The sequence below is a fragment of the Chenopodium quinoa genome, unplaced genomic scaffold (genome assembly GCF_001683475.1).
Source record: "Chenopodium quinoa cultivar QQ74 unplaced genomic scaffold, ASM168347v1, whole genome shotgun sequence".
Taxonomy (NCBI): domain Eukaryota; kingdom Viridiplantae; phylum Streptophyta; class Magnoliopsida; order Caryophyllales; family Amaranthaceae; genus Chenopodium; species Chenopodium quinoa.
The window spans coordinates 332,476-476,654 of NW_018743514.1; the positions used below are offsets into that span (position 1 = coordinate 332,476).

Here is a 144,179-nt window from a genome sequence, read left to right on the forward strand (position 1 = left end):
ACGCACACATGCATGTGCCTAGCACTGCGATGGTGTTGTGCGTGGTGCTAGGGTTGCGATGGCGCCTAGGCATCATGCTAGGGTTGCGATGGTGCCTAGGCATCATGCTAGGGCTGCGATGGCTCCTAGGCACTCTTGCCTTGCCTAGCACACCATGGTGCGCCTAGCACACACATGGTGCGCCTAGGCTTGCGATGAGCTAGCCTAGCCTAGCTACGGCTACGCTCATACTTGTCGCTTGTGATTTTGCGACGCTCGGTCTCGACTCCCTAGGCTCGATATCCGACGTCTGTATTCGTAAAACTCCGTCGACTCATTAAATCCTTCTGATTAATTCGTCATGTCCGATCGGTTGTTCGATTGGGTTCGGCCCGAAGGGTTCAGTTAAGATTAAGTTGTAATATTAATTATACCTTAATATTACTGATCGGAAGCGGCCTCCACTTAGGCATTTCGATCACTTGACCTTACTGAAGAATTAGCTCTGTAATAATTATGAACCCTCTATCAGAATAATACACTTGTTGGAAGGACACCATTCCTTTCAATCTCCCACTTGTCCTTCCGGAAAAGTGTGCATATAGTGCATAGCCCATTTCCTATGTCGCTTAATGTCTCTTCGTGAACTATAAGGTAAGATTCATCGTCATCCTTATTACGTTCAGAAGTGTTTCTCGATCTCCGAGTTCGACTGTCAATAAACAGATGATTTCTAAAATCCATTTGAGCACGGCCATGCATTTTCACAGTCTCGCTCATCGAGCGGCCTTGTAAACAACAAAGACATATTCCCTATTTTTGATAGGGGGACATTCCTAGTCTTGTATTGTAAGTTTCTCTTACTAAGAGGACCTAATCTCCCGAGTGTTCCCGTTATGATCCCCAGTTACGGCAGATGTTAGGCAACATCAAAGAGACTAGTTCTCAAACAAGAAAATTTCACAACACTCATGGTCGAGGAAACGAGTTCCGATAGCTATAATGAGAAATGTACTTATGACAATGTCGAATCTCTTAAAGTACTCTCATAGGTCGATCCAGTGCAGTTCCAAACTTTCACTTGTGCAAATGATTTATGACCATCGTGTCCTTACAGCACAAGAAACGGTGCTGTAAATTAAACTACACACTAATCTCTGGTGGTCATCAATCGTCCATCAGTTAGATGACCTCGATTAGGGATGATTTTCGATTTAAATATTCAATGTTCACTTAACACGTGTTTCTTTATCCAAGACATGGTATTGATACCCTGTTTTGAATATTTCCATACATCGAACGGACTCATTATTTAATTCTAAACCACAATTAAATAGCAATGGAGCGAAAAATAATTTTGCACAAAAATTAATTACTCCATTAATGAATGGTTTCGATACAATGTCTTACATTAAAGAAACCAGTTAATTAAAACACATGTATAGGGAATTTCAAAGCTAGTCTCCGATGTGCTTGATTCCCATTGCCTCAATGTTCTTGTTGTGTTTCACTTGAGGCAAAGGTTTAGTCAAAGGATCGGCCACATTATCATCCGTGTCGATCTTGCAAATTCTGATTTCAACTTCGGATTTCCATTCCCTTATCATGTGAAATCGCCTTTGGACATGTTTGACCTTCTGGTGCTCTCTCGGCTCTCTAGCCTGAGCGATAGCTCCATTGTTGTCACAGTAGAGATCTATCGAACCCTTGATGGAGGGTACAACACCAAGTTCACTGATGAACTTGCGAATCCAAACAGCCTCCTTAGCAGCTTCTGAAGCAGCCAAGTATTCGGCTTCAGTTGTAGAGTCTGCAGTTGTGCTCTGCTTGGCACTCTTCCAGGTAAATGCTCCTCCATTCAGACAGAATATGTACCCTGACTGTGACTTAAAGTTGTCTCTGTCAGTCTGGAAGCTAGCGTCGGTGTAACCTTCAACAACCAGGTCTTTATGGCCACCATATACCAGGAATTTATCCTTGTTCCTTTTCAGGTACTTCAGGATATTCTTGGCCGCTGTCCAATGCGCCTCTTTTGGGTTTGATTGGTATCGGCTCGTAGCACTCAAGGCATACAAGACATTTGGCTTGGTACATATCATGGCATACATGATCAACCCAATTAGCGAAGCATATGGAATCTGATCAATTCTCTCTCGCTCAACAGTTGTCTATGGACACTGTTTCTTGCTGAGAGTTACGCCATGAGACATGGGTAGATGCCCTCTCTAGGCATTCTCTATGTTGAATCGTGCCAGTACTTTATCAATGTAAGTACTTTGGCTCAATCCAATCATCCTCTTAGATCTATCCTTGTAGATCTTGAGGCCCAATATGTATTGTGCCTCTCCTAAGTCCTTCATTGAAAAGCACTTTCCCAACCAGCCCTTTACGGACTCCAGTAATTTTGTGTTGTTTCCAATGAGCAGTATGTCATTGACACATAGGACTAGGAATGCGATGTCACTCCCACTGACCTTCTTGTATACACAAGATTCATCTGGATTCTTGATGAAACCAAACTTGCTGATGGCTTCATCAAATCGCAGATTCCAACTCCTGCTGGCTTGCTTTAGTCCATAAATGGACTTCTTAAGCTTGCAAACCTTTCCAGCGTTGCTCGGATATACAAAATCTTCTGGCTGTGTCATGTACACAGTTTCTTCCAAAATCCTATTTAGGAAGGCGGTTTTGACATCCATCTGCCATATTTCATAATCGTAATATGCAACAATCGCTAGAATAATCCGGACAGATTTTAGCATTGCAACCGGTAAAAAGGTTTCATCATAGTCAATCCCGTGGACTTGTCTATAACCTTTTGCCACCAGTCTAGCCTTGTATATCGATACATTTCCATCCTTGTCTGTATTCAATTTGAAGATCCATTTACAACCAATGGGTGTGTAACCCTCGGGCAAATTCACCAAGTCCTAGACTTGATTTTCAGATATGGAGTCCATCTTGGATTTCATGGCCTCTTGTCATAGAGTTGGGGCTCGTCATAGCTTGCTTGTATGTCGCTGGCTCATCTCCATCCATAACTAGGATGTCTTAATCATCGGTTAAGACAATACCAAGGTATCTGTCTGGTTGAGATCTTTGTCGTTGCGACCTATGAAGGGTAATAGGTTGAGCATTTACATTGTCTGTTTGATTCTGACCAATCTTCTCAGCTGCTTCCAAAGCACTTAGATTGTCAGTTTTATCAGGTTGACATTGTTGCTCGTCCTCTCGAACTTCGTCGAGTTCGATTTTCTTCCCACTTGTCATTTTGGAAAGGTGTTCCTTCTCCAAAAAGACACCATCACGAGCAACAAACACTTTGTTCTCGAATTTATTGTAGAAGTAATACCCTTTGGTTTCTTCTGGATATCCCACAAAGAAACACTTATCCGATTTGGGGTGAAGTTTCTACGAAATTAATCGCTTGACATATGCTTCGCATCCCCAAATCTTGAGAAAAAATAACCTAGGAGGTTTCTTAGTCCATAATTCATATGGAGTCTTTTCAACAGCTTTTGACGGATCACGGTTCAGTGTTAGTGCCGCAGTTTGTAGCGCATGTCCCCAGAAAGCGATAGAAAGTTCACTAAGACCCATCATTGATCGAACCATGTCTAACAAGGTTCGATTCCTCCGTTCGGATACTCCGTTCCATTGAGGAGTTCCGGGAGGTGTCAACTCTGAAAGAAAACCATTTTCTTTTAAGTGATCGTCGAATTCATGGCTCAAATATTTGCCACCTCAATCCGATCGAAGTGCTTTAATTTTCTTGCCAAGTTGATTTTCAACTTCTTTCTGAAATTCTTTGAATTTCTCAAAGGATTCAGATTTATTCGACATTAAGTAGATATAGCCATATCTACTAAAATCGTCGGTGAAAGTGATGAAATATCGGTAACCTTGTCTTGCGGGTGTACTCATTGGTCCACATACATCCTTGTGTATTAGACTTAATAAGTCACTTGCCCTTTCTTCCAACTTGGAGAATGGCTGTTTTATCATCTTTCCTAATAGACATCCTTCGTAATTTTCAAACGACTCCAAGTCGAATGAGTCAAAAATACCTTCTTGTAGAAGTTTCTTGATGCGTTTGACGTTAATACGGCCAAGACGACAATGCCACAAGTAGGTTCGATTCGACTCGATGGTCTTAGCCTTTTTGGCGGTATCATCAATGTTATAGACTTGTTTGTCAAGAGAAAGCACATAAAGACCATTTTCTGAATAAGCTTTACCATATAAAACATTATCGAAATAAAATGAACAACTATTGTTCTTAATTCGAAATTCAAAACCTTTGGCGTCCAACGCCGATATTGAAATGATGTTTTGGGTAACTCTAGGAACATGATAACAATCGTCAAGTTCTAAAATAAGCCCAGAGGGCAATGACAAACTGAGAGTTCCAACGGAGACGGCAGACATTCTTGCTCCATTGCCGACCCGAAGCTCGACCTCTCCCTTCTCTAGCCTCTTATTTATCCTTAGTCCCTGAGCATTGGAACAAAGGTGTGAGCCACATCCGGTATCTAATACCCATGATGTTTTGCTAGCGAGTTTAAGTCTATAAAAAAATACCTGATGAAGAAGCAACGGTGTCGTTCTTCTTATCTTCCTTGAATTTGAGGCAGTCCCATTTCCAATGTCCCTTCTTCTTGCAGTAGAAACATTCGGAATCGGACTTGGAAGAGGCTACCTTCTTGTCCTTGCTGCCCTTGGCAGTCTTTGACTTAGGCGGAAAATTTCTCTTTTTCCCTTTAAAGCTCTTCTTCTTGCCCGGACGTTTGAATGGCTTGCCCTTCCTCACCATGAGCATGTCATGCTTGCCCTCATCCTTGAGGGTTTTCTCGGCTTGCTTCAACATACCATGAAGCTCGGTGAGGGTTTTCTTCATGCTATGCATATTATAGTTCATCTTGAATTGATCATAGCCTTTGTGAAGCGAGTGGAGAATGATGTCAATTGCCATCTCGGTTGAATACCCAGCATCAAGCCTTTCCATGTTCTCAAATAATCCAATCATTTTGAGGACTTGCGGGCTGACTGGCTCTCCTTTCTTGAGCTTGCTCTCAAGGATCTACCTGTGGGTTTCGAACCTTTCAGTTCGGGGATGCTCTTGGAACATATTCTGAAGCTCAGAAATGATCTCAAAAGCCGTCTCCTTTTCAAAGAAAGTCTTTTGAAGGTCCGGAGACATAGTGGCCACTGGCCAACATGATGCATTTGACATCCCGATTAGCACCTTGCCATCGGTTAAGGGCAGCCTGAGTGACCTCCTCATTGGGAGCGTCGGGCATTTCCTCATCAAGAACGTATTCCTTTTGCTCTTGCATTAGCACAATGCGCAGATTTCTTCGCCAATCAAGAAAGTTTGGCCCGCTCAACTTCTCCTTGTCGGGAATTGAGCGTAAAGAGAATTGGTTGTTGTTTGAGTTACTTGCAGACATTGTTCTACAATTGAAAGAATTTGAAATGAAAAACCATTCATAAATCAATAAGTTGAAATTTAAAAGCGTTCATGCATATTTTCAATCTTATTGAGCATTTTATCCACGCATTATTAAATTGTCCCTTTTGGGCGAGAATAAAATGATTCCGAGATCCCAAAGATCAAGAAATGGTCAAGCATGCTTTGGCTTGTCTTAATCATTAAATATCTTAAGGTAAGCAATCAAATTGCTAATAGCTCCAAGCTACTCTCGATTTGATAAAATGTCGCATCTAATGCATCCTTGACATTTTATCTCTTTTGCCACGACATCTAAGGACTCCTTACTGATATCATTGAGCTTAACCAAGAACTTGTATACCTTGTATACCTTACGTTCCTAGGGAAGTATTGATACCTCGCTTTGGTGTAGCCCATCACATACGCGCATTAGTTCGGTAAGTGTTGTTCTTGGAACGACTTAGCTCAATATCATTAAGGGACCTAGGGTTTCGATGTTGGTTTGATTTAAGTGAACTTAAGTAATCGTCGCAACATGTAGAAATCCTAGACATGCATCTAACATTCATATATAACAATAATATACAAAACATAAATTGATGCATTTGGCAAATAGCATGACCCCTTGAAATCTTCAATTTCCATGGGTCTTCATCTTGGCTCGTCTTCATCGAAACGCCGTCTTGAGACATCTTGGCCAAAATAAAATAACTAGCTAGTACGACTAAGATTAATCTAAAGTACAAAAATACTTAACGGTTCGTAGACCGTATTTAGATTTACAAAAATACATAACGGAACGCAATCCGTATTTTCTATCCTAGTCGGGCCCCACTAGTTGCCATTTTCAATAACCTGTTTTGAAAACAATCTTCCATTCACCCATTCACTATTTGTGAATGGCCCATGCAAATTACGAAATACATAATTAAACACGCAAAACTAGTAACTAACTTAGGTGGTTAATCCAATTAACGCGCCTAATTAAAACTAGTCAAAGTTGTTTAATTCATTATTTCTAAAAGCAAATTGCTCACGTAATCAAATAAGCTCCCACTAAATTCTGCATCTATACTTAATTATCCGATTAATTAAGTCGGCATAACCCATAATTTGTCAAATCAAAATTTTGCAAAAGCCGGAAAAATCGAGGTCTAACCTCATAAAGAATAATCACATAAATTATTTGAAATGGTAAAATTTCCGCAAAATTATATAGCTCAAAAATTAAGCAAACTAGCCCCACCCAAGCATGGTGCATTGCGCACCATGGCTGCTAGGCAGTAGTGGGCTGGCTGGCTAGGGATTGCTGCCTCGCTGCCCAGAAGCAGCACAAGCTTGCCAACAGCCTACGCCACACAGCACCAGCAGCATCAAGGGTTAGGCTGGCGCTTGGTGCTAGCATGCTGCGCCCAGCACAACACACTGCGTTGTCTAGCACCACGCATGCCTGCTCGCATGCTGGCGCCTACTAGCAAGTGGGGGCTGGCTGCTGCTTGCTACCACGCTGCCCAGCAGTGCCCCAAGCAACCAACAACCAATGCCACTGCCCAAGCCCAGCACCTTGGCACCCCTCGCCACACAGCCACGCAACATTGATGCTCAGCCATGCGCGCACCATAGGCAGCCTACATGTGGGCTGCTAGGCAGCCCGGCTAGCTTTGGTGACACTTGCGGTTTTTCATCATTTTGACGCGTGCTTCGCTCTACTATGAGCTCTTACTTGAACCCCAAAAATACGAGGTCTCCAACGGGATCGTACCCTCGAACCCGACCCGAGCGTCCTAAGTCTCGAAGGTTAGTCGAGACCCGGACAAATAAAACTATGAGTTTTACAAATCAAGGTTTACTCAAATCAAGAGTTGCCTTTTAATTCCACTCAAGGTTGTGTTTTTCCCAATAACGATGCCTTTGGTATTTATAGGGAAATGGACCCTTGATTTCCAATCTCCCACCAATGTGGGAGAGTTGGTAAATTCAACAATTTATTTAATTCCAAATTAAATAAATAATTAAATCAATCACAACGCGACAAGTGGCACAATTACATGCAAATGAGTGATGCCCAAGGTTAGGTGGGGATACATTTGCCTTGGCCCCCAAGGCCCTTGATTGGTCCCCACAATCATGCACAAACCAGCACAAGGAGGGCTATGCTGGCTGCCAGCTAGCGCTGCCAACTAGCACCAGCCAGCAGCCTTGCATCCCCAGCCAGGTAGTGCGTGCTGGTGCTTGGCGATGCTTGGCGCTGGTGCGTGCTAGTGCTAGGCGCTATTGCGTGCACGTTATGCTGGCGCTGGCCGTAGCACTCCCACGCATTGCCTCGCACACACACTCGCATACTACGCGCAGCCATGCCAACCAGCCCCTCACGCACGCAAGGCCTATCATGCGTGCTGCTAGCGAGCCACGCATGTTGGGCTTGGTGCTGGGCGATGGTGCACATGCACACGCACTGAGCGAGGCTAGTGTTGCTTGCTAGCTTGCTGTGCTTGGTGCTTCCATACAAAGGCACGCACACAATCACACAGCTATGTGAAGGCTCGGTGTTGCATTGCGAGGCTGTTGGGCGATGGTACACACGCACACGCACACATGCATGTGCCTAGCACTGCGATGGTGTTGTGCGTGGTGCTAGGGCTACGATGGCGCCTAGGCATCATGCTAGGGCTGCGATGGCGCCTAGGCATCATGCTAGGGCTGCGATGGCACTTAGGCACTCTTGCCTCGCCTAGCACACACATGGTGCGCCTGGGCTTGCGATGAGCTAGCCTAGCCTAGCTATGGTTCGCTCATACTTGTCGCTTGTGATTTTGCAACGCTCGGTCTTGATGCCCTAGGCTCGATATCCGACGTTTGTATTTGTAAAACTCCGTCGACTCATTAAATCCTTCGGATTATTCGTCGTCTCGGATCGGTTGTTCGATTGGGTTCGACCCGAAGGGTTCAGTTAAGATTAAGTTGTAATATTAATTATACCTTAATATTACTGATCGGAAGCAGCCTCCACCTAGGAATTTCGATCACTTGACCTTACGGAAGAATTAGCTCTGTAATAATTCTTAACCCTCTATCAGAATAATACACTTTTTGGAAGGACACCATTGCTTTCATGTTAAGTGAACACTGAATATTTAAATCGAAAATTATCCCTAATCGAGGTCATTTAACAGATGGACAATTAATGACCACCAGAGATTAGTGTGTAATATGATTTACAGCACCGTTTCTTGTGCTGCAAGGACATAGTAGTCATGAATCATTTGCATAGGTGCCAGTTTGGAACTACACAGGATCGACCTATGAGAGTACTTTAAGAGATTCAAAATTGTCATAAGTACATTTCTCATTATAACTATCAGAACCTCTTTCCTCGACCATGAATATTGTGAAGTTCTCTTGTTTGAGTACTAGTCGTTTTGATGTTGTCAAACGTCTGCCGTAACTGGGGATTATAACGGCAACACTCGGGCGACTAAGTCCTCTTAGTAAGGGAAGCTTACGGTATAAGACTGGGAACGTCCCCCTATTAACAGTAGGGAATGTGTCTTTTTTGTTTACAAGGCCGCTTGAAGAGCAAGATTGTGAAAATGCATGGTCGTGCTCAGATGGATTTTAGAAATCATCTGCTTATTGACAGTCGAACTCGGAGATCGAGAAACACTTCTGAACGTAATAAGGATGACGATGAATCTTACCTTATAGTTCACGAAGAGACATTAAGCGACATAGGAAATGGGCTATATGCTGTATGCACACTTGTGCGGAAGGACAAGTGGGAGATTGAAAGGAATGGTGTCCTTCCAACAAGTGTATTTTTCCGATAGAGGGTTCAGAATTATTGAAAAGCTAATTCTTCAGTAAGGTCAAGTGATTGGAATGTCTAGGTGGAGGCCGCTTCCGATCAGTAATATTAATGTACAATTAATATTACATCTTGATCTTGACTAAACCCTTCGGGTCGAACCCAATCAAACAACCGATCCGAGACGACGAATCAATCTGAAGGATTTGATGAGTCGTCGGAGTTTTACGAACAAAGACGTCGGATATCGAGTTTAGAGCGTCAAGATCGAGCGTCGCAAGTCGAGTCGAATTTAGAGTTCGAAGAGACGGGAAATCAATCGAGTTACAAATACGAACCTAGCTGTAGCCTCGCATTGGCCTAGCCATGTGAGTACTAGGCTAGGCGAGATCCATCGCAAGCCTAGCATGCTAGGCGTGCTAGGGCATTGCGTGCTAGCAGGCCATGCGCCCAAGAACCATCGCACCATCGCAGCATTGCATGTGCGTGTGGTTGTGCTAGGCGATGACGCTAGGCAAGGCCTAGCACTGCTCATCGCACCATGGCAGCATGTGCGTATGCGTGTGCGTTGCTGGCACAGCACCATGCACTATCGCAGCATGTGCATGTGCATGTGTGTTGCTAGCACAGCACCATGCACCATCGCTGCATGTGCGTGTGCGTATGCATCGCTAGCACAGCACCAAGCAGCAGCGTGCTTGTGCGTGTGCGTGTGCGTGTGCGTGTGCGTGGCAATGCAGTGCCCAGCATGCGTGGCTCGCTAGCAGCACGCATGCTGGCAGTGGGTGGGATGCTTGCTAGCTGGCTGCGCTCTGTGATAGCAGTGCTGGCTTGCTAGCACAGCCAAGGCTGGCTGGCAGCCAGCTGTCCCAGCCACATGGAGGATCCAGTTTGAGTGTGGGGACCAAGAGTTGTGGGCATTGCCTTGGGCACCAAGGCTATGGTCCCCCCCTCTTGGAATGGTCCTCACCTAATCACTCTTCCTCCATTTGCCACTTGTAAATCATTGATTGCATTGCTTATTAATTTGTTTTTGATTAAAATAAATTAGTAGGAAAATGCAATTGTCCCACATTGATCATGAATGGGATGACAAGTTGATTTTCTTTATAAATACCCAATGGTTGGGCATTTGGGAATTGACTTGAGTAGAACTCAATGAGGCATCTCCCATAAGGTGAGAAAACCTCTAAGTTCGTAAAACTCCAGTTTTTATTTTGTCGGGTCCCGACTAACCTTTGGGACTTGGACCGTTCGGGTCGGGTTCGTGGGTACGAGCCGTTGGAGGCGGTCACAATTGTGACGCTCGAGCTTTTGAAGTAAGAGCTCGATTTGCGAGCGAAGCACGCGTCGAGGGTAAGAATGTCTTTTCTCCTTCTCTCTTTATGTTGTTAATTATGTGATTAAATATTTAGTTGCTTTAATTAGTGAACGGGTCTTGGGTGGGTTTCCCTTCCGCGTAGCATTGGATTCTACGAAACCCAACACGATGAGAGTGGAGTGTTCAAGGGAAATTATATGTTACATTCAATGCATGAACGACATGTGCAATCTAATGCCGAACTCGAACCTGAACACCCACATGTTCATGATGATGAGATGCTTGGGGTAGGAGCTAATAAGTCTGAACTAGATGATGATAATGACTTTAAAGAGGTTTATGTTGATTAGGAGTATGACATTGAGGAAGATAATAAAGAAGAAAAGTTAAAGGGGGATCAACATGAATTTGATAAACAACCTCATTTATTTGAGAATTTGTCTGAAGCAGCTGAGAAACAATTATACCCTGGATGTACTACATATAGCAAGTTATCCGCCGTGCTAACCTTATTCAACTTGAAATCAAAGAATGGTTGGTCTGACATAAGTTTAACATCCTTGTTGGAAGCGATGCAAGATATGCTTCCGAAGGGTCATGAATTGTCTAAGTCGACTTATTATGCTAAGAAGTTGATGTACCCGTTTGGTTTAGAGTATGAGAAAATAGATGCTTGTTGAATGATTATGTATGTATCGAAATGAATTTGCACATTTAAATAAGTGTCCTTGATTCCATAAGTCTCGTTACAAGTTGCCCGACGGAATTCTATCCGGGGAGGGAATCAAAGGCCCTCCTACCAAAGTGCTTTGGTATATGCCTATAATGCCAAGGTTTCGCGATTGTTATCACTAAAGAATGATGCAAAAAATTTAAGGTGGCATGCTGATCGTAGGAAGAAAGATGGACTTCTAAGACACCCGACAAATTCTCCACAATGGGATCTTATTGACAATCAATTTCCAGAATTTGGCAAAGAAGACAGGAATCTTAGGCTTGCCCTTTGTACGGATGGAATGAATCCATTTGGTAGTCTGAGCACACAACACAACACATGACCAGAAAGCGGAAATATATGATGATGTCTTTGTTGATATCAGGTCCCAAGCAGCCCGAAAACGATATTGATGTCTACCTTGCTCCACTCATCGATGATTTGAAAAAAATGTGAGACGAAGGAATCTCGATTTTGATGCTCAATTGTAATGAATCTCTTACCTTGCGAGCTATGTTATTTTGTACAATCAATGACTTTCCAGCTTATGGTAATCTATCAGGGTATAAGATCAAGGGAAAGAAGGCATGTCCAGTATGTGAAGACAATACAGAATCTACCTATTTGCCAAATTCTAGGAAGTATGTGTATAGAGCTACTCGAAAGTTCCTTGATAGGATGCATCCTTATCGAAAGAAAAAAGCTGAATTTAATAGTAAGGTAGAAAAGGGGAGAGCTCGTAGGCCATTATTGGGAACATATGTTTATGATCGAGTTAGCGATATTAAAGCTGTGCTTGGAAAACCGAATAAAGCCACCGATCCTAAGGTCATTTGAAAGAAAGAGTCAGTGTTTTGGAAGCTTGAATATTGGCAACATTTAACTGTTAGATATTGTTTGGATGTCATGCACATAGAAAAGAATGTGTGTGATGCCATTCTCGGTGATTGTTTAATATTCCAAACAAGACAAAAGATGGGGTAAAGATTCGCAAAGATATGATGGAAATGAAGATTCAACCAGAGTTATGGCTTGTGATTAAGGAAAATGCAAGGTAAGGAAAGGGAACCTCATCATATTTGCCTCCTGCTTGCTATACATTGTCTCGAGAAGAGAAAAGGAAATTCATCCAACATTAAAAGACTCGTCTCCAAGACCGATTTGAAATTGGTTGGCATGAAATCCCATGATTGTCATGAAATGATGCTAGTGTTCTTGCCGATTGCAATTCGTGGGATATTGCCTAAGCATGTTAGAGATGCCATCATGCGACTTTGTTCATTTTTCAATATATGAAATAAGGTGCTTGATCCGAAAAAGTTAGATAGTTTGCAATCAGAAGTCATCGTAACATTGTGTCAATTTGAAATGTATTTCCCGCCTTCCTTCTTTAACATAATGTTTCATTTGGTCATTCATCTCGTTCGAGAGATTAAGCTTTGTGGTCTGGTTTTATAAGATGGGCTTACCCATTTGAAAGGCATATGGGATCCATGCAACCTAAGGTGAGGAATCCAGCTCGACCGGAAGCTTATATTGTTTAAGGGACGGTGGCAGAGGAGGTTGGTAACTTCAGTGCTGAGTTTATGTCTAGGGCTCAACCTGTTGGACTCCCAAAATCTCGACATGAAGGGAGGTTGAAGGTAAGGGTACAATTGGTGGTAAAGATATATTTGCCCCTCCAGACAAGTATATGCAAGCTTACCTCTTTATGTTACACCATGTTACGGAGGTTCATCCTTACCTTGACAAGCAAATGAGTCATTTGAGATCAAGAAATCCTTCCAAAGGTGAAAGGGCCCTGATTTTAGAACATAATCGCCTTTTTGTTGATTGGTTTAGTGATGAAGTGATGCATGAGTTGTCTGAAACAGGAAACAATGTCTCTAAAACGATCAAATGGTTAGCGTATGGTCCTCAAGAAACTATACGCTCTTATGAAGGGTATGACATCAATGGATATAGTTTCTACACTGAACGTCAAGATAAAAAATCAAGGACCGTACAAAATAGTGGTGTTACGGTTGTTGCTTCTTCTAGAGAATTTGCAAGTGCCAAGGACAAGTCCCCAATTGATGCGACCTTATCATAATATGGAGTAATTTAGGAAATTTAGGAGCTTGATTACACAGAATTCAAAGTTTCACTATTTCAATGCAAGTGGTCTGATAAAGGGTGACGTGGTATGAAAAAGGATGGATCATTAAATTACACTTCAGTTAATAAGAGTCATTTCCGTGACACTGCAGAGCCATTTATATTAGCATCACAAGCTAAACACGTGTTCTACGTAAGGGACATCGTTGATAAGGAATGGTATGTTGTTGTTCAAAGGAAGAGATACATTCTTGGGATAGGTGATGTCGATGATGAAGAAGAGTATGATAAGTTTGATGACACGCCACCATTCTCTATTCCAGATTGTAATGTGCTAGAAGGATTTGATGTTGACACCAATTATATGCGCGTAGATCACCAAAAGGCATTACTGTCGAAGAACCTTAATGATCAGTTCCTGTTGATCATCCAGTATTATTACTTCAGTTGATATTTTGTGTATTTTAGTGCCAGTGACAGTTCTGATTGTTTCTGTATTGAAGTTATTGTGTACTTCAGATACTATGTATTTCACATTAGTGTAGAAGACCTCTGCACTTGGATTATCTTACTTCTCTACCAGTTTTAGTGCTTTTTTATTTTATTTTATTCTTAACACTAATCCTGATGAGTTAGTTTCAAGCACATCATATGTTTTAGGGTATGAGCTTACTATCCTCTTTATATTGTTGAGATATGTAGGTCTGACAGTAACAAGTCCCTAAAATATCATTTCCTGTTTTCTAGTTTCTTACTTCCTTTTTTTTGGTTACCTATATGTTGACTTTTATAATACTCAGGTGTTGTGAGGTGTTTCTGATTATTTTTGTACACTTGTAAGTAAAGGATCATGGCTTGTAATGCTGAATTTGATGATGATATGGAAGTCGATGACGAAGAGTTAACTGATAAACTTGAGAGTGACCCTGGTATGATGTTGAATTATAGGTTGATAAGGGTGAACCAGAGGACATTTCTAATGATAAATTAGAGCAAATGTTTGATGATTATGAAAGGATGGTTGATACGGCTTCTCTCAATGATGACGTTATGACAAGTGCAACACCTTCTACTGTTGCAAATACTACTCATCAAGATGTGACAAATGCTAAGAAAGGGATGCGCACAGGAAGAGGTCGTGGCACTAGTAAAGGAAGATGTTCGACTAGAGGTATAAGAGTGAATGAATGAACCCATGCAGCTTGAATTTGTTCAGTTATTGTGTCCAACTAGAAAATGGAGGTTTAAGTATGGTCAACAGCTTGGCTTGTGTATATGCAAGGTAAACGTCAATTGGGAATGGTGTACTACTGTTAGTGAAGGCTTAAAGAAAACTTTGTGGCGAGAGACTCGGGTAATTCTAAATCAAAAGCTATCACCATTTATTAACAAGTTATCTGACATTTATTATTTTTACCTCTGAATCATGCAAATGGTGCTGCTATTGTATTGCAAATTTAGCATGATGAGTGCTAATGTGTATAAATTTATGTAAATTATTACATGATGTGTTTCAGTAATTGTATTATTTTTCTTAACAGGCCCAATTCCATATACCTGATGATCTAGAGAGAAAAAAAAGGTGTTTTTTAGTGTAGTAGCTAAGAGATTTGGAGATTTTAAAGCTAAACTAGTGTCTGGATGGATAATTTCATGCGAAAAAAGTCCAAACAAGAGGAAGGTCGTGAGCCATACCAACTGTACAGACACATAAAAGAAGAAGATTGGAAACTATTTTAAAAAAACAAAAACATCTGATGAAGCAAAGGTAATTTCATTCTTTATTTGGCAATTTAATTGATAATATATTGAAATTAACCAAAATAAATGTCATATGATTAGGCAAAGCGAGAAAAGGCCTAGAAGAGTGCGAGTATGAATAATCATCACCATGGTATGGGGCAAAGAAACTATGAGGAAAGCAGAAAAATTTGGATTGAGGAGGGTTTTTACCCGTCTCGTAAAACCACATCGTCAAAATCATGCAAGTTAAAAACCAAAGAAATTACCATTGAAATAAATCGAGGTGATGATTGGTAATTTGCAATGCATAGGAAGGACAAGGCGACTGGAAAAAGATACATCCCGAATTCCAAAACTAAGGAAGTTGTTGAAGCATATGTAAGTATAATTATTATCAAGCTATAAAAAAAAACCAATTAATTATTTGGCTTATAGTAATTGATAAATTAAATAGCTTAACTATAGAGAGAAGCAAGAGAAAGGCGAATTTACTCCACACCAAAACAAGGATGCATTATTCATTGCTTTTGGGCAGAAGCCAGATCATTCAGGTCGTGCAAGAGGTTTTGGAGGAGTTAATGTTGGCATCAAAAAGGCATTTGGCAAGGAAGCAAGAAGGACCAAGTGTAGCCAAACTAGAACTTCAAATGAAGAACGAGAAGCTCTGAAAAATGAACTTCGTCAAGAGTTGAAAGAGGAGTTTAATGCAACCATAAGGGACAAAATGTCTTCATTCTTGCTATACATGGGTTTTAAGTTGCTTAATGATGCTACCTATAAACTAAGGCAAGATACATGTACTAGTGTGCCTTCTACTTCGCCATCAAACCAGAACGACCTTCTGCCACTTGAGCTACAGGTAACTATTAATTACATGTTGATGTAATACTTTTGCAATGAACTTAATACTCAACATTCTTGATTTTAGGTAGAAATTGACTTACTATGTTTAAATAAATTGTAGGGTAAGACTTTATGTAATCTACTTATAAAGGATCCTTAAACGTTATAAATATATGACGTGGGGAATGCTACTACATATCCAACTGTTCAGAATGAGTTGGTTCATCTTATGGCCATCTTACCTGGTCATGTGAAGGTGGAAGTTCATACTATACATGAGGAGTTTTATGGCCTGCCACTTCCCGTTCCCATCCCGACGTTTAAGATCGAAGTGTTACAAAATGGGATTAATACATATGTACATTGGCCTTTAGCATTGATAAAATTCCAGACCGAGGTAAGATTTCATGTCTTACATACTTTTAATTTTTACAATAAAAATCCATTATTTGCATACTGCTATGTGATTGCTGAAAGCTAAATGTTATGGACTAATTATGTCTTTAGACCCTTAATATATATTAACTAATTGAAAGCTGAAATTATTTTACATATCAACATCTTCAAACCCTTATTAAATTAACTAAATTATTTTACATGACACATTTTAGGAATCACTCCAACCAAAGAAACTCAAGCCTTTGTCACCAGAGATCGCAAGCAATGACTTACACTCTAGAGAGGCCACCTAGAGAACCGTACTTGTTCCTCCAAATGTTGATGGATTCCCTTAGCCTAGATTGTGAGTGGCTGTCAACATTCTTGGAGTCCTTGCCAAATGAGGCACCCATTGCTATAACATTAGATCACAATGTATTCCATTTTGAAGAAGATGGGATTGCATGGGTAAGTAAGGGGGATTCCCTTCAGTTCTTAAGAGGAGTGGAGCTAAACATATCAATTATTCAAGTATTCATGAGGTAATAAGCAGAATTGTGGCATAGTGATTACATTTTTTGCGTTTATATGCACCAACTTATTATCATATTATTAAGTTGATTTTATATATCCAAGTTACTTCAACAAGATTTGAAAGCAAATGACAAAGTTTTTGTGGTTGGGTGGTTGTGTCTAGAGCAAACTTGTGAAACCAAAATTCGTAAGAGCTTACATGAAATTCATGAGTATGTCTTCAAAGCAGTAAGCAAATCAGTTGAAAATGGAGCAAAATTCATTATGGCACTAATTTTTCAAGAGTAAGTAGTAACAAAATTCCATATTATGTACCACTTAAGTATACATACATGTGATGAATTTAACATTCTTAACTTTTGGCGTATGGAACATTGGATGCTTTTGGTAATTTGTGTACCTACTTGCACTATTTATCAATTTGACTCAGCTCGCCCAACAATAAGGAGAAACGTAAAATGAAGACTATTGTGAGCTTGTAAGTCTATTTTATTGTTTCTTGTTTCTATATATACATTATATGTAAGACATTTACAACGAGTAATATACTTATAATTCTACCTTTGTAATGAAAATGAATAGTTTTTTTCACGAGGTATAAGCTAAATGGAAACCGTGTGAATAGAAAAGATTCTCTATGGAAACTCGTGAAGGTAAGTAAATAATATGTTTTAGATGATATCGTATGGAATCTATTTTGGTACCCTTAAAACAATTATATACCTTAATCTGTTTTTTTTCTTGAATTTTACTTAGTGTGCTCAACAAAGAGGTGGTACCGAGTGTGGCTTTTACATAATGAGATACATGTATGACATACTCTCCAAATACGGTGAAGCAAATGATATTGATGAGGTACGAGTATGGCCTTTCATTCTTATCATTAATAATGTCTTCAAAATGAATCTTTTATTCATACATAACTTTATTCACACCAATTAAAGGTATAAAATTACACTTGAACCAAAACATGGTCATTTTGCCGCTTGTAAACTTGTTTGACTCAAATATTGTCCAAATGATTCTTTGTCAAATAAGGTTCTTTTTAGTCCTAATATCTTGAAAATGACTCTTTCATTCATATATATCCTTATTTACACCAATTAAAGGTATTAAATTAAAGTTGGAACCAAAACTTGGTCTTTTCACCACTTTAAACCTATTAGAGTCAATTGTTGTCCATTTTGGCCCCTTTTGAACCTATTTAAGCATAACACTACCCAAATGGTTCACAATTTGTCATATAAGGTTCTTTTTAGTCCTAATGTATTAAAAATGACTCTTTCATCTATATACAACCTTATTCACACCAATTGACGGTGTAAAATAAAAGCTAGAAGCAACACATAGTCTTTTGACCACTTTTGAACCTATGTGAGTCAATTGTTGTCTAAATGCCATTATTTTTTATAAGTGAAGTATATAAGTGAAGATTATTATTATTATTATTTTTTAAATTACTTTGATGACTTACTATATATATTATATCATGTTCATAGGTTTGCACGTCTTTAAATGAAGATCCTTACACTGATGGTGATATTGAAGAAGTGCGGAACATATGGGCCTCATATTTCACTAATTATGCGTGTGATCATAGTTGTTTAATAATATTTTGTGTTTTGTTTTGGATTGATATATGTACGTACAAAATTGAATCGTACATTTTATCATATATATTGTGATAATCTAATTTGGGCTAATTAAAGTATTTTGTTCATAAAGTTCAGGAATACAGGTCCTTCATGAGTACATTACACGTAAAAACAGTGGAGGTGATGCCGAAATTTTGTTTCATTCATTATTTATTACCAAATAATAGTATTTACAAAAAAAAAAAAAAAAAATACTATCAATTAACAGCGGGTGTTACACATAAAGCGGAACAAATCATTCATTATTTTATTGGTGGAATATAGTTTCGCAAGTTAAAATAGATCATCGCTGTAAATAAATACATTGATTTGCAGCGGTTGACAACGCAGCAAATCAATCAATTGATTTGTTGCGCTGGCGTTTGCTCCCACCTCAAAAACGCAGCAAATTAATGATTTTTAACCGCTGCAAATAAATGTTTTTCTAGTAGTGTTTGTTATTCATAGAGGAAACCTAGCTTAACGATTAGGAGATAGCTCTTTGATTCTGATTGATAACTCTTATCATTAGTCTTCACAACCATTGATTAACTTGACCTTTCCAAGTTGTTGCAATTGTCATGATTACTTGTTGATCCGATCCCCATTCTCTAGTATTTCATTTGTTTGATTCTTTGTATTGGTAGTTGAATAGTGTTACCTCTTCAACCTTCCATTTCGACCTAGCTTAGGCGTTAATTGAAAGCACTTGAGCATAACCGTTCCACCGTTCCTAGTGATTCGACCCTTGACTTACCTCTATACTTGTATTTAGGTTTGTTAAGTGATTATAAATTTGTTTGGCTTTAGGGAGGATTAGTGAATGACCTAGTTTTCCCTACGTCAAAATGGCGTCATTGTCGGGGAACAGTGTCTATGTTTGAGTGTTTTTGATTTCTTGAGTCTAGGTTATAATATATACTTTTTTTTATTATTTTTGTTTGTTTTGATTAAAAAAAATGGCATGTTTCCCATTTCCTCAATTTGAAAATGAGCCTTTTTGTGAATATTTCAATAGACTTGAGGGATTTTTGGACTATAATTGTTATAGTCTTTTGGAATCTTGTGAGATTTGTTATTTTGGTTTGAATAAGCAAACTAGGGATGAAGTTGAATGCATGCATAATGGTGAATTTAGAGCATTGTCAATTGATGATGCTTGGGATTTTTATGTTTGGTTTGCTTGGGATGTTTATAGTAGAGGTAATCATTTTACTAATATTGATGCAATGTGTTGTTGATTCTTCGAATGTTAACATGAATTCCCATGATTTGTCACATGATCCCATTAGTGAACCTAGAATGAATGATTTCAACTCTATTTCCCCTATTGCTCATGATGACGAGGTACATGCCCAAGTTGATGTTAATGGTGGGTTTCAATATTCTTCATTATTTAGCATGCCTTCTTGTGATGTACTTTGTTCTCTCAATAACGAACCTCATGTGTTTGATTGTGACCCCTCTCCCCAATTTGATGAAAATGCTCATGTTTATAATGTTGATGATCCTACCATTGGTTGTGACTCTTCTTTTACTCTTGATCCTCAACCCTCTTCACCTTCTCATTCTCTAAACTCTTATGACGAGTCTCTAGTCCCATATAGCCAAATTGATGAATCTTTGAGGGAATTGGAGATGAATCCTAATCTTAGGCCATTTGAGAGAAAAATGATGGAAACTTTTAGGAGACAATTGGAGATGATTAGAGAGTGTGAGGAGCTTATTAAGGAAGAATTGAAAAGAAAAGAAAAGTTAGAAAGTCAATTGTCATCTTTGATGCTTGTTTGTGAAAATTTCAAACCTAATGTGTGTTGAGGATGATGATTATGATGATTTTGAGCAACCTAGGGTGTGTGAGGATCCCATTAGTGAGCATTTGAGTGATAGTGAAGGAGTTGAGAATGAAGAGAGTGTTAATTTTGAAAATCTCAACCACCTCTCCCATCTTAATGAGTCTCAAGTGCGTGATTGTGATTCTTCTATCCATGAGTATTTGGACTCATTTGAGGTTATGTCCAATGTGTTCTTTGAGTGTCAAATGAAAAATCATAGCCTTTTGAGTGAGTTCATTGAGGATGCTTCATGGGAGAGAGATGAGTTTGAAATGAATTTACATCCATTCATGCATGGTTTTAAGACTTTGGGCTTTAAGAATATTAAGGGAGTTATTGTTCATTATTGTGATGGAGAGGATGATGTAATTTCTCTTGGAAGTTGGATGTTTTAGGGAGATGGAGATCATGAGTGTCCTTCTTTTGAGGATTCAATGATTAATTTTTATGCTCTTATTAGAGATGAGAGGAATGGTGGAAAAGAAGAGATCATTTGTGAGACCATTGCTCCTATCCCTTCTTCTCATGTCCCTTTTTCAAGGAAATTTAACCATATCCCCTCCTATCCTATGTCCCTCCCTTCTTTTGTTAATGAGCCTATTGGGATCCTTTGGTCTTTGATGTTTTTCATGTTCTCCACTCATAAATTATTGAAGAAAAGGGTGATTTTGCCACCCAAAAACATTTTAAGGAGAGTTTGCCTTCTTCTTCTTCTTCTTCTTCTTCTTCTTCTTCTTCTTCTTCTTCTTATTTTGTTGAATTTTCTTTTGATTTTTCTTCTTTTTCTCAATATCTCTCACCTCCTTTGCATGCACTATCCTTGTTGCACACCCTCTTCCCGTCATGTGCTTACTTAATACCTTACGAGATGTGTAGTAGTGCATTTGACAAGCTCTTGCGTTTGTTGCAATATTATTTACTAGAGGGGTCGAGCTTGGACCTTAAGCAAGCCTTTCTCGGGAAGTAACCCGTGTTTTATTGCTTTCATTTTCTTTTCTTTTTAGTATAGATTTTCTCTCATGGAAATGTTTGTGTGTCTTTTTCTAGGTACATGACTTGATATACTCTTATGCATTGGTATTGGATCAAGAATCAAGGAAATTTGACTCCTCTTTCCTAGCATGTGGCATACAAGGCATAGACTTGGAGGAAATTGGCATTGAAAGGTTGAATTGGGTCATTTGTGGGAATTTGCACCCATCTATATTCAGTAATATCTTTTCTTGCTCCTCCTCTAGTGCTTGGTGGCTTGTGGACATATGTTGGTTTTTTGGATTAATTTCTTTCTTTTCTCCTCCCATGGATTATTTTGGTTTATGTTTAATCATGTTGTCTCATTCAAGCATGTTGTCTCATTCATATATGCCATGCACAATTGTATATGCATTTTCATGTTCTTTATTTTGAAAAATTCCAAAAAGATTTTTGTTTCTATCAAGGCAAATTTGCATTGTGTTTTATATTTGTTCTTGCTTTGGACATAATAATTTTGAACTTGTGCTCTTGAATGTTATTCTTCCTAAATGGTAGAGGTTTACGCACTTTGAGATATCTTGGGTCGAATTTAGGATATGATATGCTAAGGTAGTTGGTAAGAACTTTAGGACCATGCATGAAGCCTTAGTTCATTGTTTGTGGTAAGATGTTGTTGCTTCCTATAGTGAATTTAAAGCCAAAAGTGAGTTTTTGCTACACCATGTGAGGTTTACCTTTTCTTGCCTTCATCATATCTTGTTTGAGTGGCACATGGATCCTTGACTATCGTTTACTTTATCTAGAACTTGACTTTTATCTCCCGAGATCGCGACTGAACCATTTGGGAAGGACAAAGGCATCTTTTCGGAGTAGTTATTTTAGCTTATCTAGGATTCGATTTTATATTTTTGGTTTTGGGTTTACATTTGCCTCCTTGCTAACCATTTGAGCCTTATACCTTCTTTTCTAGCCATATTACTAGACTTCTTACCATTTGTTTCATTTTTTTCATCTTTAGTTTTTGTGAAGCCAGTGGTGATGAGTTTGTTTAGTGATTATAAGTGCAATAGTTTGAATTTATGAGCTCATTTTGTATAGCAAGTACGTATTGTGTATAAGTTTGTGAGTAAAAGCAAATGCAAAGTTGAAAAAGTCGTCCATAGTCAAAAGAGGCGAGGACAAAGCAATAAAGTGAAAAAAAAATAAAAATAATAAAAAATAAAAAGAGAGAGAGAGAAGAAGAAGAAGAAAAATGAAAAGCACAAAAATATTTTGTTGTAGCCTTTATCTCCCTAGTTTAGAGCATTGAGGACAATGCTCCATTTAAGCTTGGGGGAAGCGTGTCTAGTGTTTTTGTTTGGTGATAACTTGATTATGGTGTTGAGGATTGATCACCCTTTGCTTAACAAATTAGTTATACCACCAAATTTCAAATTTTAGCCTACCTTTACCCTTATTGCCCATATGTTACAACCCTTCAAAGACCTTTTGACCCTTATGGTTGAGTCACAAGTCGATGGAGGGAGATAGGAGTCAAGCCTATGGAGCGGGTTTGCATAATCAAGACGTAGAGTAGCCCTAAATCTCTTCTTTTCCGGTTCTTTCGAGGAATCATTAAGATGCTCACTAGAGGTGGATTTGAAACTAGTTAGGAGAACGCGATAAGATTATTTGGGATGAAGGTGAATTGTTTATTATTAGTTCTCTATGCTTAGCATATTTTATGTTTCAATCAACCTTGGACATCCTTGAGCGTGCACTCCTCTATTTGTTTAGAAAGACTTGCATCCATATGTGCTTGTTCATTTGTAAAAGTCCATACATGATCATGTGCTCTTATTTTAATTTCTTTTTCATGCTTTGTCTTGTTTGTTTGGTTTGTGAGAGTTATGGGTTAATCTCTTAGGAAACCTTTACGTGAGCATCACTCGTCCTCTAGGGCGATCTAGGGGTTTAAATGGCTTATATTTAGTTGCTAAAATTGACTGTGATCCTACGAAAGTGAGTTAGTGTATATTCTCATCTCTTCTATCTTTCTATACTTGAATAAATTTATCATTTTCCCTAGGGTTTGATTTTGTTTTACTCGAGGACGAGCAAAAGTTTAGCTTGGGGGAATTTGATGTGTGTCATTTATGGCATTCATAGGGTAGTGTTTTAGGTTGTTTTTCCCTTCTTTTTATAGCTTTATTTCTTAATAATTGCTTAGTTTTATTCATTTGTTCATTTGTTTCTTAATTCTTGCTTATTTTGTATTTTCTTGCGTTTTAAGGTTATTTTCGTCTTTTCTCCTTTACTCGCTTTGCTTTCCTTGATGTAGGTCTCATTGAGGGCTCGAGATTTATTTTAGAGGATTCTCCAAGTCTTTTGGATGCTTAGGACACGACCTCCCACCATTTGGATGCCTAAGAAACAAATTGTGAAGCATACTCCTACTCAAGGTCTTGCGCTCTCGTGCACTCTCTCATCGCATCTATTGGTCATGAACATGAAAAAATGTAGATTTGAAGGTTGCACCCATCATGTGAGAGCGTCAGTGAGGGAAATGCTTGTGCGCGCAAGGATCGAAGCATGCGAGAGGGAGCTGCTGTTGCTACATTGTTGTCGCGCCACGGCAAAAAGCGCCGCGCCACAGCAGGCAGCGTCGCGTCACGGTAGGTGCGCTGCGCCAAAGCAGGTGCGCCGCGCCACAGCAAAAAGCACTGTGACACGACAGTTCTACTTTTGTGCTTAATGCTCGTGTTGTGCGTGTGTGCATATCCCCTTGTGCGCGCGTGCATACCCCCCTTATGCGTGCGCACCATAGGACAAGACTCGAGTTTCTTCTTCTCTTCTATAAATAGCCTTGGATTGAGAACTTTAGAATAGCTTAGAATTTCTCTCTCATATTTTAGCTTAGGTTGAGAGTTTCTCTCTCTAGATTAGGCTAGCTTAGGAGTAGTTTTAGAGAGAGAAAGTGAGAGATTTTAATAGTTATTTGAGAGATTAAAGATTCAAGAGTGACAATTGTATTAAAGATCTTCTCAATTATCAATGACCATTTCTTACTCTCTCTCTTCTTTATTGCTTTCTTTAATTTCATGTTTGTTTGATTTGGTTTTGATGATTGATTCTTGATTAGTGTAGTTGTTCTTCAATATTTGTTGATTCTTGATTTCATTTACTTGCTTTGATTTGATGATGGATTGTAGTGAGTAGTTGCTAGCTAAGGTTTGGGTAAAACTTGTATGATTGATTGATTGATTGTGATTACTTTGGGAATTATGTTGATTGATTGTTGAGATTAAAGTGATTAATGTAAGTTTGTATGTGCTTAGTTTGATTAGGCCTTCAGAACTATGCTAGATTGCATTGTAGATCCTAATGACATGACCACTTGATTAAGGATTTGCAATTGTTGATTGGTTTGAATTGTGATTCTCCTAATTTGTTTTTCATAGAGGAAACCTGGCTTAACGATTAGGAGATAGCTCTTTGATTCTGATTGATAGCTCTTGTCATTAGTCTTCATAACCATTGATTAACTTGATCTTCCCAAGTTGTTGCAATTGTCATGATTACTTGTTGATCCCCATTCCTAGTATTTCATTTGTTTGATTCTTTGTATTGGTAGTTGAATAGTGTTACTTCTTCACCCTTCGATTTCAACCTAGCTTAGGCGTTAATTAAAAGCAATTGAGCATAACCATTTCTACTGGTTCGACCCTTGACTTACCTCTATACTTGTATTTAGGTTTGTTAAGTGACTATAAATTTGTTTGGCTCTAGGGAGGATTAGTCGACGACCTAGTTTTCCCTACGTCACCATGCCGCTTTTTTCTTCATCTTCCAACTCTCCTTTGGGTCGTCTGTAAGAACTCCAGCTTGAGATAGGAGATAATTTTGTCTATCCATGTGGAGCTTTGTTCAATGATTTGAACGTACTCGGCGTCAATGCTCTGTTTTTCTTTAACTTCCCAGAACACAGATCTCGGAGTATCATATGATGCCAAGGAGGCTAGTTTTGACAAGGCGTCCGCCTGATTATTCTCGGACTGAGGGACTTGTTGCAGCGTGAAATGCTCTAGGCCCTTAGCCTTTTCTTTAACCATCTGAAGGTAGTTCATCATTGTCGGCTCCCTAGCCTCGTAATCACCGTTCACCTAGCTGACTATCAGCTGAGAGTCCGAACAAGCATCAATTTTTGTTGCCCCTGCCGCCTTACACATTCTAAGGCCGGCTAGAAGGGCTTTGTACTCAGCCTTGTTGTTAGAAACATGGAATTGGAATCTCAAAGCATACTCAAACTTATCTCCTTCCGGAGATAGACAAATAATACCAGCACCACAGCCAGTCAATATCACACTCCCATCAACAAACACTTTCCATATCACATCCCCTGCCAGCTGCTTGTTCGGCCGCGTCATTTTAGCCAAAAAATTCGCAAAGGCTTCACCCTTGAATGCTTTTCTAGGTTTGAATGAATTATCAAACCCTCTCATTTCTAGATCCCATTTAAGCATTCGGCCACTGGCCTCAAGTCACAATGAACGGCTTCTTCAATTGTTGGTCCTTGAAGACCACAATTGAATAAGCAAGAAAGTATGGCCTTAGCTTTTTTGACGCCATGAATAGTGCCAAGCCGAACTTCTCAATGGTTGGATACCTAAGTTTGGCATTGTGCAACACATGACTAATAAAGTACACGGGGATCTGGTGGCCGTCCCTTTCAGCAAGCAAGACGACACTTAAGGAATTATCAGAAATCGCAAGATACATATATAAATTTTCATCATTGAGTGGGCTGACAAGCTGAGGGAAGGTATGCAAGTGATTCTTCAACTGAATAAAGGCCTCCTCAGCCTCTTCAGTCCACTCGAACATAGCATTTTTCTTAATGGTTTGGGAAAAATAGCGACACTTATCCCCTGATCGTGACAAAACCGTCCGAGTGCAGCTAAACAGCCAGTCAGCCTCTGTACTTCTTTTATGGTTCTTGGAAATTTCATATCTAAGACCGCCTGGATCTTTTCAGGGTTAGCTTCGATGTCGCGTTGATCAATCAAAAATCAGAGAAATTTACCGGACTCGACACCAAAGACACACTTCTTTGGATTTAACATCATCTTATGTCGCTTGAGTTTGGTAAATGTTTATCAGAGATCACTTAAATGGTCGGCCGGCTTCTTTGATTTAACAATCATACCATCAATGTAAGCCTCCATATTCCGGCCGATCTGGTCCCTGAAGACCATATTCACAAGTCTCTGAAATGTGGTTGGGGCATTTTTTAAGCCGAACGACATGACATTGTAGCAATACAACCCCTACTCGGTCATAAAAGTTGTTTTCTCATGATCTTCCTCACACAAAGGGATTTGGTGAAATCCAGAATAGACGTCCATGAAGCTCATCAAGGCATGCCTGGCTGTTGAATCGACTAGGCGGTCAATTTTAAGCAAAGGAAAGCTATCTTTTGGACATGCCTTGTTGAGATCAGTGTAATCAACACACATTCGCCAGGTTCTGTTTGGCTTCTTAACCAGAACTACATTGGCCACCCAATCTAGGTAATAGCATTGCCGAATGAAACCAGCATCCATCAACTTTTTCACCTCGGTCGCGGCCGCCTGGTTCCTCCCTTCACCATGGTTTCTCTTTTTCTGTCGGATATGCTTAACGACTGGGTTGACTGCCAACTTGTGTACGACTAGGTCTGGGCTTATACCCGACATCACATGAACTTCAAAGACAAACACATCCTTGAACTCTCTTAGCAAATTTACTAAGTCATCTCCAAGCAAGTCTATGGCCATAGTGCCAACCTTGACCGTCCGATCGAGCTGGTTCGGGCCCAGCACCATGTCCGTATGATCGCCGGCTGGCTGCAGCCTTAACTCTTCTGGCCGACCGACGAACATTAGCTGCCGTGCCAGCCCCTGATTGATTGGTTTGCGCTTTTTGCCGATCTGTTGTGCTTAGAGTGACCCTCCTTCTGAGTTTTGCTCGGACACCCTACCATGTCCGAGATGTAAGCTTCACGACCAGTTGGTTACACTCTTTTTCCATTACCCGGTCTCCTTGAATGGAGCCTATTTTTCAGTTCGACTGCTCGAACTTCATCAGCATTAAGTGAGGGACGATTAGGTCCTTTGCTAAATTCAAGGTCGAGCGGTCGATGATAACATTATAGCTGGTGAGCTCTTTGATAAATACGAAGCAGACGAACATGTCCCTTCCTTATTTTCTAGGATCAAATGAGGCTGGAAAATCTATTCGGCCCAATGGATGGATAATACTCCCTCCAAAACAACCAACGGATGGGAGATATCATTGAAAGAATTTTTTGGAAACTTAAAGTTTTTCAAGCAAGCTAGGCTGATTATGTCGGACGACCTGCCTGTGTCTATCAACACTCGTTCGACCTTCAAGTTGGCGACTTTCAGGATGAACACCATGGGATCATCGTGGAAGGCTTTAATTTTGCCTCTGTCCGCATCGCAAACGGTTACTTCTGGGAATGGCTCTACCTTGACATCCTCAACGTGCATCACTTTCCAAGCTTGCCTAGCATCCTCCTTAATTCCCTTCATGGTTGGGCGGCCTGCGGCGAAGCCATCTGAAATGACGGCCACAAACCCTGAATCTATATTGTTTCCATCCTCATCGTCTTTTTTCTTCTCCTTCTTCTTCTCGGATTTGTTGTTCGTCCGAGAGTAAGTGAACTTAGACTTTAGCACATACGTACGAGTTGAGCATGCCCTTCTCAGCCAGCTTGTCCAACAATCGTTTCAGGTTATTGTATTCGTTTGTGTTATGCCCCACGCCCTTGTGGTAATGACAGTACTTGTTTTTATTTCTAACTAGGTAGGCCCCCTCAAAGACTATGGCTTCTCAAACTCGAACTTGTCCTTAATCTCCATCAAAATTGAGTAGCAATCTTTGTTGTACTCATATTGCAGTTCAATTCGTACGTCTTAGCTTTCTTGTATTTGTTCTGTTGGCAATCAGCCACCCAGACTTCTTTTCTTTTGTTATTTCCTTCCTTCTTTTTCCCGGCCGAGTCTTGCTGAGAAGAGGGTTTCTTCTCGACGCCCTTGGCTAGTTCTTCAGCTTTTGTAAGTGAACAGAAATCAGATGCCTCAATGTATGATTCAGCCTCCCGCAGAACACTTGCGTATGTCCGAATCTTTTTCCTAATCAGATCAAACTTGAAACCGTTGTGCCTTAATCCTCGAAGGAACTTCGAGTAGGCCATTTCATCCGACAAATTTTGAATTTGCACCTTTTCCATGTTAAACCTCTAGACGTACAAACGTAGTGAAATGGATGGTGTCCTTAAAACAAGTGTATTATTTCGATAGAGGGTTCGGAATTAATTAGGAAAGCAAATTATTCAGTGAGGTCAAGTGATCGGAATGCCTAGTTGGAGGCTGCTTCCGTTCAGCAATATTAATGAGTAATTGATATTACAACTTGCTCTTGACTAAACCCTTCGGGTCACACCCAATCGTGTAACTGAACCAAGGGGACGAAGTAATCCGGAGGATTAAATAAGTCGATAGAGATTTTACGATAAGACGTCGGATTTCGAGCTTAGAACGTCGAAGCCGAGAGTCGAACGTTGAGTCGACTCAACGAATCGAGAAGACGAGAAAATAAGTCAAATGACAAGTCAACGCGCAAAAACCTAGCCTCGTATTGGCCTAGCCAAGCGAGGGTTAAGCGTGCAAGGCTAGCAAGGCTGCTAGCCATGCGCTATCCTCGACCGCAAGCCCAGCAGTCACGCTTGTGTGCTGGCTGGGCGAGCTGGTCGGGCAGGGTAGCTAGCAGCGCCAGCCCGCAAGCTTATAGCAAGTGTGCTAGGCCAACACGTCATTGCGTGTAACAAGGCTGTTAGCCCAACACGCTTGCGTGCGCTACTAGCCAGCGAGGCCAGCTTGCCATAGCGCAAGCGCGAGCAGCTAGCTGACTTGCGAGGTAGGCCCAACCGAGAGCCAAGGATGCCAGCACAGCATGCCTTGAGGCCCAAGGCTTGGGGTGTGCCATGCACATGGGGTTCGTGGGTTTATGCTTGCTCTCCAAGGATGGGTTTGTGGTCTTTACCTACTCCCTCACTCATGTTGACACTTGTCATTTGACTATTACATAGCTTTTTTAATTTAATTTGGAATTAAATTAATTGTTTGCTTTCTCATTTTACCAACTCTCCCACATGGAAAGTTGATGGAAATTATTGGGAGTATTTTCCTATAAATACCCACCTTAGGTATTGGGAATACTCACTTGAGTTGGTGAACTCTAAGGGATCTCCAAAAGCAACAAAACCTTAGTTCGTAACTCTAAGTTAATTTTGGTCTAACCCCATCTAAGCTACGGGGTAGGGGCCGGTTCCGGTTCGGTGAGCGAGGGTGTGAGCCGTCAGAGGTTTCGCACTTGCGGAGCTTGAAACTTTCAAGTCCGAGCTTATTGAGTGAGCAAAGCACGCGTCTAGGGTGAGTTTCTTTCTCTCTATTCTCTTTATGTGTTCCTGTTTTATTTATTTGCATGCTTTTGTTTATGTTGTAATTATTATGCATGCGATCCGGTTTTCAAGGTTTTGTTTCTGCGCTGTGTCGGACACCGCAAAACCGAACAGCGGTATAAGAGCCTCTTGCATTTAATTTTTACAACTAAAAATTAATTATGGTGATTTAAATGGATTTAAATTTCTTGTTTAGCATCCTAATTAGATTAGGACCCCGTTTTTAATTAGATTAAAATCGTATTTATGCTAATTTTAGCCTATGAACCTCGATTTCGACTCAAAAATTATGAATTTTGGGTGGAATTGACGTTCTAAATCATTCTGTACTCACAAAGTGTTAAAAATGACCTTCTAGAAGCCAAAATCCACCCAGAAAGTGGTTTTTTGAGGGGGCTTTCGTTTGGAACGAAAAATTTTAAATCTTTAAACCTTGATTAATTATGGCATGCAATTGTTGGATTATGTGTTTGATTATACCATTAATCTTCTGCAATTTTACTCCTTATTAAGCATAATTATGAAGTCATATTGGTGCTTAATTTGGTTAGCTCTTAATTTCACATAAACTTGAAATTTCACATTCTTGCAAATATATTGCTTTTAGTGTGAAAGTTTATGGTGAATATGATTTTTGAAGCACTTAAAATGTTAAAGATTCAATCTTAAATGGTTTAGATGGTTGAATCTTAACTTGCTAAAATCCATAATGAACTAGTTTTTGGTTTTAATCATTTTGGAAGTTGATTAAAATCTTAAATGTTCATACTTGTGCTTGAAATATTATTGTTCTTCATATTAGAACGTTATAATATTCAAATGTGCATAAGTGTTGGATAAATTATTTCATTAGATTATTGGTTATTTATTCAACTATTTTGTCAAATCTCATTATTAATTTATGTTGGTCAAATTAATTGTGAGAATAGCCCTCAATTTTTGTAGCATTAAGTTGAGCCAAAAATAATTTAAAGAACGGTTCTTGAATTAATTTTGATTTATGCACTAAAATTGAATTTAATTAAGTTAGACTTGTTTTAATCTCAAAATTGCACAATTATTAGTTCTAAAATCAATTTAGAATTAATTTTACGTCACACAAAAATCGGAATTAAAGTTTGAAGCACACAAGGCAAAAAATCAAAGCACAAGGCTTCGAGCTAGCAGGACTGCTCAAGCAACCCACATGTTGCTGCCGAGCCAGGTGCGCGCGCATGTATGCGTATGGTGTGGTGGCTTGGTGCAAGGGTGAGCGAGGGAGGCTAGCATCATGGCACAACAGCAGCAGCATGCGCGCGGGCCATGAGTGTGGTAGCTGCCAGGCAGCGCTCAGCAGCAGCTCGGCACACAAGGCCGGTAGGCAACGCCCAGCACTTGCGTGCATACTAGTTGTTGGGGCTGCTACGACAGCACAACCCGTGGCCTTAGCTTGATGCTAAAGGTCCCGTTTTGTTTTAGCCATTATTTTTCCTCGTTTTGTTTTTGCTTTTTTGTTTAAAACGAGGCTAAATTATTTTGACAGAATTTTGGGTTAACCAGCTTAATTAATTTTAATTGGATTAATTTTAATTAAGTTGGATGTGGAACTTAGTGGGAGCTTCATTAATCGTTTGAGCTTAAATTGGCCTTGTTTGTGCTATTATTATTGCGTTAATTCACATAATCGGATAATTACTTTGACTAGTTTTAATTAGGCACATTAATTGGATTAACCACCTAAGTTAGTTACTAGTTTGCGCTTGTTTTGCATTGTTGCTTGATTTATTTTGTGAAATTCATGGGCCATTCACTTTAGTGAATTCACTTTAGTGAATATATGAATGGAATAGATATTCTAATGTAGGTTTTACAAAAAGGCAACTAGTGGGCCCCGACTAGGATAGTAAATACGGACTGCGTTCTATTTTGTATTTTTGTAAATCTAACACTGACTACTTGCCGTTAAGTATTTTTGTACTTAAATTATTTAGATTAGTCCTAGCTTTTCTAGTAGTTGCATAATTGGTGGTGATGTCTCGAAGACGGCGTTTCTAAGAAGACGAATCCAAGAAGATGTAATGAAGGCCCTTGAAGATTTGAAGTTTCAAGTTTCAAGGGGTCATGCTAGTTGCCAAATGCATCTTTATTTATGTCTTATATATTTTTCTTATATATAATTGCGACATTAGATGCATGTTTAGGATTTCGAATGTTGAATGATTAATTTAGTTTACTTAAATCAACCAACATAGAAACCTAAGTCCCAAAGAATATTGAGTTAAAATTGTCATTCCAAGATGACACTTACGGAACTAATGAGAATAGAAATGGGCTATGCCAAAGCAAGGCATTACTACTTTCCTAGGGAAGTAAGGTATGTTGATGGGTTTGCTAAAGCAAGGCATCATATACACGTTAGTTTTGGTTAAACTTAACGATATTAGTAAGGAGTCCTTAGATGTCATGGCAAAGGAGATAATCGTCAAGGAAGCATTGGATGCGACGATATATCGAACCAAGAATAGCTTGGAGCTATTAGCAATTAGATTGCTTACCTTAAAATATTAAGTGTTAAGACAAGTCAAAGCATGCTTAATCACTTATTGATTTTTGGGATCTTGGAATCGTTTTATTCAATCATATGGGACAAATTTTAAATTGAATAAAGCGCTAATAAGTTGATTGAAATTACTAGTTTTGCATGTATTTCAAAGCTTATTATTATGTTATTATCTTGATAAATGGTTATACTTTGCACTTATATTTGTAGAATTCTAAATCAAATTATAATGTTTCCAACAATTGGTAAAAGGAAATCTTTTGAGAATGGTTCTCAGGGAAAGAAGAGGCATTTCTAAAATACAATTTCTCATAAATGACTTTTATGACTTAAGTCCGAAAGAACGGTTGGACATCATGTATTCAAAATAATAGGTAGTTTTGATAAACATGAAGTATTAAGTTGAAAACTCAAATTTTCAATAGTTGACAACTAACATATCTTTTCGCTTTATACACTAATGAGTAGGACTCATTGATGAACTAATTCAAGTACGAATTGAAGGAAAAGATGGATTTTTGTTTTATGGGACATTAGATATTTGATTATGCATAACAAAGTATAAAAGTCAAAATACTTACAGAAAAGGTTCTTAAAGTTATGAGATGATGTATGATAAGAAATATAGGAAACAAGGAACAAAGAAAAGGAATTTGAGATTCCAATTCTACCTAAGAGTTCATGTTATCGTAGTTAAACTTAGCAACTTATCTTCACAAGTATTAGATATTGCTTGAGAGTTCCACTTTCAAAGTGACCTCAAAACAAATGAAGTTAAGCTAAGTTATTGACTTACGAGCTTGGAATGAAGTAAGTAGGTGCTACATCAGCTGTAAGGTCATCTGCTTTGTTTAAAGACCTTTTAAAGCTAAGGCTGGAACAAATAATAGTTATTGTATTCTATAATCAGCAAATGCTCTATTTACACACGAAAAGACTCACATTCAAAGTAAAAGAACAATAGTTGTTGGTTTTATTTGAATGTCATAGTTGTTTAGGCCATGAGTCAAGGATGGTTCATTATAAACAAATATTTCCCTAACGTAAACTTACAAGGTTCAAGTCATAGACATGATTTGTGTTTCGACTATCTTTAGCAATGTCACATCAATAAGAATATACTCAAGGCTCTATTTAATAGACTCTTGAAAGTTAATCGATTTGGAATCGTTCTAAGGCAAGCAAGTCTTACTTTTTGAAATTGACAAAGAAATGAGCTATTGTGCTTAGTATATACAATTGACTCTGAAAGCTAAAGAGGATTCCATTACTTCAACGTTTTCACAAGAATTTGAAAGAATATGGCTATATTCATCAAATGTGAACAAACTGGATCTTGAGTAGCTCAAAAGTTCAGTGAAGTATAGAATTGACTTAGCAAGATATCAAAAAGTCTAGATTAGATCGAGCGATGTTTACTTGAGCCAAGAGTGATCATATCAAGGTTATGAAATTGGAATTTCATAATTAGCTCCACAAAGAATATAGTATGTCTTGACGGAGACCACGACACCATTTGGGAATGACTCGACTGATGATGAATCACATCCCTTCCTATAACGTTCTTAAAGATATACACAAATGACTAATGTTACACTAAACAAAATTGCCGAAGCTAAGAAAGGACACCATATTCAGTTATGGATAGAAATAGTTTCTAGCGTCTTTTCAAGTATATGTCTAGGGCTCTTAGCCTCAGTGGGAGCTCATTGGCTCAGTGGGAGCTAAGTGGTTCAATAAGGACTAAGATAACTCAAGTGGGAGCTAACTTTTTATTTCACAACAAACTTTTACCCAAAGGCATTATACATATCTCTTTGTAAGAATTCAAGTGAGACTACAGACATTACTTCCACAACCTAATTGAGAGCATAGTATTTGTTGCTCTAAGTGGTGTCTTTCTGGAAAGTAACACATTTCCAAAACGAAAAGTGGGAATAAAATGAACTCGATGACCATCGAGATTAGCAACAAACTAGAACTGAGAATCTCGGAAGGCTTAAGAAGGGCTTCATGAGAACAATTGGTCAAGAACACTCAAAGGACTTTTACAAAGTGCCTTAAGAGAATTCATTACTTCCAAAACTTTAAAAATGTTGGAGTAAGATCAATATAATCGAAGGGCTTTAGAAGCGCCTGGAGACTTAGTGTTTGATGCAATTACCCCGTATAGGTATAGAATTCACCAAAAGGTTTGGATTGAATCCTATAAAGTTTCTATTAAGTTAGAAATAAACCTAAGACTTACAAGCATACTGTTTACTATTGGATGGTAAAGGAATAATGTCTTGTAAATTAGCTACGACAAATCCAAATTCCGAATAATGGTTAGAGGCCATAAAAATCTGAAACAGACTCCATGTTTGAAAATCATGTTTGAAACTTGATTAATTTGCATGGAGGGTAAAGACTTATCGATTGCAAATAAGTTTTCAAGGAGAAAACTATGAAATATGGAAATGTATATGCATACATTGCTAGATAGGTTGAAAAGGTTACAATTAAATTCACAGCGTTGATTTAATAAAACCTATTTACTAGTCGGAATGCTTAAGTCTTTTCGTGATTATTCTAGCAAAATTGCGCATATGAAATATGGCAAAATATAGATATCGAAACCGCCTTCTTAAAAATGGGATTTTGGAAGAGACTGTGGATATAGTCTAAGGGTTTTGTAAATCTAAATAATGCTAGATTTGAAAGCAAGCTCAAGGAATTTCATTGGTGGATTGAGGGAAGCATGTAGGAATTGGAATGGGTTTTCTCATAAAGTTAATATAAGGTTTGGCTTGTTGAGAAACATGGAAATTCTTTAAATAAAGAAGTTTAGTGGGAGCTAAAGTCAATTTTGTAAGGTCCAATAAGAAGTTTACGAACTCTATTGTAAAATAATTATCAAATGCTAAATGTTTAGATTTAAAAGTATTTTTCAATATTGGACTAAGCTAAAAGCGATACTTAGTACATAGTAGGAATTAAGATCTATTGAATAGACTTAATGAAATGTTTGAACGGATAAAGGAATTTACCGTGTTAAACATGAGGGACCTGAAAAGGCTTTCGACCCATATGTATAAAACCAAGCAACTGTTTGAACTAAGTACAAGCTAGGCAAATACTAAGTCAAACAAGAAAGACTCTAATAGAGACTTTCACCGTATCATATAGCAAACAGTTTAGCAAGGCTCAGTAGAACTGGATGAGCTAAAAGTTACGTGAATGGGATGAAATTGGGAATATTTCTACAATTGAATCCATCATGTATGCTACGATACGGAATCGTCACATGACCTGCATGCTTAAAGCATGAAAAGTATAAAATACCAATCACCTTGAATCTAAGCAATGGATCTTTAGATTATGATCAAGAACATCCAAAGTACTTAGTTAAGTAAAAGGATGAGTTCTTGATGTGTGGAAACAAATATAATTTGAGTATTGATGTTGCAAGCACAACCTCGGCAAGGATTAGATCCTTAATGAGGAAGCCATTTATAAGCACGAGGTTAAAACGTGTCGTGGCTTGAGAATGGCAACATGAACTTATGTCCATGTATATTGTGCGGAAATTTAAGGTAAATTTCCATAATAACAAATGATTAGGGTATCCAAATCATTGTGATCTAGTTGGGGTAAAATCCAATCAAAGCATCATTAGGAAATCTACTAAAATATATGTTGAGAACATTGTTGCCGTAGAGGCAATAATAAGGAAGTTGTTAAATGGATAGTTCTTTGTTGAACTTTGATGATTATAGGTTGTCAAGTTGAAGATCTCAAATCATGAAAATGAGTGGGAGCCATCACTTGGACAAAAAATCCTAAATCACATATAATCCATAGCACTCTCGAATCTTATCATCTTAAAAGTTTTTGATAATGAAGATCCTCAGATTTGCAAAGTAATCATAACTAAACCTATGTAATAAGTGAACCACAACATTTACAATTGCATAAAAGAAAACAAGCACATTTGATATGGGTGTGATTTCTATAAATGTTTGGTAAAGAGTATTACTCTTACAACATTTGGGGAAACCATTTAACATAAGATGAAATGTTGAAAAGTAAATAATGAGTCCATTCGATTTGACGACATTCAAAATAGGGTATCAAGACAAGTCTTGGATAAAGATATACCCATTAAGTGAACATTGAATGTCATATCGAAATTTATCCCTAATCGAGGTCATTTGAAAGTTGGACGACTAATGACTGAGTGAGATTAGTGTGTAGTATGATTTATAGCACTGTTTCATGTGCTACAAGGACAAGAATGTCATAAATCATTTGCACAGGTATTGGTTTAAAACTACTGGATCAACCTATGAGAATACTTTAAGAGATTTAACAATCGTCAAAAGTATATTACTCATTATGGCTATCGGAACCTCTTTCCTCAACCATGAATATTGTAAGTTCTCTTGTTTGAGTACTAGTTTGTTTTGATGTTGTCAAACGTCTGCCGTACAAGGGGATTATAACGAGATAGCGATAGCTGTAATAAAGCATAGGCTAATACGAGTCAACCAGAGCGGTCCCAAGGGACGGAAGAAAGGAAGAAAACTAAGATTCCTAAGAGCTTTGACTCTTCCAATAGTTGGCCCTCTATCATCTTCTATCTGGTAGACTTGAAGTGCTTGTGGATCTAGTGATTCACCGAAGCGACGAGGCATTTTTAGAGTTTTCGAAACGAAGACCTTCAAAAAAAATATTGAACCGGGAAGAAAAGGGGGAAAAAGTAAGATTCTAAATTCGGATATTGATAAAACAACTCTTAGTGAAGAAAGCTTATTAGTGGGCAGTGATGATGCCGTGCGAAAGACTAGCATGGGAAACAAAACGGAATGTACCGGATTTTTAGCACATACAACCATGCTAGCAAAGAAGTGAGATAGAAAGCTCGCATTTTCGAGGCTTCGGGCGAAACCAATTCCCAGGGTGTGACGATGTTTACAGGGCCCGGGTACGAAGAAGGGAAGACCTTACTTTCACACGCATGAAAGATAGCTCTCATCTTACCCAAATTTTCGACTGTCACTTTTTTATGATCAAAAGAACCGGAAGTGGGCAATACGTTTTTGTATTTCTATGAGAAGATCAAGGTTGAACGAAGTCGAATGAAATTCCGAGCTTTCATAAGCTTGCGCTAGACATAGTAGGAAAGGAAGTCACGAGAGTCGCCCACGAAAGTAGAGCTTGGCTTAGTTGCAGGAAACTATGACCAATAGAGTCAGAAACTTAACTACATCCGCACGCAAGCTTTACTTAGATAGTTTTTTAAATTTCTTTTTTCTTAGTGATTGGAAGACCTTTCAGTGCCCTTTCGTTCGGTCCTCAGGGCCTTGTCCTTCCTTATCCCTATCTATCCTACGCTCTTCGCTAGCTGTCATTGCTTTTTCACAGGGCGCAAGGGTAAAAATCTTTGATCCATCTAAGCTCATTGACAAGCAGGAAGAGGAGAAATTGGGGGGAGAACGTTGAATTGGCAACCGAAGAGGCCACCAAGCCGTCTCAATAATCTCTTTATCAGAACCTGAAATCAGAAGGTATGTAGTCGCCGACCTTGGTGTCAACGGGAGTGGGGCAGGGCTTGCAGGCAGCTCTTCCAATACCACGGACATGTTGCTACCTGCCGGAATCCCTGTCCTTATCTCTATCCGGATAGATATGCCCCTATGAGCGACTACGCCGATCTTTATATGTTTTGGCCACGCCCCTTTCCACTCCGAAGCAAAAAAAAAATGGCTCCACCGAGTAAGACTGTGGAGAAAAGGCAAAACATAATGGTTCCGCCGACTCAAAACTGCTACAAAAGAAAAGAGCTCGCCAGAGGGCAGCAAAGCCGTTTCATGAGCGGGGGGGCTAAGCGCAGTTCTTTGAATCAAACGTTGAAACCCTAGAAAACACGCAGCTGGGATTCGGGGACAAGTCAGTGGGCTGGAAAAAGCGAAGAACGAGGAAGACGCCCGGCTCTGCTTGCGGCATCGTCCCACACAGAAAGAAATGCCCAGAGGGGCTTTTAGTTGATTCGTGAATTAGTTCTGAAAGGGCCGGTAAATCACCGGCTACACTACTAAATAGATCCTTTGTAAACTTCTACCCCGTGGGGTTGGGGGGTCGCGTTTGACTCTTACTTTGATTATGCAATAGATTTTGCTTATTCTCTTCTCACAACGTTCCAGCACCAAACTTTTCCTGCTCCGGTTTCATGGTAAAGAGCGAGAAGAGAAGGCTTCAGGCCTAGAAGTCAAAGTCGGCGAATCCGCTTTTAAAGTAAATAGAGCACGCAAGAAGCAAGAAGCCGTACAATTATGAAATAGCTCGACCGGCCCTTTCTCCGTGAATTTACTATAGTACAGCAGCGTCACTGGTCCCTATGAGCACTCAAAAAGGATTTTTCATTACTAAAAGTAGACTTAACCCATCTATTCAAAATAGAATCAGGGTCATTACTGGCTCGAAGACAGAAGCACTCGAACGTGATGAACTTATTGATCTATCACCTGCCGGAAAAATACAAGATAGAAATTCCCTTCTATAATTAGATAACTATATAAAGAAGACGGTGATAAACGTTGTTTTCTCTCGGTCTTCTTCGGCCATCTTGATCTGCTTATATCAAGAGAAAGCACCCATAAAGGACAGCATCCCAAAAAGATCTGCTCTCGGCCATTCCACATGCTGCCTAGCAAAGGCGCAGCTAGCGAAGAGCATAGGATAGATAGGGATAAGGAAGGACAAGACCCTGGGGACCGAACGAAACGGCACTAAAAGGTCTTCAATTAAGGCTTTGCAACTATCCATGGAATCGTGCGCCGTGCGAAACGTAGATCATTGTCGTTCTTAACCGAGACTCAGGTTAAGCTCCGTCTCGGAACCATGTGGGGTTAGGAGTAAAGCATCCCGAGGTTGGCGGAAAAAAGCCTTGAGCACGCCTGATCTGCTAGGGATTGGGGTAATTCTCTTACGGAAAAAAACTCGGGCGGCTAGGGCCTCTTAGTAAAGGAAGCTAACAATACAAGACTTGGAATGTCCCCCTATTATCAGTAGGAAACATGTCTTTGTTGTTTACAAGGCCTCTCGAAGATGGAATTTAGAAATCATCTGATTATTGGTAGTCGAACTCACAATCGAGAAACACTTCAGGACGTAATAAGGATGACGATGAATCTTATCTTATAGTTCATGAAGAGACATAAAGTGACATACGAGATAGGCTATACACAAACGGCACACTTGTCCGAAAGGACAAGTAGGAGGTTGAAAGGGATGGTGTCCTTCAAACAAGTGAATTATTCCGATAGAGGGTTTGAAATTAATTAGAAAAGCTAATTATTCAGTGAGGTAAAGTAATCGGAATGCCTAGCTGGAGGCCGCTTCCGATCAGTAATATTAATGAGTAATTAATATTACAGCTTTCTCTTGACTAAACCCTTCGGGTCACACCCAATCGTGTAACCGAACCAAGGCGACGAATAAATCCTGAGGATTAAATAAGTCGATAGAGATTTTATGAACTAAGACGTCGGATTCCAAGCTTAGATCGTCAAAGCCGAGAGGCGAACGTCGAGTCGATCTAACGAATCGAGAAGACGAGAAAATAAGTCAAATGACAAGTCAACGCGCAAAGACCTAGCCTCCCATTGGCCTAGCCAAATGAGGGCTAGGCGTGCAAGGCTAGCAAGGCTGCTAGCCATGCGCTAGCCTTGACCGCAAGCCCAGCAGCCACGCTTGTGTGCTGGCTGGGCGAGCTTGTCGGGCAAGCTAGCTAGCAGCGCTAGCCCGCAAGCACATAGCAAGTGTGCTAGCCATCACGCCATTACGTACAGCAAGGCTGCTAGCCCAACACGCTTGCGTGCGTTACCAGCCAGCGAGGCCAGCTCGCCATAGCACAAGCGCTAGTAGCTAGCTGGGCTTGCGAGGTAGGCCCGGCCGAGGGCCAAGGATGCAAGCGCAGCATGCCTTGAGGCACCAGGCTTGGGGTGTGCCATGCACATGGGGTTTGTGGGTTTATGCTTGCTCTCCAAGGATGGGTTTGTGGTCCTTACCTACTCCCTCCCTCATGTTGACACTTGTCATTTGACTATTGCATAGCTTATTTAATTTAATTTGGAATTAAATTAATTAGTTTCTTTCTCATTTCACCAACTCTCCTACATGGATAGTTGATGGAAACTCTTGGGAGTATTTTCCTATAAATACCCACCTTGGGAATTGGGAATACTCACTTGAGTTGGTGAACTCTAAGGGATCTCCAAAAGCGAGAAAATCTTAGTTCGTAAACTCTAAGTTAATTTTGGTCTAGCCCCGTCTAAGTTACGGGGTAGGGGCAGGTTTCGGTTCGGTGAGCGAGGGTGTGAGCCGTTGGAGGTTTCACACTTGCGGAGCTTAAAGCTTTCAAGTCCGAGCTCATTGAGTGAGCGAAGCACGCGTCTAGGGTGAGTTTCTTTCTCTCTCTTCTCTTTATATGTTCGTGTTTTATTTATTTGCATGCTTTTGTTTATGTTGTAATTATTGTGCATGCAATCCGGTTTTTAGGGTTTTGTTTTCGTGCGGTGTCGGACACAGCAAAACCCGACACGCAGCCCCTCATTCTTTAATTGGACAATAGTTGCCAAGTTAAGACTAGTTTTCTGGGGTAGTATATTGTAGGAGAAGTTCCTAACAAACAGCAAACTTAGAGTTGTAAATTAATTCATGCACCCGCCCGGCAGACTGTTGAACCAGTCATGAGCCACACCCTTGAGAGTGGCCGGGAAGCATTTGCACTGTAGCATCATCCATATTTTGCAAGTACATCAAATTTCGGTACGAGGAGATATGCTCTTCAGGGTTTCCTGTACCATCATAGGCACCCACAAGTACACTTTTGACCTTGGCTTAATAGGGAGAGTTGAGAATTTCTTGAGAAACTGGAGGCAGCTTGTCACCTAGGATCAACAAGCGCATTTGCAAATCAATAGGCTGCGGTTGAGCAGCCGGTCCAGCTAGGAAAGCCACCTGGTCGTATGGCTGGCCATATTGTTGGGTTTCGTAGTGTCCGACAGTACGCGGAATGAAACCCTCCCAAAATCCGCACACAAGTTAAAGTAACTAAACATGCATATTAATTAATTAACAATCACATAATTAATTAACAAGGAGAGAGAAAGAAGAAAAGACGATCTTACCCTTGACGTGTGCTTCGCTCTTTCTAAGAGCTCGTACCTGAAAGCGTTAGTTCCGCAAATGCGTAAGCCTCCAACGGCTCACACCCTCGAGACCCGACCTGAACGGTCCCTACTCCGAAGATTAGACGGGGGTAGACCAAGAAAACTTAGAGTATTAGAATTAAGGTATTCTCTTCTTGGAGATCCCTTAAAATTCACAACTCAAATGTCCCTTCCCAATCCCAAATGATGGGTATTTATAGGGAAGGGAGCCTTGAATTCCAATCTCCCATTAATGTAGGAGAGTTGGTAAAAATACACTTTATTCAATTTATTTTAATTCAAAAATCAAATTGTAATGCAAGCGAATCAACAAACGCCAAGTGTCAAGAGGTGAGTAAGGGGGTTAGGTGAGGACCACAAGGGGGGACCAAACTCCCCTTGCTCCCCAAGAAATCCACCAAAAATCGGGTGCCCACTATGCACGAGGTGACCACGCATGAGCTGGCTGGCAGCCTGCCTTGGCTGCTAAGGCTGCCACGCTGGCACCTAGCACCAAGGCTGGGCTTGCCAGCCAGCCCGCATATGCATGCGCACAGCAAGCAGGCCACACACGCTATGCGGGATGTCGCTGCTACTACGTTGCGTATGCTGGGCACTGCCTAGCAACTGCTACGTGTGGCCAAGTGCAAAGCCCAGCATGCTAGCACGCTAGCACGCATGGTGCGCCAGCTGCTAACTTGCGTGCGGCTAGGTGCACCAGCCCCACAAGCTTGCTCGGCTAGCAAGCCTAGCACGCACATGCATGCTTGGCTTGCGGCATGGACATGCGATGCGATTGCTGACCTATGCTAGCCTAACACTCGCATGGTTAGGCCAATGCGAGGCTGTGGCTTAGCTTGAACTTATCATATGCTTGATTTCTCGTCTCGTCGAATTTTAAATTCGACTCGACTTATGACGCTCGGTTTTAACGCACTAAGCTCGATATCCGACGTCTTTATTCGTAATACTCTAATGACTCATCTAATCCTTTAGATTCATTCTCGCCTCGGATCAGTTACTCAATTGGGGTGTGACCCAAAGGGTTCAGTCAAGATTAAGCTGTAATATTAATTATACATTAATATTACTGATCGGAAGCAGCCTCCTGCTAGACATTCCGATCACTTGACCTCGATGAATAATTAGCTTTCTAATAATTCTGAATCCTCTATCAGAATAATACACTTGTTGGAAGGACACCATTCCTTTCACATATTGCCCGTACTGGTTGTACATTACGGGAGTAGGCAGTAGAGTTCCACCATAATTATGGGGAACTTGAAACTGAGGCGGTTGAGGTGAGGGAATTGGAGTTTAAGTGTAATGAGCTTGACTTCTGCTGATCCTGGCCGAGCTGGTATGCTTGGAAAGGGTGTGGTATGAGAATTCATCCAGCATGGTGGGAGTGGAAGCAGTGTCAAAGTAGTAGGACTGGGCTCACTTCTACTGTTTATGCCGGAGATAGTCTTTAGCATCCTCAAAGCGCTGGGACAGCTCATTTGGCTACCTGAGAGGCTGCCTGTTCTGCCCCCCAGCCGACATTGATATCTCAATGAGCTTCGACCAATTCTGGAGGCACCCTTGGGGGACCTCGGCTGCCTCCTGAACGAGGTAGCTCTCGCATCCTCAGTGTTGGCCGCCTTTCCATGGGGTTTCTTCTTGGTGCTCTCTCCTTCTTTTCGGAACTTGGCCAAAGTAGCCTGTAAGGAGTCGGCCATTATAGGAGCATCCTCAGCCTCATGGAATGAGGCAGTCAGAGAATCATTACTGTTGATATTGACTTCAATATTCTCCACATATTTGTCATGACCAAGACCGGGTGTCTGACCATCTTTAGCCATTTGAGACGTGTATCCCCACGGACAGCACCAAATGTTTCGGGGTTTTTTGGAATCCCTCGGGATACAGGTCGTGAATATGTCCAGACGGCCATAGACACCTGCAAAACAACGAATATTCCGATTGACGGAATATTCATCTCCAACGGTCAAGTTAGTAACCGGGAAACGAAAGTATTTAGAGAGAGAAAGTAGAGATAAGTGTCTTTTATGCCTTTTCTTATGATATGTCTCAATCCACCCCTCCCATCATTAATGATGAGGTATTTATAGGGGTGGGAATGTGTGCCCTTTAGGGTTTGATGACCGAGAATGGTGGGCGCTGATTGGTGGCACAATCAGGTTAGGACACGTGTCCTAAAAGGGCGTCGTTTTAGCGCTTATCTCATGAATTTGGCCTCCTGATGTAAGGAGACCTTCTCTTTTTAAGGTGCTCTTATGTTTTTCCATGTGTCATCTTCTATTGGGACACGTGTTGCCCTTTCATTGGGTCATGTGTCACTATAGAATTAGACCACGTGATGGGGTATTTTTACCCTAAACAAGTAGTGATCACCACAAGTTAAACCATAATTTAATTCCTTAAAATCATGCCTTTGTCATAAAATCGAACACCCTTCTTCACTCAATAATTGTGAAGGCGTAGGCCAAACATCTAATATTATTAATGAAGTATAACTAATCCTTTTCTCAAATCTCTAACCCTTTTAAAAGTCAACAACTCTGTATTTTACTTTTTATATTTGGGAAATTCTTTTTGGTACTCTTGTGGTTTTTAAAATTCTTTTTGGTGAAATGCAAAAAATTTAATTATCTTTGGTAATCATGAATTATTAAAATAAATCCATTATAACATTGATGATATAATTTACTTAAAATCGTTAACTAGGATTAGGTTTTTTTTTTACTTTTTTTAATAATAAAATGTTTTTAAAAACAATTTTTTTTTTTACAACAACCACCACCCCTTCCCCCACCAGCCCACCAAACCGGTCACCACCAGCTTCCTCCCTCTGTTATGTCCCTTTCCCCACAAACCACCCAACCCCGCTTCCCCTGAATGTCAAATTGATGCGGATAAGTATTATTATTATTGTTAATTGAACCCAAAATCATAGTATTTGAAGGATTTATCACCCCATTTTTAGTATCTAAATACCCAGATGAAGAATCAGGATAAATTAAACCAATTTTATCATTACCATTAGCGGATGATACAAACCCCACAAGAAAGGCGACACCTTCAAAAGCAGCCACCGCGAGGATAGGATGAGGATGTTGTTACATCATGTGGCGCCTGGGCAGCGACGGAGTGTCGAATCCAGGACTGGGCGTTAGAGGGCAGTGGGTGCTGGGCTGATGCCTGGTAGGGAGGGATGGTGGTTTTTTTTTAAATTGGTATTTTTAAAATAATTTAATTATTAAAAAGTAAAAAAAAAAAAAAAAAAACCCAAGTTAAAGGTTTTAATTAAAGGATATCATTAATGTTATAGTTCATATATTTTAATAATTAATGATTACCAAAGATAATTAAGTTTTTTGCATTTTACCAAAGAGAAATTTAAAAACAACAAGAGTACCAAGGAGAATTTCCCTTTATTTTTTTGGAAAAACTGTCCGGAAGAATCCCACCTTTTATGGCGTCCGCCCAATATAATCCCACCTTTGGGTTATTTTTTAAATAATCTAACCTTTATACCCGATCCGCTCAAAATAGCCCCAACCGGTCATGTAACCTAATTTGGGTAAAAATACCTGGGCCACGTGGCCTAATCCTAAGGGGACACGTGTCACCCTAGGAGAGGTCCAAAAAGGACCAATCACCAGTTGACACGTGGCATTCCCAATCATCAGGGAAAAAGGCGGCCTTCAAAGGCCCAAATCTCGAGAACGCAATAAAAACGGCGCAGCACATTTACCTAGGTTGATGACCTAGAAAAGGGAGCACTAATTCCCATGACCCTATAATTAGGGAGATTTACCCCAATTTGGGGGACATTCATTTTTATTACTTCACACTCAATTCCCTCACATCATATCAAAGAAAACACCAGATTTCGAGATCCGAGAAGATACTTTTACTTTCCGCACATTTACTTCACTTCGACCGTTTCTAACTTGATCGTCGGAGGCGAAACTCCGAAACCCCGGAGCTTCGGTTTGTTTGCAGGTACAGCCGGCGAGGACCCAAACTTAGTGACATAACTTTCCCGCAGGACATCCAAGGCTTTGGGAAAGCCTTGGGGAGCAAGGCAATGGTCCCCCCCCCATCTCTCCATGGTCCTCACCTAACCTTCTATTTCCCTTTGACACTTGTTGCATTGTGATTGAATTTAATTATTGATTTATTTTAGAAATAAATTAATTAGCAAATTATTCATTCTCCCACATTGGTTGGGGAATGAAGTTCAAGGGTTCATTTCCCTATAAATACCAAGCTTGGGTATTGGGAAATGAACAACCTTGAGTGTAATTAAAAAGGCAACTCTAAGTATGAGTAAACCTTTGATTCGTAAAACTCATAGTTATTTTGTCTGGGTCTTGACTAACCTTCAAGACTTAGGACGCTCGGGTCGGGTCGAGGGTATGATCCGTCGGAGATCTCGTGTTTTCGGGATTTTGAAGTAAGAGCTCTTTGGGAGCGAAGCACGCGACAAAGGTATCATTCTTGTTCTTAATTTTGTTTGATTAAGCTTAATATGCTTGTTAATTGTTTTAATTAAGGGGCGGGTCTTGGTGGGTTTCCTTCTGGTAGTGTCGGGTCACTACGAAACCCTACAGCGGTATCGGAGCCACGCTCCTTTTAATTTTTACAATTATTTTTTAATTAAGGTGTTTTAAAAGAATTTATTTTTCTGGTTCATGTTCTTCTAATTAGATTAGATACTCGTTTTAATTAATTTTAAAACTCGATTTTATTTTCGATTTGGCTGTCGAACCCAGATTTTGGTTCAAAACAGTGATTTTTGGGTGGAATCGACATTCTGGAACAGATTCAACCGTTTTAGGACTGTCCAGAAGCCAAATTCAAACCAGAAACCCAATTTTTCTGGGGTTTTTCGTTTTTCAACGAAAAATTTTATTCTTTTAAGCCTTGATTAATGCAAGCATTACAAGGTTTGATTAAATGCACATTTGCATCACTAATCTACTGGTTTTAAAATATCCTTAAGCATAATAATGGAGTTTTTATTAGTGCTTAAGTTGATATACCATTTTTCACATAAACTTATTTTTCACAAATTTTGCAAATAAATTGCAATAAAGTGGGAAAACTTATTGTAATCTTGTAATTTTAAGTTCCTATAATGTTAAACTTCTAATCTTTAAAGGTTTAAATGATTGGAACCCTAACCCTAAATTCCATGTTGAACAAAGTTTGGATTTTTCATGTTTGGTTGATTAAAATCCATCAAGTTCAATTACTTGTGAGTAAAATTTGATTAATCTTCATATTGGAAGAGGTAATCTTGACAATTTTACACAAGTATGCAAGTTGGAAAATTTTATCATTGGATGGTTAATTTATTTTTCCAACTCCCAATTGTCAAACCCATTATTAATTTTCATATTGGCAAGATTAATTATGGACATAGATCATTTTATTTTAAGCATAAAGTTAGAACTAATTTTGTTCAAAATTGAAATTTTGGATAATTTAGGCTTGTGCACCAATAAAATAAATTTTATTTAAGTAGGACTTAATTTTATTTTATTTTATTTTCCCTCAAATTAATTCTAAAATATAATTTAGAATTAATTATTGTCACACACAAATCGGAGTTAAAAAAAATTCCGAGTAAAATGCACGCAAATCGATGCAAAACCGCAAGCGTCACCAAGGCTAGCCGGGCTGCCTAGCAGCCCACATGTAGGCTGCCTATGGTGCGCGCATGGCTAAGCATCAATGTTGCGTGGCTGTGTGGCGAGGGGTGCTATGGCTGGGCTTGGGCAGTGGCCTTGGCTGTTGGGTGCTTGAAGGCGCTACTGGGCAGCGTGGTAGCAAGCACCAGCCAGCCCCACTTGCTGCCAGACGCCAGCATGCGTGCAGGCATGCGTGGTGCTGGCCAGCGTAGTGTGCTGTGCTGGGCGCAGCATGCTAGCACCAAGCGCCAGTCCAGCCCCTTCAATGCTGCTAGTGCGTGTGAAGCGTGAGCTACTGGCGAGCTTGTGCTGCTGCTGGGCAGCGAGGCAGCAAGCCCCAGCCAGCCAGCACACTACTGCCTAGCGGCCATGGTGCGCCATGCATCATAGTATGGGGCCTTGTTGCTTAAGTTTGAGCTATGATTTTGCGAAAATTTTGCCGTTTTAAATTTATTTATGTAATTATTTAACGAGGTTAAAAACCTCGATTTTCGATTTTGCAAAATTTTGACAATTTTGGGTTATGCCGACTTAATTAATCGGATTAATTAAGTACGGATGCGGAATTTAGTGGGAGCTTAATTAAGTGCGTTAGCATTTTGCGTTTAGAAATAATGGATTAAACAACTTTGACTAGTTTTAATTAGGCGCGTTAATGGGATTAACCACCTAAGTTAGTTACTAATTTTGCGTGTTTAATTATGTATTTCGTAAAATTGCATGGGCCATTCACAAATAGTGAATGGGTGAATGGAAGATTGTTTTCAAAATAGGTCTTTGAAAATGGCAACTAGTGGGGCCCGACTAGGATAGAAAATACGGACTGCGTTCCGTTATGTATTTTTGTAAATCTAAATACGGTCTGCGAACCGTTAAGTATTTTTGTACTATTAGATTAATCTTAGTCGTTCTAGCTAGCTTCTTTTATTTCATTTTGGTCAAGATGTCTCAAGACGGCGTTTCGACGAAGACGAGCCAAGATGAAGACCCATGGAAATTGAAGATTTCAAGGGGTCATGCTAGTTGCCAAATGCATCTATTTTATGCCTTATATATTGTTATTATATATGATTGCTAGATGCATGTCTAGGATTTCTATTATGTTGCGACGATTAGTTAAGTTCACTTAAATCAACCAACATAGAAACCCTAGGTCCCTTAATAATATTGAGCTAAAATTTGTCGTTCCAAGAACAACACTTACCGAACTAATGCGCGTAAGTGATGGATTACGCCAAAGCGAGGCATCACTACTTCCCTAGGAACGTAAGGTATACTAGGTATACAAGTTGTCTTGGTTAAGCTCAACGATATCAGTAAGGAGTCCTTAGATGTCGTGGCAAAAGAGATAAAATGTCAAAGAATGCATTAGATGCGACATTTTATCAAACCGAGAGTAGTTTGGAGCTATTAGCAATTAGATTGCTTACCTTAAGATATTTAATGATTAAGACAAGCCAAAGCATGCTTAACCATTTCTTGATCTTTGGGATCTCGGAATCATTTTATTCTCGCCCATAAGGGACATTTTAAATGCGTGAATAAAATGCTCAATAAGATTGAATATGAACATTTTAAATTTCAACTTATTGATTTATGACTGGTTTTTCACTTCAAATTCTTTCAATTGTAGAACCATGTTTGCAAGTAACTCAAACAACAACCATATGTGCCCGAAACTCCCCGAAAAGTTAGCTATCAAGCTTAACTTAACAAACCTTGAAGAATGGGAAGAAGAACTCAGGAGAACTCTCCGGAGTTCTTCCAAAGAGTATGTTCTGGATACTTCCCTCCCAACCCTCTGTTCCAAGAAACTCTTGAGTGACGAAACTTATTGTGCATGGTCAAGAGATTGCAAATTAGTGTCACAACTCATGGCTAAATCCATCCCGGAAGAATGGAAAGAAAAACTTCCATTCTCCTTCCCGGACTTGTTCCTTGGAGGACTAAGGGATGTTGTCGGTTTGAGATTCTCTAAGAGTTTCAACGACAACAACGACGGACTCTTGTTTGAAGTGACTAGGTCACTTACAGACATGAATGTAAAGCCATCGGATCAAGGTTGTCTTGTGAAAGAGAGGTACCATCTTTGGTCTACAGTCTGCAACACCAAGTTGAGACCGGGTATGCCCCTCCGACCCCATGTGGCAAGAATGACTAAGCTCTTCAAGCACATGGAACTCCTCGGAATTCCACTAGAAGATGGAATGGCTAGTCATATTATGCTCACTTCACTCCACTCGGGATACGATGCGCTAAAGGCATATATTTCTAAATCAAAGGAGACACATTCCTTAAAGAATGTGGTGGAGCTACTTCACCGAGCCAACTCATTTGGGGCAACCAAAAGACCGTCAAGAAAGAGGGATTTCAAGGTTAAGGCTAAGATGCGTTGCTTCTATTGTGGCGGGCAAGGCCACTTCAAGAGAGAATGCATGCTCTTCAAGGAAGAGGGGAACACTCCGACTACCTCAGGTATCTTCCTAAACACTTGTGAATTAAGCTTATCATAAGGTATTGGATACCAAGTATGACTCACTCTATGTTGCCTTTTCAGGAACCAAGTGAGAAGCTTAACAAGTGTTGGTGCAAGAGCAAGAAGACGACGAAGATGGTTTTTCGGTCGTGCTTGCATGCACCATTTTGTCTTTGAGATGTAATTAAAACTAATTCTAGTTTTATCATGCTTTTGAACAATACTTTGATCAATGGTGTTGGACACCAAGATGATTGAAATGAAAGAATTATAACGTAGTTGTTTCAAAGATTATCTTTTAAACATATGTTCAAATTAAATTGCATGCTTTACACAAAGAAAATAGGAATGATACCAAATGAACTAAGACCATCGAGTCGAATCAAACCTACTTGTGGCATTGTCGTCTTGGCCATATTAACATCAAGCGCATCAAGAAACTTCTTCAAGAAGATGTTCTTGACTCGTTCAACTTAGAGTCGTTTGAAAATTGCGAAGGATGCTTATTAGGAAATATGATAAAACAGCCATTCTCCAAGTTGGGAGAAAGGGCAAGTGACTTATTAGGTCTAATACACACGGATGTTTGTGGACCAATGAGCACACCCGCAAGACAAGGTTACCGATATTTCATCACTTTCACCGACGATTATAGTAGATATGGCTATATCTACTTAATGTCGAATAAATCTGAATCCTTTGAGAAATTCAAAGAATTTCAGAAAGAAGTTGAAAATCAACTTCGCAAGAAAATTAAAGCACTTCGATCGGATCGAGGTGGCAAATATTTGAGCCATGAATTCGACGATCACTTGAAAGAAAATGGCATTCTTTCGGAGTTGACACCTCCCGGAACTCCTCAATGGAACGGAGTGTCCGAACGGAGGAATCGAACCTTGTTAGACATGGTTCGATCAATGATGGGTCTTAGTGAACTCCCTATCTCCTTCTGGGGACATGCGCTACAAACTGCAGCACTAACACTGAATAGAGCTCCGTCAAAAGCTGTTGAAAAGACTCCATATGAATTAAGGACTAAGAAACCTCCTAGGTTGTCTTTTCTCAAGATTTGGGGAAGCGAAGCATATGTCAAGCGATTAATTTCGGACAAACTTCACCCCAATCGGATAAGTGTTTCTTTGTGGGATATCCAAAATAAACCAAAGGGTATTACTTCTACAATAAATCCGAGAACAAAGTATTTGTTGCTCGTGATGGTGTCTTTTTGGAGAAGGATCACCTTTCCAAAATGACAAGTGGGAGGAAAATCGAACTCGACGAAGTTCGAGAGGACGAGCAACAATGTCTACCTGACAAAATTGACAATCTAGAAGCTTTGGAAGCATCTAAAAAGATTGGTCAGAATCAAACTGACAATGAAAATGCTCAACCGATTACCCTTCGTAGGTCGCAACGGCAAAGATCTCAACCAGACAGATACCTCGGTATCGTCTTAACCGATGATCAGGACATCCTAGTCATGGATGGTGATGAGCCGGCGACATACAAGCAAGCTATGACGAGCCCCGACTCTGCAAAATGGCAAGAGGCCATGAAATCCGAGATGGACTCCATGTCTTAAAATCAAGTCTGGGACTTGGTGAATTTGCCCGAGGGTTATACACCTATTGGTTGCAAATGGATCTTCAAAGTGAAAACAGACGAGGATGGAAATGTATCAATATACAAAGCTAGACTTGTGGCAAAAGGTTATAGACAAGTCCACGGGATTGACTATGATGAAAATTTTTCACCAGTTGCAATGCTAAAATCCGTCTGGATCGTCCTAGCGATTGCTGCATATTACGATTATGAAATATGGCAAATGGATGTCAAAACTGCCTTCCTTAATGGAATTTTGGAAGAAACTGTGTATATGACACAGCCAGAAGGTTTTGTCGATCCAGGAAACGCTGGAAAGGTTTGCAAGCTGAAGAAGTCCATTTATGGACTAAAGCAAGCCAGCAAAAGTTGGAATCTGCGATTTGATGAAGCCATTAGCAAGTTTGGTTTTATCAAGAATCCAGATGAATCTTGTGTATACAAGAAGGTCAGTGGGAGTGATATTGCATTCCTAGTCCTGTATGTCGATGACATACTTCTCATTGGAAACAGCACAAAATTGTTGGAGTCCGTAAAGGGCTGGTTGGGAAAGTACTTTTCAATGAAGGACTTAGGAGAGGCATATTACATATTGGGCATCAAGATCTACAGGGATAGATCTAAGAGGATGATTGGATTAAGCCAGAGTACTTACATTGATAAGGTACTGGCTCGATTCCACATGGAGAATGCCAAAAGAGGGCATTTACCCATGTCCCATGGCATAACTCTCAGCAAGAAACAGTGTCCACAGACACCTGTTGAGCAAGAAAGAATGAATCAGATCCCATATGCTTCGCTAATCGGATCGATCATGTATGCCATGATATGTACAAGGCCAGATGTATCGTATGCCCTAAGTGCAACGTGTCGATACCAATCGAACCCAGGAGAGGCGCATTGGACTGCGGCCAAGAACATCCTTAAGTACCTGAAAAGGAACAAGGATAAATTCCTTGTGTATGGAGGCCAAAAAGAACTGGTTGTTGAAGGTTACACCGACGCTAGCTTCCAGACTGACAGAGACGACTTCAAGTCACAGTCAGGGTACATATTCTGTCTGAATGGAGGAGCGTTTAGCTGGAAGAAGGCCAAGCAGAGCACCACTGCAGACTCTACAACTGAAGCCGAGTACTTGGCCGCTTCAGAAGTTACCGAGGAAGCTGTTTGGATTCGCAAGTTCATTAGCGAACTTGGTGTTGTACCCTCAATCAAGGGGCCGATAGATCTGGCATACGATACATCTGGCCTTGTACATATCATGGCATACATGATTGATAACAATGGAGCTATCGCTCAGGCCAGGGAACCGAGAGAGTACCAGAAGGTCAAACACGTGCAAAGGCGATTTCACATGATAAGGGAATGGAAATCCGAAGGTGAAATCAGAATTTGTAAGATTGGCATAGATGATAATGTAGCCGATCCTTTGACTAAACCGCTGCCTCAAGTGAAACACAACAAGCACAATGAGGCGATGGGAATCAAGCATGTTGGAGACTGGCTTTGAAATTCCCTGTACATGTGTTTTAATTAAATAGGATATTTAATGTAAGACACTGTATTCAAACCATTCATTAATGGAGTAATTAATTTTTTTGCAAAATTATCATTCACTCCATTACTATTTAATTGTGGTTTAGAATTAAATAATGAGTCCATTCGATTTACGGAAATATTCAAAACAGGGTATCAAGACCATGTCTTGGATAAAGAAACACCTGTTAAGTGAATATTGAATATTTAAATCGAAAATTGTCCCTAATCGAGGTCATCTAACAGATGGACGATTGATGACCGCCATAGATTAGTGTGTAGTATAATTTACAGCACCGTTTCTTGTGATGCGAGGACGTGACGGTCATAAATCATTTGCACAGGCACAGTTTGGAACTGTACTGGATAAGACCTATGAGAGTATTTTTAGAAATTTTAAAATTGTCATAAATACATTTCTCATTATGACTATCGGAATTTGTTTCCTCCGACCATGAGTATTGTGAAGTTTTCTTGTTTGAGTACTAGACTCTTTGATGTTTCCTAACATCTGCCGTAACTGGGGATCATAACGAGAACACTCAGGAGACTATGTCCTCTTAGTAAGAGGAACTTATAATACAAGACTGGGATTGTCCCCCTAATAACAATAGGGAAAATGTTTTGTTGTTTACAAGGCCGCTCGAAGAGCGAGACTGTGAAAATGCATGGCCGTGCTCAGATGGATTTTAGAAATCATCTGCTTATTGACAGTCGAACTCGGAGATCGAGAAACACTTCTGAACGTAATAAGGATGGCAAAGAATCTTACCTTATAGTTCACTAAGAAACATTAAGTGACATAGGAAATGGGTTATACACTGTATGCACACTTGTCCGGAAGGACAAGTGGGAGATTGAAAGGAATGGTGTCCTTCCAACAAGTGTATTCTTCCGATAAAGGGTTCAGAATTATTACAGAGCTAATTCTTCAGTAAGGTCAAGTGATTGGAATGCCTAGGTGGAGGCCACTTCCGATCAGTAATATTGATGTACAATTGATGTTACAGCTTAATCTTAACTGAACCCTTCGGGTCGAACCTAATCGAATCACCGATCCGAGACGAAGAATTAATCCGAAAGGATTTAATGAGTCAGCAGAGTTTTACGAATACAGACGTCGAATATCGATCCTAGGGCGTTGAGACCGAGCGTCGCGAAATCACAAAGCAACAAGTACGAACATAGCCCTAGCACCACACTGGCCTAGCCATGTGGATGCTAGGCTAGTTCAGGCTAGCATGCACCTAGCATGGCTAGGCGCAAGCCTAAGCACACTAGGTGTGCTAGGCGCACCATCGCAGCCTAGGCGCGCCATGGCAACCTATCGCAGCTCTAGCATCATGCCTAGGCGCTATCGCAGCCCTAGCATCATACCTAGGCACCATCGCTGCCTATCGCAAGCACCACAAGCGCTAGGAGCACCATCGCAGCTAGCAGCGTGCTAACATGATGCCTAGGCACCATCGCTGCCATCGCAGGCACCAGGCGCACCAAGCAACCCATCGCAGCATGCGTGCTGGCTTGTGTGCTAGCCTTCGCATGGCAGCACCAAGCAGCGCACCATGCATGTGCGAGGGCCTGGGCGCCAGCATATTGCTAGGCCACGCACAGCAGCCCAGCATCACCACGCACCAAGGCTGCTGTGTGATGCGTGGGTGTGCGTGTGGTGCGAGGCCAATGCACGCTGTGCATGACTAGTGTGCATGGTGCGTAGCTAGTGCATGTGCGAGGGATGCTGCGAGGATGGTGCGTGTGGCTGGCGAGGCAAAAGGGCCAGCATGCGTGGCTCGCTAGCAGCACGCATGCTGGGTGTGCGAGCATGTGCGAAGGGGTGCAGCGATGATGCGTGTGGTGCGTGGGATGCGAAGGCCAGCACCAGCGCCAGCACGCACCAGCGCCTAGCACTGGCACGCACCAGCACCAAGCATGCGAGGCTGCTGGGCAGTCTGGTGCTAGCTGGCTGCGCTGGCTGGCACTGCTAGCTGGCAGCAGCCCTGCAGCCCTTTTGGCTGAGGCGGTTTTGTGAGGGTGGGGACCAAGGCTTTGGGAAAGCCTTGGGGAGAAAGGCAATGGTCCCCCCACCTCTCCATGGTCCTCACCTAATCTTCTCTCTCCCTTTGACACTTGTTGCATTGTGATTGAATTTAATTATTGATTTATTTTAGAAATAAACTAATTAGAAAATTATTCATTCTCCCACATTGGTTGGGGAATGAAGTTCAAGGGTTCATTTCCCTATAAATACCAAGCTTGGGTATTGGGAAATGAACAACCTTGAGTGGAATTAAAAAGGCAACTCTAAGTAAGAGTAAACCTTTGATTCGTAAAACTCATAGTTATTTTGTCCGGGTCTTGACTAACCTTCAAGACTTAGGACGCTCGGGTCGGGTCGAGGGTACGATCCGTCGGAGATCTCGTGTTTTCAAGATTTTGAAGTAAGAGCTCTTTGGGAGCGAAGCACACGACAAAGGTATAATTCTTGTTCTTAATCTTGTTTGATTAAGTTTAATATGCTTGTTAATTGTTTTAATTAAGGGGCGGGTCTTGGTGGGTTTCCTTCCGCGTATTGTCGGGTCACTACGAAACCCTACAATTTGATCTCTTTGTTTCTCAGCAAGCTTGTCGAGAGCAGCTTGAACAACATCTCTTCCACCAATCAACAACCGAGTTATTACTTCAGGATCTTTCTCAAATCGAGCCTCTTCAAATTCTTTACGAGCATTTTCTCTAAGAATATCTCGCCACAACACCCCTCTAGAGTCAGGCCACAAGAAGAGTCGTGTGGCACGGAGTATATCTCTGTATAGACCCAATGCCTCACGTCGAGTGCTGGTGAGTCGTTGTCGATTTAAGAGCTCATTTTCATCATCGTCATATGATGGTTTCTCTTTCACCAAATGTCGGTCAATCAGCTCCTCTATAGTGTCTGGACCATTATGTAATCTCCGCCAAAAGGTTGCTCTTCGGGCAAGTTATGTAGTGACAATATGGTGCTTTTGCAAGTGAATGATCATACCTATACATCTAATAGTTAGTGAAAAGATTCTATTGTATGCAATAAGGGGGTGTTTGGTATAGTAATTTTAGATGTAGGAAACAGATTCAATTAATTGTTTCCAATTCTAGATGTTTGGTATGGGTTAAATGTAAAAAATACCATTTTCAGAAGGTAACAAAAACCTCTAATTTGTTACCCTTGACAAACTAGTGGAAACAAAATACGTTTCCTTACTCAATCACAATCTACTCAAATTGTTTCCATTCCACTAGAATACCAAACATGTAGTAAAGGTAAAGTTTATCATTACCCTTTCCCCTACTTATTTGAATCATTTCCGTTTCATTTAAGATGTTTATACCAAACACCCCCTAAGAATGATTTTATGTATAAATAAAAAATTTACATGTTATGAACCCTGGCGAATAATGAAGGGATGCAAAGCAGATTCTCCAACTGCTATCAACCGACCCAGGATCACGGAATTCAGATACATTAATAGTCATGCTCAAGTATTTTAGCAATTACGGAAGTTGTATACTCCAGCATATGCAATGCAAAGCTGCCTAAACTAGGTCTGATCACCTTATTTAGTCGCCAAAGCCCATAACACAGAGAAATAAAGCACTACCACTACTTAGTAGTACTACAACACTAATTACCATATCAAATGGAGGAAATATAGAAAAACCTTAGAAAAATAATTTTTACCCAGCTGAATACACCAGAAACAAACAGATACCCCGACATTCAAAAATTGATATTCAATTTCTTAGTTCAATCCTAACATTAGTAGTTATCAAATTTGATTCAATTATCAAATCACGCTCGAAAATTCACATAATTTTAGGGAGAAAAGGCACATTTGATTCAATTTTTATTAAATAACAATCAAAAGGGTCGTCCCTGAGCTTAGTTTCGATTTCATAGTTCAATCCTAACATTAAAGGGTTCGTTCTGCAAGACATTAGCAACCAAAAATGATTCAATTATAAGATCATTAATTTTAGGGAGAAAATGCATATTTGATTCAATTATCAGATTAGGCTAATAATTTTCTTCTCTAGTTAGTAATTAGAACCAAGTTTAAATGTTCAAACCTTAAATTTACTATACTGACGATTAAATCAAATTAGATCAAAGATATAAACCCTAGGTTGTGAAATTGATATGATGATTACATAAAGAAACAACAAATTACCTCAGAAGCTGCTTCAACGGGGGATACAAGTATTAGAAGACGCTTCAATGGAGAGCGTCAAGTGCGCTTCAATGGAGAACTGAGAGAGAGGTACGTTCATCCGGTTTTTTTTTTGTTCTTATTGACAACAATTAGAATAATGGTTGGAGCCTCATTAAAAGCCTTGACTCGCCCAGTTAAAATGGGTCAGATCTGTCCATTGAATAAATGAGGCGGGTTTTAACACGGTCGCCTAATTATGTGTCTTTAACATGACGAGCTGAGCCCTATGAAGTAAATTGTACTAGATGTAGATCATGTAGTTATAACATTACAAATTTACAATAGTACTTCAATAAGTATGTACTTCTTCTGTTCTTTTTTACTTGACCTGTTTCTTTTATCACGTTTGTCAATACAAAATTTTAACGATAAATAACTTTAAAATTCCATAAGTAAAAATTCTAAAAGTTATATATTATGATAGTACTTAATGAGACGAATTCAAATTTATCCCACATGAATATATTTTTCCTTACATATTATTCACAAAAGACGGTCAAGAGAGGGCTGATGAATAGTGTAAAAGTCAAAGCGGTTCAGGTAAAAAAGAACTAATATAAGGAAGTATAATACAGGTTTAATGGATAATAAGTTAAATGAGACGATATATTTGGGTTTTCCTCATGTTGAAATGATTTCTAGTTATTAATGATTTTGGTAAAAGGTTAAACGGTTCATGGGTTGTAAACGATTCGGGTATTATAGGTTATGGTTAGTTTAATATTAGGTATTAGGTCATATATGGTTCAACAAAATTCGGGTTGGTTCAGTTTCAAGTTGAATATAATTGGATCGATCGATTTTCGATTCCTAATTAACGTACGGATTCTAACTTATTCAATTCTCGCTGAGTCAAGTTAGTAGAATATTGACAATTGACAACATCAGTATAATACATAAAGATGAGAATGGGTTGGCCCAACCCAAGGCATGACGCAACTTAGCATGAAAAAGTATAGTACGACATGGCACAACACATAAATGTGCGTGTTGGGCCATGAGTCGCCTTTATTTGGGAGAAGCATAATAACACAATATGGATTAGCACAACAAAGCACACTAAAATTAGTGAAATTTTCTTTGACATGCAAGCCCGACACAGTGACACATGAGCTTGTGCAGTGTAGGCCGACCTTTTGAAAATTCACCATCAAAAGTGCCCTTACAATTATCCGTAAGGAGATAACTGAACAAGAGGATGGTTCGTGGGATCTTGTTTGGAAGCTGAGAGTTCAACAAAGAATCAAAGTATTTCTATGGTTAGTAATGCACAAACGAATAATGTGCAATACTAACCGACACAAACTTTCTCTATGCGATAATCCTTGCTGCAAACTTTGCGTAGAAATAGAAGTAAATGTGCTACATGTACTCGGGGATTGTAAGGCAGCAAAAGAAGTGTGGAGGCAAGTTGGTGGCCCATCAAATGCTAAAGATTTTCATACAGGTTCTCTCCAACAATAGATTGATGTGAGGAATATCAAGGTTCAGCACCGCAATGACATGTCCCCTAAGATATGGCTAACATACTTTGCAATTGTAATTTGGTGGTTGTGGAGATGGAGAAATGTTGTGGTGTTTGATAAAACAAATGAATCCCAGTAGACGTTAAACAATTTCTCTTAGACAGGTTTGAGAAAGTTTGGAGAGTCCTTGGGGATGATGTTGTTAGCACGTCTCAATTGCCTAAAGCTGGAAAGGAGGCCTTTATCAAGTGGATGGCACCCCTATAATACCCTGAAAATTCCCTTCTCTTAAAAATACTCATTTTACTCTAAATAAAACCCTTTTTAGGAAATAACCAAAATATTACCGCCACCGTGATAACGGCTAAGAAAAATTTTCAAAGTCACACAGCGGAAGTCTAAAAACAAAAACCAACTTTTAAAAATAAAACTTGAGTTCACAACCTCAAAACAAAAGTAGAATGCAACATTCACAAGTTGGAACCAATTCAAACATGGCCCTTCTTAAAACCAATTAAAAATAAACACAATATTGTTAGTCCATAACAATAACCAATAATTCAAAATATTAAAACTAAGAAACATAACAAGTAATCCTCTGCACTCTATCCCATCATGCTCTTCATGCTTCAAGTACCTATTACTTCCTCTTTATTCAACCCTCTATTCACCATATAAATAGGTCGTAGTAGGGTCAATCCAAAGGAAAGTCAAACACAACCAACAAAGTACGAATCAGCAAAGCTGAGTACGTACATATGCACCACACTAACATGAATATCCTAGCTTCAAAATAAAAATAATAATTAAAACATGCTCGCCATACAATCACAAGTCTACTTACCTTTGACTCATAACTAGCAATATTAATTATTAATAATAATTTTGGATTACGCATCGAACGGGTTTCCTTCCTTGAAAATAGCCCATTTAAATATTGAGCTTCCAATCAGGGAGCTACCCCAATTGACACCTACTATGTCACACTTGTGATGGAATTCCAGCGCATTAATAATAAAAGAAAGTACAGCGTCATGTACCCTTGTAGAAGTTATGGTTAAATATAAAACCCCATGCATAACTCCCCCCATATGTTCATACTCAAGGTATATACGTTTCAAGAGTTTTGGTGCGTATCCTCTTACACTTTACGTGATTTACCAATCTAACATGTGATGAATCCAACCAATCAATCAAGAATAAACATAACAATCAATACAAACTTCCAATTCATTCTTGAATTAAATAGTGAGCACATACTATTTATTTTAATTAAGGTTCATTGCCTAATTTTGTGCACAAAATTGACGATTACTACCTTGGTGCATAAGATGCACTACTAAGCTTCCTTGACTCAAACTCAACTTACATGAGTGAGTAAATAAATAAACTAACTTCTTACTCAACACCAATAATAAATGGGTGAGAAATAAATTCATGAATCATACTCAATAATTCTAACTTTAGCTCTTTAATTCACATATAAGCCTTGCTTATTAAATACATGCTTTCTTGATACTTGAAAATAAAACGTACTTCCATGATTCATACATACTCAACTCGTATCATGCCTCAAATAACATATTCACATGCTTGCATAACAATTCATGCTCAAATAACATCAATTCCAAGATATAATCAACCAAACATGCTACTAACTAATCACTTAAATCATACTTTACAAATCCTACCTTGATACTACACATACACAAATATTCTTGTGCACATACGTACCTTGAAAAACACCTAAACTAGGCCACACTCGCTAGAAATCACCTAGCTCGAAACTTCCTACAAATAAAAATACATAACTATAATTAATTTACTATACTCACAAATTTCCAGCATCTATAATACACTTTAAACCTTACTAATTAACCCAATTTTATGCCATAAAACCTTTTCTTTAAGTGGGTACTTCAAATCCTTTCAAAAAAACTTAATTTTTATGACTTAAATAAAATTCTAGCATACTTATTTAATATAAAACATCACTAATAGACTAGAAAATCATATTTAAATCATTAAAACTTTTTTCCTTTTATGGGTAATCAAACCCTAACTCAATAATTAAAAAGTAGTGTGCATAAATAAATTCAAGCATTAATTTGAGGGCTTTAGACTTATTAAAAACATGTTTAAACCATTAATTAAACAACAACAACAACCTAGGATCAAACCCTAACCATAAACAATATATTCCCAAATTCTAGGGTTTGTAAATTGGGGTTTTTGATTGAATAAAAATCTGAAAATTATATAAATAAAATAACAACATCAAATACCCAAAATCAATACCAAAACATAATCAAATCATGTTTTTTTTTTATTTATAATAATAACACCGAACCAAAAACAAAAGGAGAGAGAGAGGTGGCTGGCGGTGGTCGCCGGCTGCTGCTGCTGGCCGCCAGTGACTGGTGGTGGCGCCGCCGTCAGTGGGTGCCGACGTGCGTTGGGGGGAAGAGGAGAGAGAGGCGTGGAAGAAGAAAGAAAAAGGGAGGGAAAATAAGGAGAAAAAGGAGAGAGAATATAAAGAGAAAACTTTTGGAATTTTTGTGAAATCTGACAATAATGATTTTAGAATGAAAAGTCTTGAGGTTTTGAAGTATTTATACTCTCCTTTTAAAACAAAACTCATACTTATAAAACTGCCATTATTAAATCCTACCCCCCCCCCCCTTGACTTCTTCCTTTGGGGCCAACTTGTTGGGCTCTTAAGTGCCCTTAATTTCCCAGCATGTTGATCCAATCATTTAAATAAAAATAACCCAATTTTAAACACTTTTATTGCCTCAATTAATGACTCGTATTATTTTATGCACACTTACATAATATTTAAATAATTAATTTCTTTTAAAATAAAATGAATCATTTTAATTTATAAAAATAAATAAAATAAATAATTTATATATAAAAATACGGAGTATTACAACCCCCAACTGGATGCTATGCCCTTAACTCTAACGGTGCAGCCAAAGGTGCCCCTGGGGATGTAGGAGGTGGAGGCTTATAAGAGAATGTACAAGAAAGTTAAGGCATGCATATTCACTTTAAATTGGGTGTGTGCTCCTCCTTTAAAGCGGTGAACCTAGCTGTTAAGTATGGGTTAGAGCTGGCAAGGCGTATGGGAGTTAACTTGCTCCAAGTTCAAGTGGATAACTAGGCTTTGGCTTGCATCCTTAGTCAATCTGAAGCTTATGGAGGAGAATGTGTACATAAAATTTTCAGATGCAAGGAACTAATAGTAGATCAAGCATGACAAGTTGAAGTTAAATATGTCTATAGAGAAGCGAATAATGCAACGGATTGGTTGACCAATCAAGGGGTCTTTCATAACAACAGAATTGATTTGATTTAAATCCCCCCTTTAGCTCTTGGTCATATTTTGCATAATGATATAGTAGGAGTGGTCTTGCCACGTTTTATCCCTCCGTAGTTTTTTTTTAGTTTGTTTTTCCGAGGCTTTGTCTCCCGTTTGCATCAAAATAAAAAGAAAGAAAATAAAAATTCCGACACGACAAGTGACTTTAGCTTGAAGGTTTTGGTAACCCCAAAGCATATGGCTCAACATAACCCATACTCATCATTAGTACGAGTACAGGATACCATATCATGTGAGGTCGTGTTGTACCTCGAACCCGCTAGACCTAGTGCCATCTTCTTAATTACCAGATGTCAACAAATGGACATACAAGACAAACTGCGCGGAGTTTAAAGTACGGATACGCATCCACTGCAAGGTTCAGTTCAAGGCTTGTGTTGATTTGATTCTCCCAATTTCAAAAAATACAAAAGTCGAAACAGAGCTAAACAATGGCGTTTTCATGGTGGTTCTCTCGTCTACGCTCGTCTTCCAGAACAATCTTTACACATCTTCGATCATCCCAGTCCACACCTTCAACTGCCGTTTCTGAAGTCATCTCTTCCAAAGAAAAAAACCCATTTTTATGGTGGTCTTCTTACTTAGTCCCCATTTCAGCTGCTTCACTTTTGCTCCAATTTCAATCCAATCCTCCCTCTTTTTCTGACTCTTTCCATTCTGATTCTCGGTGATTTTCTCATCTTTCCCTTTTATTTAATTTTTTCAATTTTTAATCTATTGCATGGTAACTATGTTTGATTTTTTGGGTTTTTCTGGGGTATCAAGGGTATGTTACTCGAACTTTTCATTTAACTTCATTTATCCGTGTCGGATACTCGACACTTGCACATAGCCATAGCTATATAGGTGTGACAATTAAGACCGACCAGTTTCGACCAAATTCATGCAAAATTTATATAAGATGGTCATGTTGACTTTTGTTTAATCACTTCTAGCCTAGTCCGAATAACATAGTTAACAAAATAAATAATTTTTTAACTGTGATTGTTGTTGAATGATAGTACTCTTCCTATGTTGCTATATGCAGTTGCTTTTTTGTATTTGGTGAGTGATTTTATGAACTCAATACCCGAGTAACATAAATTTGTCATTGACTGTCGCTGTTAATGTCGATTGTTGATGTTGTTTTTCGTGTTCTGAATTATGTTCAGAGGTGTTGGCATAGGTGGTAATGGAAGCACTGAGTTTGTGGTGAAGGGTTCTCACAGAAGTGTTCCACAAGAACTCATCGATGATTTGAAGGCTATATGTGGGGTATTATTTTACCAAATCCGTTTAACTTTGATGATTGAATGTACTTGCTGTCTTGCTAACTTGGTTTACTGTATCTTGAATGTATAGAATGATTTTTTAAGGGATTCTTCTATTTGAATTCTTGAAAATTAAGCAAGTATCAAGTCTCTTAGAAGCTACTTTATGTTCCAGCCCTGTCATTGGACTTGTACGAAGTTCATTGGCCCTAGGACAATTAATATGGTAGGATTAGTGAAATTTATTGGAATTTGGGAATTATTAATGTTGCATTCTCCTTAAGGTTATTGAAAGTTGCTAAGATATTACAAGTATAAAGGCTTACACCTTGGTGCTACAAAGTCAATGATGACATTTAGCGTTGGAGGCTCCTTGAGAACTTTGACTTATGTGCAGAGAATTAAATAATTAATAGTATGCTATGAATAGATGGTTTTAATTATCCATGGTATCTTGAGTCAGACATACTAATGGTGCAAGTTCCTCTCAGTTATTGAAATATTGATGTAAAATTTTATAAGGATTGAGGCATTCACCTTGGTGCTTTTAGTCAATGAGGACATCTAGAGTAAGATGATCAATGAGAGCATTGGCAAACATGCATAGAGTACCGCACTATTATAGCTTTATATCATAATACCTTAGAAAATTTTCAAAATTATACCTTGTGTTGTATTTTTTGAAGCCAACATTTTATAGTGTCTTCTATTCTGCTTTTCTCATTTGTAATACAGTGTGGGAAAGCTGTTGCTTTACTTGCCTATTGTAAATCTTAAAATTCCCTTGTGGTTGGACGCTAGACTTGTGATGTTTACAAATTCCTTTTTGTAAGGGATTACAATTATGCTAGCTTGTATGTGATTAACGAAAATTTACAATAACGAAGAGTGAAAAGCAAGTAAACAACAAGATAAGGAAGCATTTACCTTGGGAAACCCGAGCCGGGAGATTAACCCACTAATCCACTATAGAGTAATCTTTGATGAAGAACAATGTAGTTTAAACTTTATAGGCTTGCAAAGCACCATAAAAGCTACACCCCAAATACACCCCTCCCCACACTCAAATCTTAAGTGTTAGGACTTTTACATTTGAGACTCTCTTTCTCTCTCTCTCTCTCTCTCTCTCTCTCTCTCTCTCTTCATCATCATACCTTATTACAATGACTAACACGAGTCTGTATAGTGCAAGGCGTAATAAACAATCTCGTGGTCATAAATAAGCCACACCACTTAAATCGCAAAGCCATAGAAAACAGGGGCAAGTGGGTTCGGGCAAACCTGACTTTGTTCGGCTGAACCTTTTTCATGTGACTTCGAGTCACTTTCCCTTCGAATTCGAGCGCACCTTCCACAGGTTTGGGTGAACCTTCCATAGCTTATGACTCTTTGGAAAACTCTTGAGACAAGCTTTCACCTCCAACTTGAATCATCTTAAAATCATTTCTAGATTTTGAGATATGATCAAGCTTATACTCCAAAGCTATGCATCCTTATGCCTTGAACAGTTCTCCACACCTTCCAAACCTAACACTTTTGACCTGGAGAAATAGGTTCTTAGAAAGTTAAGTTGCTCATGATGGTAAAAAAAAATTTCGTCAAGGGGTGTCTGAAGAGTATAAGCTCCACCGACAAATTGAAGGAAATAATGCAACAAATGTTGCATTAAAGTAATTTTCATTTCTTGATTAATGGTTATCTAAATTGTGTTTTGGCATTGACCTGTTCTCCACTAATATGGTCTATTTATTTTCATGCTACATACTGGTTTATTCCTTTATTTTGTTTTTTATGATCATAATAGAATCTTCCCTTCTGTAATTGGAATATTTATGCTCCTAACTTAAATAACATGGAAGATATAAAATTTCATGACTTTAGCCTTTTTTTTTCTTTGCCTCAAGAGGTTGATTCTTCGTTTTGAGTCAGAGTTGTATAGTTGAGTTGTGCTTAGATTATACAAAATTACCAGAAGATTGATCATGATATTTGTTCTAGTCCATTTGTATATGTAGGTTATAATCCAAAGGGGGCTTTTAAGCCACCTGATGAAGGCAAGAGATATATTTTAATTTTAGTTTCCAATCTGGTGCATTATAAATTCGTTTTTGGTATTATTTCCCACTTAATTTTATTTTTCTTAGCTTTCTTCCTCTCCGAAAGACGGTGGGTTAGGTCTTGTATCTATTTTCAAGAACTATTATGTTTTTCATTTGATTAGAAAAGTTGAAATCATGGCTATGCCTAGCTATAGCAGAGCTAGAATACAACTTTTATGGACTTTAAAATCATAGTATAGCCTAGGGCACGCTATGTTAGGTTTGGAAGGTGTGTAGAACGGTTCAAGGCATAAGGGTGCATAGCTTTGGAGTTAAGGTATGGATTGATTGCTTGGTGCAAAGCAACAATGGATGGCAAAAGGGCTAACTTCAAACGAGCATATCTCACGATCTAGAAAGATATTGAGATGATTCAAGTTGGAGGTGATAGCTTGTCTCAAGAGCTTTCCAACTATAAGTCATAAGCTAGACAAGAAACGAGAAAGTTATGGCCATTTTATGAAGAGTTGCCTGGCTGCCGAAAAGTTCGCCCGAACATATGGGAGTTTCGCCCGAACTTAATGGGAAAAGTGACCCGAAGTCACTGGGAAATGGTTAGCCCGAACTTGCTTGGGGTTCACCCGAACCTGGTTTGTGATTTCGTCTTTGCAATTAAAGGCCGTGGATGCTTTACTACCGTAGGATTGTTTATTATGCCTTGCACTATATATACTCATGTTATATCATTAATTAGGGTATGAAGTGATAATTAGAGAGAAAGAAAAATCCTCTAGTATTAGCTCATCTTCATAGGGTTTAAGAGAGAATTAAGAGAGAATTGAGCTTTCATAGTGGTTTGAGAGCTTGTAATCATCATCATCAAATTACTTCAAAGTGGATTGGTGGGTTTTCTCCCGGCACTCGGGTTCCCAAGGTAAACTCTTTCTTGTCTTCGTTGGTTACTTGTTTTCGCTCTTCATTATTGTTGATTGTCATTAATCACATACAAGCTAGCACATTCGTTAATCCTTTCACACTATTGTAGAAATTCAGCTAAAAAGATATGCTGCCCTTTTTCATTTTTTATTTTAATATTTGGTTTCAAGACTCCAAAAATTAGTACAGAATTTTGGAAGTAGTTTAAAGTTTTGTATGATAGCCTTGGTAATTTTGTAAATTGATAAACAAATTGGAGACTTTCTATTTTGGTTTCCATAAATTGGATCCTAATTTTATATATGACTGAAATGTAAAAACAGGCAAAACCATAAAAATACCATATATGCTAATATAGTGCTTGTACTGGTACTGAGTTTTGTAAGGACCTTATATGTTGTAATAATTGAACTGCAAAGTGTCTTTTTTCTTAAACGTAATATGGTTTCTACATTTTGTATATGTGATCTCTTACTGATGTGAATTTTGTCTAAGAGCAGAAGGGGTAATGCATACTAATTGAAGTTGTTTTTAATTCAGCCACTGAAAAACATCATCTTTTAAGGTGGATCATTTCAATTTTTGGGTTTTGACAGGAAAACATGTCAATGGATTATGAGGAGAGATCTGTGCATGGGAAACCACAAAACAGCTTTCACAAAGCTGTAAATATTCCTGACATTGTCATCTTTCCAAGGTTTGGGAGCTTTCTTTCACTATTTTAATCACTGCTTGAAAATTAATTTTATGTCAATTAATTTTGTTCGGTTTTCAGTGAGATTCTTATAATTTAGCACGAAATAGTTGAATGTTGATGATGCTCGGGTCATATTATTTAGCACCCATTGGTGAAAGTTTGTACTCCTTCCATTCCTTAATGTTTGCTCCATTTGACATATTTACAATTTTCAATGCACATCTTTGAGTGAGATAATATCTAAAATAAATGTATAACTATGAAAAGTTGATATTTTGAAACTATACATTGAAACCAATCTAACAACATAACACATGAGCATGTTTTTTCTTATATATACTGATGAATATTCGGGGTCAAAGCTTCACGCTCTTCAAATGGAATATTTCAATTGGGAGAGACATAAAGAGACAAAGGGAGTATTATTTAAGCCAGTTTTTCTAATTCTAAATTAATAACGAATTGCTCGATTGCTGAATGCAAGATCTGGTAATATGCTGCTGTCTTATCTTATTGTATCTTTACCCCCTTGATTCTGCCCCGGTTTTTTGGTTATATTTTTACCCTCTAGTTATGGAAGTATAAAAACTTTTGATTTTATTATTTGTAGGTCCGAACAAGAAGTTTCGTTGATTGTTAAGTCTTGTAACAACCATAAGGTATAGTTTCTTTGACATGCTTGTTAGAAGCTTAAACCATGTGCTAGTATCTTACCTTGTAATAATTTTAGCTAGTTATCTTACTAAATTTCTCATATTTACTGTGACCTATTCTTGTGAGAAATATGGTCCATACTGAAAAACTCTTTTTGAAGTCCCCTTTGCAAGTTTGATAAAAGTTTCTTCTTCTTTCACGAGCAGGTTCCTATCGTACCATATGGTGGAGCTACATCTATAGAGGGTCATACTTTATCTCCTCATGGAGGGGTCTGCATTGACTTGTCACTAATGAAAGTATGTAGTCTTGTCTTTAGATGATGCTGGTTCTTGATATCTACTTGTATTAATGTATTAGAGAGATCATATTTCTCCAACTTATAAAATTAAAAAGATGATCCTCGAGGCTATATCTCGTGGATGTTTTTTTTTTTTTTTTTTTTTTTTTTTTATTACAACTCACTTGCTGATGTTTAATAAGATGTGACAATAATCTAGATTCACGAATAATACAGTGTGGCAGAAAAATGGCACCAAAAGTGATTTACTAAAGTTTTAAACACATAGAGAGAGGAATAAGGTAAGTAGTGTAAGGTTAGAAAAAGAGGGGTATAGTTCAGAAAGTTAAGCAGTTAAGCACCATGCACACAAACAAGGAAACCTGTCAAAGACAATGGCCTTTGACTTAGTTAATATATGTACTTGAATTAGACATGTAAGAGCTCTTATGTATGATAATTATTAAAAACTCAAAATTCTTTCTAATTTGACTGCAGAATGTTAAAGCATTACATGTCAGGGATATGGATGTGGTTGTTGAGCCTGGGATTGGATGGATGGAGTTAAATGAATACTTGGAACCTTATGGCTTATTCTTTCCTCTTGATCCTGGTAACAGTTAACTAATTCTTCTTCACAATATTGCACTGCAGCTGATATGATTCTTATATATTCTTAAATACTTTATCTTTATGTACTAATTAGTACACCCATTTCCTGTACATTTTCCAAACTGAATGCTGTCAGTTGATAGACAGCAGATCTAGAAGCAATGGGGTGGCAGCACTTAGCTGTCTTATTTTGAGGGATCACGAATTCAGATATAGTAAACATCTTTTAGGAGGGGTCGATATAGTGAAAAATTAGTGTCTCATATACCAAGAGCTCAAATTCTTTCTCCAATATGATATGGTTGGGGTCCCTGGTTTTATCCATAAAACATAAGAAGTTGATAGACCAGCAGATGTAAGAAGAAGCAATGGGGTGGCATTTAGTTATCTTATTTTGCGAGATCAAGAATTTAGATATATTAAACATCTTTTGGGAGGGGCTGATATAGTGGGAAATTGGTGTCTCAAGAGCTCAAATTCTTTCTCCAATATGTTATGGTTGGAGTACCCTGTTATTATCCATAAAATAGGTGTATTGGTAAGATGGAGATTGATTATCTCCATGATATCCAGGCTTCTTCTTAAGCAGCCAAGTACTCAAGTATCTGGGTCAAACAAAAAATGCTGGCTGAAATTTTACTAGGGTCTTAATTATGTGTCGCTATTGTTAGAGTTTAGGTACATGACAACTGCGATATTATTCGCTTTTAAGATGGTAAATGTACAGCTGAAAATGTTCTCATTAATGAAAAATGTGTTTGTATCATTGATTTTGGAGATATTTTGTTACAATAGGTTACATTTTCATAATTTCTTGCCTCAAATAGAGCAAGAAATGAAGAGAAAGAAATTACATGGCTGACATAGCATATGGTTGGAAAGATGATTTAGGGATCTTTCAAGTGTATTGGAAATCAATCTTTGTTTTGATTAAAGGTGTGTGAATAGTTTTAGAGCACACTAAGGCCATAGGGGTCCTAGAGCCTAGGTGCAAAGCACAGGTGTGAGCCACAATACTTTCTACGTAGTATTAAAGAATCCAAGGGTGACTCATTACTCTTTTATGTTTAAATTTCCATGAAAAAGAATTTTAAGATGAAGAACATGTTATGAAGCCATAATCATCGTACTTACATATTTGTTTACTTCAAGCTTTATCATAACTATCCTTCAACTGTTGCACCCACTTGCACCTTTGTATTTCAATTTTGATATCTTGATGGGTTTCTTTATAAGGTTTCATCTTATGATGATTACTACTAACACGAAGGTTGTGTTGTATGTTGATCAAGAGTTATTGGATCTTATCTCAATGGGCAGGTCCTGGTGCTACCATTGGCGGTATGTGTGCAACGCGCTGCTCTGGTTCATTAGCTGTGAGGTTGGTACCCCATTCATTTATGCTTTGAGTAGTTGACTTATCAGCTGTGAAGCTCCAATAATTGAGAGTAAAAAATTTAGGTAAATAAAACTCTCTGATGAAGAACAGGATATTAATGGCTCATATAATTCTCCCTGCCCAACAGGCAAGCAGTGTACATATGTTGCCTGACTTACAGAGTGAATTACTTTTCTAGGCAGGCTGCTCTATGACACGAAGCTGAAGGACTATCTTAGACTTGTTCTTTCCAACTTAAAATATAATATTAGGAAAATTAAATTTAATACTAAGAGCTAAGTATCCTTGTATGTTTTTGTCTTGGTGACCTTGTTAAATATTTTTGTGGTCACTACTAGTAGATTGATTTACGACAAGACTATTTGTAGTTTGCATCCTGTAACTGGAGCTAACACCCAGTGTAAAATGATATGATGCTGAGTATGTTTCAGGGTTCTACTCCCTAGGCTTACTGTGTTACTTCAATCTGACCCCTTCAACCAATATGGTGATTGACAGCATCAATTCAGGCATTTATGTACAGTATATTTTCTTTTTAGTCTTTTAGGGTTAGCTAACTTAGCTTTACTACTTAAAATTTGAATCTGATATAGCATATAGGTGTTTATTTGCTATTGTCTTTGGGTAGTACTGGTACTCTTCTTGCGAGTATGTTCATTTCGTACAATGTTCTTTTCATTGCCTATATCTGCAGCATGAAATGTTTAAGTAGGTGATTCAATGTTTTTTATGCAGTTAGAGCATAAATGTTGATGGCATTTTTTCTTAGCATGTAGGTATGGAACAATGCGTGAAAATGTCATCAATCTGAAGGTTTGTTGTCCGTCTTTCTTATCTTGTGCTCTATATGTTTTTGAAGATAACAAAATCTTAAGAAATATATATATTTTTCATGCTGTGTAGGTTGTCTTAGCAAATGGTGATGTTGTCAAGACTGGAAATCGTGCCCGAAAGAGTGCAGCAGGGTTTGTTTTTCAATTTGATTTAAGTTGTTAAGTTTGAAATCTATTTCCCATTTGTAAGGGTACTTTATTGCAAACAAATGAGAAGATTGTTCCTTACAGGTAAACAAAAAGATTGAGTTATCAGTTCATATTGCCTTTATTTTTTCCACTAAATGCTCAAGGGAAAGCATCCCTGGTCCCTGGAAGACTGATAGAAGATATTCGTAGAGGATACCTTATTTTATACAAACTCTCTAGATGAACAAGGTTCTTAAAGATATGACATCACTCACCTAACTCAGTACCACTCCTGCCGTATATGGCTGATGTCTCTCTTTCCTTGCGAAGTTGCTATCTGACAACTCAAGTTTCCTTTCTGACTCATGAGTCTCACAAAACACTTATCAAAAAAGTCTATAGACTACATAGAACTCAGTGACTCATAAAGTTCACCACATTCATGAGACAACTAGAATAGCAAAAGACCGGACAAAATTGGAAGAGATGCTCAGCATTTAAGGAATATTGTGACCCGTTGAACAAATTTTAGGAGAAAGAACTTTACAAGTCTTCTTTTCTCTGTGACTTATTGGTGTTTGTTGAAATATTGAGTCAAGATTGAAGCCTTCATCTTAGACAGGACTCCTGCCTTCCTATGAATTTATTAGGGTGAAATAGATGGTTGTAGTAGTTTTCCAACATGAAAGGAAGGCTTAAGAAAAGAGCAAAGCAAATTTTCAATAATAATACTGTCAAAATATGCAAGGATTAATAATTATAGGAATGGCAACTACGTGGTTTTACTTCCAAAATCTGGTCGGAAAGAGTGAAATGCTAATGGACAGCAACACTATCAAAGGATTAGAACTGAATAACAGGCAGATCAAGAAGTCTATTGTAGCTATATACTGGACAGAAAACGTCAGACACTATTCTTAGATCCAACTAATGAATGAAGTTGTGGATGTACCTGAGATAGAAATTTTTGCCTGAGTTGGGATGGGCATCAAGTTGATTGGTTATATCGAATACTGAGGATGAGCTTAGTTCTTTCAGAATTATACTTTGAAGACACTACTCTGAAGGAAGAGTGTAATCAAAGCAGCTCCATGGTGATAGCAAAGTAGCAAGTAGCATTAAGAGTTTTTTTTTTTTTTTTTTTTTTTTTTTTTTTTTTTTTTTTTTTTTTTTTTTTTTTGGAAGACCCAAAATCCTTACCTTTTCATTTCTTAAGCAGATTTGAGAAGATTAAAAAGAAGAATTGTTATATGATTGTATGGAAAAAAGTTCCATAGTTAATGTGTCACAAATGAATTATGTAAGAATGAGATTTAAGTAAGGACATAGAATCTTTCATGAAGGAGAATTACAGTGATCCTCCAGTATTTGTGGCTTACATTTTGGTTGGATCAAAAGGATGTTGTAGAGCAGTAGAGATGGGTAGAACTACATTTTGAGTTGTTGAACGGGCTGGGCGTGTTTTTATTGGTGGTTAGGAGGTGAATTAGTGCACTTAAGCTCTTTACCTCACAGACAAAACAACTGAATAGTGGATACAGAAATACGGATCTTGAGAACAGAATGGGTAATATAAAGAAGTTGATGCACATAATTACTCATTCTTACATCTTTAAAAGTTCCTAGTAAAGCAGTTTTACCAGGATTTATGTTTTGATCATGGATCTAGAAGAGACTTTGGATATGTTTTATTTGTAATTGTTTCTGCAGTAATGCAATTTAAGCATGTCATTTTATGGAAAAACCCCAATTAAGATTATCGAGCCACCAGTTAGGTTAAGTTGCTAATGTAAAATCTACTTATTTAATAAAAAATGGGCGAAATTCCGTGTTTTGACTTTTTAGATATTTATAATTGATTCAGGGGTCATCTTATTCATGATTTTATCCATCTCAAAGTTCATCATTTGTTTCTCTTTCTCTTATGCATTTTGCTCGACTTGTAACAGTTGTAACCTTGTAAATGTTTAAATGATGACATTAAGTTTCCTCAATGCTTACTTGTCAGGTATGATTTGACCCGGCTAGTCATTGGAAGTGAAGGAACCTTGGGTGTGATTACAGAAGTTACTCTACGCCTTCAGAAAATCCCTCAGTACTCAGTAGTATGTACTTGCTAGCTTTAACAAGTTTTTTTTTTTCCTTCGGTTTTTGTTGAATTGTTGACTGTGCTATATTTCCTCCATATGAGAAAGGAAATTCACTGTTCTATTCTGGGATCCAGATTGGATGTACTAGCTAAAATGTGAACAATTTTTCTCACTTTAAATCACATTGAATTTGAAGTCAAATGAATTTTCTTGTACTGTGGGAAATGTCAATGTGGACATTCTATGTGGGATAAAGGGATTTAAAATATATTTTGTGTTCCTGATCTTGTCCTCTAATTACTTCATTTGAATTTGTAAGTTGCAACATTTTCTTGTAAACTACTTTAAGCCGCAAAAGTCTTTTAACTTATGTACAGGCTGCGAGGTATGTACAGGTTGAACACAACTTGTTAGTGTAGACTGACTGTGATGTGATATGTACAGGTTGCGAGATGTAACTTTCCTTCAATTAAGGATGCTGCTGATGTTGCTATTGCCACTATGATGTCTGGAATACAGGTAATGAGGAGGTTTGTGTTGCACTATATATTTGTTTCATCATTTCTTAACTGATTGAGTGTTTGTAAAATTTTAATTCATGTACGGAGATTGCTTTTAAGTTACTATCAGATTTCCAGCCATGTCCTTGTAACTGAAACGCCATTAAAAAGCTTTGTTTGAAAGCCCCTTTAATTTTAAAACACTGGCTCAACTCTTAATGATCCAAGGCTTATTTCCTTTTATAATCTTTCGAATTAACATGTGCCATTTTCTTTTTGGATAATTTGTGGCTATGAATATTCTAATATTTTAATTTTATTATGATAAATTGACACGACCACATTAAGTAATTCTTGGTTGTCAAAATTCATATGCATTCTTGGTTTTCAAAGTCTACTCACAATATTATCTCATTAACCAGGTATCCAGGGTAGAACTTATGGATGAGGTTCAAGTAAAGGCAATAAATATTGCTAATGGATCAAATTTGCCTGAAACACCTACTTTATTATTTGAATTTGTCGGAACAGGTTAATTGCACTCTCTCTTCATGATCTGGGTTCTGATATTTGCTTTGAGTTTTCATGTAATAATTGTAGAATCTAGTAGTGTTCATTATTAGCTCAAAATGTGACACTCATATTTATACTTCATTTGTTTTTTGTTTGCAATTTTGCAATGTGGGGGGAGGGGGATATACTTTTAACCAAACAAAGTAATATTGCAATTATTTAGCAACTTCCCAATAAAGAATCTGTTGTGATTAAAAGAGGACAGAGGAAGTGTACCGCAGTAGAGCTGCAATTTGTATGATACTATGGTTTTACTCCTCTAAGATAAATTCCATCCCTTTCTTTATGTGGGTTGAGATTATGTATTTCCTAGAAATGCCTTGTAGAAATATTAAAATTTACTATAAAGTGTTTTTTTTTTGTTTTGTTTTGTTTTATTTTTTTTAAACTTAAAAGGAAAACCAAAGTGTCGGGTAACTATATAGGCATGCGTTTGAGCAGATTTAATGACCTGGAGGAAATGAATACTTAAAGCTTTCTGATCCTGATTCTATGTATGTCTGTGTTTGAGCAGATTTAATGACCTGAATGAAATGAAAACTTAAAGCTTTAATTGTGAATATGTTTGACTATGCTATTTCTGATATGGATTTTGTATAAAGTAACCATGGAGCTTGCCTGATAGAAGTCACTTGCAACTCATTGCTCACAAAGTCCGAGATTGGGGGCAGGTTGTTCTGAAGGATATAAATGTGTGTCTGTGTTGGTGTCCATGCTTGGGCTTCTGGTTGTAAATCAGGAGGGGTATATGTTGTTTTGTTTTCCTGAAAGTCATATATAATTGTTTGCTGGTGATTTTTGTTGGCGGGGGAGAGGTAGGATGGGGGTAGGACCTAAGAAAGCATCAAGGTCTAATGCTTACTCGTATTATGTCAACGAATCTATTTTATATTGTAGATTGCATTTATCAGTTGCTGAATGATAATATTTTCTCTTCCTCTTTTTGCAGAAGCATATTCACGTGAACAGACAAGACTGGTCCAGAAGATCGCTTCTGAGCATAATGGTTCGGATTTTGTTTTTGCAGAAGAGCCTGAAGCTAAAAAGGAGCTCTGGAAGGTAATTTGGCTATTTAGACTTCTCGTATCTATCTATCTATGTTGAAGAGAACAGGGCCTTAGTAAGCTTTGGAATTGGTTTCTATTTCCATGAATGTTATTCTTCTTTCCCCTCCTCAAAGAGGAAAAAAGGAAGATGAGTGAAGACATGAAGAGAAAACTATTGAGAAGGGGAAAAAAAAAAAAAAAAAAAAAGGTGACAATATAAACCTTTTTTGCTCTGCATTATTATTTGCAGATGAGGAAGGAAGCTCTCTGGGCGTGTTTTGCAATGGAACCTGAATATGAAGCAATGATTTCGGTCAGTTGATTATTTCTTTCCAGTTCCACCTGGTTCAGATTTTATTTTATTTTTTTAATTTTTTTTTTTCGTGTGTGTTGGGTGGCATTTTTTGGAGGACTTTGTCATTTTGCAGCTCAAGCACTGTTTATGTTCCCTAATCCCATTGATCCTGATTATAGCAAATTTAGAAATGAGAACATCTTTTCCACCTTTATTGTCTATGTATCCTCTTGTTGTGTTATGTGTTATGAGGTTAACCAATGTTGATATTAGTAGACTATCAAATGATTTTTGAACTTTTATTTATAATTTTATCATTTATCTATTCTTGTTGCACACTTTATATATTGAAGCAGCATGTTCTTGTAGCTAATTCAATGTGCTGGATTGTTTAATTAAAGCTTTCATCTTAGTCATGAACTTTGTCCCACCAGGATGTTTGTGTGCCTTTGTCTCAACTTGCTGAGTTAATATCAAAGTCCAAAGAGGTCCTGGATGCATCTCCATTGATCTGGTAAATTTTTTTCCCCATTAGCTTTCTGCATGCTTAGAATGCTGTAACTTAGAAGTGAACTGCCAAATTTCTGTTAGTATTTTTTTTCTTTGTTCTTTTAAATATTATTATTGGCAATGAAAACAGTGCAGTGGTTGCCCATGCCGGTGATGGGAACTTTCATACCTTGATCTTATTTGATCCTAACAACGAAGAGCACAGAAAAGAAGCTGAAAGGCTAAATCATTTCATGGTCCAGGCAGCCTTGTCAATGGAAGGTATCCTTCTGAGTCTTGATGACACTTTACAAGTTAAACCCTTATGGCCAACATTATGAGAATCCCAACACACCCCCCCCCCCTCTTATTTTTTCCCAGCTTCCTCTTTGATCATAAAATTTCTTTTGGAGGTTCTATGACTAGCGCCAAATCCTATGGACTCTAGTAATTTCTAGTGTAATATGTTAATTATGCTGGTTCTTCCAATTGGGCAGGAACATGTACCGGAGAACATGGAGTTGGTACTGGAAAAATGAAGGTATTGCACTGAATTCTTTTGATTTAGTTTAGTCTAGCATAATTTGTAAAAATATGATTTCTACACGCTTGCTAATAATTTTGTCCAAGCTAGAATGTAGATTTTGGATCCCCATGTATTTATTGACCAGATTCCCTGAATAGTATTGTCTTTTGACTTCTCATTCATTCATTCATTCTTGCAAGACAAACTTTTCAAAACCTTCTAGATTTACTAGCTAGATTGTTATACGAATGCAGTGTTTGATGTCCATTCTTATATCTGTTTTTTCCTTTCTTTGTTTCAGTACCTGGAACAAGAACTGGGGATAGAAAATTTGAAGACAATGAAAAGCATAAAAGCAGCTATGGATCCCAACAATATTATGAATCCTGGAAAGCTGATCCCTCCCCATGTCTGTTTCTAAAATCGCGTTTTGGCCCAACCTCGGCCCCTACCAATTGGCGTAGGTGTATCATCTTTATAGTTTGTCTGCAGCCAATGTTTGCTGTACTATTGTAAACTTTGGAGTTCATGCTACCATTCAGTGCTGATATCTTCTTCAAATCGTTGGTGTTAAAGACTTTCGAATTTCAATAACCACTGAAAAATAAAAAGAGCTGTATCTGAAAGTTTTGTAAACCAAAGTTACTAGTTTCCCAAAGATTAAAAGGAATACTACCCAATAAATAGGTATAGAGCAGCTCATAACTTGGCTCTTCATATCAGTGATATCACCAATTGAAATCCATAGGTATACTCTCTTGTGCAAAAAATTATAGGCCTTGTTTGGCAAATGGCTGTTGGCAGTTGGCTGGTTCACTTGGCTTGCTTGACCAGCTGGAATGATTGGCTGTTTATAATGGCTTTTGAAATTGGCTGTTTTGGCTGTTTAAGCTGACTGTTTATAGAAGTGTTTGGTAAATTTAGTTGTTGGCTATCGGATGTTTATTAGATAATTTGTTGACCAACAAGCCAAAAGCCAACAAAAAAAAAGCTACTCGTAGCAGCTTTTTCATTTTGACTTAAAAGCCAGCTTTTTTGCTAAGTGAAAAGTCAATTATCAAACACTTTTTTTGACTGTTTGACCACAAAAAAGTTAAAAGCTAACCAAAAAGCCATTTACCAAACATGGCCACAATCGTGCTATTACAATCAAAGAATGCCACAATTTTTTATTTGTATATGTTCATTCTTCATCAACTATCTTCAAAAGTTCGCCCAAAAGGATGACAATCATTGTTCTAGTATGTAATTTGGTGTTTGACATATTTATCTACGCAAGTACGAAACATAACAAAGAAAAAAGGGGTGGGGGGAGGGGCGCGAAAGAAAGAAACTTAATCACTTTGAAGATATTGCAAATGTATACGGGGCGAAAATTATTTAGCAAAGTATGATTATTTCCCTGCAAAGATGAATCGCTTGATGAGTTGAGAAAGTTGGTTAGAGACAGGGGAGCAAGGATTATGTGTGAGAAAACCATGGTGTTGGCTAATCCTGGGCACCGTGCCGGGCCGTGCCGCCGCGGGCCGTGCCTGGCGGGCCACGAGCTGGTTCGTGCCGTGCCGGCGGGCCCAGGATTTCGTGCCGTGCCGTGCCGGCCATTTTCACAGGCCAGCCCACGGCACGACACGGCCCTCGTGCCTGGCGGGCTCGTGCCGTGCCGGCCACGTGCCGGCCTGCGGGCTGGTGCAGTTTTCAAATAATTTTTTTTTTTTTAATATATGACAACATTATAAATTAATAAGTTTATAATTTATATAAGTTATAAAATTATAATTATAAGTTTTATAAGGTTATAACTTATAAGTTTATAACTTATAAGTTATTAAGTTATGAATTTTATAATTATAAGTTGAATATTTATGTTTTATAATTTGTATATTCAATATTTATATTTATATATTTACTTTATACTATTACTTTAAAATTTAATGTTTATGATTTATTAGTAATTGGTATAATTTTATTTTTTTTTAATATGAATTTACAAATTGTAACAAAACGGGGAAAAAAGGCAAATTGGACTTCGGATGTGAATAATGCGTACTTTATATTATTATTAATTGAGTTGAGAAAATTGTACAATGATAACAATGATAAAAATCATACAATGATGGTATTAAACAAAAATTGGAAAATGATAAAATTGATATTTTTAAAATCGTACAATATACAATAATTGTCTATTCTTCTTCTCCTTCTTCTTGCTCGTCTTCGTCTTCGTCTTCGTCTTCGCCTTCGCCTTCAAGGTCATCGGCTAGTTGCATAGATTGGGAACTAGCCGAACCCGAACCGGAAGCGGAGGTTCCTTATTCGTTGTCGTTGTGGTCGTAAGAACGGTCTTGTGAGCGATTTTCCGCATCCAACCAATCTTTGAAACACACGCACATTTCTAGTGTTTCGGGTTTTAGACTTGTTCTTCTATCGTCTAAAACCCTTCCGGATGCGCTGAAAGCTCGTTCGGAGGCGACGGAGGAAACTTGGATAGCAAGAATGTCTCGTGCCATTGCCGCCAAAGTTGGATGCTTCGAGCTTTGTTGTTTCCACCATGCAAGGAGGTCGAGGCTGTTTATCTCATCGTCGTCCATGCCTTTGGTGAAGTCGTAACTCAGGTACATCTGCAACTCCGAGACGTCGCTTTGCGTTCTCCTGATTGATGAATCACCTGAAAACCTTGAAATCAAGTTAGTAGCTTGTGAAAATAAATGTTTGGCCTTCTTACTTACGTTTTTGGATGGTTGGGAAGGCCCTGAGCGAGGAACGGTGCCATATTTGGCTTCATAGACTCTATATAAAGCAAAAAACTGATCCTTCACATTAGTCTTATAGTTTTCTACATCATCGTCAAGAAACATGCATTGAAAGTAAATGTCAACTAACATAAATGTGTTTTCATACTTTTGCCTAGGATCTAATATGGAAGCAAAAATATAAATCAAAGGAATCTCACTATAATATTTACGCCACTTTTTTTCCATTGCTGGAAGATACTGATCATAATCACTTTGATGGCAATGATCAGCGAAAAGTTGGGCGAGTAAGCATGCATTAGAAAGAAAGTTTTGAGCACAAGGATTGTAAACAGTAGAAAAACAATACGTCATCTTATATAATAACTGTAAAAATTGCATATATCTTTCACAGTTATTCCAATCATCATCATACAAAGCATTTTGTGGAAATTTTTGGTTGTAAAATAATGTTAACGGGCCCTTGTACTCAATTGCCTTTGTTAACATGTCATAGGTGGAATTCCACCTAGTTGGGCAATCGGTTCTAATTTTTATTACCCTTATCTTTTGTTGTTTTAGAAAACTCTTCCATTCTTGGTATCTCATGTTAGAGCTATTAATAGACATAATAGCATCTCTGATTTTGCTGTAGTATGGGCCAATTGCCCGAACTCCATCATGTACACATAAGTTAAGTACATGGCAAACACATCTAGTATGAAGAGTTTCACCGTCTAATAGTATATCGGTTAAGTTTTGTTTGATAAGATTAGCTGTGTATGTCATAGAAGTTGCATTATCAAAAGTCATAGACATCATTTTATCTCAAAGGTTGTATTCGTCTATTGCTTGCATTAAATGGTGAGCAATGTTAATGCCGGTGTGTGGGTATTCCAGCATTTTGAAATGTATTATTCTTTTTTGTAACATCCATTGATCATCTACCCAATGGCAAGTCACACATAAATAGTGATATTTATAACCACTATCCAAAGAATCGGCTGTTAAAGATACTCTACAGTTAAGGTTACTCAATTCGGCTTGTAACCGGACTTTGTACTCTAGGAAATTTTTCATTGCGGCAGAACGAACGGTTTTCCTAGAGATTCTTTTATGTTGGGGTTGTAGTGCTTTGTTAATGTAGGTGTTGAATGCGTCACTTTCCGAGAAAAGAAAAGGTTGTTCGGCGTGTACTATCATTTTTCCTAGTTCATCCCTATCCCTCTCATAGTTGTATGTAAAGCCGTATGGATGGAATTGGGAAATTTTGGGCTGGGTTGGATCACTAGCTGGTTTTGCACAAGCTTTCATGTGTCTAGATAAGTGTCCCGTCCCGTTTTTGGTAACTGCCGTGAATACACTATTACATGTTTTACATTTTGCCCATTGTTCACCATCTTTACTTAGGACAAAATAACGCCATACCTCACTCCTTCGGTTTTTCAAAAGTAGCATCTCAGTTTCGGTTAACCATTCATGATGTGTGTATTGGTTAGTAGGGGGACTAGTGGGAGTGGCAGTAGAAGGGGTAGTAGAACCGGAGGGAATTCGGGTACTTTCTTGGCTACCTTGGCTAGAACAATAGTTTTGTTGATTACCGATATAATTAGGTGGAAATTGGTATGGTGGTAGTGGAAATTGGTTTAGTGGTGGTGCTGGAAATCCCGACGTATTATATGGCTCATAGCCCGGGGGGAAGTAAATGGGGTCATTGGTTTGACTCGTAATTTGGGGGCTCGTTGTATTTGGTGGTTCCCTAGAACTACTACTACGGATAAGTCGGCCTTTCCCCCTAGACCTAGATGATGGGTTGTTCGATGCCATAATTAACAATTAATTTTTTAATAAAAAGTGGTTAACTATAATAATAATAATTAATAACAACAATTTTAACAATAAAAATATCAATAATAATAATTAATAACAACAACTATAACAATAACAATAACAACAAAAATAAATAATAACAACAATTGTAACAATAATAATAATTAATAACAACAATTATAACAACAACAATAACAATTAACAACAATAATAATTAAACAAGATTATTCTAATAATAACAATAAAACAATAATAAATTTAAGATTAGTTTAGATCTTACAACCGTGCTTCAACGCTCCACTAATTACGATTACGAACTTTTTAATTTTTTCCGATATTAGGAAAATAATTAGAGAATTTAAGAGAATAATTAGAGAATTTAAGAAAATAAGGATTATTAGAGATTTAGAGAATATAAGAGATAAGAAGAAGAGATTGTGATTTGGGAATGAAATGGAGGTGAGTATTTATAGAATTTTTGGGGAGCAAATTGGCAAAAAACTAGCCGTTTTTTTGGCTTATTAAGGAGCTAGAATAAACGGTAACATTATCGTTGGCCCGCGGGCCGTTCCGGGCCGTGCCTACGGGCCTGCACGACGGGCCAGCACGGCGGGCCATGGTCGTGCTCGTGCCGGGCCGTGCCTGGGAATTCTCAACCCTGTCCGTGGCACGGGAGTTGAACTTCGTGTCGTGCCGTGCTTGAATTCGGGCCGTGCCGGGCTGCGCCGAACGGCGGGCCGTGTCGGGCGGCACGCGGGCCAACCCGGCCCGTGCCCAGGTTTAGTGTTGGCCTTCAAATTCAACATAAGTAATGTCTTTGCCAAGCTCCTTTAACCTCTTTGCATAGTCCTCCACCCTATCTTTCATAATTTCTTTGCCACCCACTATAATAAGCATTGGATCAAGGGATACCAATTCTAGATTTGGACTAGATGGTCCAAATGGATTTGCTATTGGATGATCTCTATCTTCTCCTTTAGGTAGAGATAGTCTCCAAAACCTAAAAAGAGAATGAAGAAAAAAAAGTTTAGTTCTTTTGGCCTTTTGGGTAAAAACGCATAACTTAGTTAAAATACAAATACATTTAGGATAATGTATAAGATGATCATTACTCCATATTCTACGGGAAACAAGTACAAGAGTTATGGTTATTTGGACAAGTAACTAGATGATTTTATTCATTCAAAACTCAAAAGGTATTAGATTAGCTAGGTCTTCTAAGGGTGGATTTTAAGATATACATAGTAAAAAATAAAAAAATAAAAATGGTGTTCATTACCTTCTGAAAGTAGAGAAAACTTTGCTATCATGAACATCCTATCAAAATTTTAGATAACAAATTACTCTTTTTTTAGAAAGGAAAAATTGGTAAAAATAATCTCAACTTTCACATATTCGCTTTAAATAATCTCAACTTTGGATTATTTTTAAATAATCTCAACTTTGGGGTCATCCGCTCAAAACAGTCCTAAGTGACCGGTGACCGGTTAAAGAGGTAAAGTTTTTTTTTGTGACACGTGTCACCGTGTGATTAGCTAAAAAAAATTAAAACAAAAAACATCATCCCCAACCCACGACAACCCCCACCACCAGCCTTCTCCCACGGCCAGCCCAAGTTCCCCCACCCCAAACCGTCGCGCCCAACCCCCTCCCCCGCGCCGAAACTCCCCTTCTCCAAAATTCACCAAACTCGCCCACCCTAAAACCCACGAAAAATCTAAAAATGACCTCCCCGCCACAAAAGAAAAAAAACCCCAAACGGTGGGCGAGTTTGGTGGTTTTTGGGGAAAGGGAGCTGACAGAGGGGATAGGAGGAGCTGCCGGTGAGGGGGAGGCGGTTTTGGCCGTCTTAGGGGTGGAGGAGGGGGTCCCAGCCACCGTAGTGGTGGTGGCGAAGGTGGTTCGTGGGTGGAGCATGGAGGCTGGCAGCTTTTCTTTCTTTTTTTTTAAGTTTTTTTTTAAAAAAAAAATTATGTAAGTTTTTATTTTTTATTTTTTTATGTTTCAACCAATCACATGGTGACACGTGTCACCTTCACCTATTATAACAGGTTAGTAACCGATTAGGGACTGTTTTGAGCGAATACACCCCAAAGTTGAGATTATTTAATAAAAATCCAAAATTGGGATTATTTGAAACAAATACGTGAAAGTTGGGATTATTTTTAGCAATTTTTTCTTTTAGAAATTAATTGTCATATTGTCTCAATTCCTCGATACTAAAAATGATATTTTGATATTCTCACTAACCAATCTTTTTGGTAACCAAATAAATGGTAAAATTCAACAAATGTCAATATAATCTTAGGCCACCGCCCACCGAGCCCGAGCCCGCATCCATCATTGAAAGAGACAAATTACTAACATACAAAATCATTACAAAATGAGAGTGAGGGATAGCTCAAGTGGTTAGGTTTTCCTTCCAGTCTCATGAGATCTTGAGATTTATTCTCATCACCTGCCCATGTGGCTCTCTAAACACCAAAATCATTACAAAATGATTTTTTTTAGCTTATAATATGATACTTCCTCCGTATTTTATTACCTGCTCGGCGGCTGCTCCACTTTTCTTTTGCGGCCGTATTTTATTATTTGCTCCATTTTTTTTTGGATACATTTTATAATATTTTACTAATTTCTTCTCTCCTAGTGGACCCCAACTATCATATTTTAATATTTTCAAATTCTCTTTCCTCTCAACTGTCATACTTTATTCTTTCACCAATCTCACTTCCTTCGTGTTTTATTACTTTCTACTATTTCTCCTAAGACAAACATTTAAAAAAATCGGATGTACAAATAAAATATTGTACATCCGCTATAAAGTTACCTTAAAATGATCAAAAGTTACCCTGTAATGAATGAAAGTTAGTCTGTAATGAAAGAAAGTTACCCAAATATAAATAAAAGCTATTTATGCTATATTGATAAAAGTTACCTAAAAAGTCTAAAAGTTATCCTAAATTCAATAAAAGTTACCTCGATGTATACAAAAGTTTTTGTTCTCCTAAAACTCCGCGCATGAAAAAATGAAGCAAGTAATAAAATACGGAGGGTGTAATGGGATAAACCTTATAAAATAATTTATATTGCCTTTATTCTCCAATGAAGATCATACACGTTATGGACATTTTTTTTTTCTTTTTATAAAGATATTGGACATTACGTATTAAGAGTTCCTAATTTGCCAAATGATCTACTGCATTTATTTGTCATCACATGCCAAAAGCCTAAGCATTAGCCAATGAATCAATTTACATATTAAACCAATTATTTCTGCCTTTTGTGATATTATGAATCAGCAAATCATGAGATTATTAATTTGTTATCAACCTAAGACGATGTTTGCAACTGATTCGTTGAAACAAGTACTATTTCTTGTACTGTTGAGCGATTTCATCGGGTCATAAAAGATACAAGTCCATTATCTAATTTTGGCAACTCATACTATTACCTCCATTGCAATATTGTCTATAATCTATAAAAAAAAATAAAAAATAAAAAAATATTGATATTTGGAACCTTTCAAATTTTTTTTGGTATTCTTATCGTAATTACTACTACTCCGTATTAAAATATATATATATATATATATATATATATTAAAAGCTAAGGCGTTCGATAAAAAGCTTGATGGGATAAAAATTAGCTTATTTCATCAATATTAGTTGATGATAATTAAATAAACTAATTGGAGTGTTTGGAGGTGAGCTTATTCCACCAAATAAGCTCATTTTGAATAAGCTCCTTGGAGGAGCTTCTTCATTAGCTTATTCAAGTATTTTAAAGTAGTGAAGTTAAAATCATACTTCCATCCCATCCAAAATCCTACCTCAACTACCTAATCTCATTCAATGTCCTTATTGGTCATTTTGCATACTCCAACATCTTAAACAATCAGCTATCTATTTACTAAGCATTTTATAAAATCGACAAGTCCATTTACTACAATCAGATAATAAAAAATCAGTTAATATGATCAATTTCAACTTTTTACCAAACACGGTATCTTAAAATTTGCAAATTGTGAATAAATTTGTTTGATTATTGATATATACAGTATTAATATGACCCCTTTTTTAATAAAAAAAAAAAAAAAAAAAAAAAAAAAAAAAAAAAAAAACCGTTCTCATTTGAAAAAAAAATTAAAAAGATCTCCACATCTCTCATTGACGTGAGCCAGTGACAAAAAATATTTGGATGAGGTGGAAGATTTCGAATTTGTATTTAATTCTAAACAAATGTGAAATACGTTTTATTTTATGTTATTTTAGGAAATGTTAAATACGTTTTAAGGCTACAATACTTCATAATACTGTGTTGTATTGTTGATGACGTTAACAACTAACAAGTGATAATGATAACTAAATTTTTTTAAGAATGGAGTCATCGTTATTTTAGATGGAAAAAAGTTTTGAAAATGACTACAGATATATATTTCTAATTGTGGTAGGCCTCAAACTTAGCTATTTTGCATATATTATGCGATATAAAAAGTTTTTTTCCAAAAAATAATTCAATTCTATATATTACGTCTCAATAATTGTTCGTACTCTAAATTGTTCTAAAATTAGTAAGTTAAACTTAAAAATAATAAAAAAAAATAAATAAATAAAAAAAAATTATATGAAAAATTGTGAATGTCGTGTGATCAAGGTTTAGAGAGATTAGGTGTAGATAGTGAATATTTAGAAAATAAAGGAAGTATTTACTTTAATTTTAAAATTAGATACTGTAATTAACTTAAATACTCTTACAAAAATAAAAAATTAATAATAAAAAAACCTTGAATACAACAATATGTAGTTGGAAGTTTGATTTTTTTTTCAATATCAATCGAAGATTTGTGAGGATTAATTATATTGATAGAATCACACCTTAATTACTAAAACAATTATTCTTCATCTTAAAAGTAACAATTATGATTTGGATTCTAAATATTTTAAATTGAATATCATATGCATGATTGTGAAATATTGTACATATTCTTATTTTGTCATATGACATCAAATACAATTGTCCATACTATTAGATCATCTTGATAATTTATAAACTCCTCCATCATACAGAGTTCTTATTAATTAATTAAAATAAGAACAAGTTTTTCTCCTTTCGCTGGTGGATTATATCACTCATCTTTACAATAAGCACATATAAAATATAATCAAGATTACGTGTTTGAAAAAGAAGTTAATCAACCATTGATCAATTAAAAATTTAACATATGACAAGCTAAGTCTAATGACAAATTAACTTGTTATGCAAAAAAAAAAAAAAAAAAATGAAAATAAAAATAATAAATAAAATAAAATTGATGAAAGGAAAATTACCTATCAAGGGAGTCCAAGGTAAGAACGGGTTCAGGAGGACCATTAGCCTCGGATACGGTCCTAAGAGACCCGCCGAAAAATGGAGCTAAAAGCACATAGCCGCAAACCTGGACCGGTGATAATTCGGGAGATCCGGGTCCTAAACGGACTGCCAAATGATGGGCAATATTACCACCCGAAGAGTCTCCGATAATGAACACCTTTTCAAAGTCTACTCCATCTTCTACCAATTTAATGCACGTATTTTGATCGTTTTGATTGTAATCTTTTCTAGGGTTACCCTCTTCTCTTCGTTTAGCCTGTAATTGTAGCCATTTTATTGCATTTAATCCATCTTCTATTGCTGCTGGTAGCTTGTGTTCTGGTGCCAATCTGCTTGCATTTAAAATAATAAATATCGTTTCAAAAAATAATTATCATACTTCCTAATAATAAATTAGGAATAATAATTGATGATCAAGTTTCATATACCCTCCATCCCTGAAAGATATTTATGTTTGATGATTTTACACCGTTGAAAGTAAGATAGTTTGAATATCAATGATTAGTTGTCATATATTATCAAGTATTAAAACGTTAAGTCGACATTGGAAATAGATATATTTACGTTGGGGGTAGATAAATAATATTGTATATAGCAATAGTTGCTTTGGGAGAGGTAAATTTTGTGATAGGTGGGAAAATTAAAATGAAAGTAGGTATGTATGAGGGAAAATGTGTAAAATAAATAAATAAATAAAAATTATTTTAATCTAAGAAATAACTAAAACATGACAAACAAAGAAACATTAAAAAAAATGACATATGTAATCATTTTTCAAGAATGGAGGGAGTAATAAATCACAAATAAAATAATGATCAATTTTCCTGTTTGTCTTTTTTTTTTAACATAAATAATGATCAATTTTCCTAAATTACCCTATTTTCCGTGAATTGTTTGTCAAAAACTTTTTAGCATTCAAAATTTTCTCTTGACTTATTATCATACTTTTCCCAATCTTAAGGTTGACCAATAATATTTTTTTAAGTATTATCCCAAAGAATGGACAATAACTTAATATGAGTGATTAAAGAGAAGACTAAGACAACATTCAAATGGACCCCAATTTTTTCCTTTTTCGCTCGCTCATGCTAAATGGAGCATATCCCTTTCGAACCAAACTAAAAGCTTTTAGACAACGCACGTTTAACCTTGGCATAGTGTTTTCAAATATCGGAAATGAAATCAATTAGCCAGTTTCATTACCAATTGTTTGGTACGAGAAGTGGGGTGACACAATCAACTTCATGCATGGTGCTTAATTTATGTTTATTTTGTATCTATTTATTAGTAAAAATAATTAACCACTCATATATGTGTGGACGAAGGGAGGATATATAATATATTACCAAACAAAGAAAGTCCGCAACTTTACGATATAAAAGTCAAACACTTCATCATATGTTCGTGGATCGTGCAAAATTTAAGTGAATCGAACTTTTAAAATAGAGATAATATAGATGATAGAGGCCTTAGGATAACCGAAAAAAATAAAGCCGAGATGGCTAAAGAACCCAAAATTGATTGGAAAGTATTTGGCTTAAAGAGCATAATTGGCACTTGTTCTAAATGAAAATTGTGTTTATATGATTTGATAAAGTAGGCTAAGAAGCAAAGATTTTTGTTGAAGTTACGTTAGGGTAACTTATTGACATTGTTATGTTGAAGTTGCTAATTTATTATAGACTTTATAGTACATACAAAGGTAATAATATCTTATGTTTTCAAAATAATGCATTTGAGTTTTGACAAGCTCATCAAAATCATCCTATAATTACATATAAAAATCAAGTTTGCAAAAAGGCTATTTTTGTTTTTTAATTTTCTTTGGTATGAAGAACACCCACTGCAAAGTCATAAGGTGAAACCCCCACTAACTGCGTACACCAAGCATGAGTTGAAAAAATGATTTCAAAATCAAATAACACCAAGTATATATACACTTGTTGTATAAAAGACGTATGAATAAGCTAATACGAATGGAAAGAAAGTGGGTAGCTAACCTGTAGTCAGGTGCAATAACAAGAGCTTGAAGTTGAGAGGAAAGTCGAAGGCAGCAGTTATGACAGTTAGGCCAAGTGCGAGAGCCTAGACAGAAACCTCCTCCATGTATGTAATACAAAACTGGCAACTTTTTGCTCATGCTATTCTTATAACTAGGCTTATACACACGCAAATTAAGTTGGTTTTTCTCATCAAACAAACAATCTTCCCATTCAACTATACAATCTTCTCCGACTATTTCTTGGCTACTCTTATTATTGTTAAATTCTCCGAAATCTATATCGGAGACATTTGCCCTATATATCGACCCATCACTATATAACTGGAGGACTCCAAAGCAGTCTTCCACGACTTCTGCTAGGGATCCCATGACGCTCTCGTGTGTATGATCTATCGTATTATAAGTTTTGCTCACTACTCTCTCGCTCCTCTTTTGTTAGCTAGGGAGTTGAGTTTTATGAGATAATATGATATGACTTTTGTGGAAGGCCAAGCTATTTATAGACATTATATTGTGATGAGGGCATAGAAGTAAAAGTGTGTGATGGATATTAGTCCTCTTACATATTGATCCAATCCAATATTATAGAATATGAGCGTATTAGATGAACATTATTGGTAAGTCTATTTTGTTTTGTATACAATTATGGTCCCATCGACAAGTTGAATGCATGTATTAGAGTTGATAAGTACTATACATACATGAGCTATATATGAAATAAATATCACCCCTTTGTGGAGTGGCCCTTGCACTTAACTCGCCATGTTTAGGATGATGTATGATGTACCATGAGTAGCACTAGCTAGCTCTCTTTTTTGAATAAAATATGAATTGATGTTACGTCGTCGGAATACATTTGAATATTCTGAAGTATAATATTTATGTGTATGACCAGTCAGCAGAATTCGTTAGTTGTTTTAATTTATTGCGATGAGTTAGTAAATAATTTCAATTCAATATGATATAGTAACACTTACGTACGTACTTAAAGAATTACTGTAATGTACAAATACAATTAGCTTAGCTCGTGAAGTTGTTTAAAGTGTTATGTCAACCCCCATAACGAAAACAATATACATGGGTTGTTAAACTCTTAGATCATAATATTCCACATAATTTCAATTGTTGAATGGAATCCTAGATGTCATCTCAGTAATTAAATTAAATCACGTTTATATCATTGATAATTAAAACTCTCTTTGTAGCTACTCCGTATATATAGTACCGACCTCCAAGTGGCGAAAACACGTGATGATCGTACAAAATATACAGTGAAGTGGGCAATGTTAGTGAAAGTGCAATGCGGCGAACTATGCTTCTTTGGAACCTTTGCCTCTAGCCATTATATTTCGGAGGATTCATCTCATTCATACATTCTACATATATGTCCTCATCAAACCCAATTTCTACTTTTTTGACTCTCCCTAATAGTGGGCAGCCATTAAACCAAGGCCAAAAAGAATTGATAACGACTTATGGAAGATTGGAAGAAATTATAATATTTGTGACCCTCGAATAATTTCATCGGTTCAACAACAATGATAAAAATAATAATAATGATAATAATAGGCTAAGCCTTCCAATATCATTATTTCTTAAAAATAATTGAAAGGGACCTATCCTCCCTCCCACGGTTTTAGCCTTTCCTTGTAACCAAACGTTACTCTCTCTGTTATATTTAGTGCAATAAGTTGACCGACGCATTTGTTGATACGCATGCAACTTTGATAATTACTTAATATTTTATTAGTTTTTTTGTGTTTAGAGAGCCACAAGGGCAAATAATGAGAATCGATTCCAAGATCCCCTGAAATCGAGAGGGAAGCTCTAACCACTTGAGCTATCCCTCACTCTCATCATTACTTAATATAAATTACATAATATTAGTACTCCCTCAAGCTAAAGTTGAATTTGCACATCTTCAAGACACAATTTTGACCATCTTTAATGAGAGGTTAGTAAAATTTAAGAAAAGAATTAATTTATAAAAGTAGACATTATGACAAATCCAACAACATATTATATGATCATATTTATTTATTATATATTGGTAAAAAAATTAAGTCAATGATGACATATTAATTGTGGAAAATTTTAACTCTAGCTTAAAAAAAATATGATAGTAATATTCTATGTATATATTACGGAGGGAGTATATGATAGTAATATTCTTTATACATTCTGCAATAAGTCTTTTGTAAGGCGGGTGTATATTAATTTTATTGTAAGACGGTCAACTTGAGAGTAACTTTAACTATTTTTATGGTAACTTTAACCACTTAAAGGGTAACTTTTAATTTGTCGTTGTTTTGAATTTTATTTTAATGTTTAATTTCTTATAAATTCGTGATTAGATATTTTAAAGGCTAATATGATTAAGGAAAAATTGACAAGAATAATCCCAACTTTGCATCATTCGCCCAAAATAATCCCAACTTTCAATTATTTTTAATAATCCGAACTTTAATATCAATTTGCTTTTAATGGTCCCAAGTTACTTGTAACCTGTTGAGCAAGTAAAATTTTTTTTAAAGTCTAATGTACATGTGTCGCTACATGATTGGTCAAAATAAAGGAAAAATTGACAAGAACAATCCCAACTTTGCCTCATTCACCCAAAATAATCCCAACTTTCAATTATTTTTTAAAAATCTGAACTTTAATATCAATTTGCTTTTAATGGTCCCAAGTTAATTGTAACCTGTTGAGCAGGTAATTTTTTTTTTTAAGTCTAATGTACACGTGTCGCTACATGATTGGTCAAAATAAAGGAAAAATTGACAAGAATAATCCCAACTTTGCCTCATTCGCCCAAAATAATCCCAATTTTCAATTATTTTTTAATAATCCGAACTTTAATATCAATTTGCTTTTAATAGTCCCAAGTTACTTGTAACCTGTTGTGCAGGTAATTTTTTTTTATAAGTCTCATGTATACGTGTCGCTACATGATTGGTCAAAATAAGTTCAAATTTTATTTAGTTACTAATTAAATCTTAATATTTTTAACTACCTATTTAAAAAAAAAAAAAAAAGCGCCACAGCACCACCTGCCCTACCACCGCCCAGCCTAGGCAACCGTCACCCACACCACGCCGAGACCCGCTCCCCTGCACCGCCCCTGCCGTTGCCCTTCCCCTTAAACCACCAAAGACCCACCACGAAACCCTTTCCCTCACCCCCAAAATTCTAAAAAAAACCTTTCCCACCGCTTAAACCGCCCATCGCTCCTCCCCCGACCCTCGAAACCCCGCTTCGCTAAGGTTTCGAGGGTGGGCGAGGTGGAATTCAGGGGTATTTGCGACAGGAGATGTTTTTTTTTTGGGATTTCGGGGGTTTTGGGGTTGGGGACAATAACAGGTGGTAAGGGAAGGCGACGCCGTTGCCGGCGCGAGTGGGAGGGGCCCTTGGCAGCGCGGGAGTGTGGTGCTGGAGGGTGGCTGGAGGTGCTGGGGAGGGGTGGTGTATGGGTTTTAGTTGATTAATTGATTTTTTTTAATTTAAAATTTTGTTTTATTTTTTAAATTTTTATTTTTATTTTTTTGACCAATTCCGTCTTGACACGTGTCTGATAACTTGTTATAACAAGTTGGATGACCGGTTGGGACCATTAAAAGCAAATTGATATTAAAGTTCGGATTATTAAAAAATAATTGAAAGTTATGATTATTTTGGGCGAATGAGGCAAAGTTGAGATTTTTCTTGTCAATTTTTCCTATGATTAATCTAATATACTCCGTATTATAAGTTTTTTGTAAGATAAATATATTTTTAGAAAAATAATAACTTTTGTAGTATAAAAGGTAACTTTAAATAATTTTATGATAATTTTAACATATCTTATAATAAATTAACGCACGTCCGCCTTTTTAGAGAATTTGTGTACATTCTATATCATATATTAAATCAAAGTCACTTACTGAACAGTACACCGACTGCAAATATTGCATATAAAAAAAACGAAATGAGGTATTACTACCTACCACCTAAAACGACGGGATAATTTCAAACGTTCAAAACGTTTTAATTTCATGATTCGTTTAAATTTTGATTTGGTTTGTATGTATACACAAACTGTTGCATCAAGTAGTATACCTGAAGCCGTAAGCTAGAGTGCTTTGATTTTACTTCTCCACTCAAATATTGGATGATTGGATATGATGAAGAAACAGTAACGATTACATAATTCTTGCTGCTCCTAAACATGAGTACGTACGTTCTGAAAGTGGATATTACTATATTGGATAAGAATAGATGACGATTTGCTCACTTCTTATCTCAGGCTCCTTTCATTAACGACGTGCTCGAATTTTCGACATCAACATATATATATGGGTATATCTTACTGAAGGTGGCATGAAGTAATTATTGTTACAGCATGGTATTGTTCAAAAGAAATCATGCAGTGATACTCCACAACAGAATGGTGTTGTGGAAAGGAAACATAAGCATCTTCTAGAAACTGGAAGAGCTTTGTTCATTCAATCAAGAGTTCCTACTCGTTTTTGGGGTGGTTGCATTCTAGTTGCTGTTTTTCTGATGAATAAAATGCCCTTGAAAAGCATTAGTTTTAAGACACCTTATGAGAGGCTATACAATTCTTCTCCTGTTCTCACTCATCTAAAAGTTTTTGGATGCTTGTGCTATATCTCTACATCAAAAGTTCACAGATCTAAACCAAATCCTAGAGCCACACCTTGTGTATTTCTAGGATATCCACCAAATTAAAACAGTGGATGAAATTTTATCAACATGGCATCACTCCTTCGAGTTATTACATTTTGACTTTTTTACCTTCTACTGTATCTTCAAAATTGGATATCGATGACAATTTCATTTTTCTTAACTAACTTCAAAATTGGATATCGATGACAATTTTTAATTTTTTTTTTTAATAGCCAAATCTTGGATAAATGCATGATGGTCAGAAATAAAAATGTGAAGTACCAAGTAAAAAGTAAGAACAATGTCCTCTCATTAGGTCTCATCTTCATAAATTACCACATGTTAGTTTAAGCTAATGGTTGAAACTCGGAATTGATTTATATACTCTATCAGTTACTTTGTGGTCGATTGGTTGACAAGGATAAGAGTATAAGACATAGGAAGAAGTTGCACTTCTTTCGTTTCTTTTACAAAAACACAAGAAGTTGAACACTTACATGCCTAATATTTTACATTTCCAAAAAAAAAAGGTTGATTTTGTTAACCTAAAATCTACTTTAAGAAGATTATTAGTACATGATGTAAACACATACAAACATGCTAGAGTTAAAAGATTCGAGATCAAGACAAGAGTTATCATTTTTTGTTTTAGTCTTGCAAAAACAAAAAAATTGTATCAGTACTAATAATATCAAGACAAGATTTTCTGCAACTAGTCAGTTATTAGCTAATGGGACAAAATCTCTAAAACCAGGAGTTCATGTAAATATATGTACACAGCTTAAAATATATAAAATCATGCATATATCAATGAACTAAGTTTGAGTAACTGTGCTAGAGATGCTTATTAAGTGGTAGTTCTTGCAAGAATGATCAATTCACTACAAAAATAACAGAAAATATTGCGACGAAACAGAAAATGGACGCATGAAGAGAGGACAGAAGAGACAAATTAAAATGTTTTGTATCCAATCAGAATAATAAAGCCAATTTAAGACTTGTACACACTGATTTGTATATAAGATAAAAGCAATTTAATTTAGTTGATTTGGATCTGTGGTAGTAACATAAGCTAAATAAATAAATTCCCTAACCATTTGTGCAACCTAAGGAAGATGAGTCTGTTTTTTAGGAAGCTGTGCAAACTGACTTGTGTTTAGTGCAGCAAATTAAAAGAAAAATCGATCAACCGTCTAGTGTGAAGTGTGTTAGATAACTAATCTCTCCAATTAGCAAACTACGATAACTTTCGATCAGACAGAAACTCTTATTTCATCAGTTGGGAACTTCTGACAGAAGGGGCACTAGAACAGCAGAAGCAAAGTGTCAGATTGAAAACCATATGTGAATTTCTTAAGTCAGAACTATTTCACCATCTAAGAATTCTAGCCCGAGTAATTTAGTTTCTCTAGATCTTTAATACCAAAATTGACATCAAGGTCTTCAATTCTTTGATCCGCGCCATTGGTTTAGGATTCGAGTCTGCTGTCTTGATACAGTAAAATTTCTGAATACTGAGTAATAAAGAGTAGTAAGCTTTCATTGTACAAAACCTTAAAAAACCCTCTAAGCTCACAGACCACTGCACTAAAGTTTTCATTGTACAAAACCTTAAAAAACCCTCTAAGCTCACAAACCACTGCACTAAGCTACCTTGCTTAAGCCCGCGATATGATTTCTTACGACTGTGAACATTATTTTATGGGTTGAGGTCAAGAATACAATTTGGTGATTCCATATAAACTTCCACTGTATTATTACTAACCAAATTAAACTGAGGGATACGATAATTATTTAAACTTCATTAACAAAGTCATGTAGATGGACTGTTAATTCAATCTTATTATATCTTATGGATAGCATTATGTACATCAAATAAGTGTACTATGTGAAGATTGGTAGTTGAGGTTTGCCTAACCAGCGCATACACCTTAAAAAGGACATGTACCTTTGATAAAAGTACCAGCGCGTGTGATGCACTCGCTGTGATCTTATGACAGTTACATGACATAAATATAATCCATACTCCTCCGTGTTTTTTATTAAGTGCAACAACTCTACACTATACTAGCGCTATTCATTCAGTGGCTTTTATTTGAAATTTTTTTTACTAATGCATAAAAAGCAAATGTAATATGAATTTATGTAATGTGACATTGGATTAATTACAATGTATATTATCATAATATCTACCTTTTATAATTAATACTAACATGTACTACGTAATTTAGATATTAATGGCCAAAGTTGTATATTGATAAACGTGTCTAGTCAAAGTGTAACATTATTTCAAAAAAGATAGTCGCAGCCTCACGGGATGGTCCATATAGGCCATATCACATAAAGTCACGGCCAATATCCTCATCTAATCATGGGATAATACCTGAAATAAAGCTATCTTCTTTAGATGGAAAAAACAATTCATCAACCAAATGTTATAAGTAGAATTTTTTCTTAACAAAAAAAAAATAAAATAAAATTGTTATAAGTAGAATTGTGACATTACATGAAAAGTTACATACTTATCATTATCATTATTGAGATTATATAAAGTGACAATAGGCATAATTTTAATAGCTTTTAGTACTAAACAATTAAACATACCATCATCATCATTGTCATCATTTACTCATTATATTACCATAAAAGTTGAACTAAGTACTACAGTTGTAACATTCATGGAGTCGATCATACATACATCAAACACCCTGGCAATCAAACTCCTCGGCCACTTTAAAAAAAAAGTTGCTGAACATAAAATAATGAGGAATGGTGGGATCATGGTTGGGCTTAGTTCTTAAGTACTCGGGCCTAAAGGTTTTTAAAGGCTATCCAAAGATAAAGTTGAAAATGCACAAACAATGGCCTACATTATTACTTTGTTAGTCCAATAATTGTATTTATTAGTTCATAAGGCATCCGGAGATTTAAGTCTTGTTTGACAATTAGTTGTTAGAGCAACTACAAGCAACTCCAATGGTTGCTTTTAGGGATTAGATTGCAATTTTAATAATTTTTAAGCTAATAGCCAAACCATTGGGAGATAATTCAATAATTAGCTTGGTCAAGCAAATTAGCTTAGAAATTAATTATCTCTAATAAAATATTAATTATTTTAAAAATAAAGTTGAAAAACCTAATTGATAATTAGCTTAACCATTGTAGTATAAATTAGATAGAAGGAAGAATAGCTTCGCAATCTTAGGTGGCATGCCATTGGAGTTGCTCTTAGTTGTTTTAACTAGCGGTTAGCTATTGCATGTGTTGTCTTAACTATCTAATTGTATTAGTTTTTTTTTTCATGTAAATAGTTAGTATTTGATAAATACTCTAGTGTGTAAAATGACCAATAGAGATATTTGAATAATTAGTTGTTGTTGGGTACATGTTTTTTCTTATTTATTTTTTTTGACAAGAAGAAAAAGGATACTACATACACTTTTTATTAAAAAATAATAATAATAAAAATTACACAATATTACATACTCTTTTGACTGTTTTTTGTGATTTATAGGTTAAAAATAACATAATTGTGTAAATTTTTTTAGAATCATCTTGATATATAATTTTTAATTATTAACATTTTATATTTTTTAATTAAAATATAGTTAAAGATACTAATGGTAAAATTACGAATTTCTTGATATGCAATTAGATTCATATTTGTAATACCTAGTAGTTAATCAATACTCCGTATAACTTAAATGTTGTATGTAAATTAATGATTGATAAGAAGTTAGAAAAAAAAAAACATATGACATCACTTGAATGAATGCAATTATATACGTATAAATCTCGTGTATGTTTCAAAGTACTGAAAATAGAGATTTGGCTGTGATGAAATAAAAAAATAAAAAAAAATGAATAAGAAGAAGATGAAAATAAATTAAAAAGTTGAATCACCTGAGAATGGATATCTAAAGCTAAGTAGAGTAACAGGGAAAGTGGATGAGGTGAATAAAATGAATGAGGCGTCATTTGGGGTAAATGATGGGGGTTGGTTAAGGATAGTATGTAATTTCAATGAACTTTAGAGCATTACTGTCATTTCACACCTACATCTTCAAACCTCAAAATGCAAAAACTCCTTAGAGAAGCTTTTACATCTCAAACCTCGGTCTCTTCTAAAACTCTTCTAACCAAGCAAATGATCAAATCTCTAATTTTAAACCACGATACCACCTCCCCCCCCCCCCCCCCCCCCCACCCCCCACGATCTCTTTTTTCACTCAAAACTATCCTAATCAAACATTGAACTTCACTTGTATCGTCTTGTTTTGTTGAAAAAAAAAAAGTAAAAAAATTTCGGGTTATTTTTCAATGCCAATATAATAAATCTTATGTTATAACGGATGTGTAAAAGAATAAATATTAAATGCAAGATTAAGAAGTAAACACACACAAATTTAACGTGGTTTACCAATACAACAATGTATTGGCTACGTCTACAGACAGGTGATGCTGTGAGGGTAATAATTTTATTGATCTTGAGGGAAAACGAATTACATATACAGAACAAATTAATGAGACCAATCACAGAAAACAGATTTATTGTGTATAGGATCTCTAATGTTACTTCTCTTAGAACTCACGGATGAAAAATACACACATAAGACTCTCATATTTCAAAATTACATTCAATATGACTAGGAATAGCCCTAAAAGGGTAATAATTAAAGTACTCCCCGGAAATAGGAAATATATCCCAAAATTAGGAAATAAATCCCACATGAAATTAAAACGTATGGGTGTGAGTTATGCCCGTGCCCCAAAACAAAAAGTGAGGATGTAACTTTAGCATTGATCTGAGTTTCCCAACCTAGCACGAGCGTGCCACAACGGACTCCGAACGATTCTTAACAAAACCTTCAACGACGACGAGGCATGGCCATGGCTCCATATGGCACTAGCATGACTCCCTGCTATCTCCTAGCAGGCTAGCACCGATTCAAGGCACATTTCTTACATGTTGAGTTGCAAGATTGTGTTTATGTAAATTGACTGTTGAGCATCCATGAGATATATCCTATAATGTATGGCGAGAAAAAATGTAGGTTGAGATTCAATATATATATATATATCCTTTCTTACTAAAAAAGCGAGACCTATAATAAAAAAAATAAAAATAAAACTAATTTGTATGTTTAAACGCTTGAAATCAATATAATCTATGTTATTTAAAAATGATACATGTGTTCTTCACCAAGTGCATTGTGTTTGCCTATCACACACACCTCAAATGATACATGTGTTCTTCACCATAAAAAAATGATACATGTGTTAGAATATAGATTATCCCACACGATTTGTTAATCTAATCAGCGGACTATATATTTTAGCATTAAAATAATACTCCGTATGAAGTTGAGACCCACAAGCATTTTAGAGCTTTGATAGTATATATAGTAACATAGACTACATTCTACATATTCATGAAAAGTTTATCATGTAAAATGACCATAGCATCTTTGTGCTTAGACCCCTAATCCCACCATGCTTGGCTGAGCCTACTTTCGTGTATCATCATATATAAATAAAATTAGAATGTATAGGCTATTAGGCCACACATAACCTTGTTTAATTTATAGAATCATGCCGAAATTAACACCCTTTTCATTTATTTTGACACCAAATTAAACAATGGATTAATATCAGTAAAGTAGTACTCTGTATTAGTTTAATTAGTACAGTAGTTGATTGCAACTTTGCAAGAATATAATGACAATACTTATATGTATACATTATTCAGATTGCTTTAAGTGATTATTAATAAACTATTACAAATAATTACATTATAAACTTATCATCATCACAATTAAATCATTATATACATGTTTTAATTTCTCTTATCAAATTATCATATTAATATTCCAGCCATCATTGTTGTAAGTTAATAGCACACTGCCACTGACCACCTAAGGAAAAATTAATGATGGATCACAGACTAATGGGCGGGCTCAACCCGGCCCATTAAAGTTTTAGAGAAATCAAAAAAAAAAAAAAAAAAAATCAAAATACAAATTTGAAAGTAAAATAAAAGACCAAGTATACAAGGACAGAAAATTAGAAATGAAAAATTGATTACTCCTTGATTGTGGGACAAGCTGGATGACCATATTACAGCAGCACACGTTGGAGATTGTTGCTTATGCTGTAATACTCTTTCTTTACAACAGGAATGACCAAATCACAAGGTTATGTATATAAAATCCAAGAAAATATGAAATTTAAAAAATAGGAGCGTTTTAAATTATTATAAAATTAAACAATGTATCTTATGTTGACATTTTATTTCCATCCATGAAAACAAAAATTGCTCCCAAAATTTTCCTAAACGGCCAAATATTTATATATCTTTCAATTTTTTTTGACGAAAACCAGTTTTTTTTTTTTTTTTTTTTTTTCGGTAGTTAAGGAAAAGTATTTTTTCGGTTTGAATTCTGAAATTTGCTATAGATCAATGAAATTCTCACTTGTAAAGAGCCTTTAGTACCTTTGTCAAAAAAAATAAAAAATAAAGAGCCTTTAGTTGGATTTAATTTCTTAAGCTCTTATACAAATATTAAGTACCATTGACCAAGGCCATGTTCACTTCACCTTAAAAAAATAATATTCAGTAAAATTAATTTTATATTAGTAAAAATCATTTCAGTTCAACAAAAATAATTTCAATTCAGTAAAAATAAGTTCAGTTCAATAAAAATACTTTCAGTTTAGTAAAAATCAGTAACTTTAAAGAAGAAATATAAGGCCATATTCACTTCACCTTAAAAAAATAATATTAAGTAAAAATAATTTCAGTTCAGTAAAATTAATTTCAGTTCAGTAAAAATAAGTTCAGTTCAGTAAAAATAATTTCAGTTCAGTAAAAATCAGTAAACATAAAGAAGAAATATAACCGAAAAAACAGTAAAAATAATTCCAGTTCAGCAAAAATAATTTCAATTCAGTAAAATTAATTTCTGTTTAGTAAAAATAATTTAAGTTCAACATAAATAATTTCAATTTAGTAAAAATAATTTCAGTTTAGCAAAAATAAGGTGAAGTGAACGGGGCTTAATTACTATTAATATTTGATTTACCCTATTTCTCCCTGTTTTAATCTTGTGATATAAATATGCAAGAAATAAAGATGGTGTAATCTTTTATAAAGGATGAAAGGTACTATTACCTTTCTACAAAGATTTCTAAACAAATACGGAGTAATTTACAGTTGTTTCCTAATTGACTCTATAATTAGTACAGAATAAGGATTAAGTTTTTTTTTTTTTTTTTTTTTTAAATGGTAAGTAAAAAATCATTAGGAAGCCCTCCTCACGAAGGGTATTCCTAATGTGTCAGTTGAAAGAATAGAAAGCAAATTAGAATTATTACAGACATCAATATCCATATTAACATAAACTAAATGACCTACATTAACAATCCAATCCGTGTGTGATTTGCCTCTTGATAGATATGTTGAATACTCTAACTTTAAATAAGGATTAAGTTGTTAATGGCTATTTTACATGAACTCCTTGGACAAAAGAGTACTTACAAAAGTTTTGACAATTTAACAATAGGTGCATTGATTAGTAAATAATATATATATATATATATATATATATATATTTTTAAAAGTTTAAAAAAAAATATGGTACCATGTTAGCGGGTTTATTATTGGTAAAGTTTTGAATGTGTTCCTTAATTATGGTAACTTATTAATTAATACCATCCATGTCAATGTTTTTTGTGATTCGTCACAGGCTATCAACAACATATATTACTCTTTTGGACTAATCTTATTTTCACATGAGATTAGGGTTTGTCGAATCTTATATATAAGGCTTAAGGGTTTAATTTGTAGCTTGGCTTCCCACATTTGATATCTACTATGGTAGAATAATTTAAAGACACGATATTCTTCGATAATAAGCTACAGTATCCTGTAACTTGCATAAATTATTTTAATAAATCTACACTTCTTTCTAATTATTAATTGAAATTTTACAAGCATTGTAGCTTGTTTAGCATGATGTTTGTTTAGTTACAAGTAAAATTTCACTCTAACGGTAAGCTACTTGCTAGATTAGACATTCTAAATAACTTGCGAGCAAATGCTTATTTATGTATATCATTGGGGATGCTCAATAAATTCTACTCCCTCTGTCCCTTTATTTTTGTCCTATTTGACTTTGTACGATCTCCAAGACACGTATTAAAACGTTTATATCTCCATTTTCTCACGCGTAAAAATTATATAAATTTGATATTAATTAAATTTACAAAGAGACGGATAAAAAAAAAATCCCACATGGCTATATTTCATTTCGAAGAACAACGAGAATTTACGGTTAAAGTTTTCAAAGTTTGACCCACATTTTGGCAATGGGGCAAAAAATTAGGGACAGAGGGAGTAAATGATTAATGAGTTGGTGTCGTTCAACAGTTGAGGAAATGGTCAGGCCAAAAAGGGCATTGAAACTGCTTTCTCCTAACATATGAATCTCATATCTAGACTTACGTGATTCGCAGAACTCAGCTTAGCACTTACACGGTTACACCTACACTTTCCTTCGTCCATTTTCTTTACTAATCTTAACTTACTACACTTCATTGCAAAATAATCTTCTTATATACTTTTATACCGATCATAAATTAACACTTAACAAAACAACGAAAAAAGTACAAGAATTTCGTATATACGATCGGATTTCTCAATATATATAAAGAAAATGCAAAACAATATTATTGCTCATTCCAATCAAACCTCCATTCCCAACAAATCATTTCCCCCCAAAACCCCATCCCCCTCCTCCCCCCATCATCAGTCTCATCACGTCAACCAACCAAACAAAATAACACCCAAAAAATATCATAATTTAACACCAAAAAACATTTTCAAATTACCAAAAAACATTTAAATCCTAGGGTTCCCAAATTTTTTTTAAAAAAAAAAAAAAAAAAAAACTCTTTCTCTTTCCTCCATTTTCTCTCTCATCTTCTTCGACAGATTTTTCGTTCCTCTTTCTCTCTCCTCTCTTTTTTTTCCATTTTCCCTCGCTTTCTCTCTCCTCTTTGGGAGAAAGAGAAACCTTCATTCTTCTTCTATTTTCTCTCTCTAAATTTTTTTTCGCCATTTTTTCTGCGCTTTCAGATCACTCACCTAACCGTCTTTTTTATTTTTTTCTGGATTTATTGATATAATTTTTATTATATTTTTTGAGGTACGCGAATTTATTCTCAACTCCTAATTTTGCTTGTCACGTTGTTTGAATTTGTCAAATGTATTTTATTTTTGTTCACGAATGCGTGTTGTTGAATGTTTCATTTTGAATTTTACAATTTTGATTAGGTTATTGATATTTTAATTTGATTTTATGAGCTGAATTTTTATTGTTATTTATTGTTTTGCTGGATTATGTATTATTTTAGGTTTAATTAATTGCATATGGAGATATTTAATGGTTATTATTATACTTTGTAGTTTTATTGTTTGGATTTTGAATTTTGTTTAAATGTTGATTTTATAGGAGTTTGGCTCACGTCGACGATCTGAGAGGATTGTTGATTTAGTTTGTTTGAGGGAGAGGTGGGTTGAGAGGGGTACATTTGTGAATTTTCGATATCGAATTTCGATATTGAGGAACGGGGGAGGGAGGTAGGGGGGAATGGAATTAGAGAGGGATTTTTAGGTTTTTGATTGAATTTACTTGTAGGTTTGGTTAATTGGGAGAGAAACTCGGCCGAATAAGTTGGTCGAGTTTGAATGCATTCGGAAGTTTGTGTGGATTTCGATATATGGATAGAGATATTGTGTCATTCCCTTTGAAGAGCCTGGAAGAACAATGTTGTGATTGTGGATGTAGTTGTTCTTTGACAGTTAGCTCTTCGTCCAATGAGCCTTGGTTACGGTCTGTGAAAAGGAAACACAATGAGTTTGAGAAGAGCAGCCGTTTTTACATCCCGGGGCTTGATGTTTTGCCTGTTGCGCGTGTTGGGATTGAAAAAGAATGTGCTATGTTGCGAGAGACGCTTGGCACCCAGCAGGCTACGATTCAGGAGCTGTGTTCGGAATTGGAAGAAGAGAGGAATGCTGCTTCCTCTGCTGCTAATGAGACAATGTCCATGATTTTGAGGCTGCAGAGGGAGAAGGCAGAGGTCCAAATGGAATCTCGGCAGTTTAAGCGTTTTGCTGAGGAGAAAATGTCACATGATGCTCAAGAGATTTCTGCCTTGGAGGAGGTGTTATACAAAAGAGAACAAACTATTCAGTCCCTTACATGTGAAATTCAGGCCTATAAGCACAGAATGATGAGCTACGGCCTGACAGAATCCGAGGCAGAGGGGTTGAAGGGAAATTATAGTCGCAATGCTAGTTTTTGTAGTGATTTGGCAGGTCCTGGTGACTCACACTTTTCTTATCCTCCACTAAGGTGCAATATGTATGGATCTCAAGAACAATTAGAGCTTGAAGATGATGTTGTGAATATTGAAAATTACCCATTTTCTGAGACTCCAGGAACTCAAGATCTGAGGAGTTTGGAATACAGGATCAATCAATTGGAAGGAACTCCTCAGGGTGATCAGATGAATGGAGATTTTGGCTCTAGAAATGTTCTGGAGAAGGTTGTCGTTGGTCAGTCTCCAAGGCGGTCTAGACATTCTAGGAGGATTTCCACTGACAGCTCAGGTTCAGTATTGGGGCCAGATCACACAATGGATTCTCCAAGGTTTGGTACCAGTTTCAAAAAACTTGATTGCGTGGCTGAGGAATTAAAAAAGTCAGACAGTGCATCCGATTATGAAGATGATATGAGTGATAGAGTTTACACCATTGATTCTATTCATCCTGGGGCACCTTATAACCAGTATATGGAACCCAAGGTTGCTGCAAAGTTGGGTGATGAGTATGTATCAACACCAAGATCTCTAGGTCGTGGAGACCTGGGAGATCCTGAGGTTAAGAAGCTATACTTGAGACTTCAGGCTCTCGAGGCTGATAGAGAATCAATGAGGCAGACAATCATGTCAATGCAAACTGATAAAGCACAGGTTATGCTACTTAGAGAAATTGCTCAACAGTTGTGCAGAGATATGACACCTGCAAGGCATATGTCTGTTCAAAAGTCATCTATTGTTGGGAGCTTTTCCATTATGGCAGTTTTTAAGGTAATCCTCAGTGCATACAATTGTTTGGTCTTTATTTATTTATTTATTATTTTTTTAATTTTTTTCGCGTGATTGTATAATTCTGCTGTTTTCATCTGTTTATCTAGACCATGATCCCTAAAATATGCAAGCAAAACTGTAATGTAATGTGGCTGTATAACCGATCCCGTTCACTGACTTTATCATTTCTACCCTCTGTTGTTTCAAAGTATTTGTTAAGAGTACTATCACCATCTTGTATCACCTTGAATGTATGTAACTTGGAGCTGCAGAAGACTATGCTTGTAAAATTAAAACAAAATGGGCTAATAACCACACACAATTGAGGTACCTCATTCTTAAGTTTCAAGTGTAACTTTTGTAGTGATGCTGTTTAGTCTAATTGATTGTCATCTGTGGAGAACACTTAATCTGACTGTAGTTTTCGTTTTAAGGCTGCTCTAGTTTTCCGTTAATAGTGTTTACTTAGGAAGTGACCAAGTGACCGTGACGGCAGGCTTTAGAATGACATTTCAGGATGTTAGAGTGAAGGCCTATTGTTTTTGGCTTTTAGTGATCCATACTCGTAAACGGCCTCTCTCACACAAATTTTTGCATGTATATTTTTACATGCAACGTGTTTAACCCTACCTTTCATCCCCAGTGGTAATATGTAACATTATCTGAACTAATAAACATGTATGAGGTTGTAAATCTAGAGATAGAATGTAATCTCCTTATCTCAAGAACTTCATCCAAGTGTTTTTCATTTGACAATTGACATATTGACAAAGCTTTCTTGATTCTTCTTTTTTTTTTTTTTTTTTTTTTTTTTTATATATATAGGTTCTATTTTAGTATTTCCCATTTACTTTGTGTTCAAATGTGCTTTAGGTTTTCCTTGACATTCCAGTCCTTAATTTTTGTCATGTTAGATATCAACTTTCAGACTGGGGGTAAAATTTATTATCTCTGTTCCAAATATCAATGAATCGATGTTTGATGGGCTAGTAGATAGATTGAATGAAAATTGTAAACAAAATTTGCTTTCCAACACCATTTTTGATGAACAAATTTTCATTTTATTCTGTTTGCTTCTCTCTTATCGCCTTTGGCTAGCTGTCATTCTTTTTCTGTGCTTTTGTGCATGGATTGCATTCATTGCATTTTAAGGGTCATGAACAATTCTTACGACTCTCTGCTTGCCTCTCTCTGATCTAAAGATGTTGAATGAGTTATACAAAACATATTTTTTACCAAAACTGAAAGATCTGTTGAAATTTATGAATCAACTGACTAGTTATTGTTCCGCACCGGGTGATTACATGTAGTATGAGGTTAATTTTTTTTTTAACCAAACAAAATTGTTGATAGCTAAAGTTATGATTATTGGTTGTAAATGTTAATGAAATTAATGATTAGATCTTACATGCTAATCAATGTCTAGATTTATTTGGTTGTAATCTTAAAATAAATCCCTTGCCTTTAAGATACTACAAAATATTATAGGTTTATGTGATCAAATAAGAAATAATATGGTATAGATTTGCTGGTAAGTTATTTACATTTAGATGAAAGGTTGTGGGTCCATAGACACACATATTTAGTGTGATTAGAGTATTGAAATTGCATCACCAAGGATGTGGCATCATGCCATCTTTAGATTTCTGGGTGACACGTGGGTGCGGTATCATATCTTTCCTTTTGATTTTAGGAATCATATAGAATATTATATAATTAGTATTTTAATTTCTATGTGTGCCTTGTCATGTAGAACCAGTCCGTTCTTTCCTGGTTGGAGCCTTTACATTTTTCATGTTTCATTTTCAGTGGATCATGTCCTTCATTTTCTGGAGAAAGAAATCACGTCAAAGCAAGTAAGTTTTTCACATTTCATTTATGAATGGTTGGTTTATCTTTTTTTCTCCAATTATATTTACTACACTCTAGATCTAAATGATTTGTCTTCTCTCCACAATCTCTCTGCTTATTTCATATTACTACAAATACAAAATTTATAAATTCTGGTAACGTCTTTTTCCTCTGAGTAGTTCAATGGTTCATTGAAGGCTATGAACAGAACAATGGAGATTCAACCTTGAGGGCTCTTTTAACTCCTTATTGATGATCAGTCTTTTGTTATTAGATTCTACCTTGAGGTCACTTTGACTTAGTATTCATCTAAGCTTGAACATATATTTCAGACTAATAGAACTAGGGAGATGGACTATTTGGTTAGAGTCTTTTTGTAGCCAATTACAAACAAAAGGCCTATAACGAAGTTTAGCGATGAGTTCTCGCCTGCCACTGATGGCCTATAGCAAACTTTAAAAAAAACAGATGTTATTTATTTACTCTACTACCCTAGCTTGTGTTATTTACTGGTCTTGAATTTTTTATTATCCTTTTTGCTTCATAAATACACATTTCCTTTCTGCGTAAAGGATGTCAATAGTTGATAGATTTTTAAACTTTTAGCTTTGCATTTCTCTGTTGATAATTATGGGATTTTACGATTGGACCTCTTGTATATGGAATAGCTGTGTAGAGCAGAGCCCATAGTTCTGAGATAACACAAAAAGATTGATTTTTTTAGTGTGAACATTATCATCCTGCATGCTGTAACACGTATATGACGAACATCAGACTGTTAATTGTTTAGACAAATCATCCTTACTGCTTTTTTTGCTGTGTGTTATTTCTGTCTCTTTTGCATCTGATGGTATTATTTTCTGTCATATACTAATTTTTTATGGATAATAACAGATACATGTTTGAATTGACGGCGAATAATGTGGGTCTGCTACTGCTTTTGGATAAAAACCCACGCTCCAAACTCTGGAGATGTGTTTCATCCACACAAATTAGATAAGCTGAGCTACCAAACTTGTAGCGAGTTTGTCAATTTAGGAGCTGCATTTCCGGGCTTGCGTTTAGCTAAACATTTGTTTCTGGATTTATGGAATATCGTTATTTGTGCAGCGTTCTATGTGATTCATTTTCCCCCTTTACCCTCCATTGAAAAGTTTGGGGTTGGAATTTGATTAAGCTGGTTCTTCAGCAAAAATCATGTGATATAGGCCAGTGTGCAGTTCGGTTTTTTTTTTGAAATTTTAGCATTTGAGGTAGGTATTTTGACAAATTCTCCTGTATAGTTCAAGATTCATGTATGATTATGTTGAATTGCTGCTCATTTTCAGACTGAAAAAAAATGAAATAATATATTTGTTCTTCTCTCACAGTTTCAACTAATAAGGCCAGTATAACCTTTCCAACTTCGAAAGGTGTATTTCTCTCTTTTAATGGCGTTATTACTTCGTATTATGACTATTATCTTGTATGAACTCTGAAGACTGTTGAAACCCTTAAACCTTGGAGGAGTATGTATCATGTAGGGTTCCATAGGAAGACCTGTGATATCATAACAAAACGTATGAATAGTACACAATAACATTTACGGATTTACCTAATACAGATTTATGTAATTATTGTTGTAAAGATTGAGCGAAATTGCATATAGTGACTCCAACTTTGGGGTGTGTTATAATGAATTAATGAGTGACACAAACTTGACGCATTGACAATATTTACATCAAGTTGGTAACTATATCTAGACGTAAACTAGTATAATGCCCAATCGTCATGTTATACACTTATACGCAATGTATATATACTAGGCTACATAAGGGGTATATAATCCAAAGCATCCTTTTCTTTTTATATTAGTAGAATTACGCTAAAACAAACACACTTGATGATACCCACAAGAAAGAGGACGTTTTAGTCTCTCTTCTCTCTCAAGCCCTAGCATCCATTAGTGAATTTTAGTGGAGTTTTCATCGGTTTTACTGATGTAAAATTCCAATATTTATCATTTTGTGCTTGATTTCTTTAATCAATAACATAATATTAAAACTGACTTCAGGAATGACACGTGTCATTTCTTGGTGTTATTTTTTCCCTCCAAAACCACCTTTTTCTTATTTTTTTTTTCTTTTTTTACTCGTTAAATCTTCATTAAATATATTTACCATATTATTAAAATATAACCTTTCTATTTGATCACTATATTTTTGTCAAACAATAAAAAAGATTCACGCCATTTATCTGTCAATAAATATCTAAAATTATCACCAAAATATTATTGCATATATCGCTAATATAATTTTTCAAATTAAATCTTCATATACAGTCAAGTCAATTATCTACCTATATTTATTGTTATATACTAAAGGTGAATTAAAATGACACATGTCATCACCATCATTAAAAAATTTCCCGCTTAAAATTCCTTTCCTTTTTTGATTATTTTTGTTGGTTTTAATTTGTTTTATATAATAACCTATAATCTTTTCTTTGCATATACAACATAATGTATATAAATAATTTATTTTCTACTAGGTGTCCAAAGTTTGTTCAAAAATTTCAAACCAAATTTGTTCTCAACAAAAAATTTAATAATACAACTAGATTAGCTCCCGTGCGATGCACGGATATAATATAAAGAATTTATAATTGTGTACATTTTCAAGTCATATTATCACTCGATTAAAATATGTTAAATCTTTGTATTAACATAAACCAAACTATAAAATTTAAAATAACATAAACAAAAGAAAATTCATGTCTACAACACAATTTAGTGGACTTTGTAATTAGACGGTGTTCACATATATAAAAGGTTAATATTTGCTTTCCTTAAGATTAGCTATATGTTTCGTCAATAAAAAAAAATTAAAAAAAGATTAGCTATATGTACCTTAAGACAAGTACTATACAATCAATATTTAGCTTTTAAAAAAAATTAGAGGAGAATAAAAAAGTTTGGGCGGGAAAAAATTAAAGAAAAGTTGAGATGTGTACAATTTGGGAAAGTGATGATGTCAGCGGTTGTTATTTTAGTATTACTTATAGATACATAATCCTAACTAATCATATAATAAAAAAAAAATTATATAATTTCCCCATGAATACTACTCTTAAATTTATTTTATTTTTATTTTTTTCAAAAAAAACCCTACTACTCAGTAACAATTTTAAAAAATGTTGATTTCAAATCATCATAAAGTAAATAAAATCAAATAAATTTTCACAAAATGTTGTGCCGGTGAAAGCCTATCAATAATGGAAAGGTATATCTATATATGAGTGCAATGTACTATGAGTACTAATCTAAAATTTTCACTCTTAATCTTAACGTCTTTGGCACCTGTATAAATTAAGATTCAAGGTTTTCTTAAAAAATTTCATTGACAATATAAGTACTATTTTTTGGTAGATTTTAAATTTACATTTATTTTTATTTATTTTCAAGAAAGATTTTGAATTTACATTATGAGTAATTCGTTATAAAATTTTGTAAAACCGTGCATGGCATGGGACTTAATCTAGTTCTTTTTTGTTTTTAGGTTTAAATAATTTTTTTTTGTTTTGTGAGGATTTTTATTATTTCAAACATAAGATTGTTTGTCCTCTCCTTAGAGAACTTTTTTTTAAAATAGTTATTCTAGGATTTCAGATCCTTTTAAATTGTTATTCATGGGGAAGATGTTTTGAATCAAAAGGGTTTAGGGTTGTAATCTATTGTTAAATCCGAATAATTATAAAATGAAGTTGGAATGCGAATACTTCCTTGGAAAGATGCAAAAATATCGAAGAAATTGCTTGTGTCAAGCTCGAAGTGGGGGAGATGGAGCTGTGCTTGAGTATGCCAAAAAATTAATTGCTTTGATTATGGAAGTTGTGTTAATATACTAAATCTGTATTTTATTGATCTTGATAATCATTGTAGATGTCGAATGGCGTATCAATAATAATATTCCTTTTCTCGTTAAAAAGAATGATACTCGCAAAATAACTTGTTTTCCCTTGATGATGAATACAGAAAGATATATATATGCATAGAGAGCCTACCAGGCTACCAGCTGTGTATATAGAGAGAAATAGAAGGAAACAAACTCATTTCCTAAAACACTAGCAAAAACTTAAATTGAAGATAATATTTAAAAGTGAAGGCGGATGAGTGAGCAAACCCTAAATCCTCTCCTCTCGGTGTGCCACATCATCAACCACGTGTACCTTTGCCTAAATATGTCATTTCACATCAATAATCATTACTTATATATACTTTTAATCCATCCAAAAAAGCAATTAAGCATAAACATGAAAACTAAATCCAAATGTATCATCAAGAAGTGAAAATTAAGCAATAATAATTAAATAATCAACCAAATAGATTTCCTAAGTAATTAGATTCGATAGGAAACTCAATCAATCAATGTTTTTTTTTAAGAAAATTACTTATTAAATAAATTTCATTAGCAAATAAAAAGGAAACTTAATTCTTCAAAATATTGAATAAATTAAAAACTACCTAAAAATTAAAATGATAATATTGAGCAAAGTATATAAGAAAATTCAATAAGTTTCGTGTGTAGCCATCCACACGGTGTAGCCACATTAATTTATAAGAGTATTTTTTGTTCATTCAATTCGTATGAGTAACCTCATTTATTGATAACATAACTCCATTTCAAACATAAACGTAACTCAAATTCTTTATAAGAATAATTAATATCAATTGATTAAAAAGAAGTAACCCCTATCCTTTTGTTTTACGTTTTTAAACTAATAGAAGAATAATTTCACTTATTTATGATAGTAATCCACTTCCTATTGGAGTAACCCCACATCCGTCAAGGTAACCCCATTTGCTCATTGCCTCAACTTCTATTGCTTAATTAATTATTTTATATGTGACCACGCCACATGACTAGTCGCATACAATAAATTGTGAAGAAAATAAATTAGTTAATCATCATAATTAAATCTCTGAGCAATCAATGATGAAATAATAATCAAAGAGAATAAAAGTTGCAATCAAATTTACAAATACAATTAAACCTTGAATGTACATTAATTTTTATAAAGAAATGCTAACGAAATATGTCTACAGTATTACTGTACAAAAATTTTAATACCAACATAACTTGTATTTTCTCACTACGATGAATTCAATATTAATTTTCATGTCAATTCAATCATGCAATCATGCTTAAAATCAAGAATGGCCAATCCATTCAATCTAAACAACGTGCGGGCCTCATCTAATCAATTTAAATACTATACAAAAATCTCTCAAATTCCTCAAATTAAGTTCAAATTGATCGATCCAACATGCAATGCATGTTTCAACCAAATCCCTAACAAATTAAAGGATTTACTCACTAAGCATGATTAAGCTAAATTCTAGCACAAAATCATCATCAACATTGATTAAACTATGAGATTGAGCAACTAATCAAACAACTAACCAAAGCAATAGAAATTAATAAGAAGATCATCAATCAATAAAATTAAACTAAAGATTGAATATTAAGCTTTGAGTGCAAATTGAAATTGAACTTAATTGAACTTGATGAACAGTACAAATGTTGAACTCTACACTTTCTCTCTCTAATTTTTCAGAAAATTAAATTCTAATCTAATTAAAATATACTTAATACAAAAAGGAAAATTAGAGATATTTATAGGAATAATAAATTAACTTAGGGAGCAAAGCCAAAAATATCCGAAAATAACCCACTTTGGTGCGCCATCGAATAATGGATGTGAGCACGCGTCCAGCTGGGTACGGACACCAAACCTAGAGTTGCGCGCCCATGCAGGACAAGTGCGATCCCGCACAAGGGCTGCGAAAGGGGCGCGCAAAAACATTTGGTCTCAAACTTAAAAAATTGCACATCCTAGCCTACACGCCCGTGATTGAGCCCACAATACTCTGCTCCGCGTGTCCTTTATGCAAGCTTCGACAAAGGGTCTTCTTTCAACTCTAATGGCTCCTCTTCAAAAGTCTTGCTAAGAATTAGCGCCAACACAAGCGGAAAGATAACAAAAGGAGTACAAAAGGGATAAAAAGAAAAAAAAAAAGGAAAAGTAAGAATAAAAGCATAAACATCTATACTAACGAAATGAAAAGTTAACACAAGAAAATTAAAGCCAGAAAAGAGGGCAAACAAGTGACAATCATGCAGGAAAATCTAAGGGCATGAAACTAAAACCGTGGCATAAATGCCACTCATCAATAATGACGAAAGAGAGAGGAAGAAACAAAGCTTGATAATTATATTACTGGTGACAAAGATGACAAAAGATAGAGGAAGAAGATGAATGTTAATGGCGAAGTACGAAAACAAGTGAAAAGCTATTAATTTTGGAAGGAAATAGGTGGAGAGGAGTTAATTAACATGGTAACATAAATATCAATAATTTTTCTCACAAAAAAAATTATTGACTTAGCCAGTAACCAGTCATCTTGTTCCACGCGTATGAACTAGCCCAAATAGTTGACCCTGTCCAAAATTATTTAGTAGGTTGACCCTTTTAAAGAAGACTGGTAGTAGTTGGGATCTTTCCTCTTAATTTTACTTATTCAAAATCCAAGACATTAATGAAATAAGTAATCATAAATAAGTTTGAAATAGCAAATCATAAATAAGTTTAACACAAAAATCGTGAACTCTCAATCACACCAATCCCTTGACAATGCGTGTGCCAAATCCTCGAACTTCACATGCATCATCAAGAAAGCCCAGGCAATACTGCTCCCAACAATACATGTAGAGTAATTATTGATCATTACAGGGTCATTGAAAGCTTCCTAACAATACATGTAGAGTAATTATTGATCATTATAGGGTTATTGAAGGCGAAGATAATGATAATAGAAAACACACACAAAGTACGCGATCAATAAATCTAATCTTTTGACCTATTGACTCTTGTGTGGTGAAATTTTAGGATTTTATGGGTATTTATAAGGAGTAGATACATGTGGAGGAAATAGCTAAGGTTACTAAAATTAGCCTCACGTATTTTTTACGGTTATTTCACCATATACCCCTAAGTTATTCGTTTATTCACCATATACCCATGAAACTTTCCAAATTCACCATATACCCCCGAGTTTCACAAAAATGTCACCAAATGGCCAAATGACTAACGAACGTCACGTGGCACAATTAACCCTTGATGACTAACGGAGTTGACGTCCGTTAGTCATTTGGGCATTTGGAGACATTTTTGTTAAATTCGGGGGTGTATGGTGAATTTGAAAAATTTCGTGGGTAGATGGTGAATAAACGAATTACTCAGGGGTATATGGTGAAAAAATCGTATTTTTTATAAGCATTATTTGAGCTCAATTATTTTACTCCTCTGTTCCAAATTAGATGATGCATTTATTTTAGCACAAATATTAAGGATACGTGAGGAAGGAAAGTCCACAGCTGGGACTGCACTACCACATATCCCTACCCCTTACTACCCAACATGTTGCATGTTCAGTTGACAATAAATAAGTAACCACGCACTTAAGCCCACTACTGGGACTGCACTACCACCTCCTCTGCCACCGTTTACTCCTCAACACAACCAACCACCTCTTCTTACCTCTAATCTTCTCTCATCTTCCTTCATTAAGGCTCCCAACCACAACCATCTAACAACTAATAATACACCTAAAGCCACCTAACTTCGACGAGGTTTGTTTCGAAAATTCTAGATTATAGAAGTTTTAGTTCGAATATTTTGGATTATAGAAGTTTTAGTTTCTCCGAGTTCGAATGAGGTGGAATCTGTGATCCATTTCGCTTAATGAAGAAGAAAGACATTAGCATTAAAAAATAGGAAAAATTGGTTTTATTAATCTGAATTTTAGGCCATTTACTTTTATTAATCCTAACTATTGATTATTTTTAAATAATTCCAATTTTGGGGGACATTTTCTTTTAATAGGCCAAGTGACCGGTGACTTGATTAACAGGTTACTTTTTTTTTTCCTCAAATGCCACGTGTCGCAATTTCATTAGTAAAAAAAAAAAAAAAACCTACCCTTCCGCTTCCCCCCACCGGAAAACACCCCACCCCTCCCTTTCCCCTGTCGGAACCAGGGGTGATCATGGATCGGATATTCGAATCCGAAAATTCCTATATTCGATATTCGTATCCGATCCGAAATTTTCGGATATCCGAGTCAATATCTGATCACTTTTAATAATATGGTTTTTATTTAAATAGCAAATTTGATTTTTTTAACGACAATTTCATGAAATGCCACTGAGCACTTAAAAAATCCATGAAATGCCATCGTGTCTTCCAGAATTCACCAAATGCCACTGACAAACAGTAAAATGTCATGCCATGCCATTAATAAGGTATTTCCGTTAGTTGACCGTCAGTGCCCGTTAGTTGACCCCACCACTTGCCATGTGTCACTTTCTGATTGGTCCGTTTTTAAAAATAAAAATATTTTAAAAAAAAAAACCCAAAAAAACTTAAAAAATTAAAAAAAAAAAAAACAGGAAAAAAAAAATCACCTCAACAGCACCACCCTTATTACCCCAACCAAAACCATCTCCCCAACCACCATTGCCTCCACCAACCCCGCCAACTGATCTGAAACCACCACCCCCTCTGAGTTCCTTTTTTTTTTTTTAATTTTTTAATTTCTGTTTTTTTTTTTAATTTTTTTTGGTTTTTTTTAAATAATTTTATTTTTGAAAACGAACCAATCAGAAAGTGACACGTGGCAAGTGGTGGGGTCAACTAACGGGCACTGACGGTCAACTAACGGAAATACCTCATTAATGGCATGGCATGATATTTTACTGTTTGTCAGTGGCATTTGGTGAATTCTGAAAAACACGATGGCATTTCATGGATTTTTTAAGTGCTCAGTGGCATTTCATGAAATTGTTGTTTTTTTAAAGGCAAAATATACAATGAATCTTGTTTTATCTTGCAGACCCTTTTTCCCTAAAGATTAATCTATTATAACCTGAACAATGGTATAAAAAAAATAAAAAAAAAAAAGGAACAAGGAGATAGATTAAATACAATAGGAATTTTAAAAGTACAACTAATTTTTACAAATGTCCCACCAATGTGCTACAGTCAATACTAATTGCTACGAGTATTAATTTAAGGAAAAATTCATGGGAATAATCCCACCTTTGCGCCGTTCATTTTTAATAATCTCACCTTTGAATTATTTTTTAATAATCCGACCTTTACCCCCAATTCTTTTTTAATGGTCCCATTTGACCAGAAACCGGTTAAACCGGTCAATTTTTTATTTTTTTGGTTTAAAATACACGTGTCACTATGCAATTTGTCTAAAATTTTAAATTAAAAAACAACCACCACCATTCCACCAACCAGCCATCCACACCACCACCTCCACCAGTCAGCCACCTTTTTCCTCCCCTTTTGCTGCCGGCGCACGGCACCCACCAGCGCCCAGTCTTCCCCATACCGTCGGCGACCACCCTTTCCTCCAAGCCCCCACCCTTTCCTCCACCTTGACTCTTTCTCCAAGCCCCCTCCCTTTCCTCCATCTCGACCACCGCCTGAAACTCGCATCCCCCATCCCCTCGCCTAGCCGCCTGAAACCCGTAACCCATCTCCAACCCCAGCACACTCGTCGCAATTCACCATCTCCTCTCCATCGTTGAAATTCACGCCACAAATGCAATCCAAATTCACCCTAAACTTTGGGAATCAACTGGAGATAATTGAGAATTGAACATTAGGGCTAAAAACCACCGAAAGAAGGGAACGTTGAGTTGCAGCTGCGGTTATCTTGTTGTCAATTATCGTCGGCGTTGAATGGTCACCTATTTCCGGTCGCCGGCGAAAGGCGGTTGAGAGATGGTGGTTTCATTTGGGAGAGGAAGGGGGTGGAGTGGTCGAATTTGGGAGTGGAAGTTTCAGTTGAAGGGGAGTGGGGTTGCGGACTTGCGGTGGTTTCATAGGAAGGGGGGGCTGTGGTGGAAGGTGGGAAGGAGATGGTGGTTTCCGGCTGGGAAGGGTGGTGGGTTGTAATTCTTTTATTTTTATTTTTTCTTAAATAAATTGAACTTTTAAAAAAAAAAAATTGACTAATCATAGGCCGCCACGTGTCATGTAACCTGTTATAACAGGTTACATGACCGTTTGGGACCATTAAAAAAGAATTGGGGGTAAAGGTCGGATTATTAAAAAATAATCCAAATGTGGGATTATTAAAAACAAACGGCGCAAAGGTGGGATTATTCCCATGAATTTTTCCTTAATTTAATTATACAATCAATATAAAGTAATTGCTACAAAGATATTACCCAATACCCACCAAGTTAAGAATCTTTAAAATCACAAGAAGAATGAACGTGGGGGAGATGGTGATGGAGGCACCCAACCAGGCAGCTACCCAAGATCCTCTCAGTAGTTTTATTTGACGTCACGCACTCACGCGGGGGAAGCCTCGAGAACTGAGGGAGTCACCACTGGTGGAGCAGGAGCGAAGGAAGCCACTGTGAGGAGATTAGAGATAAAGAGCGAGGCGACGAGAAGCAGATCTGAGAAGAGATAAGATGGAGAGAGAAGAGAAAGAGGCGGTGAATGAGTAGAAAAGGAGATTTGAGAGAGTAAGAGGAGAGAGAGGCGGTGACTTGAGGGTCTTATGAAATGAAATTAGGGTAGGGTTTTCGAGAGAATGGGTATAAATACTAAAGAAGTAAACAGAGTAATTGAACTGTAAAAAAAAGGTGATTTATTCGGATATCGGATCGGATATCCGATATCCGATTTATTTCGGATATCGAATATCCGAGATTTAATATTTGATATCCGATATCCGAATATTTTGGATCGGATATCCGATCCGAAATCAATTTCGGATCGAGTATCCATAATTGTCGGATCGGATCATTGGATTTGCGAATTTCAGATAGTTTTACTCAGCCCTAGTCGGAACCCAACCCCCACCCTTCCCCCGTTCCTAAAAAACGCCGACCGGCGTTTCTCCACCATTGAAAATTCTCCTTTTCCTTCCCCCACTTTGTAAAACGCCCTCTCCCCTAACCTAGCCCTCGAAACCTCCCTCATCCTTTCCCCCTCGAAAGTGACCCCCTAGGCGATTTCCAAAAAGCAGTGGGAAAATCTTCCCTCCAATAAAAAATTCACTTAAAAAAATATTGTGGGAAAACCCCCTCTTATTTTAATAATGGCCTTGTTTGGAAAATGACTGTTGGCAGTTGGCTAGTTCACTTGACTTATTTGACTAGCTGGAATGTTTGACTGTTTATAATGACTTTTGAAATTGGTTGTTTAAGTTGGCTATTTATAAAAGTATTTGGTAAATTTAGTTGGTGGCTGTTGGCTGTTTATTAGATAATTTGTGGGCCAACAAGCCAAAATCCAACAAAAAAGCTACTCATAACAATTTTTTCATTTTAGTTTAAAAGCCAGCTTTTTCGCTGAATGAAAAGCCAACTACCAATCATTTTTTTTGGCTGTTTGAACACATTAAAAAGCCAAAAGCCAAAAGTTAACCAAAAAGGCACCAAAAAGCCATTTACCAAACATGGCCAATAACTTTTTTAATAATTAGAAAAAAAAAGAACATTTTGAGTCACTTTGGATTTCGGATCACTTTGGGTCGGGTCAATCAATTTGGGTTTAAATCAGGTCGCGTCATTTCGGGTATCGGTTCAACTTCGAGTCGGGTCACTTCAGGTATCGGGTTGTGTTCGGGTCAACTCCACTTAAGGTTGGGTATGAATCGGATCGGGTAGTTCGAATTTCGATTATTGATTTCGGATCAATTTCTGAGTCGCGGGTTGGATTATCAGGTCGGGTCAGGATTACCGGATCTGCGTTAGAGTAAAACACAAAAAGCCCAAACTCACAACAAAAACCCCGAAACCCAAAACTGAGCATGCAGGCGGGAGGGAAATGAAAATGAAGTGGGCATTTCAAATACTGTAAATATAAACACTTCAAGAATCTTCATCTCAATCTTCATCTTCCCCCTTTTTTTTCCATTTCAATTTTTCACCTTTCTTCATCTTCCCTCCTCTTCTTCTCTCTCCTTCCCACTTTTCATTCTTACCCAGATTCGCCCTAAATCCCTCGTTTCGGGCGAATTCTTTCATAATTTTACTCTTCTCTTCTCCATCTTTCTTCCAACCCTAATTTTTCGCCTAATTTAATCATTTTTATCAGGTACTCTATGAATTTTTATGCAATTTGTTGCGCTGTTTTGCTCTTGAATTTATAATTTTTGCTTGTGATTGATACAATTGAAGTTTCTTTTCATTTGTACAATCGTGAATTGCAGTGAAGGAGTAGGTCTGGCTGTGATTTTGGATTCCTAGCATGGCCAAAGTTGCCAAAGTTGCTGCTACCCCGGGTTCTTTACCTTCCGATTCGGCACGGTTTTGTGGGGGCCCCATGAATGCTGGTCCAACTCTTAAGAGAAAGACGCCGTCCGAATTAAGAGTAAGGTTTTTGCTGTTGTTTTGGTTAATTTCAACTCAACTTTATCTTTGTAATCTGTACTATATGTTGATGCTATGTACTTGAACGTATTGAGGGTGGAATGCTTTTAAATGATGTGGGAACGATGTCGATCGTGGGATAAAGGCGAGTTTTATGTCGTAAATTTGTTGAAAGTGTTGTAGTATTTGATTCTTTTTATGAACATAAAAGTTTCTGTGGATCAAGTTTTAGTAGCAAGGTTGGTTTTCAATTATATTATTCAATACCTGAACATTTCGCCGTTAATGATATGATTACTTATAAAATGTGCCGCGGGTTGGAGTTAACACCCAATAGGTAGGAGGAGGACAAAAGCAGAATTTAGTAGCATATTTGGTATCGAACATGTATGAAGTTGACAATGTTTTCCATTAACTTGGGCAAGTGAAAATTGGTGTGGGTTTAGAGGAGTGAGAAAAATTCAGCTTTAAATTTTACAGGATATAGATAACAGATGTGTTATTGAATTAGCCAAACTCTTTACTGGATCATGTTATGTACATTCAAAGAATATTGTCGTGTATAATGTGCTTTTTATTGTTTCCATCTATGAAAAATTCTATTACAGATTAGGTAACTGTCAGGAATTTTAGTACTGTGTCTGTATAACAAAGAATTCTCCTGCAGTTTACTGATGTGTCTTATTCGTATCTTGTAAGCTAAGAGAAACTTGATGGAAAGCTTCTTAATTTGGAAAAGAAATTGTGTAGCATTTATTGCACAAATTTTAGGTTTATTGATTCATGCATTTGTCTCGGCACTGCAGGGTGAGCAATTAAAGAGAAGAATAGCAGTGGAGCTTGTCCGTGAATCTGCTGCACCTTCAGAGTATGTTTCATCCCTGTCTTCTACTTGCTCGTTTAGTTTTCATTTTTTATAGGCTTTCTTCTGCCTTTGAATTTTGACCTATTTTTAGAAATTTTGGTTCTAATGTTTAACACTAAAACCGATACCTTATCCCAGAAATGCAGATGTCGTGGATTCTGGTTCTAACAAGTCACAAGGTCCAAAAAATACAAAATACATAGACAAGCGTCTAGATGAAGTATATCCTGCTAGAAAACCAAACAGCAGGCTCAGCTTGCTTTCTGGAAAATCAAATTTTAAGGTATTTTCAATACTGTTTATATAGTTTGAATGAATTTAAGGACTAATATTATTCTGGATGCCTGATTTCAATGTAACTAATAATGCTCACTTTTGTCTGTATCTCGATCCCTTGCATGCAGGAAAATCAGGTTGTTCAGGAAAAAAATGGGTTTAAGAGTTCATTTTCTTCACGTTTGACACCCAAGAATCAGCAAGAGCTTAATGGGTATGATTTTTCTGAAATCTAGAGGTTTTGTATGTTCGGGGGTGGGGGTTCAGTTCTGTATAGGAAACAAGGTTATATATTGAAAAGATGTGCTAATTTGTTCTATATCCCCCTTGGTGTTACAGCAGCTCAAAAGTATCAGTTGCCAAGGCCGCTGGCTGTGTTTTACGACAGTGTGAAACTGGTGAAAAAGGCACTCAAAATAAGTTTCGTAGTGTAGCTGAGCTTTCACTTGGTAGTGACAGATTTACAGAGCAGGGCACAGTTGATGTGGTATTCCTATGGTTGCTTTGGCTACTACAATATTCTAACGTGATATTTATATATTGTTAATAACTCTAATATTTTTAGGATAAAGCACTGAAAGGACTAGCTGCTCATGAGACTTCTGGTTCTTGTTCTCCATCAAGTTCAGCTGGAAAGTCTGGGGATGTAAAGTCTACATCTTTGGGAAATTATTGTTCGGAAATACAAATTCCTGGAGTAAAAGTTCCTCTTGATTTTACCCTGAAAACCACCATGCGTATAGTATCCTCTTCACCTGTGGACAGGTAAGAAAATCTGATTTCCTTTGCCATTATTTGTGTTTTAATACTGGTGAAGGTGGCTTACTTGTTATGATTTGTGAAAATTTCTTTATTTCGCATGATTGTTAAAAATATGTTATCCATAGTTGATTTGGTGATATGCAGTAAATTATTATTTTTGTATAAGGTCTCTGGTGGTGGTGGTTTGTGCTATCTGTATATAGAGGATGCTGTTGGATGAGGTTCATATCATATCCAATGTTGCACTGGTCTAGAGACTAGTAAGTAGCTTAGGATGTTCTGAATCAAATAATTTTGATTCCGTTGCTATAAGCCCTTAAGATATTCTTATTTTAGGCTTGACATTGATACATTCAATTTAAAGGTGTCATTAGATTCATTCCTTGTTGCCATAGTTTTAAAGGAATTCCACATGTTCACGAGTGATTGTGCATCAGCTGTTTAATCTTTTAATTAGGATGAAGTACTCTAAAGGTTAGGATGACTTCCTTTGAACTTACAGGTGACTTGGATTCAGCTGAAAATTTCAACATGGCTCTGCAGTAAAAGTTGTTTTTTCATGTTTGAAACGATGAATGCGTAGTGGTACTCTTGAGTTTATGAAAGAAAGTGCTGAACTAAGTAAATTTCGGAGTGAGGATGATGTCTAGCTGGCCTAGGTACGGTAGACAAAGTTATAGTTTTTCTGTGAGGGAACAGTGACCAAATATGTCTTAAGGTGTAGGTTAACATGATTTACACACAGTAGGTCACTATAATTGTCGGAGGATATTCTCAACGACGCCTTCTCGATGGTTACATTGTTGGTAAACCAATACGAAGTATAAATCATTCTATGCGAGAGGAACTTTACTCTTTCACCCTTGATACCTGAGTTTGTTGTCTCATGTATTGCAATTTCAGGTTTCACAGGTTATTTATGGGTGGCACTTACAATGGAATATCCTCTTTCTCTTTATCTGGCAACTCTGGCAATGAAAGTATTGGGTCTGCTTTAAACACTCCAGCATCTGGGGATTCTTATAATTTTCAATCATGGATATACCCCCAGTCCTCATTGCCAGCTTCTGTAATATCAGTATTGAGCTCATCTTCAGGAGGAGGTAAATGTGCCCAAATTCGCTGAGCAGTGAAGTCTTTGTGGCTACCAAATATCTTTAATATCCCCTCTCCGTTTTACATGAGGTTGAAAACAATCTTATCTCAGTTTATCTATGATTTTTCTCTGGTATGGATTATGTCACTTCATTTTCAGCTGAGATGGACTTTTTGGAGAAACGCCAATTAGCTTGGGAGGATTCCTTTAGAAGTCTTTACTACATGCTCAGGAAGAGTGGGTGCAATGTGTTTTATGGTTAGAATTCTACTCTTGCATCTCCCTTTCTCATTTCAGTTCTACAATGATACAACTTTGAGCTGTGAAATTTGATTCTGGGACATAAAGAATGATGTTGTAAGATTTCTAAGTTCAATTTTATACCACTAGACTTATATCTCAAGCTGCTACATGTATAGCAAGATAATCTGCTATACAGATCCAAATTGTCTAGAAGTTTACACTTGACTCTGGAGTGTAGACATTGCTGTCTTATTAGATCTCAGGCGGCACTCGGAAGAATTGTTTGTAAAGTTGATTCATGTTTTACCAAAACTCAATCTCACACTTTTTCATAGATTAGGAAAATGAGCTGCATGAGGTGCAGCCAAATAAGGCTTTAGAAGAGAAGTAGTAGAGGATGTTAAGGATTGGTGTCTGGGGTGGGTGGTTTACACACACAAATAAAAATAAAAATAAATAGAAAAAATTATTGAACTCTTATTCACAAATGGAACTTTATCATAAGATAAAACTGCAAATCTTTCTATTTTTCCTGAGTATACTTTGTTAGGGTAAACTATGTCTCAACACATGATTTCCTACGATTCAATTTACATTGTTTTGTTTTTTATTTCCCTGTGATATCTGCATGAAAAAGGGCTGGAAACTTGGGGCTTGGTTGCCGCCCATTGATCAATTTGCATCTCATTTTTGTGTGTTACAAGCTCTAAAGTTGACAAATAGCTTGTGTTGAGGGAATTAATCAAAGTTCAAGTGAAGTAGTCAGTACATGGCTGGGTGAAAGTCTTAATTTTCTCAACTATCCATTAATTAGTTCATAAATTGAGGTAGGTTTTGAATTCTCTGTGCAAAAAATAAAAGTATTTACTTCCTTTGTTTCTTTTTAGTTGCATCACTTTCTTAAAACAGAAGTTTCAAATTAGTTGCATCACTTTCTTTTTTAGTTAATAAACTCTCTATCTCTCCTGTCACATGGGTCCATTTTTTATTCTCTCTCTCTCATCTCCGAAAATTTCCTAGGTGTCCGCAATTTCCAAAATGATGCAACTAAAAAAAAAAAACGGAGGAAGCATATTAGTTCATATCTCTAAAGTCTGATGGCACAATTAAAAGCTAATCTATTGAAACCTGATTCCCGTAGTAGATGTTTTGATCAGCCCCTGGTTGGATATTGGATATGGCTACTTTGATAGACATGACATAGTTTACAATGGTTGCTAAATACCAACAAAATATTTCCTGACATATTGGCAATTTGGCTTTAATAGTTTGGGTGTGTTTTCTCTGTTGAGAATCTTGCGTCTTCCCGAATTCACTGTGTTACTGATATGATTTGGTATGCTCTAATCCTTAGCTTTTTATATCTTTTACCAGTTTGTACATCACAGTTTGTGGTGATCTTCACCTCTGTCGAAGGCACAGGGAAGGTCAAACGCACATGCAATGCATTTATTTCCAAATCAACAAGAGGTTTAAGATCTTTATTGAAAGAGCATGTAAGTTGTATTATGGATATTCTTCCAACTATTGTCTTACTTTTTCCAATCTAAGTACATAAAGATATTTATCATTTGTCTTTGTCTTGTACTCTTGCAGGCTCTCCATGTCCCTTTCAATTTATTACCGCCTCCGTTTTTTTTTTAAGTTAAACATATTTGACCTTTTGCATTATTTACCAAATCCACTTTGACTAATAATAGTGATGTATACATAAGAAAAAATATAGTCTTGCGGGTACTTGTTGGAATCGTCTCAATGAATAGTTTATAAATATTAAAATGTTATAATTTTTACGTATTGATAATTAAAAATATAATTAGACAAAGTTTTGCATTGGCATACATGCCCGGGAGAAACATTTCACTTAAAAAAACGAAGGGGGTATTTTTAGTATTCTATAAGTTGGGTAGCATTGGTATGCTATATTGCTATTGCTTCCTGATGCATATTGGTTCAACATCCCTTTGTATAATTGTTATCTTCAGGGTGAACATCAAAGCCAAAGTGATTAAAGGTAAATTAAAAAATGTGGCAATTTGCTATCCATCAATATTAGGAGGGACACTTGAGCAGATAGCATAATAATTCAGTTATTAGTAGTTTGATGAAGAAGATACATATTTATCCGGAGGTAAAGCATTGTAATACAGAGAGAGATTTATGGAGAGTTTTCTGTAGCTTTTAGATTGAATAGTGGCAGTGGACTGCTTCATATGAAAAAAGGATTAATGATATCTTCAGTTAACATGTAAAAGTTATGAAATATTCATTGCTAAACTGGAACTGCAGTGACACTTTTCTAGTGTTAATTTATGGGTTATTGGAATGAATAGGTTGGTTTCAAGATTAATGAAGTTACAAGTAGCTGGGCTGACGACTTTTCCTTTTCAACATTCCAAATTTCTATTTATTAGAAGTTTCTTAATAATTGATTCAGCTGGATGGATTTTAAATTTTGAATTCAAGTTTAAACCTTATCCTCCCTCTGAACTGAATCTAATTTGATTGTGGGACGCTCATTTAATTAGCTATTAATCCTGTCGTTCCCCATTAAACTCCCCATCTGGGTTGGGCACAAGTATTTGAAAGAGAAATTGTAGTGAGGTCTTGCTGTTTAAATGTCAATAGGAATTTTTAATTTTGTGTGTTTGTCAGTTTGTGTGTGTGTGGAGTTAAGAAAATAGGACCCAAAGTGGGTAGGTAAGAATCTTGAAATTTGAAAACAAAATGTTATTTTATCTGGACCCAACCCAAAATGAGAATGTGAAGTTTATTGGAGAACAAGCATTTTTTGAGAAATTGGAAGTTTGATGGGGATTGAGAGAGAGTATTTGGATTGATTCTCGGACAGTTTAGATCCTGTCTAAACATAGACTGCAAAGAGTGAAGGGAATCGCATTTTAAAGGATGGCATTCTTGACTGCTTTTGATATTTTAGAATGAATTATGCGTCATGAAGAAAGGTGCTTAAATCTGCAGAATCCAAAGTAAACCTCACATAAAAAAACTTGAGCCTTGGGCTAGCTAAGTGAATTGAGCGTCTGCAAATAAAGATCTTATCCTGGCACCACAAAGATGGCTAAAACTGTCTGCTTTTATGGGACAGGTCATATATGTGGATCAAAAATTTGGATTGAAATCTGTCTAGACATTGATGGATTAAATGGGTTCACAAAGTTGATTCTCCTTTTTGCAATCTGATTTTTATGTTAGAGGTGATTTTTTACCTGGGGGGCTTGATTGGTGGAAATCACCACGACACAACTTGTTACATTTTTATTGAAGGCATTCTAAATAGCTTTTGTTACCTATAAAATCATATTATTATTTACATGTAACCCACAAACATGGGCCAGATAGACACTTTTGATATTCATTTGTGCATTCTGTATATTGGTGTCCTAACAATCAATTGTGAATTTATCTTAGGTTATTATTATTTGTGAAGTTCCAACCTTGCTTTTATGCCTCCTTTAGTCTTATGAGTCGTGACTATATGGGCTTCTTGGAATTACCCATGCTAACATTTTCTTCATTATGTTGCCAGGATATCAGTTTCACTATGCCTTTGTGTTGCTCTGAAGTGGAGCAGATAAGTAGAGAAGATTTGGTGGAGCTCTCAGAAATTGAGAAGCATAACTTAGGACAGGTTCCGTTCTTTAATTTGCAAGTCAAGCATCTCTTTTTCATAGGTTATTCTCATATCAACCAGGAATAGCAAGAAAGTTACTTGTTTTAGGGTATAAAAAATAAATACAAAATCAGAAAACAGAAGTAGAACAGTTTTTGCTACTGACTAGTGACTACAGTTCATCTTAATTTCTTGTGAATTTACTAATTTTTTTTCACTTATTTAATTTTTGTTATTGAAATCAACCTGTGCAGGCTAAACGTTTTGGTTCTATGCCTGACGTGGACAACAGCCCTAAATCTTTGTTAGCATTCAACGGAAATGAAAGTGTTCATGGCCTATATGATTTTCTATTAAATTATAGGTACATAAGCCTGGAGTTTTGCTGTTAGATACTTAGAATTGAGATTTCTGTCAGCATTTCATTTGGGCTCTATGTTTCTTCAGGTCTTTGTTGACAACGCTGAGCAATATGGATGTACCTGTGCTGTGTTCTCCTATCCCTTTTCTTAATGCTGCTCTTTCTTCCCCACAGGTGAATTATTTTTGCATTCTTAATCACCTGGCATATGTTTGTCTAATGTAGCAAGATATATACATCAATTAAAAATTGTTGATCGTGCTCTTTTGCTCCTATTCTATTCAAATTATTTGGTAAATAACTTTGATTTACAACTTCCATGGAAAATTCATCAACAAATGCTGAAACTGACAGTTTTCCTAATGCAGTACTTGAACTAAGTTCCCCTTTATAATGAACAATTAGGATTTTTCTGAGGTATTATTTGTCAATTTTGCTTAGTAAGATGATTGAATGCTAAGCACCACATTAAAGTGGAATCAAAGTTGGTTCTAGTTTATATCTTTGATATTAAAGTGGTACTGGTCAATCTAAATGGTCTGTGTCTGTACCTCTAAATCAATTCAACTGCCTGGTTTTCGTGTTTGTTCAGCATGTAAATTTTATTTTGCAGGTCAGGTGCAAGGAGATCAGGAGAATCGATGCTTTGCAGTCAAAAGGATCGTTGGCAAAAGATGGGGAATCATTTGCTTCAAAGACTGGTGTCTGCTACAGCATTGAAGTAAAGGATGCATATCTTCCTCCTTGGATAATTTCTTCCCTATGTGCTGTGATGGGTTCGGAGGGGAGAAGTTTTGAGGCATGGTGTGTGCTCATCTATCTTTTACGTTTCTGGGGGTGGGCCTTGGTAGATGATGTTGCAAACTATATATTGACGTATTGAATGACTCTTTCTCTGGTTTCATGCAGCTTTGTGACAGACCCTAACACCATGGGATTGAATGCTGCTCTTGAAGCTGTCAGCCAAAAATCCAACAGTAACACTGATGAGACAACTGGAGATTCACAAGATACTGCCTATGCATTTGGTATTTCAGCAGCTGTGGTAAATTCTGGCTTACAGTCCACCTGTTTGAAGGCGTTGAAGTATTCAAATGGGTCTTATGTAGCTGCCCTTTCTCCTGTTTGAACTCTAATTGAACTTTTGCTGTCTAATGGGAGGAAGTGACTAGTGTGGCATTCAACCCCTCTTGTTTTGTTTATACTTTCCCTAAGATGTGCTTATCCTCGGTGTATAATGGTGTTGGTACCGTGCATATTCTTACATAGGAAGGGGTCAAAACCGTGTCAGTTTGAAAAATTACAAATGATTATTGTAGTCATTTTGGAAGAACTTATATATATGGCACTATGTCTCTCTCACAAACATTGTAATTGCAAAGTAATGGGCTTATTGACAAAAAACTTTGTTTTTCTAATAAGTTAACCTTCATTCTTTAACATTTAGGGGCCGTTTGGTTCGCACAAGGTAAACGGAATGGAATCAACAAAGGGAAAGGAGGAGAAAGGAAAGCCAATCCCTCATTTTTGTATTGTTTGTTTTACATAAACAAAGGGAATCACATTTGCAACCACCACTACTCCTTTTACAACCAGTCAACTACCACTACCCCTTAAATCTACCATTCACCTACCATCACCCTTGAATGCCGGCGACCACCTACCAGTACCCTAACCTACTGTCGACCAAGCCTTTTCCCTTCCCTTTACCGCAATTGCCGCGACGCTCCTGCACAAACCGCCGCGAAACCCCACGAAATCAGATCGACCCCCTCCCTACGTCGATTAAGCAGCAGCCGTGAAACCCCACGAAATCAGATCGGCCCCACCCATCACAAATCAACCACTATAACCTATTCTCACAACTCCCACGCGCATCAACCATATTCCCTGCCTAACTCCACCATCCAATTTGGTGGTGGGCGAGGGGTTTCAGTGGGGTGGCTAGCTGTTTCGGTGGTGGGGAGTGTGGTGCGGTGGTGGCTGGGTGGTTTTGGGTAGTTTCGGTGGTGGCTGGGTGGTTTGGGTAGTTTCGGTGGTGGCTGGGTGGTGGCGTCAGTGTGTCGACGATTTGTTGGTGGCTAGGCGATGGTTCTAGTGGTGGTTGGGCGGTGGTGTCGGTGGGCAGTTGGTGTTTCGAGGGTGGTCAAGGTAGTTAAAAGGTTGGTCAAGGTAGTTGGGTGAAGAGGAGTTTAGGGGTTAGGGTGATTCACTTGGGGGGGGGGGGGCGGAATGAAAATAGAGGAAAATGGGGTAATGGGAGGGGTAAACGGAATGATTGAATTTGCCTATGAAATATCAACAAAGGGAATCATGACAGTTGATTCCCTTCCTTTTGTTGAATACCCCAACCAAACGGCCCCTTAGATTTTAGGCTTCCCCCCTTTCCATAATCGATTGTGGAGGGTTTTGATATTTTAGGTTTCCCTTGAGAATTATGATCGTTAAAACGCTATGATTGAAGGTAGGATAGTGAGTCCTCATAAATTAGGTGGTGCTACAGTGCACTTTGGTGTATTTTTTGTGTGTTGCAACACTCCGTTGCGTTAAGTGGAATTGTAGTTCTTATGTTCAATTATAATTTACTTATCAATTGCGATATCTCACAAATATCTTGTTATAGTATATTTTTAATTGAATTATTTATAAGAGTGGATTGCTGCCTAATTGACTAGTTGTAGGTAGAATAGAGAATATTATATTTAACAAAAACAAATTATATATGCCAATTTTTAACACATGAAGTGTTACTCGTAAAATAAAATGAGAATCTTCTAGAATTATTGCAAAACTAATTAAGAGCACTTTCTTGTGAAAAATAAAAAAAAAATTAAGAGAACTTGGTGGTTGATACATGGTACAACTTACAAGCTATAAAATGGGAAATACATTTCGTAAAAAAAAATAAAAAAAGGGAAATACATTAGAATTTAGATCCACTTAACTAAAAGTTCATTCCCAACCCGACCTTCCAATTTACCATGCCAGACAGGCTTAACCCCAGGTATAGGAAAAGTCTTAGGATCATAATAGTTTATACGAAAAATAGAGAGAGCTAGAAAGGACAAGGTCAATTTAGTCACGATATCCACTTTGTACAGAGCCCGATAGATATCTTGACCCTTAGACATTATACGGTCACATTGCAATTTTTTTTTTTTTATTTTGGGTGCAAGTCACACCGCAATTTTATCATATGCATTTTTCATCATGAAAATTTATAGAATAAAAATAAGCATTTTAATTTCATAACATTTGCTTTTGTTTTTAAAGAAAACATGTGATAAAAATACTACATTTTTTCACACAAAGGCAAAGCAAAGACTCGAAAGAAACAGCATCAAAGAAAATAAAAGATGAGGCTTTGAACATTTTTTTAGAGGAACAAATTTCTGAAATCTTTGAGAACTACTTCACGGAGCTTTCGCTGGAAGCAGCCATATTGAACCTGATCCTATGATCGAGAAGGTGTCTCCAAATGTTAGTGACAGACAATGTAGCAATCTGAATGCCACCTTTACTGCCGAGGAAGTGTGAGTTGCTTTATTTCAAATGCATCTGACGTAGGCCCCCGGTCGGGCCCGATGGTTAGAGCTGTCAAAAGCTGATCTGACCCGAAATACTGACCCTAACCCGATTATTAACCGATCCGTCTAAACCCGGAAAAATGATGACCCGAACCCGATATGACCCGACTTGAAACCAACCCTAGACTCGAGTTAACCCGAGTATTTGAGACCCGAACCCGAACATGAACCGACCTGGAGATGACCGACCCGAATATAACCCGTAAAATATTGACTTGAACCGAACCCGACCTGAAACGAAATTGACCTAAACCCGTTTTAACCCGAATTTAACCCGACCTAAATTCAACCCGACCTATTACTAACCCGACCCGAATTTAACCCGACCTATTACTAAACCGACCCAAATTTAACCCGACCCGAAAATCAACCCGATCTGTCACTAACCCGACCCGAAATCAACCCGACTTGTTATTGACCCGAAATAAATTAGCAATCTAAGATTACGTCGTATCTTTTTTTTTTTTTTTTTTTTCCTAATTCTATGAGTTATTTTCCTATTTAATCTTATTCAAATATTTTCAATAAAATTCTCTATTATCAAATGTATTACAATTTATATGTCTTAAAAAAACCTATAAAAATTTATGAATACCACTACTTTTTGGATGTAGGTGCATTCTTTATTTAAATTTAGTAATTACGATTGACGAATACTACTACTTTTTAGGTGCAAGTTCATTCTATATTTCAATTAAACAATTATGGTTTACAAATACTACTACTTTGTAGGTGCATGTACATTAATGTAGTCAATTACGGGTTACAAATACTATTTGACCTTAGCCTTGTTTGTTTTATCTTATATTTTATAAAAAAAAAAATTCAAAAAAAAAAAAGTTAAAAAAATAATAATTTCGGATAATGATTGAATTGAACGTGATAATGATTGAATGCGAGCATGAGTATATGACAATGACCTGATGATAATCTGACCCAAATAGTTTACCTGTACCCGATCATGACTTGACTTGTCTGGACTCGAGAAAGTGGTGACCCGAACTAGAGCTGTTAAAAGGCTTTTATTGGTCTTTTATTTTTCTAATTTTATTATTCATTTGCCTATTTAATCTTATTTAAATGTTTTTTTTTAAAAAAAATGCCATTTAAAAAACGTAAACTCGGATATGAACTTATAAAAAATAAACAAGTTTAGATATATAATTTCAAATAAAATAAGTTTAGAAAAAAATATTATTGTATTTTAACTTATCTAAACTAAACCTATTTTATCCGAATTTATATGAACTTATTGTATTTTATCTAAACATGTCATCTTGAATATGAACTTATTTGAAATTGTTATCCCTAAAATGAGTGGAATCAATGTGAATAGATTAGAATAGGGTTTGAACTTATCTTCTAAAAATCTAAAACTAAACCTATCTTATTGGAATTAATATGAACTTATTATGTAGATATGATCTAAACTTATTAGAACTTATTACCTCGAATTTAAACTTATCTGAAATTATTTCTCTTACAATAAATGAAGTAATTGATAATGATTAAACGTGAATGTCATTACATGAACTGTTAACAAACCGACCCAAAAAATGTACCCGAACGTGATATGACCCGACTTGAAATCAACCCGATACCCAGATTAACCCAATATTTGAGACCCGAACCCGAACATGACCTGACTTGGAAATGATTCAACTTGATTATAACCTGCAATTTTTTGACTTGAACCAAACCCGACTTGAACCCGAACATGACCCGACTTGTAAATGCCCCGACCTGATTGTAATCCGCAAATAATTAATTGACTTGAACCGAACCCGACTTGAACCCGAGAATGACCCGGCTTGAAAATGACCCGACCTGATTATAACCTGCAAATTATTGACTTGAACCGAACCCGACTCAAACCCGAGAATGACCCGACCTGATTATAACCCGCAAATTATTGACTTGAACCGAACCCGACTCGAACCCGAGAATGACCCTAACCCGTTTTAACCCGAATTAAACCCGACCTATTATTTACCTGACTCGAATGTAACCCGACCTGTTATAAACCCAACCTTAACCCGATAAGATGTATGACCCGATGTTACCCGACTCAAGCATGACCCAACCCGAAATCGACCCGTATAGGTTACGACATTAACCCGAAATGACTCGACCCGAGTTGACCCGACCCAAACCCGACTGGTTTACCCGAATTGACAGCTCTACCGATGGTATGTCTGCTATATTTTTTCAGAAATTTTGGGATATTGTGGGAGTGAATGTAGTTGATAAAGTGCTTGATATTTTGAATAATAATGGTGATATAGGCTCTATTAATCAGACTCATATTGTTCTAATTTCGAAAAAAAGTGTGAGTCTCCTGTTGATTATAAACCTATTAGTTTGTGTAATGTAATGTATAAAATTGTCACCAAGGTACTTGCTAACAGATTAAAGTTAGTACTACCTTTTATTATTCATGAGTCGCAGAGTGGATTCGTTCTTGGGAGATTGATCACAGATAATATATTGGTGGCATACGAATGCTTCTATTATCTCCAAAAGAAGAAAATAGGAAAAAAAGGTTTTTTGAGGATAAAACTCGATATGAGTAAGGCTTATGATAGAGTGGAGTGGACTTTTCTGGATAAAATGATGCTAAAATTGGGTTTGTCGGGTAATTTTGTGAGATTGATCATTAATTGCGTTAGCTCTATTGAGTTCAACGTTTTGGTAAATGGGCAACCGTCCAGATATTTCAAGCCTAGCAGGGGTCTTAGGCAAGGTAATCCTCTATCACCTTTCCTATTTATTATGTGTACGGAAGGATTGTCGACTCTTCTTCGTGATGCTGAGAATAAGAAGCTCATCCATGGTGTTTAAATTAGGAGGCATGTGGAACCTATTTCTCATCAATTCTTGGCGGATGATAGCCTTCTTTTTGTGAGAGCCACGGAGGAGGAGATAGACAATGTGCTTAACATTCTTTCTACTTATGAGTTGGTATCGGGACATAAACTGATTATAGACAAATCAAAAGTATCTTTTAGCCGAAACATTGATCAAGAACGGAAAAATTTGTTTTAGATGAAGTTATCTTTTAAGGCTGTTGAAGGACATGATAAGTATCTTGGGTTGCCGACTTACATTGGTGGCTCGAAGAAACAAGTGTTTCAAAATATTCAGGATCGTGTTTGGAAAAAACTCAAGGGGTGGAAAGAAATTTTTTTTGTCTCAAGTGAGTAAAGAGGTTTTGATTAAATTAATTGCACAAGCAATCCCGACGTATGCAATGCAATGTTTTACATTATCGGCTATCAATCTTAATGAAATTGAAAGGTGATATCAACACTTCTTTTGGGGGCAAAAAGGAGAAGAAAGGAAATTGTGTTGGGTTGCTTGGGAGAAAATGTACACCTCAAAGAAAGATGGAGGGCTTGGCTTTAGAAATATGTGGAATTTTAACAATGCTCTTCTAGCAAAAAAAGCTTAGCGCATCATATCAAATGAGAATTCTTTTGTGGCAAGAGTGCTTAAAGGAAAATATTTCCCTCACTCGAATTTATTTGATGCAAAGGTGAGTCCAAATTTGAGTTACACATGAAGATCGATTTTGGGAGCTAGAGATGTGATTATGAAGGGCACAAGGAAAGCTGTGGGTAATGGTTCTTCAATTAATATTTGGCAAGACCTATGGGTTCCTAACATGCCTGGGTTTAAGGTGTCTTCGAGTCATGCTTCATTTGATGAAGGGCCCGTCTTTGTGCATGATTTGTGGGTGGATAAATCATGGAATCAGGTGGCTCTTAATTACTTAATTAATGAGGTTTCTCTGCGGTGGAAGTTGTTAAAATTTGCAGCATTCCTATTCCTCTCTATGATAGGTATGATGCGTGGGTGTGGCATTTTACCAAAGATGGGCAATACTCGGTGAGAAGTGCTTACAATGTATTCACGATGGAGCAAAAAAATAACAAGGATACTACTTCTAGCACGAGCTGCAACTTTGATTGGAATGTAATCTGGAATGTTGAGGTCACCCCCGAAAATCAAACATTTTGCTTGGAGAGCCATCAAAGGGGCTGTGGCGGCTCGATAGTTCTATGTGTGGTGCTGAGAATGAGAGTGTTTTACATATGCTTGCATTTTGTGATGATGCAAAATGCCTTTGGTATCTCTCTCCTTTACGTTTAGAGGTTGAGAGGTATGAGGGGATTTCTTTTGGGGAGTGGTGCGCTACTGTCCGTAGGAGGCAAAAGGACGTGGAGCGGTGGAATTTGTTCTGGAGTTTAGTGTGGGGAATTTGGCTACAAAGGAATGCGTGGGTTTTTGAAGGGTGGAAGAAGGATGTGTCTGAGGTTATTTACAAAGTGGTGGGCCTTGTTGGGGATTATGCCATGGCTCAGGAAGCTCCTTGCTCGCATCTGTCGAGCCCTCAGCTGGAATGTAAGTGGAGTTTGCCTCCGCAAGGTGTGATAAAGATAAATTTGGATGCTTCTATTCTCAGATCGAATGGAGTGGGCTTGGGAGGTGTTATGAGGGACGCAGTGGAGGATTTGGTTGCCTTGACTTACTTGCCTCTTCACAAAAAGTTTGAAGCTGAAATCGCTTAGGCCCTCGATATGAGACATGCCTTGACCATTGCTCTTGAGTGGAGGTTTAGAAGAGTTTGTGTGGAAACGGACTGCCTCAAGCTTCACAGCCACCTGATCAAGCGTTGTGCCCCTGCTACTGCATTTGGCTCGATCATTAACGACATTATCCAACTTTCCCTTGGTTGCCATTCTTGCTCTTTTTCTTTGTCAAAAGAAGCGGCAATCGGGTTGCTCATGAATTAGCTAAGCTTTGTTCTTCTTTTGACACCCTTAGAGTGTGGATGGAAGAGGTGACCTTTAGTATTTCTGAGATTGTAATGGCTGATTTAAGCCTTTTGGTTGGTTAATAAATTGCTATGATCGTATCCCGTTAAAAAAAAAAAAATTGTGTCATGATTTTTTATTTATTTATTTATTTTTTGACAAGAATGTGCCTTAAACTTGAAGGAACGGTTATACTATTAGTTTTGAGCATAAAAACACCATAGAAATACAACATATGTATATTAAACACCTATAAGAACATGTCAAAATTTATACTTCTTCTATTTATTTTTAGTTGCATTACTTTACTAAAACGGATGTTTTAAATTAGTTACATTACTCTCCTTTTTAGTTAATTAACTCTTTCTATCTCTCTCATATCACATGGAGCCATTTTCTTTATTCTCTCTACCTCTCTCATCTCTGAAAATTGCCTAGCTAGGAGCCCAAAATTTGCAAAGCGATGCAACTAAAAAATCAGAGGAAGTATACATAATGAAAACGCTCACTTTGGTGCCCTAAGATTTGACATATTTAACTTAATGTCCTTTGGTTTTAATAATTCTAATTTGGTGCCCTAAGATTTGACATATTTAACTTAATGTCCTTTGGTTTTAGTAATTCTACTTTGGTGCATGTGGCTTTAAAACTTGTGTGTGTGCGTGCGTGCACACCCGTGCATGTGCGTGTGCGCATGCGTGCGTGGCCGATGATGAAAATCAATCTCTATATCCTCTAAAACTGTGAGCAAGCTCTAACCAACTGAGCTATAGTGCTGCTGGTACTCTATGTCACTGTTGCTGTAAAAGATGCATATATACTAATACTACTAGCATTGAACCATTGTAAATTTTTTTTGGATGAACAAGTAATAATATTATATGTATGCGTGTATTAATTAAAGGAAAAAAATGGACAATTTAAGTAGTAGTGCTAGAGCCAGACCTAGTTGATATTACATATTATCAAAATATGTTAATATCCTTCTATCTCCTCCCTTCCCAAAGCAATTCCTTCTCTCTCCTCCCCTCCCTAAGCTATTCCTTCTCTCTCCTTTGCACAACCACCGTCGCACGACCACCCTCTTGGTTATAATACAGTCGGTCGGTAAGCTAGCCAAACAAAAGACACCATAGTTGCAAAGCATGTAAAGTGGGCCCATACTAACCCTCTAGGGAAAGGAATTTATTCGTGTGGTGGTGTTAATGGTTGTGTGGTGGTTCTAATAGTCGTGCTGTGATCGTGGTGGTGTGCTAATGGTCGTGTCGTGGTCGTGCGATGGTGTTAACATACGTACGGCGGTCGCGAGGTGGTGCTAGTGGTCGTGTAGTGGTGGAGTGGGTGGTGCGTATGGTTGTACGGTGGTGACAGTGATAGGTTAATGGTGTAGATAGAGGAGAGAGAAAGGGGGTATGGCTGAGAAAATACAAAATTACCCTTGATATTAACAATTTTTGTTAATATAGGATATTAATAATTTTTGTTAATATTGGATATTAACTTGTATTTTCTCGTAGTGCTATGCATAATTCACAATGGTGTTAAATTTTGAGCCCTATTCGTAAATCTTAATCCTTTAAGTAGACTAGCATTGATGTACTCTGCTTTCAGAATTAGATTCAGTAAGTAGTATAGTACCCGTGCAATTGCACGGTTTTAAAAGTTCAAATATCAAATCTCACAAAATCAACTAATGTTAACTAGCTTAATGCATAATAGTGGAATACTTTACATTAATTGATTATTCATTACAATAAATTATATCGATCTTATCACAGTACCCCATGTCATAAATATAATTAAATGTTGAATAAAAAAGTTTAGAAATAGATATATAAAAAAGGTTTATGACCTTCGCATATTTTACCTTTTAGATCAGTAGTCACAAGCTTTTAAATAAATCGGGTATAAAATAAATATTGCACGTTAAGTTTATTGCACTAATATGATCAAAAGTTACACCCACGATAAATAAAAGTTACCATCATGTTAAAAGTAAATTCATCTATGGAGACCGTACAATTTAAGGTCGTATCTTTAGGTACTTAAGTTATTTTTTTTCCTTTAAAAATAAAATAAAATTGTATCCCTTAATTTAAAAAAATGCTACCCAAATTGGTGCCTTTTTTAAAAGACATGGATTTTGCTAGATATGTCCAAATATAAGCTAATCTTGCCGTTATGTATAGTAAGATTATGTCCTACGGAGTAGGTCTAAAGACAAAAAAAATGTCCATTACTTGCTTTGTTACAGTATTCATTTCCCATTTACATGCGTAATGAAAATCCCGATCCAATTCTAGGTAAGGTAATCATTTTCTCTTTGTAATTTCTAAGAATTCAATTGAGATTTAAAAATGACATATGTTAGTTATTGAATGTTTTTACCTTGATTTATTTTTTCTTAATTTCTTAGAAAGATTTTACAATACGATTATATCCACTTACGATGACTCGTACCAAAAGTAGTATTACTTATACATTCTACGTATCTCATATCACCCTCTAAAGTATTTGGTAAACTATAAAAAGTATTAAATATTTATATTCTCATCATATATAATATTTGATTTTGTTGATATATTTAATAATGGCGTAAAATTAAGCGTGAAATAATTAGTTGACTAATATTCTTAATATCTTTGACTAAATTGTAATATAAACTTGACTAAAATAAGTAGGATATACGTTTCTTTAGATTATAAAGATGGTTCAATTATATGCTATGTCATATATCCTTTCCTAAATCTTAAGGAGTATAAAATATATATATTTATATTATCTCATTGCATATAATCGCGAGTTAGTTGATATATTTAGGGGTGTGTTGAGGTAAATATTGCTCTTTACCAACAAGTTAAATACTCTATCTTGTTTTAGAGTATTAGGGGGCTGCCCCTCGAGTTACCAGTTTAAAAAATTGATAATCTTGCTAACGTAAAACAAACAAATAAGGAAGTTTTTCCAAAAGAACTAAAACAACTTAGATTGATCAAAGAAACGAGTAGATCAACATATGACAAAAGATACGAATGCATTCCATTAATTAAAGGATAGAGTCAGGTCTACAATTGTACAAGTTGAAGGAGAGGTTACCTCCATGGTCATACAATTGGAAAAGATGAACGATCTTCAATACATGATATGTGATAAACTACACTATCGCTTGGCTACTAAGCCAAGGGAAACTACGAAAGCTAAGAAGAAAACTTAAAAGAAATGAAATGCTTGTTGTTGAGTTATTTGCTGATGTCCTTCTTTCTATCCCAGCACTTCTATTTATAGGCAAAATGGAGCGGTTGTAGCTGACTCCCATAATGTTGTACGGTTATGCTTCTTGGTGCCAACACTAATTTGAAAATTAAAATCATCCATTAGCCTTCTAATCCGGTTTATGTATTATTGGGCCTTAGCGTGATATCAGCCCAGTTTTCGTTATGTTTTAATCAAACTAGCCCAAATACCCTTCACCGACTCTAGGAATTCTCAACTTGGTTAAAGTCAAGAAATTCAATAAAAAAGTCAAAAATTTGATTTTTAGGTGTAACAAATGCCCCCCTAATTTGGATGATTGATGGCGTTTGAAACCAATCAAATTATGACTTTCCAAGCATAAATATAAAGCATTGTGCATGTCTAACTCTGAAAATACCAAGCACAGAATATAAACATTACTTAATATTTATAGAAATAGAATAATTACAAAATAAGAGCATTTCAAAACTTATAAGTTTTGAATTGTGTACGCTCTATCAACAAGACGTAAGGCTAAATATATACAACGATATACTTATTGAGATGCCTTCTAACATCCTGGGTCATCTTGGAGCGTCGCCAACGCCCTCTTCATTATAGGATCTAACAAAAATCTTCGAAACCTCCCTCTTCAGCAGGACTTGTTAGACTCAAGTCTACAACATTGCGATAGGCGATCGAATTATCCCATCGCTCACAAGCACACCAATATTTGAGGAAATGGGCCTCTCCTTTTGGTCCCTTAGTCACCTTAACGTGGTAATGGGTACCACAACGGACTAGTAGCCTCTTCATGATAAGCCTGTCACATGTAGGGGGATGAACAACTATTACTTCTCGGGCCGAACCCTTGCATACTAACACAACATTTGCCTTGTCATCGTCTTCTTTAAGCTTGGTCAAGATGTGATTTCTGAGAAGATCAGCATCTGAACTAACAGTGAAAGCATTGGCGATGACAGGGCCTACAGGGTCTCTTAAGATTACTGGTCGCTCACCCCATCTGTTGTTAACTCTTCTGTTGAGCATTCCCCTCTTCCTCTTTCTGTAGTTTTGAACCCATTTAGGAAATCTATCGATGGCCAAATGATGATTGGGAAAAACACCAAGATATTTCAAGGAACCATATTTCTCCATAAGATATTCGACACTGTTCCTTGGCACAAAAACTGGCCATGGTGCAACCACTTCATTTTGTGCTTGATCTTGGTATTCTTGTAATTCCTCATTTTCTTGTGGAATTTCTTCTGGAATTATTTCTTTTGCCATTAATTACTCTCGTGGGAGTATCTCGAGAAAGGGAACAACTATGACAGATTACTTTTAGAGAAATAAAGCAAGAGAGAGGAATAAAATTGACTTAATGAAGAAGGAAGATTTTGAGTGAAGTGACTAATCAGATTTATAATCACTCTTGTGTCACACCCTTGATGGTTAAAATCCTCCGTTACTTCAAAACATCGTGGTAAAACCACGTAACTCTCCAACTTCTTGAAAGTAGTTTATCCAAAAATCACATTAAAGGGAATGAATTTGGAACTAAACTGTCACGGAATTTGCATAGTAACTTCCACTTTCAAGTTAATAATTTTACTGATCATTTAATTTTTATTAGGAAATTAGAAGTATCTCTTCACATGTCAATAAATACGGTTGTTTGTCACTTGGTAAGTCGTGAAATTAATTATAATTACAACCCATATATTTTAATTTCTAGAAAATAAAAATAGTGGGTACAATTATAACAATTCAATTGTATCGCTTGATCAAAAGAACAAAATATTTATAATTTCTATTGATCGCTAATTTGAACAAGCCCAAGATCAAACATAAACAAAATTTATATTTTTGAAAGAGTTAAGGCACGATAAAAAACATGCTTAGATACTTAGTTTTAGAAGAACTAAGAACATGTAACACATCATTTTTGAGTACTTAACTCCTTAACCAAAAGTTAGTTCAATTGGACAAAAGAAATCGAACCAAGAAAACCCTAACCTTTGATCAATCTGAAGTGTGATTGGGGCTTCTAGGACATTTGTGAGCTGGTTCATACATATCAAAGGACAAATCAGAGCTGTCTCCTTGCTCTATTATCATCATCCTTCCCAAGCTTCTTGGTGGAGACCTTTTCACTTTTCTTTGTCGCCTCTTCTTTGAAGGCTCATCTTCAACTCTCCTACGTTTATGGCTTTTCTTCCTTCTCACTGGTTCATCTCCTAACACTAGATCAATGTTAAAGCCGAAGCGCGCATTGCCAAATGTAGTCTAGTGATGGAACTCATCATATTATGCCTTTTTGGCATCCCTCTCCATAACATCCCACTTCTCTAAAGATAACACCTTTAGTTCTTGGCTGTCCTCATCTGAGCAAAGCTTCTCTATCTCAGGGAATTCCATTGATAGTCCATCTATGTCTAGATTAACTTTTATTTCTTCCCCTTGGGATGAGACTCAGCTGTGCTAGAGGTTGGACTCTCCATAACTAAGGTGAAAAAAAGATTTTTAGGAAGATATGAAGTGGATTTTCAGACAAAAGATTTTTGTTGAGAGAGAAGATCCTTCTTACGTGTTTCAAATAAAAGTGATTTAATGATCTCAACCTATATTTATAAGTTGACATAAATGTTCAGGTCACATTTTACATTATATAATTTTCGAAAATTACCTAGCAATTACCCTATAGAAGCTATTAACAGTGTTATTTGATAAACTTTATCGAAGGGTAATTTAGTAATTTCTTACTTTCGTCACTTGATTTCCAATTATCAAATTAAGCCCTAAAACACTACGTTTAAGGTGACGCAACTCAATTTCAATTGGGAATCAATTTCTTTTTAAGTAGACTATGCCAAACCATTTGATTTGTTTTGTGTCTGAACTAAATCAAACGACACAATTTACCTAACTCTCCAACGCTTGGAAAAAAACCATAAAAACCTTAAAGGTATCCTTCACCCAATCTCACCACCAATTCACTCTATGATCTTCAAAACTTTAAACCTTCTATTCTTTGAACCTTGCGAGTACAAAATGACTTCTCTTTCTTTGTAAGAAGTGCTCAAATCCTTTTTAGTAAAAGATTATTCAATTGAAGCTCATGAATTGTGCGAATTGATAAGCAATTACCCTCAGAACTTTAGATTCGACTTCCTATGGCATATTTCATCTTTGACCACCGGAGAAGGTGTTTTGTAAGGTATTGTGTAACACCCCCAAATCTCCCTCTACGGAATATGTAGAAAATACGTATAAATACCGTAGAGATAGACTGGGGCGTATTACCGCCACGTGGCTTATACTTTAAAATACTGTTGCAACGGAAATTCTTTATTCTTATTAATAAAACTTTAAATAAAACTTGTTCATAATTTGTGACACAAAAACGACTCCAACTTTTCCTAAGCTAGGTGAAATTCCCGTGGACTCCCATATGCATCAATCAACTTCCACCTGAAACATTCACCTGCTTACCATAAATGGTAAACAGGGCAAAGCCAAAACAAAAGCACGTGTTAGCAAATTATGCTAAGTAGATTATGTGTAAGATAAGTAAAACATAATTTAAATCATTTATATTTAATTCATAATAATTCCAATGCCGTACTCAAGTAAAAGTTTTTCCAATTCAATTCTTTCAAGACAAATTTAAAAACTCAATCGATTACGTTCCAAAACCAATTCCTCACTAAGTGTGCAAACCCCCCAAGTGGTTTACTTTATGAACAAAGGCCAATCTTGAGGAAAGGCTAGGTCATGCAAAGTCCATAGCCTTCTCTAATCCATTCCCTAAGTGGGATTCATAACCATATCGATTGATTGCTTAAAAGCACCTTTAAAAAAAATCCGTTATACTTGGACATCAATAAACTTGTAAATCATTTTTAATCCAATCCTTTTAATAACTTTAATCACAATTCAAAGCCTCTTTGATTAACCAAAATCATTAATTTCAAGCTATCATAAAACACAATTTCATATAGTAAAACATAATTTCATACGGCACATAATTTCATAAGAACTATATTAAAACATAATTTCATAGTCAAATTTCGAAGGTATCAAACCACATAATGTACCTTAATTCCGAATATCAATCAACAATTCGCACTTTCAAAGTTCAATCACGAATACACCTTGCAATTAACATAACCATACGGTTATCACAACATCTTTAGACATAAACCAAAATCTAATGTGCATGGACTATAAAACTCTTTTAAAAAATAATACTTTAATATAAAATTATAACTGTGAAATAGGTAATTATATTTTAGAAAACTAACCATGAAGAAAATAAAGGAATAGGATTAAAGGAAATTGAATTTGCGTTGGAAAGGATAGGCAGAACTTGTAGAGGTCATAACTCCTTTGATATAACTCTGAATTGGGTGATTCTTGAGCCTAACCTCAAGGATATTTCGAGAGGAATAATTTTTTGTGAAATAGAAAAATCCAAAACTGACCAAAAGTTCTCGAAAATTGGCTTCAAAGATATACGGGCAGATTTTCTTTTAGAAAAGAGGAAAAGAAAAATAGGAAAAGTTTGAGGGAAAAGAAGAGTAAAAGAAAAGAAGGGAATTGAGTTTTTGGTGTGAAGAATATGAGAGTTATGAGGGGGTATTTATAGGTGCTTAGGTGATGAGTTTATAGAAATTTAGGGTTGTATAATTTATGGAAATTTTAAAGAATAGAAATTAGGGTTTTAAATGTATGGAAGGATATTAGATTTTATTTGGTCATGAAATATTATTTAGTAGGTTTTGAGCTTGGAGTGAAAGTATAGAATAAGATCAAGAGATTTTAGATTTAAGAATAGAAATAAGGAATTTTAATAAATTAAAACCATTTAGAAAATTCATGAGTGGCCGAAAATATTGAGCTTAATATTGCTCAATATTTTCGGTCCTTCTATGTTAATTTAAGGATTTTGTAAAATAATTTATTTACCTAAAATTAATAATCCCATAAAATTTATTTGTGAAAATTAATAATTGAAGAATAAAAATCAGATTTTTTATTAAATAATTAGGGTGGCCAAAAATATTGACATATAATAATTAATTAAATCAGATTTTTATTGTATAAAATCCGAAAATTAATATATTTCATTAAAATAATTAATTTAGAAAAATATTAAAACAATTTAGATTTTTATTCTATGAAAATCGAAAATACATTTTAATTAATCTACCGAATTAATATAATTTCGGTTTAGCTATTTAAATTTTGAGAAATCAAAAATACTATTTTTAACATAAGTATAAAATAGTTTCATTTATTGGATTATCCAATTTAATTAGTTTTGTAAAATAATGATTTAGGCGCCAAAATTTAAATATCATTTTGGCTCCAAAACTAAAATACTCTTTAGAAAATAATTAATTTAGAAAAATACGTCAAAATACGAGACTAAAATACCTTTCAAAAATACGGGGTATTACATACTGCCTCTATAGGGCTAGCGTTTCACTTCGACCTTTCATCTTGTGATGCTTTGCAAGATTTTCTAAAGTAAATTCAGCCCAAGTTCACCAAGTGTATCCTTGGTAAAGGTGCACCTCGCCCTGCTACATTCAATGAATTGCACCCAAACGACAATTCGATTCTTAGCCAGAATCCAATTAAAGGCTGGGTACAAGACCTGACAGCCAGGGGCTGGTTTATGCGGCTTTCTAAGTTCCACTTCTCTTGGGAGAACAAGAGAATTTCGGTTTCCTCAGGCAGGTGATGTATATTCCATTCAACGGATCGCTGACATGTGCCCTGATATTGCTCTGGGATCCCGTGTTAAACTGTTTCATCCTGCTCCAAGGTTGCATGACTGTCACCCTTGCTAATATGGCCTTCCTTACTGGTCTATCACTTTATACTGATAAAGGTCAGCAAATTAGAATGTTCAACCTGATTGAAGGAGCTGGACCTTTATACAACATAAGTCACAACCTTCTTAAGCAAATGCTGGCAACGTCCAAAAGCAGCAAAATCGGCTTCAATGCCTATATCTCATACTTTGCATCGTCATCATATTCTACCAAGGTATCACAAGAGGAAGAGGTACTTTTCATTTTATTCGCTCGTACTCGTTTAATGATATGCAAAACTGGTGGAATTTCTGCACTGTTATTGCCACTTGCAGTGAACATTTCCCATAACAAGTCTTTTGTAGCGGTAGGTCCAATCTAATTAGGAAAATTGTACAGATGTTTGTTTAGATGTAGGGAAGCTCTTAACGAAGGCAAAAGCTTAGAGAATATAGGTGGACCTCTATGGCCGGTCACCTGTTGGGGTCATCTCTACATTACTTTGTGTATGGAGAAGACCGAGGAAGAGGTTAAGAACGAGATGGCGGCTAAGACAACTTTGTATGTATCAAAGCTTGATGGTAGGGAGAAAATTTTAAAAGTGGACTGTTGCTCATATGCATAAATATGCTTCAACTATTTTGACCACCAAAAAGTTCCTGAACCCAACCTCATTGTGCATTATCTATTGGAGTTAGACCCTTTACCTTTTAGTTGGTACATTATGAGCCGGAAGGATGATTCAGATCCTAACAGTATATGGGTCTTTGATGCAACTCCAAAGTGGCTTAAAGCGGTAGGCATGAGGATAACCTTTGACAAGGACTCCCGTTTTTGGTGTTCTGTATTAGCTTTCAGAGATTTGCCTGTAAGAAAACCAAACCACTTTGGTTTTGAAGCCTATAATCCTCAGATGGTAGCCAGACAATTTGGTTTATGCTAATCTCTTGCCATCCCTTTGTTCACCACATGTAACATTTCTTGGGATTCTCGTCCAAAATTTCATGAAGAAGATGTTTGGAAGAGTGACTCCCTCACATATCCTAAAGTCATTTTGTAACCCAGGAAGTCAAGCAATGTGGTTTCCTTGAGTTACCTTGAATGGTGGTATCATGAACCACTTCAA

At 36.6% G+C, this 144,179-nt stretch overlaps 4 protein-coding genes and 1 long non-coding RNA gene across 9 annotated transcripts; 3 read left to right on the forward strand and 2 right to left on the reverse strand.

The window, feature by feature from the left end:
• Nucleotides 1–16,331: 16,331 nt before the first annotated feature.
• On the reverse strand, nt 16,332–57,314 carry LOC110739847. Its single transcript, XR_002514930.1, has 2 exons — nt 57,069–57,314; nt 16,332–16,748 (listed from the first exon to the last, which is right to left on the reverse strand). It is a non-coding gene; the product is annotated as an uncharacterized LOC110739847 (long non-coding RNA).
• Nucleotides 57,315–62,256: 4,942 nt separating this feature from the next.
• LOC110739848 (D-lactate dehydrogenase [cytochrome], mitochondrial-like) lies at nt 62,257–77,031 on the forward strand. Of its 2 annotated transcripts, XM_021920330.1 has the most exons (18): nt 62,262–62,628; nt 63,113–63,215; nt 66,783–66,883; nt 67,494–67,542; nt 67,744–67,836; nt 68,316–68,430; nt 69,750–69,810; nt 70,605–70,641; nt 70,732–70,793; nt 72,799–72,895; nt 73,325–73,399; nt 73,803–73,911; nt 74,903–75,012; nt 75,250–75,312; nt 75,729–75,808; nt 75,935–76,065; nt 76,281–76,324; nt 76,611–77,031. In XM_021920330.1, the coding sequence occupies exons 1-18, from the start codon at nt 62,393–62,395 to the stop codon at nt 76,728–76,730; spliced, it is 1,686 nt and encodes a 561-aa protein (XP_021776022.1). In that variant the 5' UTR covers nt 62,262–62,392; the 3' UTR covers nt 76,731–77,031. The 2 variants fall into 2 exon arrangements, 1 of the variants encoding a protein (XP_021776022.1); XR_002514931.1 differs by lacking the exon at nt 76,611–77,031 and having other exon boundaries at nt 62,257–62,628; nt 75,940–76,065.
• Nucleotides 77,032–81,579: 4,548 nt separating this feature from the next.
• LOC110739849 (probable carboxylesterase 15) lies at nt 81,580–88,705 on the reverse strand. The gene is made up of 3 exons (XM_021920331.1): nt 88,242–88,705; nt 86,199–86,570; nt 81,580–81,868 (listed from the first exon to the last, which is right to left on the reverse strand). Exons 1-3 carry the CDS (start codon nt 88,610–88,612, stop codon nt 81,649–81,651), a joined length of 963 nt encoding a protein of 320 aa, XP_021776023.1. The 5' UTR covers nt 88,613–88,705; the 3' UTR covers nt 81,580–81,648.
• A 13,210-nt stretch (nt 88,706–101,915) lies between these two features.
• On the forward strand, nt 101,916–107,277 carry LOC110739850 (myosin-binding protein 7-like). Its single transcript, XM_021920333.1, has 4 exons — nt 101,916–102,114; nt 102,421–104,059; nt 105,869–105,915; nt 106,805–107,277. The coding sequence occupies exons 2-4, from the start codon at nt 102,689–102,691 to the stop codon at nt 106,908–106,910; spliced, it is 1,524 nt and encodes a 507-aa protein (XP_021776025.1). The 5' UTR covers nt 101,916–102,114; nt 102,421–102,688; the 3' UTR covers nt 106,911–107,277.
• A 10,502-nt stretch (nt 107,278–117,779) lies between these two features.
• On the forward strand, nt 117,780–126,956 carry LOC110739851 (protein downstream neighbor of son homolog). Of its 4 annotated transcripts, none has more exons than XM_021920336.1 (15): nt 117,780–118,081; nt 118,197–118,357; nt 119,163–119,224; nt 119,360–119,504; nt 119,626–119,711; nt 119,840–119,984; nt 120,063–120,262; nt 121,163–121,362; nt 121,515–121,613; nt 122,973–123,094; nt 125,146–125,247; nt 125,484–125,593; nt 125,677–125,764; nt 126,204–126,394; nt 126,500–126,956. In XM_021920336.1, the coding sequence occupies exons 2-15, from the start codon at nt 118,235–118,237 to the stop codon at nt 126,717–126,719; spliced, it is 1,893 nt and encodes a 630-aa protein (XP_021776028.1). In that variant the 5' UTR covers nt 117,780–118,081; nt 118,197–118,234; the 3' UTR covers nt 126,720–126,956. The 4 variants fall into 4 exon arrangements, with proteins under 4 accessions (XP_021776028.1, XP_021776029.1, XP_021776027.1 ...); XM_021920337.1 differs by having other exon boundaries at nt 119,635–119,711; nt 119,837–119,984; XM_021920335.1 differs by having other exon boundaries at nt 117,781–118,081; nt 118,165–118,357; nt 119,837–119,984.
• The last annotated feature ends 17,223 nt before the right edge of the window (nt 126,957–144,179 follow it).

What these genes read in the sequence shown, in the direction of transcription:
- LOC110739848 (XM_021920330.1), top strand. Translation starts at nt 62,393, where the DNA reads ATGGCGTTTTCATGGTGGTTCTCTCGTCTACGCTCGTCTTCCAGAACA. An exon ending in TCTTTCCATTCTGATTCTCG is followed by an intron (nt 62,629 to 63,112) that starts GTGATTTTCTCA and finishes AATTATGTTCAG; the next exon opens with AGGTGTTGGCATAGGTGGTA. An exon ending in GACATTGTCATCTTTCCAAG is followed by an intron (nt 66,884 to 67,493) that starts GTTTGGGAGCTT and finishes TATTATTTGTAG; the next exon opens with GTCCGAACAAGAAGTTTCGT.
- LOC110739849 (XM_021920331.1), bottom strand. Translation starts at nt 88,612, where the DNA reads ATGGGATCCCTAGCAGAAGTCGTGGAAGACTGCTTTGGAGTCCTCCAG. An exon ending in GTTATTGCACCTGACTACAG is followed by an intron (nt 86,571 to 88,241) that starts GTTAGCTACCCA and finishes AAATGCAAGCAG; the next exon opens with ATTGGCACCAGAACACAAGC. An exon ending in ACCTTGGACTCCCTTGATAG is followed by an intron (nt 81,869 to 86,198) that starts GTAATTTTCCTT and finishes TTCTCTTTTTAG; the next exon opens with GTTTTGGAGACTATCTCTAC.
- LOC110739850 (XM_021920333.1), top strand. Translation starts at nt 102,689, where the DNA reads ATGGATAGAGATATTGTGTCATTCCCTTTGAAGAGCCTGGAAGAACAA. An exon ending in CCATTATGGCAGTTTTTAAG is followed by an intron (nt 104,060 to 105,868) that starts GTAATCCTCAGT and finishes TTTCATTTTCAG; the next exon opens with TGGATCATGTCCTTCATTTT. An exon ending in AAGAAATCACGTCAAAGCAA is followed by an intron (nt 105,916 to 106,804) that starts GTAAGTTTTTCA and finishes GGATAATAACAG; the next exon opens with ATACATGTTTGAATTGACGG.
- LOC110739851 (XM_021920335.1), top strand. Translation starts at nt 118,235, where the DNA reads ATGGCCAAAGTTGCCAAAGTTGCTGCTACCCCGGGTTCTTTACCTTCC. An exon ending in GATCTTTATTGAAAGAGCAT is followed by an intron (nt 123,095 to 125,145) that starts GTAAGTTGTATT and finishes TTATGTTGCCAG; the next exon opens with GATATCAGTTTCACTATGCC. An exon ending in GATTTTCTATTAAATTATAG is followed by an intron (nt 125,594 to 125,676) that starts GTACATAAGCCT and finishes ATGTTTCTTCAG; the next exon opens with GTCTTTGTTGACAACGCTGA.